General features: G+C 40.4%; 7 protein-coding genes across 8 annotated transcripts; 2 read left to right on the plus strand and 5 right to left on the minus strand.

Moving 5' to 3' along the window:
- Positions 1 to 1,691: 1,691 nt before the first annotated feature.
- On the plus strand, positions 1,692 to 34,640 carry tsc22d2 (TSC22 domain family 2). Its single transcript, XM_070908874.1, has 4 exons — positions 1,692 to 3,638; positions 20,422 to 20,493; positions 32,255 to 32,306; positions 32,804 to 34,640. Exons 1-4 carry the CDS (start codon positions 2,026 to 2,028, stop codon positions 33,083 to 33,085), a joined length of 2,019 nt encoding a protein of 672 aa, XP_070764975.1. The 5' UTR covers positions 1,692 to 2,025; the 3' UTR covers positions 33,086 to 34,640.
- Positions 34,641 to 41,700: 7,060 nt separating this feature from the next.
- Positions 41,701 to 62,321, plus strand: rubcn (rubicon autophagy regulator). Of its 2 annotated transcripts, XM_070909017.1 has the most exons (21): positions 41,737 to 41,877; positions 44,315 to 44,468; positions 44,902 to 44,985; positions 46,566 to 46,725; positions 46,890 to 46,996; positions 47,154 to 47,379; positions 48,366 to 48,779; positions 50,251 to 50,343; positions 50,870 to 50,985; positions 51,165 to 51,363; positions 51,878 to 51,985; positions 52,893 to 52,967; positions 55,728 to 55,788; positions 56,123 to 56,255; positions 56,422 to 56,567; positions 57,149 to 57,213; positions 57,480 to 57,718; positions 58,381 to 58,442; positions 58,551 to 58,704; positions 58,897 to 58,990; positions 61,664 to 62,321. In XM_070909017.1, exons 1-21 carry the CDS (start codon positions 41,840 to 41,842, stop codon positions 61,798 to 61,800), a joined length of 2,865 nt encoding a protein of 954 aa, XP_070765118.1. In that variant the 5' UTR covers positions 41,737 to 41,839; the 3' UTR covers positions 61,801 to 62,321. The 2 variants fall into 2 exon arrangements, with proteins under 2 accessions (XP_070765116.1, XP_070765118.1); XM_070909015.1 differs by lacking the exon at positions 52,893 to 52,967 and having other exon boundaries at positions 41,701 to 41,877.
- A 3,614-nt stretch (positions 62,322 to 65,935) lies between these two features.
- On the minus strand, positions 65,936 to 70,529 carry LOC139287384 (5-hydroxytryptamine receptor 3A-like). The gene is made up of 9 exons (XM_070908375.1): positions 70,475 to 70,529; positions 70,128 to 70,288; positions 69,955 to 69,999; positions 69,487 to 69,593; positions 68,980 to 69,149; positions 68,570 to 68,730; positions 67,978 to 68,188; positions 66,964 to 67,173; positions 65,936 to 66,401 (listed from the first exon to the last, which is right to left on the minus strand). Exons 1-9 carry the CDS (start codon positions 70,527 to 70,529, stop codon positions 66,076 to 66,078), a joined length of 1,446 nt encoding a protein of 481 aa, XP_070764476.1. The 3' UTR covers positions 65,936 to 66,075.
- Positions 70,530 to 72,587: 2,058 nt separating this feature from the next.
- Positions 72,588 to 78,202, minus strand: LOC139287385 (5-hydroxytryptamine receptor 3A-like). Its single transcript, XM_070908376.1, has 9 exons — positions 78,148 to 78,202; positions 77,321 to 77,484; positions 77,019 to 77,063; positions 76,736 to 76,845; positions 76,201 to 76,370; positions 75,722 to 75,882; positions 74,873 to 75,083; positions 73,321 to 73,611; positions 72,588 to 72,805 (listed from the first exon to the last, which is right to left on the minus strand). Exons 1-9 carry the CDS (start codon positions 78,200 to 78,202, stop codon positions 72,588 to 72,590), a joined length of 1,425 nt encoding a protein of 474 aa, XP_070764477.1.
- A 2,926-nt stretch (positions 78,203 to 81,128) lies between these two features.
- On the minus strand, positions 81,129 to 85,809 carry LOC139287751 (5-hydroxytryptamine receptor 3A-like). The gene is made up of 9 exons (XM_070908920.1): positions 85,755 to 85,809; positions 85,079 to 85,239; positions 84,902 to 84,946; positions 83,721 to 83,827; positions 83,324 to 83,493; positions 82,835 to 82,995; positions 82,081 to 82,291; positions 81,600 to 81,809; positions 81,129 to 81,424 (listed from the first exon to the last, which is right to left on the minus strand). The coding sequence occupies exons 1-9, from the start codon at positions 85,807 to 85,809 to the stop codon at positions 81,129 to 81,131; spliced, it is 1,416 nt and encodes a 471-aa protein (XP_070765021.1).
- Positions 85,810 to 90,524: 4,715 nt separating this feature from the next.
- Positions 90,525 to 96,867, minus strand: LOC139287752 (5-hydroxytryptamine receptor 3A-like). Its single transcript, XM_070908921.1, has 9 exons — positions 96,813 to 96,867; positions 96,551 to 96,711; positions 96,380 to 96,424; positions 95,252 to 95,358; positions 94,721 to 94,890; positions 94,113 to 94,273; positions 91,518 to 91,728; positions 90,987 to 91,198; positions 90,525 to 90,821 (listed from the first exon to the last, which is right to left on the minus strand). The coding sequence occupies exons 1-9, from the start codon at positions 96,865 to 96,867 to the stop codon at positions 90,525 to 90,527; spliced, it is 1,419 nt and encodes a 472-aa protein (XP_070765022.1).
- A 1,405-nt stretch (positions 96,868 to 98,272) lies between these two features.
- On the minus strand, positions 98,273 to 104,440 carry LOC139287755 (5-hydroxytryptamine receptor 3A-like). Its single transcript, XM_070908923.1, has 12 exons — positions 104,388 to 104,440; positions 104,120 to 104,283; positions 103,202 to 103,245; positions 102,288 to 102,364; positions 101,892 to 102,061; positions 101,403 to 101,563; positions 100,499 to 100,709; positions 99,968 to 100,179; positions 99,512 to 99,795; positions 99,116 to 99,135; positions 98,529 to 98,653; positions 98,273 to 98,437 (listed from the first exon to the last, which is right to left on the minus strand). The coding sequence occupies exons 1-12, from the start codon at positions 104,438 to 104,440 to the stop codon at positions 98,273 to 98,275; spliced, it is 1,686 nt and encodes a 561-aa protein (XP_070765024.1).
- Between the last annotated feature and the right edge of the window lie 2,464 nt (positions 104,441 to 106,904).

Genomic DNA, 106,904 nt, shown 5'->3' on the forward strand with positions numbered 1-106,904 from the left:
ACATACAAGAATGAAAGTTAAAACCTGAGGGAAATGCATTATGAAATACTGCAAATACCAAAACACAGTCAAGAATGTATTTCTCTGTTTTGTTTTGTGCTTTACCCTTAGGGGTCACCATAGTCATGGGCCATACGTATGCAGCATTTCCTGCTTCCTGGCTATGATTGGACATGAACACTGGCCACCAGCCAAATACTGATATGTTGTACTGGAAATTCTGTCTATATTACTAGCTGATTTGGTACCCTGTGCTGAACCAGTGTTTTCTGTTATATTAGTGGTTGGCAGGTGAAATCCTGAATTTACTTGGCTCAGTGATCAAAAGTTTTTATGTTATTGTGTTTCAGCCCATCTTTTCGCTGAAGGTGCTAGGTGTGCTGGTGACTAACAGGCAGCTGAAGGGTGAAGTTGACTGTCACACAAGGGAAGTGAGTTAAGCCTGTTCTAACATGGCAAATAATAACTCCTTCCTATTGGTTATGCATTACAAGTTTATAAGTCAGATTTCCTCTAGGCCATTTAATACGATTTGGCTCATGATTTTAGTTTTATTCATTTTCTAGTTAAAGATTTAAGTTTATTATAATCTATGTCTCTGATATTTTAATTATTATTATTATCTATTGTCATGAGTGCACCTTATTAATGACTTCCACAGTGACCAGATAACATACACACTATTATCAATTTTACTGTCACACAGAAACATGTACATTCATAGACAAGACTGCATTCATGACTATCGTCTTCGTTAGGCAACATTATGCCAAGTAAGCTGTTTCTGAATAGGATACGGGCACTAGGATTTCCTGGAAATAAGTGATTCATTCAAAAACATGATCCAAATCACTGGCGGCTATTGACTGCGCTTTTATCGAATGAACGTTTCAGACTTTAATCCCGGATAGAAACTGGATTTTGCAACAGATTTCATTTTTTAAAATGTTTTTTTTTAAAGGGCCATCGTTTCATATGGCTGTAGTATAAAGATATGTAAATGGTAAAAGTGTAGCGATACTTGTAAAAAGGTATTTGTTATCAAATTATAAACCCTACATCACCCACACACTAACATCTGTCGACGGCTGCCTAAGTCTTTGCTGCTTTTACCGGGTGGGACGTTAACCGGAAGTGACGACGTAACATAAATAGTTCTTAGCCTCATAAATTAATTTTGCTATTTTAAAATTGTTGACAGCCTTAACGACTTCACAAACTGTACATAAGATGAAAGTTTGTGGTGCCGTTGAATTTGAAATATTTTTTTTGAGATGACAGAAAACTACTTTGACCTCCATACCCAGGATGCACTTCGCTCTTGCCATCTTGTCGAGTGGTTGGGTTAGAAGAGCGGCAGGCAAGAGTTAGCTGCCTGTTAGCTTACCGCCGCTGTGGTAAAGTGGTTATCTGTCAGCTAGCTGCTAGTAGCAGCTGCCAAAAGTGAGCTGTCCACACGCCGAGAGTCAAAACTTCCCCGACTTTGAGACGTTTTATCTGTCTATCGCTGAATTATATATTCTTTTTGAAAAGCCAATGGATTTGTTTACATTATGATGTCGCACATGCTGATACCGAGGTAGGGAAAACTAGCTAACACCAGCTAACTCAGCTAGTCGGCGAGAAATACATATATAGCTGAGAGAGAAGAGTGGGCTGCGGGACCGGGCCCGCCTCAGACTAAAGTACCGGTGGCAGCTGCTGAACAAGAACTTTGACAAGGGCCTATTTGCAACTCCGGTGCCGGGACACAAGAAAGGCCGACGGGGTGTCAGAGAGTCCGGGGTAGGAGAACAGCAGTCGCCCGTGTGCTGTGACCGGACCGGAACGTTTCGGGAGTTTCGCAGGGTCTGGCCCCGGTTGTGACACTTTTCTCGGACAAGAGAGAGGAAGAGGAACGGTATGGAAATGTCCTGTGACGGTATGTGTCTGTGTCATATCCCTCAGCTGTGAATTACTTCGCAAGACATTAGTCCAGCACTTCGTTTCATCTGGGAGCAGACAGACTTGGCGCAGATAGTCAACATGTCGAAAATGCCAGCGAAGAAGAAAAGTTGTTTCCAGATCACGAGTGTAACGCAGGCTCAGGTGGCGGCCAGCAGCATCACTGACGACACCGAGAGCCTGGACGATCCGGACGAGTCCCGGACAGAGGACGTGTCGTCGGAAATATTTGACGTTTCTCGGGCAGACCAGGGTGTGTGTGACAGGAGTTCGTCCGAGGAAACCTTAAACAACGTAGCAGAGCCTCAGGAGGGCCAGCCGCCCACCACAGGTCCTGTCAACGGGGGGCTCTCTTATAAAAGTATAGGCACTGGTCGTGTCACCCCACATAATTTAGGAGGAAGTGTGCCTGTGCCTGCTACAGCTCAACCCTTTGTTCCAAGCTCAGCCATCAATACGGTCCCTGCTGCCACTGTCTCTACCAATGTGGCTCACACTGCTCCTGTGAGCACCAGCTGTAGTTCCCGATTTAGGGTCATTAAACTTGACCATGGTACTGGAGAGCCCTTCAGACGGGGTAGGTGGACTTGCACTGAGTTCTATGAGAGAGATTCAGATTCAAATGTTAATCGAACTGTGGATAGTATAAAGCCAACTGTAACCCTCGATCACAGTACAGACAGGGACAGTGGGCTAGGGGCCACCAATAACTCTGTGGTCACTAGCAGTGCTTTTTCTGCACAGACTTCGGAGAACACCGCGGACAGTGGCTACTCCGTCGGGCACCCCGCCCACCCCCACCCTTCAGAGCCTCTGCAGCAAGGCTACAGCTTGGCTCCTCAGATAGGGAGCGGAGCAAGTGCCTTCCAGCCCACAGGGTATACAACTACAGCATCACAGCAAATACAACAGGCTCAGGCCAATATGCAGCCTGTTGCTCTCCAAACCTTTCTCTCAAACAGCCTCAATGGTGTGCACCAAGGTGCCATGCAGCAGAAGTCTCCCATTATGCCACCAGCCACGCAGGCCCAGCACTTTGCTTATTCTACTCATCCAACTGGCCTCTCAGCTGGCCAGCCAGACTATCGTCAGCAGCACTTTGGCTCAAGCACTCAGAACCTTCCCATGTCGGCCCTCCCTGTGGGGCCTCCAACCAGCCAGGTACCCTCCCCTCTTATCACCCCTGCTGGTCCAGGAGCGCAGGGGCTGGGTGGAGAGGCAACCTCAGCCCAGGGTCTGCTGCAACAAGTGGGCAATGCACAAGTCATGGCCCCAATCCTTCCTGGAAGTGGCCAACAGCAGTATGTCAGCCAGACTCAGCCTTCAGGAGGGATAGGCATTGCCCCTGCACCTTCCATCACCACCACCTCCCACAGCGGTGTCCAGAACGCGCCTGCCACAGTGCCCAATACCACCAATACCCCTCCGGGTGTACCAAGTCAAGTGCCTGGCACAGGAGGACTTGTCCAGCCCCAGGGAGCCCACGGAGGAGCAACAACAGGCCTTCTCTCTGGCTTCAGTAACCAGGCAGACGATAGTAGGCAGAAGTCTGACACCCTACCTCAGTCCAGTGCCGGTGTGGTGCCAGGGAAAGATGGTGTAAAGCCTTTCATCGGCGAGGGCCTCAACCTGCCCACTCCTGCTGTCAACAGCCTGTTTGACATCCATATTACCATGAATGTGGATGAGGACAGGTAAGATGGTATAATGCAAAAAAGGCCTATGTGAAATGAGTCCCCTTCCATAAATTGAATTATTGTTTACTGCTTTTTTGCTCAGCTTTGGGCAATCAGTAATGCAATATTATAGTATGGATATCAGTTTGCCTTGGTCTATGAGGAAAAAAGCAAAGGTCTCTGCAATGATAGATTGTTGGAGGTAGTAAGTGTGCATCTGGAAGTTTGCCATCATATTAAACATTCTTGTTGCATGCTACAGCAGTGTGGTCACACTCCACATTGTGGAGAACGCCTCTCCCTTCACCAGTGCCAAAATGAGGCACGCTATAACTAGAAGTCTTTGGTTGTACTTAAAGAACAATAAAACAAAACACACATTTTTTTGTTCTGTTTGTAAGTTTAAAGTTGTAGATTGGGAAGAAGGAGGGTTTAGAGGGGTAGTGAGCCAATGAAAACTGGCAGTGAGAGGAGAAATATTCTGTTTTTGTCATTAATAGGCAACCCACAAAACAGTGGATAGTAACTTGCCTTTTTAGACAACCACAGACCCCTCCTTCAAGCCTCCATTCAGCCATACAGGCTGTTTGGGTTTAGGGGGTGTTAACAAGCACTTGGATTAGTTACAACACTTGCAGTAGTTGTGTTTTGTGGCTGAAAAGGGAATAACTCCCTGAACGTAGGCAGTCCGTTTTTATTCTCCTGTCTGCTTAGGAGAGAAGGCGAGCATACCCCCCCCGCGCAGTGATCCCATCCTCCCAACTTTAAACCTTGTAAATACAGACTCTTCACTTTCCTAAAGTAATGTTCTAATGTACACGCTGCAGCTCAGCTATTTTTAGGGTCTGTCGGATGGCCCTCACACAGCTTGATCTGAAGTGTTGCCACTCTTTGCCATTCCTAGCAAGCAGAGGAGAGTTGGTGAGGTGTTGTTTGAGACAAGAATGACCTAAATGAGAGCTGGAGGTCCACACACACACACACACACACACACACACACACACACACACACACACACACACACACACACGTACGTGCATAGTCTGTCCTGTATTTATGTAGGCCTCAGTGTTTATCAGTGTGCTCTGTTGTGTTCTTCAGTGCTTATTATGAATGGTGTAGCCAGAGGAGTGTGTGTGTGTGTGTGTGTGTGCTTTAGGAGGTTGAGGCCTGATTTTTATTGCTCATAGTCCAGATATTCCTAAAGCTAATCAATGTTTACCAAGAGACTTTATCCCAGCAGCATCACATATGGCTTGATTATGTGCGAAGGGCAGAAACATTGTGTGTTGTCCCTGATTTCAGAGAGGAACAGCCAGTGCCCATTTCCTTGTCATTCCTGTGTGTGTGTGTGTGAAAGAGGAGTGACATCAGTGGCTGTCTGTGTAGCTATGGTGATGCCAGCAGCAGGACAGGACAGGACGTGTCAGGGAGGTGGAGAGGAAAGACAGGCTGCCACACAGACACACACACACCTGTGGCAATGATAGCAGGCACGTAAGCCACTTTGTCCGTGGCAGGGATGACATGGCCAGACTGAATCAGCAGGACGACGTCTGCCGTCTGCTCTGGCTCTCAGACTTGAGTCCTTGTCAGGCCTGTCCATGTTGACACATCAGCTTAATGAAGTGTTGACATGTTGCTAACCTGTTTAAGCCTCTTCTTCTTGTTCTCTGCGCACTTCCTCATTTTTCGATGGGCTGTAAATTGTGGAGACTTGAAACTGCACACATGTCAAAAGTTAAAACAAAAAGCTTTGTGAAATAGTGTCTCACTTAGCTGCATAGAACTGTTATAATTGAAGTGTAAAATGTTATGCCTTTGAAATAAAATCTAATTCCCTCTTTAGTTTAGTTGGTTAGTCTGCATAAATGTTACGGAGCTAATTTCAGTCATTTTAAATCTTTATTTTAACATTGACATAATTGCGACATAGCCAGTGGTGCTTCAATCACAACGCCTGTGGATTAACACAAAACTGACCTTATGTCCTGCGAACCACAACTCATTGGGTTGTATAGGACAGATTGCTAAATTACTGCAGTTTACTTAACACAGCCAGTAGGGGACACCACAGAGGTCAAAAAACTGATTTCCAATCCTGTGGTTAGGGTTAGGGTTGGTGCACTTTCAATTTTTGTCCTGATTGGTGTGGGCCATGATGTAATAACCATGTAACGGCTTGTACATTGACAAGCTACTTTTGGTAGATGTGTATCAAGTCCTTTCTAGAAAGGCATTTCCTGTGTGCAAGATTTCATGGAATTTGAATTTGGCATTTCAAAAATTTCAAAGGCCCAATGTGACACAGTGCAAGTCGAGTTAACTCCAAACTTGTTTGTTTTTCAGCTGTCCAAGCATTAAAAAACTGAGTTTCTGCTGTTTTGAATATTGCTAAAAACGTTCCTGAGGGTTTTGCTTGTTGATCACTTGGCACCAAACATTTATACAACACAACATGCTTGGTAACTACAACCCAACCATATTGAACAATAGTGAACAGTGTACCAGAGAAATCACAAACTTGGGTTGTAGACCTTTTTTGTAGTTTTAACAAAACTTTGAACAGTCATTTAATCTATAATGAAAATGAAAACTTTTATATTAAGACTGGATAAGCCCACATCTCCTATACACTTTGCCTAAATAATGTGAGTAGTCGTTTTATCGCTTTTCGCAAATGTTTGTATATGAAATCTTCCTGCTGCATACATGCACATGTATGCACTCACACATTGAATCTCGGTTAACCTTAAAACGTGCATTTTTGAGTGAGGTTGTGGGGCCCAAAGGCAAGTTGGCAGTCATGGGCGTAATTTTAACTATCATCAGTTGTAATTAAAATGCCTTGTTAACTCATAACGTTCTTGTAAATCTCAGCAAGGACCAAAAAAAAAAAAACATATTTCAAGGAACACACCCCAATATAACGGGACATATTTTCAAACTTTCGTCTCCTGTCAGAGGTGCATTGTTCTGTGCACGAGCTCAGCCTCGTTGAGGAATCTGCTCCAAGTTTCATTGTTTGGTTCTGTTTTGAATTAGAGTGCATCCCAAAAGTGGAACAAAGCATTGTGGGGGTGGAGTCGTGAGATTACAATGATTTCCCCTCAGCTTGGAATAGTTATCATCTCTGCTCAGCATGCTGCCTCCCTGCCAAATAAAGTCATGAAGCTGCCCCTGGGACAAATTGCTTTCCTTCAATGGGAGCACTTGGCCTTTAACTCAATTACTTCTTCCAGGGCAGACCCCCCCCCCCCCTTGTGCTGTCTCAATTAGGAATCTTAATTATTAATCCATAATTGATTATATGTTCTCAAGCAAAAGAACAGTAGTGGCTTAATTGTACAGTGGAGAGAAACGCAGTCTGAAGTTAATTCGGGTACACAATTTACTGTATGTCATTACATTTTATCCAAAGGAGGAGCACAATAACTGACCTGAAGTCAAAGTGATTAAGCTGATTGATAATGTGAATGAATAATATATCATTGATTAATTGTGTACATCGCAAACACTTTTAATTTCTCTTGTTGTGGAAAGATTAATGATATATTATGAGTCACAGGAGGCATATGTAATGTATCCTTTATATTTTTTTGAAATCAGCGCAAATCATTTTGAGCAATTTGAAGTTCATGAGCTCTGGCAAGGAAGTAAAAGTCACCTTTTACTACTCTGTCTTGCTTTCATTTGACTCTTCCTCTGCTATCTGAAGTGTGTGTTAGAGGCCTGCACACCCTTCACCCTCCCTCACTCTGCACAACAGCCTGACACTGTTGGTTGCTGTTTGTCTTGAGGCAGCCACAGCGAAAAAATTGTAGTAATGGTGCAGCAAATCACTATCTTGCTTGGGTGATGAGATGGTAGTTTGAATGACCATAAGTAGGTCTGCACCTGCAGGCTTTTTCAAAATTACCAATTCTCACCTTTGTGCATATATACATGTTCAATCTTGAGAGCTACACAGTTCGGCCACAGTCTGCCATTGGCTACAGAAGAGTATGAAATACAAGAACCTGGGTGAAAGTTATTGTTCCAAGTCAGTATGGGAATTTGGACATACCACCATCTATTCACAAGTAAGGTCTCATAAACATAAGTTTGTTTCTGTCAGATTAAAAGAGTGCCGCTCTTATTAGCAAACAAGCGGATGAACTTGGGCCAACAAAAGGAAAGTAAACCAGCTGCCAAATTTACAAACCTCCTCTACTTGTCTAATAGCCGACATGTGATGTCACCATGCAATTGTGGAAACTCAAATACACACAAGATTAATTCCTCTTCACACACACTGAATGTCACATAAAGCTGTGTTCTGATTGGAAGCTTTATATAAGGTCAGCTGCAAAGTGAGCGCAAGTTCAACTTGGTGGAAATTGTGCGTTGTCCATCTCCAACTGGGTTGAGTGTCGTCGCTCCTGCAGTTGGGAAAACAACAGCTCCACTGCTGGAGAGTAGCTAATTTTGTCGGTGTTCATAGGGAAAAAATGGCAACCGTGCTGTCTGCAGTCTTTAAAGCAGCCGCTTGCTGATATACATTAACGCTGGATTGACTTGAAGCTTAGTAGGAGCTTAGCAGGTATCTAGACGGTTAGCCCTTAATGGCTCTCAGCTGACTGTGTTGTGTCAGAACAATATTGTTGTACTTGTCAGTCGAGTAGTAGTGGATGGCTCTAAGGTATAAAGAAGAATCTTTCTGTGTATTTTGCTCCAGGTAATCCTCCTTTCCTACAACATGTATGTGTATTCCGAGTAGAGCAGGGAGGGATGGATTGACATATAATTGACACTCTTTTCTGAGACTTAATTGATAATATTGTGACATGTGTTTTTGGCATTTTCTAGCAGTGAACCTGAGGCAAATACAGACACGAGTATTTGCCTCAGGCATTAGTGTTGAACGCTGGGGGAGATGAGCAGAGTTTTAACCCCCACTGTTTCCTCATGACTTTAAAAGCTGTGAAGGCACATGTTTACATGCCGAGAGTGACAACAAATTGTCAAAAGTATGTAATTTGTCATACATACGTCATCTTTTAGACAGAAATTTCTTAGGGTTTTAATATGGACATAGGAGAAAAGTCAGTTGGGACAACATTTAACTTATTTTTATTGTATACAAGCCTACGTCTGTTGTTTGTTAGTCTGAATATGCGCGTGTTCAGTACTTGTACTGTAATGCCTCCCTCCATTTTACCTCTTGGCAGTTTGACAGTTTAACACAAAGAGGGAGGGAGGGAGTGAGGACAGGGTGGTATGGAGAGTCAGGTTTGGGATGGGGCGTGCATGTTGGGGGTTGTAGTTTGGTTGCCGCAGTGCCTGGAAACAAGGGAGCAGCTTATTTTCCACAGATAGCTGACCTGCCTGAACTTCCAGGGGACACATTCCAGGAGCCCTGAATGGCTGTGATTGTGGGACGTCCCGGGCTGCAGCCTGAGCAGACGGGTCTGCACCAGCTCTGTTTTGGGGCCGGCCCCCTGGCTCTGTCTCCTGTCAGTCTCCCTCTAATGTGGCTGTTCTGTCTCTCTGGCTCTTGCTGTTTTTGTCTCTCCCTAGCTGACCTGTTAACACACTCTCCCTCTCAGCTTCTAAACTGCTGATGCAATGTTTCGCTTCCCATTCACGTCGTTGTCTTTTCTAGTTTAATTATTCAAGGGGGAAGCCTTAGTTCAAACCTCTCCTCTCTTTGCTTTTAAATTGGGGTAAAATTTGGTGTTGAGCAATCACCAGCATTTTCTCGCAAGAATAATAACTGACTGGAGTTGCCTTTTAATGATGTCTCCTGGAACTGCCCTCATAGTGCTCATTAATGGGTTTTCAACTAATTTGGTCCTCTTCCCAAAGAAAACGCTCCTTTTCTGCAAAGAAGCAGAGCAAAAATAATGTCCTTGTGTTGCGAAGTGAATTGTGTTTGATTTTAAAACTTGTCAAGTTTGTTATATTTTCCCTTTTTTATAAATGTTCAAAGATCTGAAGAGGCCAACAGTGTGAGGCAAAGTGGTTGAATAAGTTAGCATAGCAGGACCCACCCTGTTATCTCAGCAAGATGTGGTCAGGGGATCACTTCCAATTAGAGTGGACCTGCCAAAGCAAGTAAACAACCACGCTCCTGGCGGCCTACCATAACTAACTCAGTTTGTGCTGGAAGCAAGGCCACTGAATCAGCCGCAGAGTATGTTGCAGGCTGTTCCAGGAATGAGGACAGTGTGTGCAAACTGTTGTTGTTTGTTGTCTTTTCCAAAATTGTCTCAATACAGAACAGGTTACATCTTTTGAGTGGTTACAGCATGTTAAGTATGCACCAACTCATTTCAAAGGAAGCCCTCTGTCCAAAGAGAAGACTTGTTGACAGGTCCTCGTTACCTGTACCCGTCTGTACTTTCTACATGGAGAAGGGGGGCTACGTTGAGCTGAGGGATTGCGTAATGTTCCAGTGTATGTGTCATAACTTCAGCAAGGGATGTTAACAGTTACAGAATTTGATAAATCAAGAATATATTAACCAAAAATATGCAAATTGAGCGTTTATTTATTTCACATCGGTTCCATGTGTGTTTTCAGAAGCTCTGATAATTTACCTGGGCCGGTCGCTCAAAGAGATTTTAGACTTAGTGTTTATTTTTCTCTTAGATTAGTCTAATACAAGTTAGACAGTTTCACAAACCGACTTATTTTATGCCTAAAAGTTAGCCAGGCTAGCCCCGGAACTAAGAGCCATGTTTCCATGGTAACATTCAGTGACACCTACAGCTGACCAGCAGCAAGGTAAAGGCAAAAATGCCAAACATTCACTTTTTCCAGCTTATTAAGATGTAAGGTTTTGCTGCTTCTGTATCATATGTGATAGTAAACTGAATATCCTTGGCTTTTGGACTGTTTTATAAAGAAAAGCAAGCAATCTGAAGAAATCTCTGTGATGTTTAGGAAATTGTGATTAGCATTTTTCATAATTGTATGATAAATTATTTCAAACAATCTAGAAAGAGATGAATCGATGATAGAAATAATTGTTAGTTGTAGCCCTTGTGCTTACCATGAAAGACAGTGATGCAAGCTGCACCTGTATAGCTCTTCCTCTAACAAGCTCACTCTGGTTTTCCTGAGACTTTGACATATGGGTACTCTTGTTGCTGCTGACCTAAATCTGTTTAAGGACTTAAATCTGTTTGAACTTTCTGGCAATAAGATATTTCAGTGAGTTTTCTGTAGTGTTTCAGAAGTCATCTCACGCATTTCCGATTTTGTTGGACCCTGTTGTTTTACTGTAAAGTCAGATATTCTGATACAAAATTGAGGAAGTGAAAGAGAAAAAAGTTCAAATTCTATTTATGGGACTGTTTCTTTGCAAGCGTCAGATTTCTGGACAACCACTGGGCAGAATGGCCACATCTTTTCTCTTTCTTGTCGTCTCTCTGATTTGTCGTGATGATGGTACTAATAATAAGCAATAATAAATCAATCGTTAAAGCTGACCACAGCTCAGAGCTTGGTCTTAAGGCATGGATGAGATTATTTGCTGGAAGTCTGTGGGATATAAATGTCTCCAGCTCTAAATAAGCTAACCAGTTGCTGTTGAAAATGTGGAGCTGTGTGTCTCAGCCACTCAGTCTCCCATAGTGGGAAGCAAGGGCTGAACAACAGGGTTTCAGTGCCTGGGGCCCCCCGGAGCCCAAGATGTCTGAATAGTGAGTAATGAGGATGTGTGGAAAGCATGGCAGGCAGCTGCATTTGAGTCATCCATCCTCTCTCTGTGCTCTCGCTTGCTTTCAATGGGTGTCGCCGACTGATCTGGCTCACTGGTGCCTGTGACTGTTCATCTGTTCTCTAGTCCTCTCTGTGTGTGTGTGTGTGTGTGTGTGTGTGTGTGTGTGTGTGTGTGTGTGTGTGTGTGTGTGTGTGTGTGTGTGTGTTGTGGTATGACAGTGTGGGATTGGCTGAGAGAGTTGAAGAGAGGCTCCAAGTTGAAGAAAGAGTGAATTAGAGATTTTAGGGGGTGCTCATGTTTGGCTTCTTCTCTGCGTCTCCAGGATCAGGGAGCTTTTTCTTTCAGTGTCCTTTTCATTTACCAATCACTGCCTGTGTTGTGTTCTTTCCCAGTCTGTCCCAAACTTCCTAAGTCCACACACAGTGAGACAAATCACTTCTATCGTGCATATCTGAAGCAGATTTGGCTGGCCTGTTTTGGCATGTCATTAACATAAAGCAAACATTTCTTAGTTAAGTCTTAATTCTTAAATGTGATTATTTGACCAAGATGTATACTATGCAGGGCAATTTACTGTTAAAAAATAAACTTCTCTGGTGGACAAACTATAATATAATGGAGACACTGTTCTAAATGACCTTAAACATATCTGTCATTTCATACATTTCAGTACTGATATTTCTTATTTATTGGTCAATATGTATGCCAATGTGATATAACTTTTATAAGCTAATATCGGCTGATATTTTGCTCTTAGTGTTTAGCTCCAAGTGATGCTGAGCTTAATGTGTATCTTTTGCTTCACAGGGTCAAATACAAGTCTATAAATTCATTTGAAAGAGAACTTGACTTTAAGATGCTGCGTTTACATGATCTGTACCCTTGACCACGGAGGCACCAGGTTATTGCCCTGATAAAGCCTTTAAAAAAAGTTTTGCTCATAAAAGTAATCGTAATAATAGTATACTGGCATCTTGGCAAAATATTCAAACCTTTCATGTGACTTCGAATGCCTGATGGAGCAGAAAATAGTCAATGTATTGGACCAAGATGTAAAATAGACAAATAGCAAATTTGTTCCAGAAATAAAAGTTGTAATTAGGGATGCAGTGAATGATAATTTTTATTGTTGATTAATCGGGCAATTATTATGTTGATTGATTGATTATTTGTTTGTTCTATAAAATGTTAAAAAATTCTCAAAGATTTCCATCGTAACTCCCTAAAACCCAAGGGGACGTCTTCAGATTACCAAAAGTCCAAAACTAATTTCTTTGTCTTACTATCATATCACAAAGAAATCACAATTTGGCATCAACATCTACATTCTTAAAGATTTATATACCTACTAAATCAGTCAATCTTGTCTGGTTGTGTCGGTTCAGCAGTGGATTCACTCGCGTGTTTTTTTCACAAGTTCATGAGTTAGTGAGCACAAGCATAATCTGCTCAGAAGGCCAACTAAGGTCATATCTGTTCTGCAAGTTGACTCTAACATCCATGTAGGCAATGCAAATTCTTCAGGGTGCTTTTTTTTGTCTTCATCTGAGAAAGGCGCAGGTTTTGTAGAACTGAGGTTTCCTGCTTTGCTTTGATGTCCGCTTTCGTATTCTGTCAAACGCTTCCTCTGTTGTCTTCTTCCTCTTCTTTTTCTCAAGTCAGCTTCGTCTCGAGTGTCTCCTCTCGTCAGCAGTGAACCATTCCCCCCCCGCCTCCTCCAGTGTCTTTCAATGAGCAGGCTTCTGCAAGGAAGCGGACGTGAGTCATTGTGGCTGGGTAGACTGATAACGGTTTATTCACTCGTTCGAACCTGCGGTGTCAAACAGATGGTACCTTAGCCTATCGCTTCATCAAGTTGGATTTGTCATAAGTGCCTGAACTCGTCCTCTTTTTCACCCAGTGAGGCCATCCAGATGATATAATTCATCTCCTGGCTTCCAACAAGTAACTTCCTGTAATTATGTGATTATTTTTAAGTGTGTGTGTGTGTAACTACTATCACTTACCAAATGATAATCCTTTTCATAACTCTTTGTTGAACTTATTGCATCATGCTGTTGTGAATCAGACTCACTTGATTTCTTCAGTAAAAACGCAAGTCGTCATGGTGATAATCGAAGGCCTTTCATCCTCTTTGGCTCTTTTAACATTGTCTGTCTTTTTTTAGCCTTATAGAAGAAGCAGCTAACCATTGTCAGCCATGTTGACCTCCTGGTTAGCACTATGGTGAGGTGTGATGACTGGTTCATTCTGAACTTTCACACCATCCTGTCTCTGTATTCTTCATCTGAGTCAGCCGCTAAGTTTAACATGTTAAAACATTTCACCCACACTCTTGATCTATCTTACAACTGTGAAACACGAGTTAACTGGAGCACTGCACTTAAAACCCAGTGGAGTTATCTTTTAATATTTAATATATTTATGGTTTCTCACCAAAAGACCTTGCATGTGTCTTTAAGATCTATCAACCATGTTTTTGATTTCTACATTTAGTAGTCTTATCTTTCTTCTCTCTGTGCGCTGCTCAGTGGTGGAAGAAGGTCTCTGATCTTTTACTGAAATAAAAGTAGAAAAACTACAGTGTAAAAATACTCTGTTACAAGTAAAAGTCCTGCATTAAAAATCTTACTTAAGTGAAAGTACATAAGTATTGACATCAAAATATACTTAAACTAGAAAGTACTTATTATGCAGAGTGACCCATTTCAGAATAATATATATTATATTTTGGGTTTGTAGTTAGTGATACGTTAATGTCTGAGCATCACCAATGTTGCAGCTGGTAAAGGTGGGGCTAATTAATGACTAACTAATGTTGTCAAATAAATGTAGTGGAGTAAAAAGTACAATATTGGCGTCCAAATGTAGTGGAGTAAAGTACAAGTACCTCAAAATTGTACTGAAGTAAATGTATTTAGTTATATTCCACCACGCTGCTCTGCTACTTTGTCCCTTTGCCACCCTCGGCTCTGGCCCTGGACGAGGTCAACCAAAAAAAAAAACTCAATGGAAAATATTCTGCTACGACTTCCTATGCTGCCAGTGAACGCATCTCAGCAGACACAGCAGCTGAAACCAGGAAGGGCAGTGCATCGGCATTTTATCACTGAGCTAGGATGGCAACAAACATGTTTGACAGTGTGACAGTGGGCTGAACTGTTCATTTCATGGCTTTGAGAGGCCAACAAAGACACTAAAACCTTGTGGAAAGGTCTTGTAGAAAATGTGATATTTGATCGGATGGCCCTCTACAGTCAGTTTACCCCACTGCTGCGTGCGAGCTGACACAACCAAACTTCCCATTGTGGGATACAGAATAGTAACAGGTGAAGTTGTCATATTTTTATTCAACTCACAAAGCATATGATAAACTAATAAAACATAATGCATTGATATAATTCAGATTTCCTAACTGTAGTGGGACCTAGCGCCACTCGCACCACCAAAACATTACTTACACATAAAGGCATCAATAGTTTAAAAACTCACAATGGGACCATCCGTCATAAAGACTAATGAATACTTTTACTTTTGATACATTTTGCATTAATAATTTACATTTACTACATTTTAGTATTGCTAATAAAGTAAAAGATTGAACTATATTGTAATGATAAGCATGATAACATTGTACTACATTCTCCCATACGAAGAGCTGTAAGAGGAACCTTGGCACTGTACGCTTCCTGTACTAGAGAAAGCTTTAGATCAAGGAAAGTTTACCTTAGGGCAGTCAATGTAAAGCCCACAAGACACACCCAGTGTACGGTATGTAAAAGGAGTTGGTTGTGATTTGTCACAGGAATCTGTTGGTGTCTTGTCTGCACAGAGATATGAATGCCCAGGCAACCAGCAATACAACAGCTGGGAAGACCTTGGATCAAAGCCAGAGTATGGTATTGAACAGTTGCAATAACACCACCATGTTTAGAAGTATGGCTCCTTCTGAGACCATGTATTATAAACTGAAGGCAAGTCACTAGAGAGAGAGACATGTCTGCGTTGTTACACTGCAGCGGACTAGCTGAGGCAGAAACAGACCTGAGGGCCAGTATGGCAGAGTTCACTTGGCCAGCGTCACGCTTCAGGAACCAATTCTACACTTTATTTAACCGGCTGAGTCAATGAACTCTAGCCCTGCTAAGTGAAATTGAGCAGATAGGGTTGGCTTTGTAGCTCCAGGCTGATGCTATCAGCTGCCACCCAGCTGAACGAGCCACCCCAGATCCTGAATTATACTGACTCGTCGGTACTCATGGTAACAATTATGTGTAACCCGAGCAGAAATTAACACCCTCTGCTTACGAGAATGCTCATATCAGTGTGACATATTTTCACTCATCTTTCACTGACTGTAAATGTTTGCTAGTCCTTGCTGAGGTGTTCAAGCCTGCCTTTAACATCGCTAAAGCTTGAGCTGTCATCTTTTTTACTAAGGTTTTTTAAGTTGAGTCATAAATACCCCAACAATCCCCTCTTCTCTGTCCTACGTGCTGAAGCCTCCCATAGGAGAGTGGGCCGGGTTGTGTTGTCAGTGGTGGTTAGCTGCACAGCTGGGACTTTGCCTGACTCGGGCATGGCTGCAGGCTTGGCCCCATGCAGAGGGTCACGTCCCTGTTTGCCATTGAGCCTTTTCCCCTCTCTCCCACGCCATCTCCTAATCACTACATTATGAGAGGAGCTGCTCCAACTGCTGGGTCACATCTCATCCCTCTGTCCAGTTTATTCAGCCTCCCCCTGTATCAGGCTTCAGCCAAAAATCTCTGCAAGTCAAACTTGTGTGATATGAACAGGGAGAGAGTTTAGTATACGTCACATGAAGATGAAGATGTATAGTCACATGTGTGTAGGGCTAAAGTCTGCTCAGCCCTGCGTGCATTCAGCAACATCAAAGAGTCTGCTGCAGGAAAAACAACTTCAGGAAAACAACCCGCAGCTCAGAACCCAGTGTTTACAACGTGTTAGGTCTGTCGTGTCGTGCTGCCTGTCTTTAAGTCTTTTGATTCTATGGACTGAAGTTGTTTTTAAGTCATTTTAAAGGGAGGAAATTTAATTTTTCTGCCTTCCATTAAAAGCAGCAGCTTTTCCTCAAGTGACCCGAGGGAGTATGTGTTCATTCAGGCCTATGCAGCAGCCTTTTCTGAGGCAGCTTAAGGATTGAATGGGGTTTACAGGCAAAATCCCACTTGAGACTCTATTCTTCATCTTGTGTATGTGGTGCTATGATTGTTAACCTGTCAGAGCGAAGGGATTTTTATGGGCACACTTGTTTTTATAAGTTCCTGTTCTGCAGCAGGGAGTTGGAACCTCATCAAACCATTATGGTTGTGTCGTTGTACTTATATCACATGCTCTGAAAACATTGTCATCATTAATCAAATTATGTAATATCCTAAACTTTGGATACTGCTGCAAATAGTTGGGTTGAGTTGACAGGCTGTTTATGTGTGATGAAGGGTTGTGACACTAACACAGCTAGTCTATTGACAGACGTTCTGGCTGCTAAATCCCTTGTCAATCACATATCATGAGAGCCGGGAACGGTCTCTCCGATCTGACAGTGTGCTGTGACTTTGCCCAAACAAGAGAACCATTTTGTCAGGGTAGCTATTCAATTTGTAACACACCATTGTTAGATGGTGCTTTTAATCTATAAAATATCTCACTGTACAATGGCTACAATTATGGTCTGCGTAGGGGGCTAAAGTCAGCACCTTTCCTACGCATGCACTGTTTGTGCTGCAGGAACTCAAAATGTCTTTAACTGCAAAGACGTCTGTCTAGAAATAAAAGTACACTCCATAAAAGTGCACAGAACGAAGTAAATCCTATGTATTGCAATAATCTAAATACTATATTTATTAATTTAAACTGATTCTCAGTCATTAAATGAGGTTGCAGGTTCTGCATATCAAGTAAATAGACCGATTCAACCTATTATACTTTGGTGGGTGGGATCTAAAATGACCTCAGACACTCACCTAACATCTTGTGGATTTTGATGCTCTTTCAGGAGTCGAGCGAACAGTGGACAAGCAGTGGCCTGAGCTGGAGGCACTGCAAGGCTTCTTCTAAATTCTAACTCTGATTCACAGAAACTCGCTTTAAGGTCAAGTGCAGTCATTTGCCCATCAGTCATATTGCAAGATAAGTGCCTCCTAAGTTAATACCTAACGGGTGCACGTGAGTTCCCCTCATGTTTTCTGGCATATATCACTTGGGGCTGTAGGTCAAGCAGCTAAGAAGCTATATTTATGAATTTACATACCTGCCTAACAACATTCTGCCTTTTACCTTTTCACACACTAAGGAGCTCATTTGACTGTAGTCGCTTAGATATTTGCTTCCAGCAATAATGCTAGTTCCAACAGCTCAACTAGGCCAAATTTGTTAAAGTTGCAACATGCCAGAACGTAAGCTGTGCTGTGTAAAGACGACTCTAGTGTGATCGTAATCAAGGATCTGATTGATGATATCTGAGAAAATGTAGTGACAAATGCCTATTATATTACCAGAGCCCAAGGGGACATCTTCAAATGTCTTGTCCGACCAACAGTACAAAACCCAAAGATATTCAGTTTACTATCATATATGACAAAAAAAAAGTGTAAAATCCTCATTTTAAAAGCTTGAACCAGTGAAAGTTTGCCATTTTGCTTTAACCCCCCCCCCCCAAACAAAATCAATCATCAAAATAGTTGCTGATTCATTTAATCGTTTCAGCTCTATATCTGATTAGATTTAATAACTGCATTGTTCATCAGCTGCATGAAGTATAATAGGTTTGTGTGCCATTAATGTTTTCATTAGATCAGTATTTGTTTTCTTAAACTTTTTCACCCAGTCTACTCCAGACATGTTTAAGCTGCGTTCATCTGAGAGAACTGATGTATTTCAATTTTTACAACGGCTACAACGTGGCTCACTTTCTTTACGCGCATGACTGCGACCCAAAGCATCTTTTTACACTTTTTGCCCCATATTTGCTTTTAAGTACATGATTGTGTTTTCCTGCTGCAGAGGGAGAGGTTGCTGAAGGGGGTTCAGGTGAGGTGACACGCCCCTCCTCCCTATTTTCCCTGACTTTTCTCTCTCTCTACTACCTTGATTTCGAAAGGCTGCTTTTCACTCATCTCTCTCTTCAGATATCTCTGCTTGTCTCCTGTCCGCCTGATGAACTCGTCATGCATACAAAATCTACCCTGTCCTAATAAAATCAGGTATTTTGGCTCGTTCAGAGAGCCGAGCTCAGAGCTGCTCTGTTGAAGTATGTTGTTTGTGAGCTCTTCAGGCTTGCAGTGTCTAAATACCTCACCAGGTCATGAGGAAAGGTCCTGGGCTACTGTTTGTGGGGTGTGGCGGAGATAAATCTGTCATGGGCTCAGATATGGAAACTCGGCTGTAAATCACTCTTGTAGGTCACCAATGGATAGTGGATGGTTAACCCTGCTTTTCTAGTTTCGTAAATTCGTAAACCAACTCCTTTCTCCTGCCCTTTTTTGTTTTTCGGTCCTCCAGGATCTCGTATATAGTGGAACTGTCCGCTTTACGATTTTGTAGACCACCCTCGTTCTTATTGTAGGACAAGCCTCCCATAGACAGTTTTACATTTAGGGTGCAGACAGAAGGGTGGCTGGCATGAACTTGAACCCAGCAGGAGCATGCACTTGTCAAACTCGTAAACTGTTACATGTCATCTCACCTTGTTTCCTTGTCATTGTTTTGGTTTTGAACACCACATTTTTTAAATTGCTCCTTATTAAATTGCTTTGCAGTTTAACGAAAGTGAGTTATATTGAGTTGAATATAATTAGCATTTTAAAGCATTGAATGTAGATTGTTCAACAAATTCAAGTAAGTAAAGTTTATTTACAGCATAAAGTGCCTTTCAAGATCAGACTTCACAAATTGCTTCACAATAAAAGAACGAAGACATGAGACCAAGACATAAAATAGACACATTATATGAGTAATAATTAAGAGATGAAAGAAAATAAAAACAATAAAGTCGAACTGAATTATCTGAATTCACGTGTGCTCGCTGCTGAAATGTTTTTGTTTAAACATTTGAAGCTGTACTAGGCTAGTTGTTGTAGAAGAAGCAGTCGAATAACAATAAAAATAAGTTGAAACTGCAGTTGAAATAGAAGAGCTGAAAGAAGTTGAAATATCAGCCAAAGGTTGTAGATCTTATAGTCAGGCAATAACCAAAAGAAGAGAAAATGTCATCGGCCTAAAACTACACGAACATTTTCACTTGAAAATACATTTTTGTAGTCAAGCTTATTGTGTTTTGAATTCAAACATCAGGGACTGAGATTTGTCGCCGGGTTAAATTATGAACTTGGTGTATCATTAACATCCTGTGCTAGCAATTACCTGAATGCTGATAAATATTTTATTTGGTTTGTAATTTTATCTACCCTCAGCCTCTGTGTCAGAAAAACTGCCCTGTTTGAAGTTCACTTTCTACTCTACAAATCGGTCAAGAGTGTTAATAGGTGATGGGAGACGACAAAGTCTTCCTGTCCAGATCATCCCTGATTGGTGGTGACCTTTGACATTGTTTACAGGAGATGAACAACTTCACACAAAACCATATTATTAAAAATGTGTTAGTATGTATTGAAAAAAAGTTTCACATCTATCTAAAAAAACAAAACAAAAGCATCAGGTTGGTCTTTTCTGCATCGTGTTGACTTACATTAGACTACAGGAGGGTACAAAGATGGACACTTTGTCCAATTATAAGTCTTTTTCAGCATTTTGGGCTTCTAGTTGAGGAATATATAGCCACAAGACACCTGACTGTGAAGTTAAAAATGATGCAGGATCTATGTGAACCAGTCAGAGACAGTATATGATGGGGTTTTCGGCTTGGATACAATGTGCTTGGTGCAGTCTGGGTTGTATCATCATTTCCTCTCGACCTCTCAGTGTGGTTCAGGATCCTTCCTCTACTCTCAGTCGCATTTTCTCTCCCTCTCAAAGCATGTCCCTCTCCCTCGTGTCTCCCTCTCCCAGCGGACATGTTTCCCTTCCTTTACTCATGTTTCTCCTGTCTCTGTTTCCTCCCCCATTAAAATGCAGGAACCCGTCTACTGCTTTCTACCAGGCTTTCCGGCCTTGCAGATTACGAGGGTTAAAGCCTGTCAACGATAGGTATGAGCTCGGGTGTGTTTACTTGTGTGTGTGTGTGGCCTGGACTGGCTGACTAAACCAGACCCTGCACCCCTTAAACCTCCGCTCACCTTGCAAGAAAATGTCCATTTTGACTCGACGTCTAGCTATTTATGGAGTCTTGAAGTGTAATTTTTCAATAACGGTTGTCAACAAGGTGAGACACTTTCAAGAGGAGTCTAATTTGCTGTTGATTTCTTTTTAAACAAATACTTCATAATTCGAGGTTCCCACCTGACCGCAGCTGTATTAAGTCTTTGGGCCCACAATATGCATTTTTTACACTCACTTTGCATGTTTTATTTGATTGTAAAAAAGAGCAATTATAGTTTTTCTACATTAGTTCTTCTATTCCTTACCTTTGTGGTGGATAGGCCTGGTTTAAAGAACCACTGAATTTAAAATACTTCCTTTAGACTTGGTTTAAGTGGAGAGATATAGTACTTTAAAATGATTATAAATAGCAAAATTTAATACAGAGACAAAACAAAGAATCAGTGTTCAATGAATAATTTCTACTGTTACCAGGATAAAATGCTAGAGGAAAAAAAACTAAAAGTACTGAAAAATGATCTCATGATGATTGTAGGTATTAACAAACAATTTCTGCCATCATCAACTTCATTGTTGCATTCAAAAACTTGCATGAATGAATCGTTGTTTCACTCTTTCTCCTGTTTGGAAAAAATGTTATTTTGACACCAACTACTGAATTAAATGACTTGTCAAGCTGGACATTTCAGCAGCAGCGAGTGTGTAACGCATGGAGAAAGCATGGCACTGTGGGAAGCGTCAGGGTTTCGTTTTGTGACACTTTGTGTGTCCACATTCTGCCAGTCACGAGGATCCGGTGCTCAGGTTTCTCTTGCCCCTGCGACGTGTGCAGCTCAATGCCAGGGGGTTTTAGCGCTGCAAATAGCCGATCACACTGAAATAACATGACAGAGGCTGTGTTATATAACATAATATTATATAAAGTATGTTTCTTTTAAGAACTCTAAAGGCAAAGAAATGAACAACAGAGCTCGAGCTGCACAAGTAACAGACCTGTCCTGACTGTTGGTACAAAGTGCTATCAGCTAAATCAAGTTAACCTAACTTGGCAATTCAGTGTTTTAGTCATCATGCAGTCCTCACCACAGTGAGAAACCGCTCTCACAACACAAGACGAAAATATTAGTGCAGAAACTATTAGTCGATTAATGAGAGGATTTGCTGCTTTTCTTTGTTTTTTTATCACTGTAAATTGAGTTACATTGTTTTTGGACTGTTGGTTGGAAAAAACAATCAATTTAAAATGGCTCTAGGGAATTATGTGGGGCATTTTCACTATTTTATAGACTTAACACATAATTGAGAAACAAATAAGCAGATTAATCAACAATACAAATAATCATTGGTTGCAGCCTGAGGAAATCTAAATCAAAATTCACCTATAATCTATAATATAAAGGTCTTATCCAGACAGGGACTGACATTCACTGCTGTGCAAAGAAAATGCAGCTGCAAAATGATTAATGATTTAGCTAATAATCAACATTAACCAGGATCTCCAAGGTGTGTTTTCATGTTGCTGCACCGATTTCAAGCAACATGAACTATGGAATCACTTTATCTCCTCCGGCCTGTAAAAAGTTTGAAATTGGACAAAAATGGGACCAAAAAGGATTTGTACATGTAGTGAATTCACACTCATACTTTTGTTACACATACAAATACTTTTTATGCAGTTGTACTCTCCACTGGCAGTTTTGAATAACTAAAATTATTCATTTATTTAAATCCTGTTATTCTTTGTGGGCTTAGATAGAGTGCACTATTATTTTGACATTTTCATTTGCACACCTACATATTTGATTTCTGGAATTTGCCTATGATGACATGCTGTGTAGTTGTGGATTGAGCTAAGTGCTTCATTAAATGTTTCTTCATCTCACAGGTTAGGCTGCATGATCAATGGATTGTTAATTATTTTCAAACATGTGAGTACCTGTCGAGTAATGTAAGTACTATAGGAACATGAATGCCAATTGGTTTTGACTTGGAAGTGAATGTGCCCATGGTTTATTGGTGGTTTGCGTTAGTCACAGCCACTTTCTGTTCCCATGTGCTGTCCAAATGAAGGCTGTTTGAGATCTTGACTCTTTGCCATAGATATTTAATTGACGACGGCAAACAAACTTTGGAGTTCAGATGGCAGCGCGTTTTTCCTTCAAGTCCTTTTATGACAAACGTGGTTGACTTGTCAAGTCATGAAATTGTATGATAATGTCTGATCAAAGAACGCCAAGGCAGCAATTCCCAGTTTGGGTGTAAGGACATAGAGACTCTCTGGGGAGCCCCAGGGCATTCACAGGACAATTTGAGTAATTTAAATTTTTGTCTTTTACTTAATAAGCCAAAATTGAGCACAGTGGGGACAGCGTGTGATGTTTGTTCTAGCTAGAAGATCCACTCAGCTCGATTTTTTCCTACCTATACCTTTTCAGCCCGTGGTACTGGAACAAAACTGGTGTCTCATCTAAATGAATCCTATGATCAAATTTTATATTTGGCAGCACTTGAAATAAGTATTTTTCAAAAACCTTGCTGTAAAGGGACTGATGCTCATGTATGTTAAATTTCTAACAGTGTGACTGTGGTTTATTATTTGACAGTTGTGATCAAAGAGATTAGTCACATGTATTATTTTATTTAATTAACATAGATCACTGCTTGGTAAATGGCAGGTGAGCATGAGATGTACCAATGTCCATATGACAGTATTCTTCTTCCAATTGGTTCAGATGAGACGTGGATGTTGCAATAAAACAACAGTAGTGGTTGAGCAGGTAGTGTAGCATTGTGGCTGGCAAAAGATTCAGCTCTTCTGTTTGTTCCCCATCCAGCTCATGTTTGCCTGTGGGCTCTGACTAACACTTTTATTCAAAACTTTTCAACTAACCGCAGGTAAAGCTGAGGGAGCCGGCTCTCCTGCAGGGTCGGACTTGTTGGAAGTGAAGGGGGGGATTGCAAAAAAACAGTCTGAGGGCATAAAGGAGCATTCCTGAAAGTGATTGCTTTGTGAAATATTTAAAACCTCTGCTGGGCAGTGTGCCCCCACATCACTGGTGTTTTTGGTGCAAGTTTCTACTACGTTGTGGGCATCAAGACATGCGTGCCTGTTTTTCTTTACAATGCCACATCTGCTGCAGCTCTGTTGGCTCAAATAAGCATCAAAAAGATTGAGCTTGTGAAATATGCTCTGACCAGGGATTGTATATCACTCCTGTAAAACTGTGACGGTTTGCATGAGTTTGTGAATGTGTAGAGGATATTTGTAGTTGTAGAAACATGTTGAATGTCTAAATAAAATAGCAAAATATTTATTGCAACAGTGAGACATCTGGGAACAGATTCAAAGCAGAAAGTGCAAGTTAAGTTTAAAAAAAGTACATCTAAAATGTAAAAAGCGCAAGTTCACAGTTTTCCGCTTTGAGTTTGTACACAAATGTTTATGGTTTTTCTTTGTCTAACCTCACCAATGATATTAGAGCTGCAACAATTTGTTGATTCATTTATTATAAATTAGACAGCCATTCTGATAATTTGTCGTTTTGAGTGAAATAAAATGTGAGTATTTTATTTCTTTTATTTCTTTTATGATAGTAAACTGAATATCTTTGTCTTTTGGACTGTTGGTCAGGAAGTTGTGATGGGCATTTTCAACACTTTCTGACATTTTATAGACCAAACCATTAATCCATTATTTAAGATTAGCATTGCAGCCCCAGTTGATATGCTTTATGCATTTTTTCTACACATCCATTGCCATGCAGACTTTTTTTCACAGGTTTACAAAGGGTGATATGCAAGCACAGGTTTTGAAATTATTTCATTTCACAAGCTCAAAATGTCCTTGTCCCATATTTGATCCCATACGGCTCTGCTTTAGCAACAGCTCGTCTTTCAACTGCAACAAGTGAGAGATTAATTTATTTTAGCCTCTGCATTTGTAAACATTCCAGGAAAGCGATTTGTTGGTCTGCTGAATGGAGCCATTGTGAGGCTGTGATTGGTCCCAAGTAAAGCAGCAGCAGCTCTTTTACTGCCCTCAGTCCACAATGATCAACTTTATGATTATGCACAATAAAGAAAAGACAGATTTATGTTCCGGCCGAGCACACCTGATCAGCGGCCCCCACACTCAGCCACTGAGAGTTATGTGGTCCAGACCAGGTATGCGGCTACTGTTTATGACACAGAAACAAACATTTCATTATTGGGACGAGGAGGAGAGTTGAACGTGGGAAAGCTGCAGTTTCACTCTTCATGTGCTGATAGGAACGAACTGCACCAGTTATTTTATAAAATTATGGTAAAATATCTCTGGTTTATTCAACATCTGTTAATGGATTTTCTCCAAATACGCCTTTTTTTTTTGGCACAGACTCAGTTCGAATCACCGTCCCTCCATACAAATGAAAAACACACACACAAAAACACACTTTGTAATTGCTAACAGACTGTGGAGCATATCCTCAGAGGACTTAGCCCAATTCAATGTCAAGGTCTTTCTTAGAGGCACATACAACCGTAAGTACATCATTTTGAACGGATTACTTGGCGGTTGAACAGGAGCCCCCCTCCCCTACAGCGAAATCACTAACTGCAGAGCCTTGATGGACATGACGGGACTTGACATCGTGCAGAGCTCTGATCTCAAAAAAGCCTTTTTAGATGCAGGGATGAATTGATGGATGGAGATCATAACCATCAGAGATTTTTACCGCTTACGTAACAGACCTCCATGTCTCAAAGAGGGCACTATACGAGGGTAACATTTTCATCGTGTCAATTTATCTTTGGAAAGTGTGCTGACATTTGACCTTTATTTATCCAGGAAAGCTTTGCGGAGCACACATGCCTCCTTTTATGCATCGTCTTGCTTCATACTCAGTCAGTTAAAGGCATTCACACCTGAGAGATACCTAATATAAGCATAGGCGTCTACTGTTCACTGTTCAAACGTCCCCTCCTTAGAGGGTCAAATGCTGCGCTAATAGGCACCCGAATAGTTGATCAAGAAGGGGGAGTGAGTTACACATTTCACCTCTAACTCAATTTCAATTTCAAACAGTCTGGCCACAATCCCTTTTCTAATCTTTAAGATAACTTTTAAGTCATATCTCTGCTGTGTATTGTCAAGTCATGATTGAAGCTCAAGCTGTGCAGACAGAAGCCAGAGTGAAAGACAATGGCTGAGACACGTATCAGGCCCAGTGTTTATGCAGCATAGTGCCTAATGACATTAGTCTGACCCAAACCCTGCACTTCAGAGAGGAAGCACAAATGAGGCAAAGTCCTTGATCCTGTGATAACCGCTGTGCTGCTTACAGGAGCTCGTTAACGGTGAGGTGCCAGGATTTTCCCATTAAAGCCTCGGGAGTGACACTATTACTTTTAACACATTCCAGTGGGGTCTTAGTCCACATTGAGCCAAACAAGTGGCACAGGCCCAAATCACTCAAAGAAAAAACTAGTGAAATATGATATCGAGGCACATGGTGCATGCTGAAGATCTGGTTTTAGTTGAACACTGTTTTGGCAGTGATTATTTAAGGCTGGGGGTCCCATGTCCTGGATCCCCCACTGGAGTTTGATGGTCACATTACACTGTGGCTCTTTATCATTTCTTTGGGAGCTGAAGGGGTGGCTCAGCAGCCATTAACAAACATCCCTGCTGGCAGTTATTTTAGCCTCTAGCCAGGCTAAAATAACGAGGCCTTCCACAACCCGTTGAAATTAACGCTGATGATCCGCTGTCTCAAGAATTCAGATCTTATCATTGCCTCTATTAAGCTCCCGAGGGCCTTGATTCCTTCTCATGCTCCCTGATGTCCGGTTCATCAACCAAGTCGTCTGCTGGATGTGTCCACGTCTTTAAGGAGTACTGGCTGGTGGGCTCTGAGTACGTCACACAGGGACATATGCAGGTCAAGATGTTTGTGCACAAGTCTGGGGGTTATGTAACAGGCGAGGGTGCGAGCGAGACAGTCTATTTACGAGGAAGCTCGGTGACAGCAGACACACCTACTCATGACTCTGATTTAGTGCTGGAAAAATAAAACCTTCTCCAGACAATTATTCTGTTTAGTCTCCATTGTGTCATTTGGACCACCCTTCATGTAGACGACACGTCCCAACAATACAGCATCCGAAAAATCCACCATGTTCAGAGGCACATATTAACATACTTCCAGCATCCTGCAATTGTCACCATTGTTTGAAGCTTTATGCTGCAATGAGGACAGAAGCAGCTAGTCAGGATTCTTTGTTTTGTGACTATGTCGTTTCAAGTGTGCATCACCAGATACCGGGTGTATTGTGTAACTAATTGTGTTTCTCCGTTTTAATATTCAGGTTTCAGGTTATTTGTTTAGATCATGATGAGCATGTTGATGGCATGTAGGTTTCTAGTCTCGCTATGCAAATTGACATTTTACTCACACCTACTGCAAAGGATGTATATATAGATATAGATATATAATGAAACCAGATATGCTACTTCTGACAAAATAGTGGCACTTGACAGAAGAGACATACTTCTAACATAAGTTCATCTCTGCTAAAAATGTTTAAATGTTTGTTTTATAAGTGTTTTTTGTCTTTTTTTTTTTCTTTTCTGTGGACAACTGGTTGTGAGTGCTGCCATGATCTCATTTATCTAACTAGATAGGGGTAGATAGGGCTCACAGTTCCCCGTAGAGAACGCCCTCTTGCAAAAATACTGGTCTCTTTGTTTTCAGAGAGGGTGATCATTAGTTGAGTGTTGAGGGGCCGGCTCGGTTGCTTTGCATGGTCATGCAGTTGTCTTGACCTCCTCGGTAAGTCAAAATTGAGAAGCCACTTTCAGTTTTCTGAACCTCTCACAAAACATGCCACATTTCCATGTTCATTTATTCAACTTCTGGCCAACACTACAGAGCGAGTTCGTGACGGTATCAAGAGCCTCACTTGCTAGATCACAACTACAAATGTTGATGAACACAAGGGTCAGAGCTGTGATCACAGTACTCCTGTGACCGTTGAATGATTTTGACTCAAACAGAAATAATGAGAGATAATATTTCTGAAATGATATTGTTGTTTGAGCTAGCTTGTAAAATGACCTGGGTATATGGAAGCTTCTAGTTGATTTCTGCCATGACAATGAATTAATTGTGATAATTTAGGAAAGATGTGACTGAACTGCTCTTGCCGGAGGCTGCTCTGTGCATTTTCACTGAGGTTTTGTGTCACAACTAATTGGAGCCTCTGCTGACATCATCTGGCGAAGCAGCTGAACTGCATCTTTCAAAGCAAACGGGTCGTCAGTGAGCGCACTCCTCTGTTGTTACAGCCCCCACCCTCCAGCTATTGTTTTGAAATACACTTGCCGAGGGGGGAGGGTGACGGGGGGGTTATCACCGAAAGGCTGAGGTCTAATTTATTCAGCTGCCTCCCCCCACTGTGAGTGTTTGTATGCTTTGCAACAGGGACGTGTGCCGGTGCATCTGTGCCCTAATGGAGAACACATTGAATTTCTGATGGTATCATGTGATAAACCCAGAGAAATGGAGGAGACCACACTTTGCTGCTGCACGTGGTCAGACTCAAGTCATATTTACCTTTAGGGCATTCAGTTCACATCTTTCTCCGGAGCAGTTTACAAGTGTGTGAGCAGGTAGGAGAAATGCTGATGATGGAAAAGCTCACTTTAGTCGCTATCAAACCCCAAAACACTTGTGGTTACAGGACTATTTTGATAATTGGTCCTTGAAGACCTTGACTGTGTGTTGTCACAGCAGGACGGCGGCTCTGACACAGATGTCTCGGTTTAGAGGCGCTGGCCTCGGGTCCGGAGGTGTCCGGAGTTGGAATGTGCTGCCTTGTGGTCCCGGAGACTTTGTTTGGTGGGGACGAGTGCATGTGTGCGATGCTGCAGTCTGCAGGGAAGGAAGGCCCATGTTGAGGTTAACACAGCAAGTGGTCCTTATATAAACCGCCACATGTCTTCCTCCTTGAATAAAATGTACAGTTTGCTTTGTTTTGCTTGGACACCGAATGGCAACAAATGAGTTTAGGCTTGTTTCGTGTAACTCCTTCAGGCCAGATCTCCCAGTCACTTGAGGATCGGATCCGACCTGCGTGTCTCTTGTTTTTTATTAATACTAAAAACACATTCCAGCTCAAGCTTGTGGACATTCTTCTCTCTCATTGTCTAAGATGTGTAAATGCTCGGTTCAAAGGGAGGAATTTCTTCTCCTTGTGTTGTTTATCAGCCTTTAGATCGCACAACGGAGTGAGTCGCTCATTGTGGAATGCAGCTCATTGACCCTACTGTTATCACGTCAGTGTGGATCTGTCGTGCTGTACATCACATCCAACCCGCAGTCGAGTCATTTCACAATAATTCAGTAGAAAAATGAGCTGTTGTCTTACTTTGCCTCACATGTTTTGATCTTTGCATTGCCCCAGGAAAGACATAGAGAGGATGAAGACGTGTGCAACGCTCCATTATAAATTTGATTACTTGCAAAGCACATGAATTCACCCAGTGGATTCAACGTGACTTTCTATGGTGGTTAATTTCACTGATATTAGCTTAATTGCAATGTGAGCGATAACAACGTGTATGACATTCTCATTTGCCTTTGACTTTCCATCACTAATGTATAGTTCCTGGAAAGAAAACTAACCATCTCAATCAGCTTTTCACGCTTCTTTTTGATGTCATCTACACAGATTTAACAGTTTAACAGCTTGAAGTTGCTTTTCCTCAACACACTTGATATAGAATAATTACATTAAAAGGGCATTGGACCGTCAACACGTGGGGAAACGTGATTGAAAAATGGTTTGAAACAGCTGAATAACTCATTTGGTTGTAAAAAGCTCACTGCCAACTCAAGTGTTTAACATTTTCTACTGTAACACAAAGGAACAGGGAATACCAGACCTCTTTGCCAGCACATGCAAAACACTGCCTCCTTTTTAATGAACGTTTAGCCTTTGAATAAATCACACAGTGCCACTGGAGTTGCAGTGTATCATTTATTTGGCAGTGAATAATGTAACTGGCACACACGAGTCTTCCTTGGAGTAAATTAAGTGGAAAGAGGAGGGAGAGGCTGAACCCCGCCCCCTTGTTTTCTCACCATGTGACTGAGCGTGGCTTTTAAAGACACACTCTGCTCATACTCAAACAAGAGGCATCCGTGTTTCAACACTCAGCGGAGTTGAACTTCAGACAAACTTTGGAGAAACGGAAACATGCGCTGCAAAATGAGCTACAGTCTGCCCTGCTCGCCGGGAACCTCTCCGACATATTCAGGACGTTTGATGTCCTACAGGTCAAGATGCGTCAGGTAATGGGCTTTAGTGTACAGTTTATTGTCTGGTTAGTTAACTTTCAGATGTCCCGTGTGCGTCTAACAATCGTTGGGTGTATTGTCCTTCTCTTGGTCTGCGTACTTTGTTTTATTTCTGCCTTTAGGATCCATATTTTAGGTGCTACTGCCTCCAACACACTCTATTTAACTAGATCACTTGGTGGCATACTCCCGCTGTGCCAGACTCTTGTTCTTCTTTATATGTATTTAACTCTCACACATGTGCAGCTGAGTGTTTCATGCCATCTTGGACATGGTTGAAATGTAATCTGCTCATTGGCATGTCCTCTCGCTCTGTGCCCCGCATGCAGCAAGTATTTTGCCATCAGCTGTTTGGTATGCAGGCCACTCTCTGGTCTCTGGTTGTGGCATACCGACATGTTTTCCCTGAAGTGTGGCATCTGTTTGGTGTTTGTAGTACGCGTCCTCCTCCCGGGGCGCTGTACGTGCGCTCCAGCACGCAGGACAATACATGTCTGGATGGAGCAATGAAGCTCCATATGATATTGTTGGTCACAGTGTGGTGATGTGTAATGCTGACTTTTTTAATATAGTAATTTAAATTAAACTACATTGAGTTTTAACTGTGGATTTTCCCCAGTTGTCTCTACAGTCAACATCACATTAAGACGCACGAAACCTCTTTTATTCATCAAAAGACTCCAACACGTGAATATATTTCACATAATTATATTATATTAATTTTGCTGTTGTCTTCCATGACTGTAACGTTCGTGTGTTAAAGATGGGTCGGCCCAGGAAAGACCCGTTTCGCCGCTTTTTGAGCAGCCTATTACAGCGCGGTGTATATCTCAGTAACGTGTTTTCTCACTTGACATGTATCACAAATGAGTTTTAACTCCTTCAAACGTTATTCGATGCTTTCTGCACATCATGCTCCCTCTGAACCTCCCAGCGCACCGTCTAGCGGCACGAAAACGCGTCGGTCCTTCTTTTTGTTGTTGCGTCCACATCCGAGCAGGGCGGTGATTGTGCAGGACGGCGTTATCGGTTGAGACGGATAAAGATCCTTTTGTGTGTTTCTTTGTCTTTCTTTCCTTGAGCTAAACCCTCAAACTTGGCATCGTTTTGTTGTACGACGATCTTGTGTGTGTGTGAAGTTGATCGTCTTTTATGTGGGGGGGGGGCGGGGGGGGGGGGGGTTGCGGGTGATATGAACGTGTTAAAGTGGGATGCACACATAGTGTAGAAGCGGCGTGGATGCTTCACATTTCGCCGGAACATGATGAAAACGTGTTTTTACAGAGAGTGGAGAAGAATGGGATTTTACAGCTCATGTAAACTGATCGCTGATGGCGACATCAGCCGCACCTGGAACACAACTCCTGCAGGAGAGGAGCCTGACCCCCATCTGTAATGTTGTCATTACTGTGGAGTCATGCATAGATAAAAGCTGATATTGTTATTTGTATTTAAACAGTCTGCAGGAGCATTAAGATTTAATATTCTAATGAAATGTGTTGGACAAACAACACTTCTTCAGCACGTTTTCACTTCATTTTAAAACGTTTTAAAATCCTTTTATCATAAGATCTTATTTTTCATTGTCTGGTATGTGTATGTGATCCATCTCTGATTCATGCATGACGGTCTTGAGTTGGACACCTGGTTTTACTGATGAAAGACCTCATGTGAGGTACTTTCTTAATGGAAATTTACATGTGGCCAAGTTTATTTGTTTTCACAAGTAAGAAAAATGGAAGCCAAAGGTACTTCCAGTATATTGACATTATATTTCCTGAACTTGGAGGATTGTGTGGCTTAATGCAGAAATGTCTGTACAGAAAATGTAGGTGTAAGGTCAGAGTTGTGAAGTAGTATTGAAATGTAACTATTTCCCACTTGCTGGAGATCATTGGAGCCTTTGTTCTGTTCAGGAGCTGATGACTGGTTGCATGGTGGAGAGACATCTTAACCCCCCCACCCTCATGCTTTTTCATGTAAATCTCTGGTATGGTGATAAGCATAGTCTGACCCGAATGTTTTTAAAACAGCACCATCTTTGTAACATCCCTCTTGGCTTTAATAACACTGAACAGAGGCTCTCTGTAGGTTTTGACAGTGTTCATATGTCAGTTTCTGTAAAGTGCACTAAAAATAGTACATGTTTTGTGTTTTTGAAAAATGATTACATCTCATATCTGTTCATCTCATTCTTTGGAAACTGAGTTGACTGTTACACCGGAAGTACCAGTGAAATCCCCTGAGGTCATGTCACTGTTGTACCTGATTTGTCAGTGAGTGTGAAAGAGCCGATAGCAATCTAAAGCACATATCTTGTGGTAACTCTTTCTCTCTTCTCTCTACAGTGCGTCTGGTGCCAGCGTCGTCGCCATTGATAACAAGATTGAGCAGGCAATGGTGAGTTTTCCACATATGTAATGTAGTGTTAAATGTGGTCAGATGACGCACATACTCTGCAAGCATGTACAGTGACTTGTTTCATGAGTCTTAACTGCAGACACTAAGTGACACAACTCTCGGAGACGATGAACAGAAAAACTCACTTGGAGAGACATTTAATGTAATAATCCATGGTAAATTCCCCATTATATTCAGCTCATGAAATCTTATGCATTTCCTGTTCTGAACAAAGAGCTTTCTTAGGAAAAAAAAACAGAAAATCAAACAAAATATTTAGCATCTCAGTTTGATTGACAGATGACCTCTTGAAAATGCTGTTGCGAAAACCCCCACAGCAAAGACACCTCAGCGCTCCGAGATGACACATGTCCTTTTCCTTTGTTTGAGGATGGAATCTGCTGTGTTTAAAAACTATTTATGGTCTTTTTTTCTTTAGTGTTATTTTGTGTGCTAATTTGAATTTCCCTTTTTCTTGTCCTCTTGCTCTTTCTCAGGACTTGGTGAAGAGCCACCTGATGTATGCTGTTCGCGAAGAGGTGGAGGTGTTGAAGGAGCACATCAAGGAGCTGTACGAGAGGAACTCGGTGTTGGAGCGCGAGAACGCCGTGCTGAAGTCGCTGGCCAACACGGAGCAGCTCGGTCAGCTCAGCCAGGCCAGCAGCACATCGCCGCCGCTGCAGCAGCAACACCAACTCGTCACAAACAACAACACCCCCTCGGCTCACCACGAGGGGAGTCCGAGTGTCCCTCAGCAGCCCAACATCACCTCGGCGTGATCCCCCTACCCCCAATACACACGCTCAAACACACACCTCCCACGGACAGGAGTGGAATATCCTGTTAGTAAAGACAACAACTGCTACCGTCCCCTTAGCTCCATAAAGCAAAAGGCTCGGCTCTGCGTTCAGTGTGCTCCATTTGAGGAAAAATCAACAACAGCGACATCTTTGTTTGCCACCAAGAGCCATGCTTCTGTGTGTGCACGCTGCTGTCACTGGGCCCTTCACATTATTAAGACATTTACCACCCCTTAAAGTCTTATTCTGTCCCCGTGGTTGGCTGCAAGAAAGCTGAAAAAGGAGGGGCAGGGTAGCCGGTGCACACCATCAAACTGCATGCTGTTCTTGTGCAGGAGACGGGAGGGGGAGGGGGGGGGGTCAAAGGGCACAGAGAGCTCGATTTGTTGGGGCAACAAGTGGCGGAAGAGGGCGGTGCAACCCCTGTGAGGGGCCAGTGTGGTGACAAGGGTCCTGTAACATCTAGCAGGGACTGTCCTCCCAGCATCCCCACCCCACATCACTCCAGGGCTGGAAGAGGCCAGAGAGCCGAGGGAGAAGTGGGGGGAGAGGATTCGTCCTCCCTGAGGGGAGGAGGACGCCGGCGGGCGCCTTGGCTTCAGCGGAGCGAGTCGAGAGCCTCGGCTTGTTATATGCTGCAACAAAAGCTTGTGTTGTTTTCTCAGAGCCACCATACTTTGACATGAATCATAATACTTTTTCATTAGTTCAGTTTTAGTATTTGCATTTATTTATTTCAGGGCTGCTATTTTCATAATGTAAATGAACAATGTCATGGAGATACTTATTAAAAACAAAAAAGAAACCTTTTCTCTTTGGTCTTGGTATTTTAGAATCTGTCAGGTATTAAATTTGGTAGATCTCCGTAAGTAGGCAATAAGTTCCATAACAGAAATTCTTCTTCTCATGAAATAGTGCTAACACTAAAGCCGAGCTTACGTTAGGTGAAATCCAGGTTGAATGTATATTTTGTAAAGTATTAAGAGCAAGGAGGGTTTGTACAGGAGAGCGCCTGTTGTTAAGATGTGATGGGATGTTTAGATAAAGAAAACGATTAATTTACTTTTTCTAGACTTTCTCTGTCAAAACAAAAAAAAACAAATTAATTAGGGGGTTTGGTTGGGGGGGATGAAAAGCTGTGAAAATTGTTCAACCTACTTTATAACCAAAGACGCAAAGCTGTGTAAGTCTTTTCTCCCCTTTTTTTAAATGCACATTCATACTTTTTTTTTTCTACTCTCTCCTTCGCTGTGTTTTTTTGCTTTGTTTTTTGTCACTGTTTCGCATGTTCTGCATGATCTATAATCAAACCACTTTCTTACCTCATGTTTTTATCCAGCACTTATTTTTCTGTTGAGTTGTCAGTCTGTGAATGATTGTTAAAGGATTTATTAAAGAGAAAGGGAACAATGGGGCAGAGAGGGTGGAGTAAGTGGTTGAGGGTAAGGATTTAATAAAAAAATTAATTAAAAGAGGATGGAATGGTGGATGTATCTGTCGGATGGAGGAAAGGGCCTTGTGCACAAAACAGTAGTCAGAAAAAGAGCCATCTTTTTTTTTTTTTTTCTCTCATGTAAATGCTGTTGACTTTCATATGCAGAGAAAATGTTTTGTTACATTGCAGATTTTAATGTATTTAATGAATGCAGCATTTAGATTTCGATTGTAGTGTACCAACACTTTGCTTACAAAGGAAAAAAAAAGTAACAACTAGACAACAATATCCGCAAACACAATGGAAACTATTAAACATTTCACACTTTAAAGCTGGAGCCCAGTCGATTGTGTGTGTGTGTGAGCATATTATGGGATGTCCCGTCTGTGTCTTTTGTGCCTCCTGTGCCGTCGTCTGCTGTCGTCAGGCGATCCGGTTTCTTTCTCTGTGGCTTAGAACCAAAATGCTTGGTAATTGTACAATCAGTCATCTTTCTACATCTACAGGATGGACTCTTTGATTTCCTTTTTTTTTTTTTGTTTTTCTTTTGCAAATGGGCTTATTTCTTCCCTCCTTTAGAGTTTTTGTTTCTGTTTTTCTTTCGTTTGAAGGAGATGCCGTGTACATGCCAAGTGTACTGTATGAAAGTGATCACTGAGCCTTGGAGAAAATATCTTAACAATGCCCTTGTAATGTGCTGTTCAGACAATTTTAGTTTTCAGTCAAAAATAAATTACTGTTTTATTAAGAGAATGTCTTCATGGTGTTTCTTATTCCCTAGCCCACTCATATGAATATGGGTTCACAACATACTGAACATTTTTCTTTAGTCACGGATGATTTCTTTTCTTTTAAAACATGCACATATATTTAAATTAATTGGAATATTTTAAGCATTTCTGGCAAACAGGGTTGATATCTTCACAACAAGTAAACAGGTGTAGTCATACAAGAGTGACAATGAGGACATGTTTTACAGAATAATAAATACTTGAGTGGTCCTTACAAGGCCTTTTTCACAGCAGACATTTTATACTAAGTACAGGTGTTACTAATAACATTAACAACGATTTTGTTCAGTTCAAGTGTCCCAGTGAACCAGCATGAACAATACCAGGACCCTGAAACTGAAGCAGTTAAATGGAATTCAGCCATTGTTATTTTTATTATTTACGCCCAAGCTTTTTCTACTGTGAAAAGTCAAAATGTCTTCTGTGAAAAAACGCCAATAATTCAGTCCTGTGCAAGTCAACAAAGTTTCCTTTTGGAGTGATTTCTTTGCCCCCTCAAGTAGGGAAAGAAAAGAGTCCCACATGTTTTAGAACTGAAGTGGCTTGTCCTTCAAAATAAAGGTGTCCATGTGCATGAAGTCCAGAGTAGATTTGATCCATTGTGTTAGAAAGGGGGGATGTTCAGACATCCTTTGTGAAAGTATGCACTGTCTATCAGATAACAGAAGAACGTTAAGCAACTGACCTTTGACGGATTGAGAGAAAGCGGTGGGAAAATCCCCAGGACAAGAGTTATTCCAAGTAATTTATTAATTTCCTGGAGAACATCTGACCAAAATAAAGATATACAGTACAACGCTAATCATGTCCACATTCAGTCTTAAATTTAGAACAGGATTTAGACATTTTGGGATTCATTTTATAACATTTCACTTGGGTGATATGAAGTCTGCTGAATGTTTTATTTTGCATTGTATTTCAAGAACTTTCAAGATCAAAATAAATATTTCAGAAGTGACAAATGGTGTAAATCAAATGTAGCACAATCGATATGAAAGGATAAATAAAGCAGACAGGATAAGAACAATAAATGAGGAAAACTAAAATAAAAATTGATACATAAAATTAATAAATGCAATAAAATAAAGTCAGTCTGGATTCTAACGTTTTCAAAAATGCAATTATAACATTTAATTGTGTGTATACTCCTTTTGTTTTTCTGTAATTTTAGAGAGTCGATCAAATATGTGAAAGCTTCAAGGACAAAGTGTAAACATTCTTCTAGAAAAACGACATTTGTGAAGTAAAATAAAAACACTGAATTCACAACATTTTCATTAAGATTAATTTTGTGGTCTTTACATTAAAATGTTTGTATCACACATTAAACTCAAAGCTTTGTTGTGTGTATGATGTTCAAAATGGCAATAAAAATCGGACCCAAAAATACTATGCAGTATGTCTATGATGTCAACATAGAAACATCAGCAACTTTCCAAGTAGTTGAGTCACAATCCTACCACCTTCTTGCAAGCAGAGCAAGACTGACTAACCCCACTGACCCTTTAAAATACACTCTTTCTCTCTAAAGGCCTCTGTCTTCATAACCTGCATCAGTTTTATACTCCTCATGGATACCATGAACATTTTTCCCTGTAATCTTAAAGTTACAAATTTGCTGTCAAATTCAAAATGGGAATAAAATGAGAAGAAAAAGTTTTCCTTAAAACTTCCTCTGAATGTTTCAGAGTTTGGTCAGCAGGGTGTTGCACTTATTTGCCCTTTGCAGAAGTAAACACCAGCTTTCCTGGTTTCTATGTTTACAGAATCAGAATCAGAATCAGAATCAGAATCAGAAACTGTTTATTGCCAAGTAACATACATTACAAGGAATTTGCTGTGGTCTGAAGGTGCTATTGTTTTGATAACAAATAAGTAGAATATAAAAGCTAAAATAAGAATAATAATAAAAATAAAAATAAAAAAAAAATAAAAAATTAGATAAGATAAATAACAACAGTGCAGTGACCAGAATAAAGTAAAGTGTCCAGATAAAGTGTCCAGTAGGGGGTGGGTGCGTTAATGTAACGCAGTGGGGACAGGGGTGATGTACGTTAATATAACGTATAGCTTGTGTTTGTGTTCTGGGGGGGGGTCAGTGAGAGTTTGTCAGGTTGACTGCAGAGGGGAAGAAACTGTTTTTGTGGCGGGAGGTTTTGGTCCTGATGGACCGCAGCCTCCTGCCAGAGGGGAGGGGGTCGAACAGATGGTGTCCGGGGTGGGAGGGGTCGGCAGCGATCTTCCCTGCTCTCCTCAGGGTCCTGGAGGAGTACAGGTCCTGAAGAGATGGAAGGTTGCAGCCGATCACCCTCTCTGCAGAGCGGATGATACGCTGCAGTCTGCGTCTGTCCTTGGTGGAGGCAGCAGCGTACCAGACGGTGATGGAGGAGGTGAGGATGGACTCTATGATGGCAGTGTAGAAGTGAACCAGCATTTTTTGTGGCAGGTTAAACTTCCTCAGCTGCCTCAGGAAGTACATCCTCTGTTGGGCTTTCTTGATGACGGAGCTGATGTTCAGCTCCCACCGGAGGTCCTGGCTGATGATGGAGCCCAGGAAACGGAAGGACTCCACAGTGTCCACTGCAGAGTCACACAGGGTGATGGGGGCGGGTGGGGCTGCGCTCTTCCTGAAGTCAACAACCATCTCCACTGGTGCCACCATGTGGATCCAATTTCCCTTTGGGAGTTTTACAAAGTTCACCAGTAATCTGATCAACTATCATTTGGCCCTAAGAAAGATGGAACGGTCCTTCTGGCTCCGTTTTACCACAGTAACCCTGATATCTTTGGTTGACTTTTAGATTTTTGTTTGATCTCAATTTTGTTTTATCATGTCAAGAATCTTGTTAAAAAGCTTTTTCTCTCTGTCGAATATTACACTCCCTGCCTGGGAACAATGAAACCTTGTGTTGTATAACATGAACAAAAGGGACTTCAGAAACTGTGTCACTCATTAATGGATTTTGTATGACTTGAATTCATCCTTCAGGCTAAATAAAGGATTTTCTGAGTGTATTCTGCACCACACTTCTTTCCCTGTGTTGTATATGCTACTTGCCACATATTTGCTAAACCTTCTGAAAGCAGTTTTGACTTTCTTGCTGCATGGGACCAAATTACATCATCAATTTTCCTCCATGAAGGAATAACATAAAAAAGCAAACTACAAGGCTACAACTGGCACATTGTTGCAAACTAAAAAACTGGATCAACCAGCCTCTGCGTCACCGTGACAGCTTCTCCTTTTCACCTACTTTCCACTCATCATGTGTGTTCATGCCGCAGCAGGTCACAGCTCTGAGTCACAGCGGCTCATCCACAGTTGTGGTAAGGACGGGGTGTGTTTCCTACGTCACTGTGAGCAAATACAGTTAAGTAAATGCAAGACCATGAATGAGTGAAAACTGGAATTAACGTTTCCTGTAACTATATTGTCAACTTGTCCTGACATATCCTGACTCCTGATTCGTATTAAATACGTGTCAGGAGTCACGTAAGCACATTCACCAGAATATATTGTGTGTATTATGCAGTGGTGGAAAGTGGATTTATTCAAGCTCTGTACTTAAATACAATTTTGAGGTACTTGTACAAAGCAAGATGCCATTTACATGCTAATGCATCAATAACAATGATGAATTGATTACACTCTGAAAGGGGCCGTTCTGCAATACATCTGTACTTTTACTTGCAAGTATTTTTACATTGTGATATTACTATGTTTACTTAAGTAAAGGATCTGAATACGTATTATGAGATAGGAATTAGCAAAACCATCTAGATAAAGACATTAAAACGTTGCTTTAAGGGTTTATTCATGTATTAGTTTTGCCCTTTCGAAACTCATCACTTTTTTGTCTTAGAAATGGCCTGAAAAATTGTTTGCAAGCCTAATTTGAACATTTCTTCCCAGAGAGATATACAGCTACGCTCTAGGTGCCTCTGTATTTTCACATATTTTCAGAGAGTAAGGAAATAAGATCACACCCCCCCCCCCCCCTGCAAAATGTTCACTAGTAATAATTGTGCAATTCTCTTGTCTCAGCAGCACCTAACAGTTTCAAAGAAGCTCAAGTGTCATTTAATGTCACACAGCACAGGGAAAGGAAGTCTTATGTAATCCCAGTGGTGATTGGTGCTTCCCCAGAACTCCTCACATTATGTGTGTGTGTGTGTGTGTGTGTGTGTGTGTGTGTGTGTGTGTGTGTGTGAGAGTGTGTGTTTGTGTTTGTGTGTGTGTGTGTGTGTGTGCTATGCCAGGACAATTACTCACCATTCAGTCATTCGCAACCACGCCTGGCAATTATTGGGGATGAGATTTACTGTTACAGAGCGCAACACTCTGCACTCTCCTGTCTCACCAGTGCCATCCAGTGTTAAAACAAATTCATGTAAATTTGAGTACATGGACTTCACAGAAAAGACTTTGGTGCCATCATGTGGGTATGATATGAAAGTGTTTGCTAAAGTGGAGGGAGCAGCCAGGGGCTTTTTATGGCATCCCCAGGTTTAATACATTGTGGATAAATTATTGAATTCACTAGAAATGAACAGTGAGAGAACAGAAATCTCTTTTGATCAAATGGTTTACATTTCTCACTGTGGATAAGTTTTGAGATTAGATGTATTAATATTCTCAGAAGGGTGTCACTGGAATATATTTATATCAAAAACAGAGGATAACGTTTAGGTATTACTGAGCATGATGGCTCACTGGTGCATCAAAGTTAATTTTGGAAAGGAAGGGATCAGAGGACAAAGTAAGGAAAGCGCAAGTTAATAAAGAAACAGTAGCTGCAGTGGTCTTTGATGTAGAAATAGGATCTTATGATATGCTATAGAAGGAGGGGCTTCTCATTAAGCTACATTTAATAGGAATTGGAATAAAAGTTTTTAATTAGATAATTGACTAACTGAATAAGAGAACTATCCAGGTAAAAGTAGGATCTGAAATTTCCAAAAAGTTCAAGGCAGAAAATGGGACACCTCAGGGGAGTGTGAGACATTTTTGAAAATGCATCATTAGATATGGGAAGATGGTTATTCGCAGATGAAGGGACTTTGTGGAACAGAGGGAGATTTGGGTTGTGTTGGAAAAACAATTGCAAAAAGGAATGAAGTAAGAAAAGGGTATTAAGATTTTCAGTTGAGAAGTTCTCCACAAGAAAGAAGATTAGAGAAAACACTAATTTAAAACTATATGGCAATAATTTAGACATTCCTTGAAATATCTATCTATCTATCTATCTATCTATCTATCTATCTATCTATCTATCTATCTATCTATCTATCTATCTGTAGCGCTAATTAGATGAAGGTTAGATTATGGGAGTGTAGTTTATGAAAAACTGTACTTGGAGGATTAGATGTCGCCCAGGCCCGGGATCTCAGTGTGTAGGAACAGTCAGAACTTCACCTGTGTGTGCCCCACAAGTCGAGACAGGAGAAATGCTCCTGTCTCAGTCAACTATTGGATGAATTTGAGAGGTTGAAAGTTCACCCCACCAAAAAAAGTGCTACAAGCCTGCTGGGAAAGAGAGAAAACACAAAAATCAAGTTTTGGTGAGAAACAGGGAAGGAAATAGCACAGAGCACGTAAGAATGACTAGATTAAGAAAAGGAGACAGTAATCTGCACACTTCACATTAAGTGGAAGGATCCAAGCGGTAGTTGTGAACAATGTCCAGCCACAGCCGTTTGGCAAGCGATACAGAAGTATCTGCTGTCATACCACCAGACTGCAGAGCAGCTTCTTTCCTCAGGCTGTGAGACTCCTCAACCCCACCTCATCCTCCACCGTGAATAAATTCTGTTATACTGGTTTTCTCCTCTCTATGCTACTTTTCTATTCTTGAATGGGAGCACCTGTAACTTGTCTAATTTCCCCCCGGGGATCAATAAAGTATTTCTGAGTCTGATTCTGATTTACACATTACTATACCACTAATGTTGTATGATATATGTATATAATGTTTTTATTTCTATTCTATTCTAATTTTAAATATTATATGTTCATTTCATGGTGCAGCCCTGTTGAATGACTAAATAAATGTAGCTTGTACCAGAAACAGTAGTGTACAGTATGTGAAATATATATATCAGAGAGAAAGGACATGATGGAGGAAATGAAAAGGTTAGGACTGACAGAAGCAGGAAAAAAGAGGCAGGAATGAGGAGGACACTGAGGTATGGTGGAAGTGTAGGAGGTAAGTAACTCCAGAAGATGGCAGTAATGCAACACTAAGGAAGCCAGCGGGGGTTACACATCAAAACAAGAAGAAGAAGGAGGAGGGACAACCCCACCGCCCACTTACTGATCATTGCAGGTCATGCGGCCTCCACTGTTTTGATTCACGGGACAGGCAGGGCAGAGATGGCGGAAGACTGTAAGTCCGGGTAACAAGTTTAAGCTACCCTACTACTGAGGTGAAACTCTGCTTAATAAGACAGAGGGAGTTATCGGGGAAGCTGGCAGCTTTGTACGGTACTCGATTCCGCCCGGATGACATGGAGATCTCGGCGGAGGGAGAGGCGGAGGAGCGCAGGTGAGTGACGGGCTGAGCTGGGCTGGGTTGGTTACCCTTACCCGGCTAGCTGTGCTAATAGTGACTGTGGTTATATAACTTAACGCTAAACCACAAAACTACAAGCGATATCACTGACAACCCACTCACTAGTTAAACAAAGACGACCAGTAATGTTTTTTTGAGCAGTAACTCACTTAAACTGAGTCACTATAATAATGTTAGGTAGCTAACAGCTAGCTTGAACATTAGTGGATTACTGACGCTGGAGTGCTAGTGGCAAAGCTAGCCTATGCTAACCTGACATGTCAAGGTTTGACAACTTTGAGCAACATTACCTGCAAGGCTTGTCAACCTGTCTAATATCAGAAGTCAACTGATTGACTAATTACTGAGAGTTTGGTTGCCTTAAAGCAACACGTACATACTACGTACTAGCATAGGTAGCGTTAATTGTGCTCACTGTTAGCTATCTCCTAGCTAGATTGTGCTAACAGCTAACGCTAGCTGTCAAATTAAAGTTGCTGCGAGGTCGTTGCTTGTGTTGTGCAGGATATTCACACACTATTAATGGAAATTAAAAATCTACAATTGTGTTTAAAATTTTGGGGAAATTAACAAGCTAATGTGCTTGTTTTTTATTTTTATTTTTATTTTTATTTTTTATAAACGTTACACGATTTCCCAGTAAGTTAGACATCCAAAACAACATATTATTAGCGTTCGTTGACAACACAATTACTGGAAGGGTATTAAGAGGAAATACTGTACAAGTTCATACATTTTCCAACATAAGACGCTAAAATGACCTTTCAGTCTAAACAGTGCACATACAGTAATGATATAATATCAGTGGGGATATTGTGTGTATATTGTGTCAGAAGTGTAGCATTATAGGTACAGGGATGATGAGGAAATTTGGACCCAGCCATTTACAGTAATTGATAGATGAGCAGGGTACTACACCATGATGATTTTGAGATCCTCTTTGTTTAAGATATGGAGATCCGATTATGTAAACAAATCTGTCTTGAGGCTTCACTCTCAGAACACACACAAACGAAAACAAAAGGGAGAGATAATAATCCTTAACCTCAACAACCTCTCTGAGCCTTGTAGAATTTCACACACCCACACACACACACACACACACACTTAACACAGGTCACACACACACATCTCTGTCATTGCCTAAATGCATCATGCTCTATGTGCAGCCTCCCTCTTTCCATGTTTCATGATGTGATTTGATTAGTTAGCTTGGTAGCTGAACTCGTGATGCTGCTGCACAGCGCATCTGATTTACATGGAAAAAGACTTGTTGTGTTCATAAATGTGCTATTCATAGGTTTCATAGCCTTTACTGTTTAACATTCTCTGCATCCACTTCTCTGTTTTCTCTGTCTGAGATGACGGGTTAGGGTTAGTTTTTTTAGAGAAAGTAGATAAAATAATTAGCAATTGTGGTTATTCAGTTAGGCTACATGACTGCATTGTATAATTACATTTTTTTGTGTCCTGGATTTATTTTTGGATCTATTTTGATACAATAAATTACGTTTGGGGGCTGATCCTTGTTTTATTTTGTAATTCAAGTTTTACATTAGATAAACAACATAATGCAACAACGACAATGAAGAAGAGGTAAGAAAGCAAATTCAACAAAACAAATCTGGGCACATATAGTAGTTAACCTAAGTAAAATAAGCTACACCAATAAAATAAGGACAAAAATTGGAGTCTGATATTTTTATAATGCATTTCAACACACACCACATGCTATAGTATAGGTAGCAGATGACCAGCTAAATTATCCTGTAGTCAAAGAATACACCCTCAAGGGTTGGTACGGTCTTTTGTCCCATTGCTGCCGTCATGTGACTCGTTCTCAATAGCATTCAGTCTGACTGCTGACTTAAGAGGAAATAGAGGAAGTCATGGACATGAGCCAGTGCTTTGTGGCTCTTAGGGAATGTGACCTGATATCATTTTGTTTTTTATCAGACACTTTTGGAGTAGCAGCTTTCCATGGCTGTATCCCAGATAAGGTTTGACCTTCTGACCTCCACATAAACCATTATTTGTGGTTTGTAATATAGGATATTAACATTGAGACTTTATGAAGGTCCTTGCTTACAGAAAATAACTACTTTAAAGCTTCTAATGCACACACATCAGAGCTCACTGCTCTTCTTTAGTAAGGATAATATGGGATAATGGTGATACTGCAAACACATTTATTGATGGTCAGCACTCCTCGGTAATGACTGAGTTCAGAGTTAAGCAAGGTTATTGTAAAATGCTGAAGACTGCATTTTTAATTTTGGGAAGTATTTTTGTTTGTGTGAGTAATGATTTAAGCACTGCTAAAACCAGCACTTTTTTACCTCATTCCTCATTCCTAAACGTCCTCCCTCACCCTGCCTCACTCCTTCCTGCTGCCTTGTTTTCCCTACAGGAGGGAGCACTGGAAGATACTGTCCAGCCTGAAGACCACAGTGGAGGGCCTTGTGTCCACCAACAACCCCAACGTGTGGTCACGTTATGGCGGCCTGCAGCGGCTCCACAAGGACATGAACAACATCCTGAGCCACGGACTGAAGAATGAGCAGGTCAGAACTCAGGACATGTGTTTATATTTATTTATTTATTTTGTCCAATCTGCAGATTACCAACAGATTACTGCTCACTTTCTGTGAGACCTCCAGCCAGCTCTTGCAGTTTAACTGTTAAAAGTAACCCTTCTCATAATCAATATATACCTGTGAAGTTTCTCATTTACCCACAGGTTGTTAGGAATGGGCGTAACAGGTTATATGACATGGTTTATCAATGTAGAAAGTAATTTTTCTTACATTTTGGCAAGTATGTACATGATCAGACAGGTATTACCAGTCCTTATCAGTTGACCTCCTAAAATACAGTGGAAAACGTTTCGCTATGGGACACACTCCCTCTCCATAATGGTTTAATGTGTTTATTGAAACTGTATGAAGATGTATTATCTGTAACTGGGTCATGCTAACAGCTGGTGTTGTGTTGCAGGTGTACTACAAGCAGAGAGACTACTGGCCGTTTGTGTGGTGTGTTCGCTACATCAGCCCCCACCTCGCCTCGCACGTTGAACAGGTATGGTCACCTGCAGGGTGTAAATATTTTCATGTTCAGTCAGCACACAAATTTCTCAAATTTGTAGTGGGAGGCAATTTTTTGTGAACACATGCCTAAACATACCTACCTTTCTCTAGGCTACGTTTTTTTCTCATATGGATTTGAATTGTTAGCTGATTGTGTGAACTGTAGCTTTCAGATTGTGAGCTTACTTAGCCGTACAGTTTTCGTTATGGAGCAAGAAAAATTTGGTAAGATGTTAATGTGAAAATCATCACTACAACATAAAAGAAAAATAAATCACTGACAGGACTTGCAAAGCTGGCTGTGATGAGCCGTAACTTCCTTTTTAAATATATCACTACAGGCTTTTACTCTGGCTTTGATCTGTTTTTTTGTTTTTTTTTGCACAGCTGTTTTATTTATCTCCTAATGATGAGTCATCTTGTTGCTTGGTTTGTTTCAAAGCATAAAACAGAGTTGGGATTTTTGAGAACTTTTCAGGTTCCACATTTACTGCAAGTGGGGGCTGGTATGTTTCAGTTCTGTAATTCATATTCACACACAACAAATGACGTGCCTCTACATTTTACTCACCCCGATTTCCACAACATATATCTGTTATCACTTTTAGGAGAGAATACATTTACTTGCTGATTTACTTGTGAAAGAATAGTAGCCAAAGTTAGTAATGTGGATTATTCATACACTGATCAATTTTCGATTTTGACAGTGGCAGGTTTGTTTGTTCCTCCAGCCACTGTGGCAGGAAACTAACCCTCATTTAGCTGATAAATTGTGTCCCACTTCGCTTGTTGGAGAGTGAAAATAGGTGGTGAATTTGAGAGCCTGTCTGCCTGACAGACAAAAACAATAGTATGTAAAGTTGTAATGTGCAGTGTTAGTTGCATGTAAAGTCAATAAATACCTGACACAGTTCACACAGTCAGATGCCCTCAGCAGAGTCACTACCCTTCACTCGTCAACCACGGTCGCCTTTTTAAAGTGTTCATAGGATAAAGGGATTTGGAGTAGTTGGAGTTCTAATTGTAGTTCGAATTATCTTCATTTCATCCATTTCTTCTGTTACTGACCAGCAGGGCTTACTGTGCAGTCTGCCATGATGTAATCATCATGTGACGTTGTTGTTACTCTCACTCTGTTTAGACTGTCAAGCCTATCATCTGCATCACAACATGTCAGACCTGTTTCTATCATACAAACTTGTTGACTTAATTGGGCTGCACACAAACAGCAGTATATTTGGAGTAAATAGAATAACTTTTGGTTCGTTAGCATGAGCAGTGATGACCACCGAGGCTGAACAGACAAAGCAAAGAGTGCCACCCACAGAAATGTCAAACACAGAAATTCCAAGGAACAAGATCCCACGATCCTGGTTGTTGTGCTGTTTAATTAACAGACCGTGTGGACGAAAAAAAAAAAAAAAGTTTCAGTGTTGTATAAAACTAAAATGTGTCGTTCTTTATATTCAGATAAAAAGCGTTTGTCACTCTGCTGTTTGCACACCTCTCCTCTCACAATATGCTTCTGCTTTCCATTTCTTTCTCTTGGTCCCTCTCTCTGTCTGTCCTCAGTTCAGTCACCTGGAGCCGGTATTGAGCAGCGGGATGAAGAGCGCTGGTGAAAGCTACAAGGCTGAGCGCTGGCTGCTTCACAGTTTACAGGTCCACATGCTGTCGGCTCAGCTCCGACCTCTTCTCCGGCATCTGGGACATACACGTAAATACTATAATGGTGAGTTTCACATTGATGGTCCAGTTTATCTAGAAGACATTGTGTGAAGTGTGAACTAAAGTCCTAAACTTTCCCTCTGTATGACTTTCTCTCCTCTCTTTCATTTTTCTCCTTATCTTATCTGCTCACATCTCTGTATCTCCCTCTTTGTCTCTGCCTTTCAGATGATTCCTTTCTGCTGAGTGAGCCCCATGTGACCGCCATGTTTCAGTGTCTGGAAGCTGTGGAGCAGAATAACCCCAAACTGCTGGCCCAAGTAGACACCGTTGGGGTAGGTCTCGTGAAATAACTTCAAAGAAGTCTGTCTACTTTGCAGCATTCATATATCATTCATTATTATTTTGTTGTCTTTTGTTCATCATCTGTTCCTAAATTTATTTTTTTGGTTTATGATGTGATGTCACTGATCTCTGTTTTTCACCCCACAGCTCTCTCCTCTGAAGGGCCCACCATGTCTGGGCCTGTTGAAGAGCCAGAGCCTGTGTGTGTTGCCAGGGGCTGGAGGGGTTTGGAGGAGCGCTGACTTGGCTTCCAGAGGAGAATCTCTAAATCGCAGACTCACCACCTCCAACTGCTCCCTCCGAGAGGCAGTCGCCACCAGCCACAACTCTGGGAACACTACGGGAGTCGGATCCCTAAACAGCAACAGCACAAGTGAGGAAAAGGGTTACAAGTGTAGTTTTCAAATGGGTTTGTGGATTTGTCCATATTATGCTTTTAATTCGTAGTTTCTTCTGATTCAGCTGAATGGTTAAAGATGCATACCTTTCATATTGACAGTTCTCACAAGGCTCAACTAAATGCGCTGTAATAATAACTCAAGGTATACAGACAGCCAGCAGCTGATCTTTTCTACTTCGACAAAAATGCTCACATTAACTAATGAATTTCAATATTGTGGATTTTTGGAAAGTCTATTGGAAATGAGGGTTGGACTTAGGAAGCAGTAGCACTTGCTATGCTGATCTCTGAAGTGGATAATTAGATTTTTTGCTCAGTAATGACAACAGGTTCACATGGAGCACACTTTGGGTTCAAATCTGGAACTTTGTTGTTACAATATGTTGTCACATCTGGGTTTGTGGTCGATTTTAGGAACAGAAATTCATTCCACAAAATTATTTCTAGATCTCAGCAGTTTAGTGTTGGACCAGACCAGGTGTATTTCTCTCTATTTAAGTGAAGGATTTTGAGGTTGTACATTGAGTGACTCAAATGAAGAGAAAATGGTCACTATTCTGTAATCAGCACACACTGGGATATAGGGGTTGGGGTTGGGGGATGGCACTATGAATGCACTACAGTTTGTATGTGAATAGACTGACTGATTTAACCATACAGAGGCCTGATTGTTAGTAGGCAAGGTCAGTTATTGAAGAATGCGTTGATACAGCCTCCAAAACTCATGTCCTGAATTGTGCTCGGAGTGGTTTTCCTAAACATATTTAAACATTATTGTTACTTTTTTGGATTAAAAACAATGTTTTTAAAAGCAAATCTTTGTCCATTCCACATCAACAAAGAGCGAGTGAAAGGGAAGTATCAGAGAAGCTGGCCAGTGAGCTTAATTATTTCATTCTTTTGTAAAATGTTTTTTGAAAAGTTTGTCTCAATCACCTCGTCTACCTATTCTTTTGCAGACACTACCTCTCCAGCCAGCAGCCTGGGAGCTCCCTGGGTGTGTGTGTCCAGGCCGGGGGAGAGCGAGCAGGGTGTAACGCCGCCTCCTGGCTCAGTCTCGGTCCCTTGCATCTCCCTCACGGAGTCCCCCTCGCCCACCTCCCTTCAGCCTGAGGCCGGGGACTCCGGTGACGGCGACTATGACGATGGTCCGGAGTACCTGGCTATTGGTAATCTGGGGCAACGCAGTCGGCGTGACTCCCAAAGCTCCACCCACAGCAGTGAGCAGGGTGAATCCCTGCAACGGGGTTCCCTGGCTCTGCCCCCACCCAGACGTTCATCCTTCTCAGAGGGCCAGAGGGGGCCGGGCCGGGGGTCCCGAGGACACACACGCTCATTGTCTGACACAGGGGTCAATGAGAAACTCAGGAATGGTAAGAAAACTTGGAGGTTACTCATATGACAGTAGCTGGGATACCCTCCATCTATTTCTATATTTGTTATGTTGAATTGAAAATTCAAAAAGAAGTGTGGCTGACAAGAACCGTATTTATTTATTTTTAAAAATAAATTAATTGAAAACTTAGCATTTCTTATAAATGTTTTTTGTAGCAACATCAGAAAGTCCTTATGTCCTCAGAAAGCCTGCCAACATTTTAGAATAAATATCCTTAAGTACTTAATAAGTATCAGTGCATTAAAGCTGCATAGCATAGCTTTTTGCATATTCAAACTGCAGTGAGCAGTGACAAATTTCTTAGTGCTGCATGTTCACAGATAAAAACATACCATGGTTAGTTGTTGTAATCAGCTGAGACCGTTTTGGTAGCTTTTTATTTGCTTTAGAGAGATGCTTCAGCTTCCTGCAAGTGTTGGAAACATACCTGATTAACAGTTCCTGGCTAGGCCATCTTCTTTCTCGGAAAGGTGCCCACTTCCTGTCTGACTTTTTTTTTTAACATTTCCAAATTAACATCTCTATTCTCTTTGCTCACTGTTTCCCCTTCTTGGCTTGAGGTAACTTTCTCTCCTTCTGCTCTATCTCTCTCTTTTTACTCTTGGTTCGAAGGAGGGGGCCACCGAAAAATCACCATAATAATAGAAGACCCGGTAGCAGGTTGGCAGTGCAGTTCCACTGTGCTCCATCACTTGACCCCTCCCACCCTTCGGTTTTTCCTTTGCATGCTGATGAGCTCTCTCCATCCCTCTCATTTCAAGTCTTGCCTTCAGCTCATAATATGTGCTTTTGGTGTTTGACGTTAAACTGTTTTGGTTTGTGTTACTTGGCTCAAATTGACTAGATGAGGCCATGAATGACCCCTTTCATCGTTGTTTTTATTCATGCACACATTTTTCATGACCTATCAGTGTTTTATTGAAAGTATCATGCAAGTTTACATAAATTATGTGTAAATATGTTCATTTCATTAGTTATGCTAGTGTTGTCCTGATAGGAGTACTTCATTGTCATTTAGAGTTTTTACCTAATACTAAAGTGTAAATGTCAAAGCTGAAGCAAAGCGGGTGTTTTCCTGTATTTGTTACATGTACAGGATGTGGGCATACGGTAAATAAACTACCACTGTACAGTACATTGCAATATAAAATAAGGTTAAGAATTGAATCTCTCTTCTCTACCAACTTTTACATGGAAGTGTCACTTCTGTATCACTAAAAGGTCAGCAGTCATGTTTTTGTTCCAGCATGCAATAAAATGAACCATCTCCATAGATTTTATGGATTGTTTGACTCAAAGACAATGATAAAATCAAAACAGCCTTTAACCTGCATTGTGTATGAATAATGACGCATGTTCCCATCAATTTTAAAGAGTTCAGTGTTTATTTTATTGAGTCTGGTGTAAAGGTGATAAGAGGCCCTTAACATGGACTATTTTTCTGTTAGAATCGTCAGGGGACAGCTGTATGAAGGACTACAGCCCTTTTTCACCTCAGCGCAGCGATGCCAGCACCCCCAATTCCCTCTACATGGAGTCTCGTGAGTTTTCTGATTTTCTCTTTACAATACTTGCGCTTTTACAGTTATGTTGTAGCTACTGTTGCACTTCAAAATGAGTGCAATAGTAGGAAGAACTTCTCTCTTATTCTGTGATTGTTAGATGAAGTCCACAGCATGCTTAAATATGGGAGGAAGTTGGACAGGAAAACTGTCATGAAATGTTTCTTGAAGGAAAATTAGTTTTCTATTCTTAAATTTGAATGTATTTGAGTGTGTCAGCTGATCCATAAATGTGTCACTCTGGACCTGAGCACGAAGGTCACAGAAAGGTCGATGTTCACTATTTATAGTGAAGCCATAAGATAAGATATTCTGATAGCCCAGAGCATTTTATTCTCTTCCTGGTGATTTTGAGACAAAAAAAAAATTTTGAAAGCTAAAATGGAAAATCTAACAGAAACACACTTAAGGTAAGAAATTTATTTATTTATTTATTTATTTATTTTTACTGTTTCTGTGTTGTTGTCATCATGTATTTTCTGTGTATATGTTTTGGTCTCTTCAGATGGGTCCCAGTACAACAGTGTTCCAGATGGGATGTTCAGGAAGCCGTCAGAGGGTCAGAGCCTCATCAGCTACCTGTCAGAGCAGGACTTTGGCAGCTGCGCTGACCTGGAGAAGGTCAGGACTTGGTCAAAGTGCTTTAAAAATGCAAATTATTTTTAAAAGTACTAAAATTCTGTAAAACCTGTGATACATTAAGGTTTAGAAAAAGTACAATGTTCAACTTATGTTAAATGACTGAAAATATATAATTAGTCTCCTTCTTTGATGGAGTCATACTTTTCTGCGTTCTGTAGGAGAACGCTCATTTTAGCATTTCAGAGTCCCTTATTGCTGCCATCGAGCTGATGAAGTACAACCTGAGGCGACAGGAGGAGGAGGGCGAAGAGGAAGGAGACAGCGACTGTGAGATTCAGCAGCTCAAACAGAAGATCCGCCTGCGGAGGCAGCAGATCCGACGCAGCCGCCTGCCACCCTGCGCAACCTCTCAGCACAGTAAGGCAACATTAGCAGTGGGGGGCTGTTCAGTGGAAAAGTAGTCACCTGTATGGATACATGATGACTTTTCCTCATATGATTCTTAATTGACTAAGAAATTATTAGTTGATTTACAATTTTATGATATTTCAATCGTGAATGTGCCTTCAGTTACTAGACATTAGATGTTGCATCTCAGTATTGCATCTCACCGCCCGACCAGCTACGACCATAATTTACAACCACTTTACCCCAACTTGAACTTAATGGTGCCAGATTTGCTTTGATTTCAGTTTGGCATACCTTCCGTATTTCTCCTCATCTGGGACACCCTGGGATCTACGATGTTTTTGCAAAAGCGCGTCAATTTAGATGACAACTTGAGATGATGGGAACATTTTGACATACAGTATATTTTACCGATTTGAGTCTTAAGTTTTTCTTCTTGTTCAGTAGCTTTCAGCATCACAGTGTCATTTGCTACTGTTGATTACTGTATGAGAAATCTTTTTTTTGTCTTCCTATCTTGCAGTTTTCCACTCCACGGACAGCGGAGGCTCTAGGAGGAGCTCTCAGGACTCCTGCCAGGGCCTTTCTGACTCCGGCTCAGCTGAGGAGGTGGAGGAGTGTGAACTACGAGGTAGAGAGAGGGAATGAGGGGATCACTGGGGGAGAAAAGATACGTTTTTTGGATTTGTTTTTGAGTGTCACGATTGCTAATCAATGAGACCAAACTTCCTCAATCCCGGCATATATGACTGTACATTTTGTGTATTTGTTAGTTCACCTAGGATATGTTTACTTGATGATGAACAGGCTACAGCTACAGTTAACATTCTCACCTTCAAGCAGCTTTTTAACATTCACATCTACAATGGGTATTGAATTTTTAAATTTGAAATGTGTATGAAGCCTCTGAAGAATTCATTGTTTGTCCGTGTGAATGAGTTTGTTTCCGTCATAATTCATAACCTCATCACCACACTGGCTTCATTTTGCTCACCAAGCATGTCACGTTTTACCATGGACCATAAACATAGAAATCTTGAGTACAAAAGTCAGACTGTTTTTATTAGTGTTACTATTTATACAGACCTTACAGCCATGTGAGTCAACATAACTAGGATTTGTATGGTCATGATCATTTGATAGGGTGTGTTTGGTCTGGTCATTTTAGAACATTGGATTCATTGAATAGATGTCAGTTGCTGTTTAGTGTGACAAATAGAGACTAATCACTAACATGTAGAAATATCTGAACATGTATTGCTTGATACTATTAACATGGGTTGTGGGATTTTATGTGCATGTACTTTAGTGTTAATGCTGTTAATGTTTGACTGTGTTTGTGTGTAACTGCACTTCTCAGTACTGCTTTTTGTAAAATGTGTTGTATCTCGGGGCTGTATAACTACATGACTTCCACATGTACTTCATCAGTGCAGTACACTGTTTGCCTGTAACACTGACACACAGCTCTGTGGAGTGTTTGAAAATGTTTGTGCTTGTGGTGACGGTTGTGCTGAGTGTTAGTTTCTGTCTCTCAGATGGCTGTGAGGGTCAGTCCCTGCTGGCGGTGTCTCAGAACGGCCTCTCCCTGTCACTCGCCTCCCTCTTCTCAGGTATCTGCAGCCTGTATGGGTGGGCGAGGCTCCACAGCTACACACAGACTAGTTTACTGTGGTGGTGCTCCTGTGAGAGGAAGCTGATGGCTCCACTCCAAACTGAGAATCTCTGCCTGTAATCCCTCCTGTTAAACTGGGTGGCACTTTAACCATAATTCTTGCCATTTACAGTTTATATCCTATCTTTTCTTTGTTTAATATACTGATTAGTTTTGTACAAATCCTCCAGCGTATACAACTCTTGGTAGGTTAAAGACACTTTAGGAATCAACCTCAAAAATATCCAAACTATGTATTTTTCAGCACTTTGTAATAAGATGTATATATATTATTATTTTTTTAGTAAATCACTGGACTGACAGCTTTCACTTTTGATTCTGCATGACTGTATGTTCTTGCACCTCAGGTCATGCAGCACCAGGAAATGAGAAGTACCACACAAAGTGTTTTCTCAAAAGTCTAAAAGTGTCTTGAAGACTTACAAGTAGCTGTTTAATGAAAATATGCACGTTTTTGGGCAGAAGTTATCAGTATGATGGACAAAAGACTAGAAGCAGAAGTACTAGTGCTGTGCTAATGTACAAGCTGCAAATACTTCACCAGATAATCACAATGAACAATAGCAGTGTTCAGTTCCTGAATTCATTTGATAGCCAAACTTCTGAAAATTGGAAATAAACACCATCCTGTGGCCAACTATTTGATTTTAACTATTTTACTCAGTACCAGACGGGTAATCAGCTGTCATTGTGTTATTTCCCTTTGAACTAATAATATTCAGCTGTTTAAAAGAGTCTAAACAGCTGTTGTACTTCGGTGGCCGTGTTTTTCAGATGAAAAAGATTATTTCTATGGCTCTCCAGTATCCAACAAAACATATCTTTATATGCAGGGCTGGGAGCAATGTAACTTTTCAGTTTGGAGTCGATCCAGCTGCCTCCTCACCTCCGCTGAATTGTGCGCTTGGCTGTTTGTGTTGGTGCTTGTTGCTCAGTGCTCCAGGGTTTTGGTGGTGCTGTTGGACTAATGTGCCTGTACCTGTTAGAGTTTAGGGAGGCTCATGGGAGGAGATGAGTGAGTTACAGTAACAAGTGGCATTCTGTGGCGAGTGGGACTACAGGGATTATTTACTTATTCATTCATCTATTCATCCACCCCATTATTTATTATCTGTAATGCGATTTCAGTGAGAATGACGTGTGATTGCTTCCACCTTGTTGTTCTTTTTAAAGTTTGAAGTCAATATTAGTTGTCTGTCTTTGGAAAAACCGAGGTTCTTTTTTTGTGATGGCTTTTGGCTGAATTTAGAACCGGCAAAGTGATGATTTTATCAAAGGCATACAGGCTATTTTATCTCAACACGACTGCATCTAATTACAGTTAGATATATCAAATATGATATCACATTACATCACATTATAAGAACAGATATTGCTTGGGATTTTGGCCATGGTAATATTGTGATATTGAAAATAATTGTATGTTTTCTTGCATTAAATGTTACATTTTTCTGTTTATATTAGACTGTTTCAGCTCAGTGAAATTAACATTGAGTGCACCTGTCAGGCCTAATAATCCCAAATGATTTATACTTAATTGCATCTCTTAACCAAAACAATTAACCCTAAACTCAACCAAAATCTTTAAACCTAATCATAATCCTAAACTAAAACTGAAATCTCTTAAGATGCCATAGCAGGATGTTTTATGTTCTGCCTAATGGCAGAGATTAAATAAATCATCTCTGTTACTCTTCACTGATTGTCCTGCAATTGCACTCCTCTGTACACAAAGCCACCAGAAGTCAGTCACTGTGTCCTCTCTGCTCTCTGCTTTTTGCCGTGTGCCACTGATGAAAATTGTCCTGTGCCTGTTGCTTCACTTTGCAGTAGTCAAACTGCTCAAACTGTAAATATAAATTAAGCCAGAGATTTATTAAACAGAAAATGTCATATGATCTTCACGCACTTATTCAGGCGACTATAACTTAATTTCTTTTTTACAGTCATTCCAATTGAAACTATTTCTGCACAATAACAACAAAGGGCATTTGTTGAGCCCTGCAGCTGCTGACTAACTTGCTTATCCGGCTCTTTAATGCTTTTTTAAAAACTGTGACTTACTGTAACCCAGAGGGCCTCTGAATCAAGTTATATTTGGATGAACAAGAATGTTGATCGTCTGATAGAAGGAAGCTGTTGTAGGCATACAAGAATTCATGTAAGCGGTCTCCTGTTCTACCAAACCCGTGCTGCTTAATATCTTTTCTTGTTACAAGAAAATATGACCGCAATGCTCTACCTTTGAATGTCTCTGGCTTTCCTGCATGCTACCTGCAGAATTACATTTAAAATGTACTTGAGTGGGATGTGGTTTTTAGGGACTTTCACTTCAGTATCTTTAAGGAGAGATTGTCTTCTTGTATTTCTCTTATTTTTGTGTCCCTGGCCACATCTCTCTCTAATAATTTCTTCTCAAAACATTGAACGCTGCTTAGCTGTAGCAAATAATGCAATCTGACCTTTGGTGAGAAATGAATCCACCAGCCAACTGCTGGTTCATCCAAATCCATCTGACAATTATTTCCAATTCTACAAATCGTAACATTTTGGATTTTGTAATAAAAGTATTGAGAATCTTTTAGTGTGTATGGCTGGTGGATAAAAAGGTCGTCTTCACCTTGTATGAATGGTTCACAGCTCCTAAGTGGTTAAATCTCTCTCTTTTTTATAGTAGTAATATTGCTTTGTCTTCCAGATGCAGACATTAAGCGCAGTGTAAGCTCCAGCGGCAGGTCTTTTCTCAGCTCAGAGTCCATGTAAGTAACACAGCCATTTTCTGTTTCCCCCTCCTCAAATAATAAATGATAATGACATTTTTCAGAATCGTAATTATTGAAGGCTAAATGTCTCTTTTGAGTGAAAGATGGACAGCAATTCATGTTCACTTACTTGAATTACTCACAGAGAAAATCATATTGGTTTAAAAAACTCCCAGGACTTCAGCAGGGACTTTCATCTAAAAACCTAACAAATTTCAAATTTTAGCAGTAAAATGAACGACATTGGGGATTTCATGTCAGCTCTGTGGATTATTGGTAAACAGAAAAGGTTTATGTATTGTGTGTTGTGTTCTTCTTTGTGTATTTTCAGCTCTCCATCCTTCCTCCAGTCTAACTCAGCGGAGTCAGTAGCCATGGGTTTACTCAAGCAATTTGAAGGCATGCAGCTTCCTGCAGCCTCGGAGCTCGACTGGCTGGTCCCAGAACACGACGCTCCACAGAAGGTACAACATCTTGCTTACGTGTAGCACTTAGCAGAATAGCAGTTCTCCACACATGGCAGTCAACATGCAATCATTTATAAAATGAATTGTTTTCAGTTTCACTCCCTGCGATTCACACAACATAACTGGACTTTGAAGTCACGCAACCTCTTTAATTCTCTCCTAGCTGCTGCCCATCCCTGACTCTCTGCCGATCTCGCCTGATGACGGCGAACACGCAGACATCTACAAGCTGAGGATTCGGGTCCGAGGCAATCTGGAGTGGGCGCCGCCTAGACCGCAGATCATCTTCAACATTCATCCCGCCCCCAAGTGAGTCCACACCAGGTTTTACCTGCCGTCACTGACTTTCTTCCTTTTTGTTCTTTTTCATTTTGTTGTTCGTTTGTTTCTGTTTTTAATCTGCCGTTTTCATGACACACACAACAGAGCGTGGCTTAAATATTTATATTTGCTAATGAAATGCAAATTACAGCAGAATTGGCTGGGTGAGCCTACTGGATTTTAAGGCGGTACTTTTCTGGTCCAGAAGTGATAACAAGACTGCAGGCTTAATGTCATGTAACACCTCTCACAATAACAATGCGGAGATAGCTAAAATCCATGTCCATCCATGTCAAATATAGCTTAGAGAAAATGGCTTCCAAAAAGGCCCAGTTTAATTTTAACAATGCGTTTCTACTTGCTTCTGATATGCACAGATCAACGAGAGCACACACAGAGCGAAAGACCAACATAAGTGGCTGTAATGTGACTTGTTTTGAGCTCTGAAAAATGGTTCTTTTTCCAAGTAAGGCTTCCAACTGTCTTTGTGTTGTTTGTGGTTAAGGTCAGACTGCTCGCCCTTTGTCCTACAAATTGTATGTTACTCACACGTTTTCTTTCCCTGTCAGGAGGAAGATAGTTGTGGCTAAACAGAACTACCGCTGCGCTGGCTGTGGCACCCGCATCGACCCAGGTATGACCAGCAAATCTCATATATCATATGGAAACGTTTTTGTTGTTCTTTTAAGTTCTAAGATGCATTTGAACATGTTTCCATCTTGTTTTGAATTTGGTTTCACTAGTGCAACTACAATACTTTTTTCCAACTTGATCAGCAGGCCCAAATCTTGGTGTTTTCCTGTGGCATTTCCCTTTATGTATATGTATGTTCTCCGACAGTATTGTTCCAAGTTCTTACCTCTACCCCGCTTATGTTTCTGCTGACTGTGCACACTTCAGATTATATCAAGCGACTACGTTACTGTGAATACCTCGGCCGTTACTTCTGCCAGTGCTGCCACGAGAACGCCCAGGCGGTGGTTCCCGGCCGAGTGCTGAGAAAGTGGGACTTCAGCAAGTACTATGTCAGCAACTTTGCCCGGGACCTGCTGAGCAAGATCGCCGGAGACCCGCTGTTCAACCCCAATGACATCAATAGTGGCCTGTACAAGAAGGTCAAAGCTCTGGAGGCTGTCAGGGTGAGCACACAGGCAGCAGTATTTTTTACCAGTAACTAGTGGGAATTTAAACAGCTGCTGGGGACCAAAGTGTTACTGTTGTTCGCTGAGCATGAAGTATCCTTGATATAAAATAGTGACCCTGAATTGTGACAAATTTTGCTGCTTTATATACTCAAATTATCATGGTGGGAAACCACAGTGAATAGAGTCATTTATGCCCTTGACAACAAACAGTAAGTTGATCCTTAAAAAAACACATAGCCTCTAATTCTGGCAGTCCGGGAGCTGTTGCTCAGTGGCCAGCAGTAGAACATGACTGTCTCACGCATACAGCACCTTTTTAATATTACAATTTAATTATACACCGCTGCTGGTTGATAGTGTATAAGCGCTATGAGGTCTATTTTTATAAAAGAGTTGAACTAATTCCTTTTGGGTTTTTTTAATTTTTAATTCAGAGCATGTCAAGTCCTTATGCTCCTTAACAGTGTGATTAATTTATGTCTAAATAAGCAAGAATATGCATTAAAACCTTTTCATGGATAGATGAAATGGAACAGAATTATTTTTAAAGCTTGTACCTACTGGCAAATAAACGGATGGATGGATGGTTGGATGATGCTTGTATTAAAGTATATGTCAAAATAACAAGACGTTTTCTCCATTTTGTTATTGTTCAGGTTTTGAGGGTGCAGCTGCTTCACATGAAAAATCTCTTCAGGACCTGTCGCTTTGCTAAAGAGTAAGATGCGTGTTTTTTTGTTTTTGTTTCACACTAATTTAAAATCTTTGTGCACAAAATTGTGCTCCCCCGAAAGACGGACCTCATCAGTGTGTCCGTGTCCCTCAGGGTGCTGGACCAGTTCGACAGCCTGCCAGGTCACCTGACCGAGGACCTTCACCTCTTCTCCCTCAATGACCTCACTGCCGTGCGCAACGGTGATCTGGCTTCCCGAATGAAAGAGCTGCTTAAACTTGGTACCACGCACGTAGCTGGCTGTGTGGTAAGATAACCCCTGTGCATTGTCTTGTAATACGGAGAGTTTATCCCGTTCATTTATTGCAGTGATAAAACACGCAAGTGAAGTATGAAGTGGGCTATCCTTCAGTGTCAGGAAGTGTTGTAATGTCAGCAAATAACATGAGATTCACAGCTTAATCAAATGTCCACGTTTGCTTCGCCCCCCCACCCCCAGCTGTGCCAGGCGAAGGGCTTTGTGTGCGAGTTCTGCGGCAACGACAAAGACATCATCTTCCCCTTCCAGCTGAACAAGTGCCAGCGCTGCGAAGGTGAGCCCTCTCTGCTGGTTGCAGACCTGGGCGGCTCGAGAGCCCCCTCCGTGCCACTTACCTGGAGAGACTGGAAGATCTCCAAACCTCGTAGGCTGGCGAGGGTCCTCTTCCAAGATAGGAAAGAGGGGGAGGGAGGGGAGGAGGATTTAGAGCTAGATGTTGATCAGGGGGTGATGAGCGGAGAGGAGAGGGGTGACACAGCAGAAGAAAGACAGGGAAGAGGGGGTATATTTCAAGCTTTCACTCCCAGAAAGCTGGTAAAAGCTTTCTCCAGGAGTAAAGGGAATGAAGAGGAGCAGGCGATGATAGGAGGGACGGAGTCAGAGAGGGAGGAAGAGACAAAGTGTGATAAAGGAGGAGAAGGTCAACATGGGGAGGTATATAGCAAAGAGTTGAAAAAGAGTAAGGAAAGGGGAGATGGGCATGTAAGAAGGGAAAAAGTCAACTTATTAAAGGTTCTTCACATTGACAGACTAAAGAAGAGCATCTCCACAGGAGGCAGAAGGGACAGTGACAGTGAAACATGCAGCAGCGTGGAAAGTCTAGATGAAGTAGGACATGAGAGGAAAGGACGCTGGATGGTATCTGGGTTAGCGAGTCTCTCCAAGAGTTTCACAAAAAGAGAGGTAGAGGATGAAGGGAAAACAGAAGTGAAAGAGGAAGAAAGATTTTTGGAGAAAGTAACGGGAACTGAGGAGGAAGGAAAAGCCATGAGGGAGGCAGAGGAGAATGATGACACTTCAGACAAAGGCCAAACAGAAGCAGCTGAAACTGAAAAATCTGGGGTAGAAAACATGGAGAAATTTAGACTTATGAAATTGTTAAAACCTCAACAGCTGTCGGCCATTTTCTCCAGAGGGAGGAGCACAGGAGAGGAGGAGAGGAGTGGGGAGAGTGATGGAAAAAGAGAGATGGATACTGAGGAGGAGGAAGAGTCAGCCAACGTAAACCAGACCAACTGGAGAGGTCGTAAAACTCGCAAAGCCAGGAGAGGAATCAGAGGCAGGAAGATTAGAGGAGGGACAGAAAAAGAAAGCAAGACAGAGGGTGGAGAGAGTGCAGAGAAAGATGACGTAGATGATTGTACTGAGAGAGGTGGAGCAATATAAAGATATACAGTATCGGTACACAAAATAGCTGAAAGGTTAATATTTGATGGATCTCCTGGATAAAACAGTAGCTTGTATTTATCCAGATACTAATGACTGATTGATAACGGTTATTTAAGTAATTTTTTTTAAGGTTTACAGTGGTTTTATTTCATCCACTCTTGCATTTATTGTCTGTAGATTTCAAATACTTTCTTATGGGGCTGCACAATTGCAACTACATTGACAATGCTGAATATATTGCCATATTAGACTGTCTTCTTTCTTTCTTTTCTTCGTCTTCTTCTGGCAACCTGGCAATCATTTTTATAACTAGTAAACAAGTGTAAAATTTAAAGGAAAAATTTTAACATTTTGGGAAATATGCTTAGTCATATATATGTGTGTATATATATATATATATATATATATATATATATATATATATATATATACACACACACACACACACACACACACACACACACACACACACACACACACACACATATATATACAGCGACTTATAGTACAGTGGTGTTGGTATTTCTTGGCTTTGGCTCTGATGTTTGCACAGTTGCACAACTGGTGGAGGGCAGATATTTGGTGGTGGATGCCTTTGGCTTTGACTCCGGAGGTGTTGGTGTGTAAAGCTTGATGTCTGATACTGAAGCTGTCATCAGTGGTTTGGTTTCCTGTCTTTGGCTCTGTACTGCCTTTCACTTGGGCCACAGGGATGGCAAATGATACCAAAGTGGTGTATCACTCAGAAACGTTTACATGTCAGTTTGTTGGTTGGTCATGAATTTCAGTTTGGACATTTGTAAGAGTAATCTGTTACACATGGTCCCCCCGAGCCCGTGGAGGAGTGTTTCATTTAAATGTCGACTCTTCCTCCAGCTTAGAGGAAACATTGGCTGTTGTTGCGCTGCCTCATCTGTGATCTGTTTTTAAGCCATTTTTGTTTTTATTTAGATACTTGTTGAAGGAAGAATGTCTTATTATGCGAGGTGACTACATGTGTCAGAATGAATGTGTAATTTATGCTTTAGTTGCTTTTCCATCTGCCTGCTATAATTTAAGCTTCATCTTCATGTGAACATGAAATAAACACCATTTTTGAATTTGAATTGCCTGTGATTTCATTACATTTCAAAATCATTTCAGACTGGAACTGCAGTCATAACTATGTGTGAGAACAGAGTAGTTAAGATGTTGACGAGTTTTAAAGCACTCTGGTGGCTCGGGATGAGTCTGAACAGGTTTAGGGCGTGGTGTGTGTTTCCCGGGATATCAGTTTTCCTCCACCCCTGCTTCCTCCTGCCTTCTGCCTTCTGCTTTTAACTTCTGCATCTTTTATACTCCCCTCTTCACCCTGCCTCCCTCAGGTCTGATTGTGATTGGCTGTTCTGCTGAAACATCACATCTCATTGTCAGCAAACTGGTTTAACTGGTTTGTGAGCACTGCAGCATTTGTTTGGTTTAGCAGGAAGGGAGCTGAGCTGCTCCCTGTGCTGTAAATGCTTCGAAGTGTCACATCACTGACCCTTGTTTTTGTGATGTTTTTCCCCCCTTTTTTCAGAGTGCCACGCGTGTTATCATCGCAACTGCTTCCGGACAGGTAAAGACTGTCCTCGATGTCAGCGGCTGGCAGAGCGGAGAGAGCGGATGGCACGCAAAAACATGGAGGAACAAGAGGACGAGGGAGGCGGGACCTAGTGCCGGTGACAGAGGATCCTCAGAGACAAAAGAAGATGAGCACAAAGCGACCATGATTGTAGTGGCTGACCACCTCTCTTTCCGTTCCAGTCCTCTCAGACCTGGGTGGCAATACTCCCTGCAAACAGATGTTTAGAATCTCAATAGATCGCCAGATGTGCAGATTTTACTACATCAGGGCATCAGTTGTGTTAGTGTCAACAGGAACATGGCTACTGTTGATGTTCAGATGCATTTAGTGTAAGCTAAGCCCTAATCAGGATTTCTTCAAGGAAACATAGCTTTAAAAACATTCCAACATTTTTTCTTTAACTTGACATTGGTTACTCCTCGATATTTAATTCCTAAAGTGATTATTTAATTAAAGGTCCTTGCACATAACGTAAGTACATAAGTAATAATGTAGGATTTGGTCATTTCTGACTTTGAGGACACCTGGTGGCAGTATAAAAGAAACCCAGAAATCCCTGTTGCTCCAACAATATGCTGTAAAATTAATGATTTTGGCAGCCTGTAAGAGAAATGAGAACACTTTTCTTCCTTTGTGTCATTATTTTCCTTTTTTCCCACCTTTTTGAGCAGTGTGGCACAGTCCATAGAAGTTGTGTGAAAGAAATCAACACTGAATTGTTCTGTATGAGGTATTGTGAAAAATGAAACCTTCTGCCTTACAGGGATATTTGATGCCAGCCATGTTGCCCTTACATGTGTGAAAAGGGCCTGAGATTCACTGAACTTCTTGGCACTTTGTCCCTCTGTGGTAAAATTAATATATTTGAGATTTAAGTAGATCAGAAAAATAAGTACTTGCTCAGACTATTGTACCCAAGTTTGATACTTTTCCTTTTTACAATTGCAGCTTCTGGCAACTGCTTCAACTCTGGTGATTTTAATTGGCTACTGGCTTAGCTGAAGTTTGTTTTTGTGACCTAAAATGGCAGGATCGATTTTTTAAAAGAATCAAATGACAAGTAAAAAAGTCTAGTTCTCTTATGATTTGACTGGTTTTCAGTGCAGATACTGTATTTGAGCAATCCTGCCGTTTATGTTGAGGCTTTTATTTTAATTTGAAAATACTGAAGATATTTGATTAACCCTTTCTTCCCCCGCTCCTTACTGTCCTGTTTTAAGTTGTTTTAGTCACGCTTATGTGCCTCTGGGACCAATGAACTTAGACTGGTACAGCTAGTGGAGTTACATTGGAAAGTTGCATTTATAGAAGGGCTGGACTTCAGAGAGGGGTTTCAGAGTCAGTGTTGCAAATATTTTAAACGAAATCGCTCCATTTTTGTGTGTGTGTGTGTGAATAAGAATGCTTGTGTCTGTGCACACGTCTACCTGCTGTACATGTAGTCATGCACAAAGGGTTGGCACCAGCCTAATCAGCACTTGCCTGTTTTGTAACGTCGTAGGTTTTGGATTAATAGAGAGAGTCCAGTTAATTGCACTGATCCTGTCTGTTGTTGTTTGTGTTGTTGTTGGGGGGGGGGGCGAGTTGGGACGTCACTCTGGGGATTTTTCAAATGTTCGTTTCTGAGAACATGAACCTTCACCGTGAAATGTTACTGTTTCTTTCATGAAGCTCCTGTCACCTGGGTTGCACTACATGGTGAATTGTTTCAGTCCAAAATAAGAGGGTCACAATTTAATATATGATAGTCATACTCTTAATGTGTAGCAAAATAATTTCAAAAATGCATTAATCACCTCCTTGGACTGAAATTCTTCACATTTAAGTGGGTTTTCTCCTCCATCAGATCTTATCCGTCTAGTATAGTGGTTCCCAACCTTATTGGCTTGTGACCCCTTAAGAGAAGTTCAACATTTTGGAAAATATGTAGCTGGGGCCAGCAGCCGCTTAGCTTAGTCCGCCTGCCAGCATTGCTAGAGCTCACTAATGAACACGTTGCATCTCGCTTGTTATTGGATATTGGTTACTGACTATTTCTTGACCAGTAACTTCCTGGAATCTCTGACGGTTGCCTGGCAACTGGCTAAGCTAACAGGCTGCTGGCTCGATCTACGTACAAGAGAGCAGTATCGATCTATTGATCTTCTCATCTAATTTTCAGAAAGAAAGCACATGTTGAACTATTCCTTTTAAATTGAAGCCATGTCTACTTGTTATAGGCAATAGTCTCACTGTGCTCATGAGTTTTGAGCAGTTGAACCAAACAGTATTTTTTCTCTCTGATTGCTTATTTGAAGGATTTGAAAGGCCCCAAAAGGTAAAGATATCCAGTATTTCACAGGAATAAAACAAAAATTATGGAAAAGTCAGAAAACAACAAAAAAAAATGTCTTGCTCTTTTAATTATCTGACGACCCTTCAGATGTATCTCGAGACCCCTTAGGTTTGGAACCACTGGTCTAGTATACATTTTAGAAACACTTTTCACCAGTTACGGATCATCTGGACATTCGTAAAATTTCTTGAGGCTGATGTTGCTTCCATGGCTTAATCTCAATTGTCTAATTAGTGGGTCCGTAGTGAGTTAGATTAACATTTCAGAAATTAGATTTGTTGCTCTGGGTTTTAGTACCAACCCATGAATGGATAAGGCTCCAGAGTACATACCATCCTCAACAGGCTTTGCTTCATTTATACAATCCCTCATGAGATGAACACACTCTCATGAGACACTACTTAAAACAATAAATGTGATATTCATGTCCCTAAGCCCTCGTAGACAAGTATTAAAGAGATAAACTGCACCCATGTCTTTAGTTTTAACCAGGCTGCTTTTAAGCGAAACACTGAACGAAGCGACCGCTCGACTCCTCGACACTGAAACGTCTCCTCAGCTCAGCAGATTGTTTGTCCATGGACTGCCTTTAACATGGAGGTTTAAAGTGCACTACAGATTATTAAAAATGTTAATTATTATTGTCATGATTATTTTTATTTGTGTTAATGTACCTTTGTTCTGTAATTATGTTGACAATAAAAGACTGGCCAGACTGTTGACGAGGGTCATTGTTTTTGTGTGCTGATAGAAAAATGGATTCGACAAGCTAATTAAAGCTAAACTGAAATAGGGCTAACAATTCATTTTATTATCTATTAATCTGCCATTTTAATCATCATAAAACATAAGAATACAGCGAATCACAATTTCTTAGAGCCTAATTTGACTTTCTGCCCAGCAGTTCAATACCCAGAGATTGAGTTTATTTTAAAGTAAAACAATAATAATTTATATACTGCTGGATAGCTTGTGAATTCCCCCTCAGGGATCAAAGAAGTCTCATCTTAACCTATATTTTGTATTATTAAAATGATCCTGCAAAGTAGAAAGTAGGAAAAAATGGACACCCTCAAGTACCTCAAAATTGTACTTAAGTGCAGTATATCGTCGAGTATATACACATCATATAAAACCTATGCTGAAAATATCAAATCTAATCTGGGATGCTTGTATTACAAGTTTATGCGGACAGTTCTTCTCTGAAATATAGTTAAAATATAACTATATAACAGCCAATACGCCTAAATCAATCTGTTTACGCTGTACAATAAACTCAATCAACCAATGGCACCATCTAGTGGATGTAATGTGACAATATTTAGCACACAGTAAACCTAAACTGTGAGTCTGGAGACGTTTTCTGGTGACCTTGTCTTCAGATCAATCAACAAAGAACACGTTACTGAATGTTTTGACAATGAAATGGACACCTTGTAGACAATGATCTGGAAGATTTGGGGTTTGTAGTGTACATGTTATAATGAGAGGCAACCCACAGTGTAATGCAGTAATAAAAAACATAGGAAATGTGGGTTTTAATGTTGTAGCCTTGAAACCATTAAACATAGGCAGAAAGTTCAAACAGGTGACAAATGTGTATTTAGTTCCTCCATTAAAACCATTAAGTTTGTTGGTGTATTTGAATTCAAACCGCAAACCAATAAAGGAAGTTCTCACACTCACATCTAATAATTGCAATATTACAAACATGTTCACACCTACAGTTTTACTACTATTATTGTGAAAACCTTCATGAAATATTACCTGTCTTGTAACTTGTGCTTATTTTTGGTTTTAATCTCAGACTTAATGCAGAAAACACAGTTCGGCTCTACAGGAAAACCTGAGTTTATTACAGATTACAGGTTATGGCTGAAGTGTTTCTTTTCCCCTGAGGATGTTTAAATGTTGACAGCCATCGCAGCTGTGCAGTAAAGATGAGCATATTCTCTAGTGCATGTTTTTAAGATTGACTGTTCGTTTAAATACAAACAAAATATTTACTGCTTGCAGCCCTCTAGTTAAATCATGCTGCATGCGATTTGTTCCAGATCCAGATACAAATGATGGTGATGAAGCTGACAATGATGAAGACAATGTACAAGCCAAACAGGAGGCGGTCGATGACTATCCCGATCATTTCCCATTCCTGCGAGGTGTTGGTCCCCTGGAAGTGTTTGTCCATCTGGCGGCGGATAGCTATGAGATGTCTGCTCAGTTTCCTCAGTTCATCTAGTGCTGGCTCCGCAGGGTCTGGAGGGTCCAGAGGGCGTTTCACTGGAGTTGTATCACCAGAGACGCTCTGAAGATGACTCACTGAGATGTTAGTGATGCCGGTATTCATTGCTGGTTCTGTCAAAAACAAACAGCTTGTTTGAATTCTAATGTAAAATAGCTAGTTTCTAATCATATAAAACGTGCTGAAAATGTCAGTTATTGTCAGTGAAAAATCTAAATTGCACCTAAAAAAAAGTAATTTCTTATTGGCTGGCAGGTGCCCATTAAAATTAGGACACCTCAACCATAGTCGGTAGGCAACAAAACTTTTAATGCATGCCCAACCAGGGGGTAGCTGGAAAGATTGTGATTTTAATGTAAAATATTTATATATCCACGTTTATGTTGCAGAGCAAAATAAGCACACAAAGGATTCCAAATTTGTGTGATGTCCCAATGTGCACAAATGATGAAGTTTAAATTCTTTAACAAAGGAGGTGACAGTAAAGCAATATTAGTTTTCTGAAACTTAACATGCAGCCTTATTCATTATTATTTAGTCCATTAAATGTCACTTGGTGCTTCAAAGGATTTCACTACCAACTCCCTGCAGACTGGGGGTCAAACTAAATCAGTTGTCTGGTCAAAGATCTCACATCTTTTGTAGTTAATGTCAATAATGATAATAATGTTATACCTCTAGTAGATTGGTTGATGAAGACAGTGATTCGGTTACTCTTTTTCTTTGAAGGGAGACAAACGACAACAGCTAGATATCGTAACACGAGAACACTGAGCCAGTGAGGCACCGCACTGTAATGGCTGGAGCTGAACTGGATATTAGTGATAAACACTGTCTCCAACAGGCTGGCCACCATCAGAGCGAGACTGAGGGAGAAGAAAACATCTGCAGAAAACAACAGCAACAGCAAAAGTTCAGTACATCTTTCATTAAGTACTGTGTATTTTACATGCACCCTATCTTGGTTATGATCTTATTCTGGGAAATTATGTTTACATTAAAACTTGTGAAACCGGTTATTTATCTCATTGTAACAACTAGACCACAACCAGGATGATGTCCTGGTTATGGTCAACGAAACATTTTCATACAGGGTGGAACCCAGTGATATATAGCCATATGTCTGTACATACAACACAGGGCAAATATTTGAATGTCAGTGTCAGAAATATAAGATACGTGTTAATGCGACATTCAAAGCCTCAGTAATATATATATAGGTGCTCGTCAAAGTTTGAAACCCTCTGTTTTAGTGGAATGTAGCCCTGCAGACTGTTTTGGTTTCATTTATTCAGGTTTTGAGACATTGAGATCTGTCTTTTATCTGAATTTTGCTTTTAATCCAATACAATGACAGCTAATAGAATTTCGGCATTTAAAAAGTTTGACAGCAGCATCTCTTTTCAGAAACTGTCAGTGAGTAGTTGAATGTTACCCTAAATAATCCACCGAACTCACTTTAAACAGCTGTATGGAATTACTTTCAACCAAAGAAACAGTCCCTATCCAGAAATGAGATAAACACTTTCATCCTTTGTTGACATCACCACAGAGTTGTTCAGTTGCCTGCAGCATACGTGTGTGTGGTTAAACTAACCAGCTCTTAGCTTTAAAAGCACATGTGCAGCAGTGAAGTTCATAAAGAGGTATGCATGTTTCTTCAAACTTCTCTGGAATAAAATCACTCACTGATGAGAGGCGTTGTCTCCCCAGTGACAGGCAGCAGGTCGTTCATGATGAGCAGGAATACTGTGTAGCCCAGGATGAGGGTCATCTTGAAGGAGGACCGGTCCACACTCTGGGGAGGCAGCAGGAAGCTGAAGAGGTCCAATGTGATGAGGAAGCAGCTGGGGATCAGGAGGTTCACCACATAGAGGATCGGCCGACGTCTTAGAATGATCTTGGAAAGAGACACAGGTACAGTGACTCAAGATTGTAGGCAGACTTTGGACATTTATCTTAATTTCTTTCTAAAATTCAGATGCAAAAGGATTCACATTAAGTTTCTTGTCACAATGGAAGTATGTTATCCTGAAAATGCTGACATTTTTATAGCACCGTGAATGGCATTTTCACATTTTTACTTTTTACTATAAACTTTGAAATATTGCTATAACTACTATGGAAATTGCCAAGAGGTCCTCCTGCATTTGGCAAACAACACAATCATGTATTACAACCATCAAGGCGTGGGACAGACAGCCACCATCACTAATAGTGTGTGTAGCCAGAATTCAAAATAAGTGATCATAGAATAATTTGAATAATTAAAAGTGCTTACAAAGTATGTGATCTCAGAGTAGCTTCCCACACCTAACGCTAGTGTAGAAGGAGCAACGCCGATATCTATGAGCTCCCATTCCCCATTGGTCTCAAACACATCTCTGGACTCCGCCAGGATCTGTGCAGGGGTGGTGCCCTGAACCATCCTTATGTCCGTAGCTTGAATAACATTTAAAAGCACAGTTAAGTTTTGATCTATTAGATGCCCAAAGTGAAGTTTTATGTTAATATCCATCCACACATATATTTTAACACTCAACATATATTTCTTCAGCACTTAAAGCACACTCAGGTTAGAAAGTAACAACTCTAATCACTGCTTTCACCAGATGTTTCAGTATACAAAGCTGCATTTTATCCTGTAGTGATTTTTAAAGATCAGACTTTATACTTTTCAAGCAGTCTTACCAAAGTGTAGATATGATCCAAACGTCAGCGAGCAGTTTTGGATGTCAAAGGGGAAAGTGTAGATTACTAATTGGCAGGTGCTGACCACTCTGATCGGCTTATCATCAAAAACATGACCTGTGTTGTATAAGTAGACGTAGGGAGTTTTGGGAGATTTGTCCTCGTCCGTGCTGGAAAAGAACAGAATAGAAAAAACATTATAATTATTAATGAATCCAAGACATTTTAAAATGAGAGAGGAAAACAAAAACAGTCAGAATATGTATTATATTTTTATCTAAAATGAGTTGGTCTATTTTATAATAAAAAGCATAAAATGGATTAAAAGGGGCAAAAAGTTGATTAATTTAAACTCCATAGTACCAAACAACCATAAGACTGTATACCTGCATGGAGGTTTACCTCTACCCTCTCAGGTTTAAGTGCTGACATTTCAGGTTTATATTATATTTCTCTGATTTGGACAATAAAAAGCTCACAGACTAACTGAACATCCTTTTAACGTACAACTCTGCGATGTGGACGTCTGGGACCCAAAGCTTTTCTCGAGGGACAGAGACTCTATCAGCTCCACATTCCTTCTCATCCCAGCTCAGTCCTTCTATATCCCACTCCTACATTAAACAGAACAATACCAATGTGATGTACAGCTTAGAAAATGCCATCCCTGTGTCACTACATAAACTAACAAGAAGAAAAGAAGGAAGAAAGAAAAATATCATGTTTCATCTAAAACACAAAAATCCCTGACGATGAAATTGAGGACGATGATGATAAGCATACAAGACATTTTCACGTTTTACCTTTCTTACTTTGCCCTTGGGTTGGCTTATTTTGTTACAAACAAAAACTAATGCAATCAGAATAAATTGAATAATGCTATATTCACATTAAAAATCAATCTACACATGGTGGATCTAATTTAAACAAAGATTTCGGAATGTATTTGTTTTTGTCAGTGCTCTGAAAACTTACCAGAACTTGCCATAAGACTGTTGTCAGGGTTTGGGCTTTTTCATCCTACGGATGAGACATATTTTTTAGTCAATTAGTCAATTAGAGCCAGTAATACTGTTAATTATGAATTTGAATCAATGACATGTTACATGCTCATGTGCGGACATGAATACATGTTTGTGTAGACTCACCACTTCTAAAATTCCCACCACAGTCATATCGATGGTTATGTTCAATGGATTTGAAAACCTTTTTACGGGACGCACCAGTTTTTTAGGGAATAATTCTTTCTCAAGCGCATCAAATAAGGAGTCAGGAGTTGGGCTGGTGCAGTTCAATGCTGCTACAAAATCTAGAGAAAGTAGAAAATGAAATTTGCGAGATAGCTCATATACATCAAGATGGAAGTATTCAGTCCCTATTCTTTTATTGGGACAGTATGTGCACAGAGACATTGCAGATATTTCCTTGTCTGCAGTACACGATGTGGGTATGGTCACTAGCTTATTCTGTGGATAGTCAAAATGTCCTGACTTACCGTGAAGCAGCATGAAACAGATGAAGATGAGCTCAGCAGGCTTTACCTCTGTCATTTTCAGTCTCAGTTAAGCCTTCATCACAGCAAGTGCCTCAGATTACAAAACAGTCCACAGTCTGCTCCATCAGATTGAGGCGTTCTGGCAGCAACATGAATTTATCAAGAACTAAGTGAAATGTGTAACTTCCTCCAGAGGCTAATATTGACTCTGGAATATGGCGCGCCTTGGCACGACTTCAGCCTTTGGGGTATTTCCAGGTGCTTGCAGAGATCCACTCATCTGTGAGTGACTGTGTTTGCATAATGTGAGCTTGTATTGTACAACGGGTTTTTGAATCATCCTCAGGTGGATTTGGATTATATGTGTCAACAACATCACTTGTATTCGTGACAGCTGAGGCCAAGGCAAACACAAAATTATGCACTTGCTTGGTTGTTGCATCAGTTTGCCTAGTGGACAGTACAAAATAGATGCTTTGTCTCTTTTAGTTTTTTTTAGCATGTTAGCATGCACACGTTTGCTAATAAACACTAATCTCATAGTACAGCTGAAGCTAATGGGAATGTCATTAGTTTTGCAGATATTTAGTCATAATCTAAAGTATGGTATATATATTCTAAACATTTTTGACCTGATGATGATGCTGGATGGAAAAAGTTAAGGAATCACTAAAGTTACCACAATTCATCTTGAGGGGTAACATACAATTTTGTGGATGGAAAATTTGTAGATGTTGAGATATTTCACAGAATAAGTGAAAACTTTAACCTGCTGGTGGTGCTAGAGGGAAGCTCAGAGGATCAGCAGAGTCAGTAGGCTTCATCCTCTGGGATCATGAATGTCTGTACAGCCTGTGAAATAACAGCCAGTATGAAAGCCATTGGTCGCTGTTCTTCATCAGCCTACAAGCGTTATGTTTGCCCAGGAGTAAATGAATTAATCGAGCACTAAGAAGTGTCGAGGACAGAAAACAGTGTTAGTTTGTGAGATAACAGTTACCCTGTGAACCCTGTCTGTTTATTGGATGGAGTACATGTGAGCATCTACAGTGATATTAGAAGTGGTGAGATCACGCAAAAGATCAAAAGAGTTTGAGCTGGTTGTGTATTCACCACACCTGAGAAACCCATAAAATGCAGTGAAGAAAATGACTTCCAGTAATAAATCTGCATATGATCCAAAACACCCAAGCCTTAGGTGAGGCAACAGTTCGTGCACTAGAGGTAATGAGAAAAGGAAGCGCTTATCATTGCTTCCTGGACTTTCTTTTTTTAGGCTGTTGAAGAGGAGGCGAATGGAGGGGTTCCCAAGTAGGCTACATACTGAAGGATGTAGCTCAACTCAAATGAACTTCACACTTCAATGAACTCAAAGTCACTCAATAAAGGAATAATTCATTCTAATTATTACCGGATGAAAGGAGTAATAGAGAAGGTACGTCATAATATCATATATTAAAATAATATTACAGTCTTGCATTATTTGGCATGGAGCTTACAGGTTGAATAATAGGGGTCCAAGAATCGAACCCTGGGGGACGCTCAGATTTATCTTCACCAATGGCAACAACATAGCCCCTGCCTTCGAGATATGACCTGAACCTACCAAAGTATCAAAGGCTGCTCTAAGATTCAGCGGTACCAGAACTAATGTTTTATCTGAACCAGTATTCAACATCATCAGTACTGTCTGGATGCTGTGTCTCATCCATTGCTAAGCATTTTTTTAAAAGGTGGTGGGCAGAGTTTAAAAACAGCAGTTAGATTGCTTAAGGCGCTTAACTATATCCTCAGCATTGAAAGTGGAAATTGCAGCTAAATTATTTCTCTGTGATGGCAGAAGTGGTCTTGTTCCATTGTTTGACATGGGGCAATTTGGGGTCACTCTGATATTTTCGTTTTTTCCCCCTAAAGCCGTACTACATGTACATGGTATTTCCTTGCAAAATCAAACACAGAAAACAACATTTAAACAAACATTACAGAAACGATAACTGATAAATGTTGGCAGAGGCTTTGTTTTGCCTTCTGTTTATACAATTGCTTTTTAATTTGCTATTTAAACATCCTATGAATTGATCCCAGCCCCGGCTCACATCCGACCCATGTCCAGTTAGGACTGGCTGATCCAGACACACCACATGGAGATGATGACCAGGGCGTAGCAGGAGATGAGCAGCAGATAGATGCGGAAGAGCAGGAAGTCGAGGACATATCCTACGTGGCACCACTGGTCTCGCAGCTCGCTCTCCTTCTGCACCGAGGTGAGGTGGTCCCGAAGGTCGCCCAGGAACTGACAGATCTGTTGCAGTTCAGGCAGAGCACCTGTATCTGGCAGGAGAATAGTGATGGGAGGGAACACAGTCCATACCCAGTGACTGCCAGCTGTAACTGTTGTGCAGCTGCCTGAACCAACTGACAAAGCTAATGTTAGCTTGCTAATATGTGACCTGTTTAGAGTGAAGCGTGAAAGAGGTAATATGGTCGACACGTGACCTGACACTTGATTAAAATATATATATATAAGGAAAAAGCTGCTTATCAGTTGTTTATGGAGATGAAGAACAATGAGCCAAAGCAATAACGAGAAAAATGGGCTAGCTAGCTTTAGCTGGACAGAGCTAGCATCAGCGTTAACCTTAACTGTGATTCACTGTTATAGATTTTGAAATTGTGTCATCATAATACGGCTAGATTTTTTATTTAGATGAGACACATTTCCTTTCCTGACACTAACATATTCATATTTCGTTTTTTTTTGTTTTAATAGATGCCCTTTAGTATTCTTCAGTAGGAAAAAGTAATGTCAAAGTAGTATTTGTCATTTACTGAGTGTGTTTGATTACCTCTGTTGCTGGTCGGGTGCTGGGCAGCTGTCTGGCTTGCTGGTTGGATGATCCACGGCCCTGAAACGCCATTTGAGCTTTCAGGTTTATCCTTCTGTGGTATAGAAGGGGGCTGGATGTCCTCCGGCCATCGGTAGCATATGAGGTTGGCTATGTATTTGAGGACAACCACCCTCACCCAGTTTGGAACCTCTTGATATTTCATGGAGCTGTGGTGGAGGACATTGGTGATGATGACCGTCTCCAGTAGACTGATGACCATGAGGGCCAAACACACAGAGAAATAGATACCTAGATTGGAGAATTGATTGAGAGATCAAAAGATACACATTGATATTAAAAACGTTTTCCTCAGTAGCAGAAGACAGATAAAATATATTTGCAGGGAGATGACAGATTTCCAGCTTTCAAAGCTCACCTTCAAGGCTCTGTTTTGGAACAAAAACATAATATTTCGTACACAGTAAAAGTGTATATGGTCTCTGTCTAGTTAGTTTACTCATCAGTATTGTAAAAATGGTAGTTTTATTATTTGTGCTAATTGAAAGTCACCTTCGATCAAGTGTGCGGGTCTCTTTAACAATGCAGTCATGAAACAAATCCCTATTTTTAATCAAAAATGTTGTGGGATGCGTGAGAAAATCTAGTTTCCCTCTCTATGGTGGAGCATGTGCACATGAAGGGATGTGTTGATGTAAAGAAACATAAAATTAACTACTGCAGGCTCGTTTTGTAGTATATTATTGTAGCACGTCAGACCTTGGTCTGCAAAAACTCACTGCTTGTTTTCAGCAGTCCATAAAAACAAATTACATTTCTGTAAAAATAAAATGAGTAAATTTGGGTGTTGCCTTTACTCATTGGGACGACCTCAAGGAGCAGTTTGGCATTAGGACTGACAGGTAAAACATCTACTGAAGAAAAAATAAAAAGTGAAAGACCCATGTGGGGTTACTTGATTGCATGATTTCTAAAATTGATATTTGACGTACTGATACAACTAAATTATACAGGTTTTAAATATATTACACTGTATGTTATATACAATTAATTTGTAGCATCTTGAGAACAGAATACAGAAATATGCCAAGAATCCACAATTTATCATCTCATTAAAAACGTAGTTGCTTGGGTCATTTGGGGATATGAAAATTGAGATATTGACCAGAAAATGAAAACCCTGAGAGATGTTTGCCAAATTTTTATTCTGACCATATGGATTACTTTCAGTTATTATTAACTGTGTTGATTGACTGCTGCAGTTGGACAGTTGTGTAGTTTGTCAAAATCACTAAAGCAAAGGGGAAAAACTTAAAAATTGCATTCATTGATTGTTTTGGCCACTTGGGGGCAGCTGAAAACGCAACACATTATCACCTGATAAGAATTGTAAGATGTAACAAGAGTTGTGTACATGTGGAGCATGTCGGCAAACAGATGACTTTTTACACATTTACAGACATGAGTGACCCCTTTCAAATTACACACAAAACATTAAACATTTGATTGTTTAAATGAAAACACGTTTGTGGTGGGGGTCACCACCTCTGACCTATGATGGGCGTGCCATTGGCTGTGCTAGGCAGCAGGTCGTTCATGATGAGCAGGAAGACGGTGTAGCCCAGGATGAGGGTCATCTTGAAGGAGGCGCGGTCGACACTATGGGGGGGCAGGTAGAAGGACAGGATGTCGATGAGCATGAGGAAGGAGCTGGGAATCAGCAGGTTGACCACGTAGAGAACTGGCCGCCGCTTTATGACCACCTAGTGAACAAGAGTCAGTTTGAAAAGTCTCACTACATGTATTGTAACGACCATCGATAGCCTTTATGTAAAAAATATCAGGCTACTTATTATAATATATATCAAACTAGCTTTACTGTCTAAGGAGGGAAATATACATTACAAAGATAATAAGTAACAATGGCAATATGGGCATGTTAAAGAGTAATTATTCTTGAGGAAACTTTTGTATTTAAGCATTGTTCGTTCTGTTAAACCTGCAATAACTATTTTATTCATTTGGAATCGTATTTCTGTCCACCTGATGACTGTAATTGCAATATTCACTCAAAGATAACATGCTAACTAGTGAGCTTTAGAGGTGCTGGGAGGCAGGAGGCAGATTTCGTTTCATTTGGACAGAACCAAGCTAGCTGTTTACCCCTGTCTCCAGTCTTTATGCTAAGCTAAGCTAACAAGCTGCATATTTATTGTGCTGACATGAAAGTGATAAATCTAACTCTCGACATGAGAGTGAATAAGCATATTTCCCCAAATGTAAAACAATCCCTTTAACATAAGTGATCATTGTTGCTGTACTCTGTCTGATAGCCAGAAGTTTTGTTTACGGCTGTTATATTCGCAGATGTAAGAGTAGTAAACTCAGGGGTTTCCCTCACCCAGAAGGTGATGATGTCCCACTCGTCGATCCCAAACTGGAGGATGGAGGTCTCCCCCAGTATGTCCACCAGCTCCCACTCTCCACTGGCTTCCAGGTAACGCTTTGAGTTTTCAGACATCTCCTTAAAGGTCAAGGCTGGACTGACCCTCACATCCCTTACTATGGAAGAAAGAGAAAAACACAACAGACAGTTCTGGAGACTGACAGAGATTCTGTGTACAATCTAAGCTAACTGAAATACACATGTTAGCTAAATGTAATAATGCAGTAATTTATGACATTATAATTTAGATTTTTGTTCTTTTTTATGTTTTATCCCAAAGGTGCAGCAGATTTCAGTTGCATTTTCTGGCCCACTATTGAGCCAGCCTAAAACTGGTCTGGTCTAAGTGTAGACAATATTTATCTTAGTGTAGCCAATGACTGGATGACTTTATTATTGTGTGACTGTGTAAATATTAAGAAGCATTTTCTTACTGGTGTGCATGTAGGAGCCAAATGTAAATGTGCAATTCTGCACGTCAAAAGGAAAACTGAAGATCTCCAGGTTGCAGGCTGAGACAAGCCGAAGCATCCTGTCCCAACGGATGTGACCTGTGTGGTTCACGTACACGTATGGACACGCTTGGGAAACATCATCATCCACACTGGGAGGGTTGGATGTGGAGGAGTCAGGAAGAAGTAAAAGAAATTAACAGAAACATAATGAGACCCATGGGGAAGCAAACATAGAGGTAAAATCACTTTCACAATTCATACAGTCTTTGGCTCCACTCAGTCTAGAAAGCGGCATTCAGAATGCATAAGCCAGTGCTTATGAGGTTAACGGTTCACTTTTGATGAGTTGGTAAGTGTGATCCACTGGCACTTTACAGGATGTCAAAGTGTGGTAAGTGCAACTACTATTTAATGAATTTAATTTGTGTGTAAAAGACTTTCATGGATCCATCAAAAAGAAACAACAACAACAACATCAACAACAACAACAACCTTTTAAAGCTGGAGAACTTACAACTCATACACGATGATGTCTGGAGACCAGAGCTGCCTCACTGGGAGAGAAATCCTGCTGACGCCGTCACACTCATCAGGGTCCCAAACCAGAAACTCATGGTGCCAGTACTGCAGTGAATGAATCAATAATCATTGTTAAACTGCCAACATCAAATTAAAATGTCTGCTCGCCTGTCATGTTATAATCCCCGTATTTTTCTCCACTGTGGTTGCAGGCACAAATTTGGATCAGATTGCATTATATTTATTGACAGTGTATTATGTCCTTCCATGCCACTCACCAGTCTCAGCCACAAGAAAGTAGTGAGTATCTGGGTTTTCTCATTCTGAAATACAGTAAACAAGAGACCTCATGTGAAGCTGGTTGCTGCCTCTTAAACCAGGTTCGAGTTAAGTCAAAAATGCAATATTTAATAACAATACATATGATATTCAGTAATATGAATTAGTAGATTATTAGTTAATTATTAGAAATATAGTGTCAGCTATAGAGGAGGTTCTCTTAATTTCTTTAATCTGGATTAAGGTGCTGTTTTTTTTAAAACATTTTCTTTATTCTTAGATTCCTAATTGACAAACTCACCACCCCCAGGACAGCATACAGGGTGAAGGAGATGTTGGCTATGGTGGGATTGCTGAGGTTCACTGCTGGCCTGAAGGGTTGTAGGTCAAACACAGCCTGCATGGACTCATAGGTTGGACCGCTGTGGCCTTCTTTACAGGACAGTTTACTATAACATAGAGACACTGACCATACATAAAGTTTACTGTTGCTGTAATTACATCTTAATTGCTTATTTAAACTTTCCCATCATATCAATGTTTTAGAGAAAATGAGAGCTGTTTTTCTAAATATGCTGAGCTATACAAAACCATGTAAAACAAAAAACTGTACTTTTCATTTACAGGTTTGCTTAAGTAGTTCAAATGCAACAAAACTAAGATAAAATGTTTAAGTGCAAAGTTACTAAAGAGACTATTATTGCAGACTCAAATATCAGAAAGAATCTGGAAATTATAATTATTTGGACTTGGAACAGAAAACAGCTTTACATAATCATTGTATCATTAAACTAGAAGCCAAACAGCTCGATACGTCAAGTAGTGTTATGATATTGATATTATATAGCATAGAGCAAGTACTGTTTGATAGTAACCAGGTCATGATGACATCTTTTAATTACTTGAACATGTTTTTCAAACATAATGCACAACTCAAATTAGCTGAAAGATTCATTTGATTTGAATTCAACACCACACATGATTGATCACAAATGTGAAATATAGTGGTTTTCAGGGTCCATTTATATTAATTAAATTTTCCTCTTTTTAGTTGCAGAGCTAAACATGCTTCTGTCGCATACATAACTACAAACAATAAAGTAGTGAATAGAAGTAGGTTCTCATTACCTGACATTAAGAGTAAACATGAGATGATGCTGATACTCTGCTGAGACGGACTCATGCTGGATGCTTCTGATGAACCAAATATCCTCCACAACCACCGATCTAATCGTGTGTAAAGTAAAGATGCAGCAGCTCCTACTGGCAGTGTAAATGCATGCACTCACACACTTGTTTTTGCCACTTGGTAGGACACTGAAAGTAATTCATTAATTCTCTAGGGAGACTTACCCTAACCTCAACCACAGCCACTACATGGCTAACCCCAACCCATAACATAACCCTAACCTTAAACAAAAACTAAAAACTTAGGAAAATCACTCAAATTTGGTGGTTGACCTTGTAGGAACCAGTTTCCTGTACCCAAATGTTATGTCCCCATAATGTGACTATGTAAACAGTTTTGTCCCCACAACACAAGTTATACAAGTATTTGCACACAATCACATGCAAACTATACCTCTACAAACGACACACCACAACACTGGACTAATTACAAATAGGTATATGTACATTTAATTTTCCCATTATTGGAGGACATTCAATCCTCATGAATAGATATAAATGAATAGAAATGCAAAACACACATATTGTGGTATATGCAGATGGAACATAAACACACAGGACAAAATAGGACTTGTTGTTCCACACCTCCAGTAACCACTCACCCATTTTATTTTTCAACACCTCCACCTATGGGAGTTAGAATCTGTGCCATTCACCAGTGCTGTGTGCTGCATGTGCTTCTTTTTGGTTTTATGCTGTTTTAGAAACCTGTGACCCAGTGATCAACAGTCAACATACAGTATTAATTGCTTAGTGTGAAACTGGGCAATGCGTAGCCAAACTTTGTATGAGATTGAAAGTGAATATGTGACATTTTAAAATGGGTTTTTCAGAATCACTCACATGAATCTTACTGAAACGTCAATTAGGACTCAAATACTTTGACCTCAGCGTTGAAGATAATAAATATTGCTTAAAGGACAGATGTTGAAGATTTGATCACAAGTGAGAGTAAAGTGGAGCATGAGATCAACAGACAAATTGGTGTGGTGTCAGCAGTAATGCAGATGTTGTATTGGACTGTTGTGGTGAAGAAGGAGCTGAACCTGAAGGCTCAATTTCCCAGTTGATCTACATTCCAACCTTCACCTATGGTTAGGAGCTTTGGGTAGTGACAGAAAGAACAAAAATGTGGATGCAGCGACCTGAATGAGTTTCCACCGTAGAGATCGGGTAAGGAGCTCAGACATCTGGAGGAAGCTCAGAGCAGCGTAGAAAGTAACCAGTTCGGGCATCTGATAAGGATGTCACCTGTGTTTCGTCCTTTGGAAGTTTTTCGGGCACGTCTAGCTTGTAGAAGACCATGCCAACCCCCAACACGCTAGGGGGGTTTTATGTCTCATGGCGTTGCTGGGGAGAGGGATGTCTGGACTGCTTAGCCTGCTGCGGCTGTGACCCGGCCTCGAATAAGTTTAATAGATGGATGAATAAAGTATTGGTTCTCAGTTTTTTGAGTCAAGTGGAAGACATTTGTGATCAAAATGTCTGCATTTAATTTTGTTTCTCCTGCATCAAATAAGTAGGATTTTTAATCTTCCACCAGAACAACGGAGAAAACCGAGAAATGCTACATGTCATCTTTATCTTTCATTTAAGTATTCTAACTGCAGGTTAACTGCTAATAATATAATTGTAAATATAATTGTGTGATTGTGTTTAATTCAAGAAATCTAAGCACATCATATAAAATAATAGCAAAAATAAAACTTTGGCTGACAAACAAAGTACTCCGATCTTGAGAGTGAAACTTCAACTTTGATTGTGGACTGTGGAACCCACAGGTCGACTTAATTGCTTTTTCCAGAGATTTCTGGAAATGTAGGTAAGTATGTATGTCACGTGGTGGCAAGTGGTCATATATCCTGCACCAAAATTCCATATTTAGGTCACGTGATAGCAACTGAGCTATCACCATGACAACTCAGCAAAATCCATCTGCAAAGATTATTTTGTCTCACTACTATTTCCAAGATCAAGAATGAAGAGTGAACCTTCATGCTCAATTTACTTGTACAGTTTCTTTCATTAGAACTTTGTTCAAAGGAGTTGCATATAAAATGCTTACAATGAGATGTAGATGTAGATGTAGTAGTGGCAGAAATAACAATAAAATAATGATAATGTTATATCGCTCGTCGGTGGATAAAGGAGACTGTGATGCGGTTGCTCTTCTTTATTGGAGGGAGACAAACGACAACGGCTAGATATCGTAACACGAGGACACTAATCGTGTGCAAAGAAAATTTAGCTCCTACTGGCAGTGTAAATGCACACACAAAGGCATTTGTTTTTGCCACTTAGCAGGACAATTAAATTACTGACATGAATTCTCTGGAGACTTGCCGCAACCTTAACCTCAACCACTACATGGCCAACCCCAACCCGTAACATAACACTAACCAAACCCTAACCTTGAACAAAAAACAAAAACCAGGGTAAATCACTCAGATTTTGTGGTTTACCTTGTTGGAACCACCTTCTTGTACCTAGATGTTAGTCCCCATAATGAAACCGTGTGAACAGTTTGAAGACTATACCTCAAGCAAACACAAACCGGGACTAATTACAAAGTGGATATGCATATGCGAACTGCACATTTAGATATGAAAACTGACCTAATATTATTATGATTCCCGACTCGGAAACATGTAAATATGACTCCCAGGAAATCTGTAGGATTCCTGCGACCCACAGGATTTCCTTAAAAATGTCAGCCTCTAGGCCATACTGACTAAACAGCACGAGACAGCTCCAGATTGAACTGAATTGGATGGAAGGCATTTGTGATGCAAAAGAACTACGGAGAAAACCAAGAAATACTACAACATGTTACTTCATTTTAGCGTTCTAACTGTAAGCTGCAAGCCAGTCAAACTTTGCTGATAATCAATATAATTGTGTGATTTAACTCTGCTGCCAAATCAACCTTCGTACGTTTGGTTCACCATCCAGATACATACGATGGTGATGAAGCTGAAAGAGATGAAGAGAATGTACAAGCCGAACAGCAGACGGTCAATGACTTTCCCGATCGTTTCCCATTCCTGTGAGGTTTTGCTCCCCTGGAAGTGTTTGTCCATCTGGAGGCGGATGGCCATGAGATCTCTGCTCAGCTTCCTCAGTTCATCCAGGGCCGGCTCCGGAGGGGGTTTCACTGGAGCTGTATCACCAGAGACGCTCTGAAGATCTCTTGAAGAGATGATGCTGGTATTCGTCACTGGGTATGTCAAAAATCAAGAGTACAGTGATACTGTGATACATGGTGTGACACATTATTTTAAAAAGCCAGGTACTAATACTAATTATGATGATTGAGTTGCAAAATTATTACAATTTGATGTAGATGTAGTAGTGACAGAAATAATAAAAGAAAATAATGATAATTATTATACCTATAGTAGGTGGGTGTAGGGAGACTGTGATGCGGTTGCTCTTCTTCTTTGGAGGGAGACAAACGACAACAGCTAGATATCGTAACACGAGAACACTGAGCCAGTGAGGCACCGCACTGTACTGGCTGGAGCTGAACTGGATATTAGTGATAAACACTGTCTCCAACAGGCTGGCCACCATCAGAGCAAGACTCAGGGAGAATAAAACATCTGCAGAAAACAAAAAGGTTTATTTAAGAAATAAAGAGACATTTTTCCATTAAACCTTTATTTATCAATGGTGGGTAATAGATTGAGATTTAAATTATAGAGCTGCAATGAGTGTAGAAGTAATCTCATTGGTTGAGTTAAAATTGATTGGGCAGAGCAGGAGAACCAGCTTTTCAGAGGACAAGGTATTAACTAGCCAACAATGGCATTTGGTCAAGAAGAAACACTAATATAGATATTAAAAAAGCATAATAGGTTAGATGTCACTCACTCATGAGAGGTGTTGTATTTCCAGTGACAGGCAGCAGGTCATTCATGATGAGCAGGAAAACTGTGTAGCCCAGGATGAGGGTCATCTTGAAGGAGGACCGGTCCACACTCTCAGGAGGCAGCAGGAAGCTGAAGAGGTCCAATGTGATGAGGAAGCAGCTGGGGATCAGGAGGTTCACCACATAGAGGATTGGCCGACGTCTTAGAATGATCTTGGAAAGAGACAAGTACAATGTCCCAAGGTTTTAGTCAGACTTTATGATATTGGTCTAATTATCATTAAGTAATGAGACCTTTGCCAGGAATATTGACCTCCTCCACCAGCCCCCATAAAATGTTTGGTGGCCCCTCAGACCTTTGGTGATCCCCAAGGATCCATTCTTGGTCCCCCTGTGTTCTCTGTTTTCATGCTTCCATTATGACAAATTATCCACAAAAACAACAAAATCTACATCCACTAAAGTCACTTCTTGATATGTATTTTTAAATACAAAAATAAAAAAAACCTTTCATCTTCTCAGCTATTGTTATACCACTTCACTTCACCACTTAGTGTGTCCTATCACTTATATCTTTTTACAAACAAATATTTCATCATAATAATTTTGAAGATTAATCATCATAAAATTGACATTGGAATTCTACACATGGTTTCTTCAAGGTATCACAACTGACTTAACAGTGTTTAAATGTTAAACAAATAAATACCAGTATTCAGCATGTGAATGAAGAATAAAATAGCTAAAAGTGCTTACATAGTATTTGAGCTCAGAGTAGTTTCCATAACTTATCTCCAGGGTAGATGGAGCTATTTTGATATTTATAAGCTCCCACTCCCCTTTGGTCTGTATCACGTTTCTGGACTCCTCCAGGATCTGTGCAGCTGTGGTGCTCTGAAACATCCTTATGTCTGCAGCTGGAATGAAATTTAAGAAAGGTTTTTCCATATTAGCTGCCTGTCTGTGTTTTACTTGCGGTCCTCTACAAATGAGTAAAGACTAACTTGTCAACATGAAAGTTGAGTTCATAGAAATTTAGGACCAAAGATATTTAAATTAATTAATGTAATCTTACTTTTTTGAAAATGCTTAATTACTGTAAAAATTGTAATTAAACCCAAGTGACAATTTTCACTGTATTCCAAGAACAAACCTGTCATAATTATAATGAATAACAGAATGTGAGGTGGACCTGCAGATCTGAGATCAGATTTTAATTTGTTGTTGTTTTTTGGGCAGGCTTACCAAAGTGTAGATATGATCCAAACGTCAGTGTGCAGTTTTGGATATCGAAGGGGAAAGTGTAGATTACTAATCGGCAGGAGCTGACCACCCTGATTGGCTTATCATCAAAAACACGACCTGTGTTGTATAAGTAGACATAGGGAGTTTTGGGAGATTTGTCCTCGTCCATGCTGGAAAAGAATAGAAGAAAGAAAACATTTTAATTGCAAATACATACTTTAAAAGGATAGGTTCCACATGTTCCACTCAGCTGACTCTTTTCCTTAGTTTCTGTAAATAATAATAAACCACCAAATATCTAAAACTGGGCACATTTCTTGTTTAAAGGTCTGATTCCTTTTGTTTTCTCATGAAGGTTGAACACGTGTACAGACTAACTGAACATCCTTTAACTTACAACTCTGCGATGTGGACGTCTGGGACCCAAAGCTTTTCTCGAGGGACAGAGACTCTATCAGCTCCACATTCCTTCTCATCCCAGCTCAGTCCTGCTATATCCCACTCCTACATTAAACAGAACAATACTAATGTGTACAGATCAAAAATGCCATGTATTTTAACTGTATGACTTCATACTTTCTTTTAAAGGATAAGCGTGGTGATATTCTACATTTTTCTCTATGTCAATAATTCTGATGAAAAGACCACAACCAACAATATACGGATCCTATTAACAAATATCTTATTTGTAGCCAAAGCCTGAATAGCTTGTTCCTCTCTGCCACGGAAAGCCAAAGTGAAATCAAAACTTCCGGGTTCCTGACCAAGCTGAAGCAGACCACGAGGGTCGGCCATGAAACGAGGGACGGTGAAGCGCACAGAGAGGAGGGGAGAACCCACAGTGCCAGCACCAGACGAGTCGGGCTGACGGCTTAAACGCCTGAATGAGTAAGGAAAGTTAGCTGGCTGTAGACCTGCTTGTGTGCGCATTGCACTGCAGCACAGGAACCTTTGCCTAGTGTGGTTTCTGTGCTCTCTCTGCTGTGGCCTGGATCGGCCTTTCCCGAGGGACAGTGAAGGATCTGATAGGCCCAAGTGACTGAGCGACTGCAGCAGAGCCCCTAAAGTGACTCTTCTCTTCCCACGCGTACATTAAAGACTTTTCCGCCCTCATGTGGATTGTTCAGGGAGAGTTTCAATGGATCCTGAGCCTTTAAAAAAAGTGAAAGTATATATTTGTGACCTGTCTTTAAATTGTAAGTCTTCAGTAGTGACCAATGGGCTTGGGTCTGAGTGACACAGACACTAGGGAAGTTGGAAAGTATTGCGAGATGGACTAATGCATTGTTGGATGACAGTTTCATTCCAAATACCATATGTCCATTTTTTGAAAAATAAAATGTTACCATACAATTCACATTCACAATAAGATGTTCAACATGGTTATGATCATGGTATTTGACCATCAATTTTCTTTTCAGAGTATTTACATTTCTGGCATCTGGGAAAAGGAGAATTTCTGTTAGTTTGCCTCTCATTGTATCTCAGCATGTTTCATTGTCAGAATGAAAGTCTTCACATATGTTTTAAAATTATTTCTGCATCATTTCACATTTTGTCTGTGCTCTGAAAACTTACCAGGACTTGCCATATGAATGTTGTGAGGGATTGTTCTTTTTCATTCTAGGGATGAGACATATTTATGATAATCAATGATGAATACAATTCTCTTACAGTTTACTTTTAAAAAGTTAAAAAAGTTATGCATGTGTATATGCAGGCATGAATATATGTATGTGCAGCTCATGGACTCACCACTCCTATAATTCCCACCACAGTCACATCTATAGATATGTTCATTGTATCTGAAAAGCTTTTTACAGGTCGCAATAGTTTCCTAGGAAATAATTCTTTTTCAAGTGAATCAAACAAGGATTCAGGAGTTGGGCTGGTGCAGTTCAATGTTGCAACAAAACCTGAGTTCAAAAAGAAAAAACAAGAAATCTCAATTCATTAAATAACCCAAATAAAGGATTTTATTCTTTTGTTTGCATGTGGGGCAACACACAACTGTTCAACTAAATGCTTCATATCAGCTACATGGTACATATATTGATCCATTTTAAACATGTGCATCCACATGGACGTATGTCCACTTTAATGTGGTCTTAGCTGTTTAAAGCTCAACCATTTTAGTAATGAGAGATATATTCATCATATATTTGTTTGTATTCTATAAAGTAGCATTTCTCTTGTTTATTGGTGTATGAATATAAGTGAGAATAAACACAAAAGTTTCACTGTATTCAAGTTCATTTGGTTTTCAGTTTATGTTGTATTTTCTTACAAATAATCTTGAAAGTTTAAGTTTAGAGCATGACCATGGGAATAGGTTTGAACCAGCAGGCTACAGTCCAGCCTTTAACAAGTCATCGTCCTTTTTTATTTTTCTAATCTAATAGATTGTCAAAATTCTTTCTTTCTTACTTACCGTGAAGCTGTGAAAAACAGATAAAGAAGAGCCCAGTTGTCTTTACCCCTGCCATCTTGTCTGTGTCAGCTCAACAACTTTCATCACTTGTCCCATCGACTTCAGAGCAAAATGTCTACAGTCTGAACAAATGATGCATCTTGTTCCTGAATGACTCAATTCAGTGTCAACTCACACCGTTTCTTTTTGCATGCATGTTTTGTTTGTAACAACAGTCCGGAAGATTTTAAGTTAAACTAGTCAAACAAGGATGTTTGCTGTTTATATTGTTGTTTTGTTGAACTTTATCTCAGTTCAGTTGGTTTCACTTGTTAATTCTGTTTATTCTGCAAATATTTTAAACACACACCTCAGCATGCAATGAGCCTGAATCAGTACTCACATTTGTACCAAACACAATACAAATGGGTTAAGACAAAGGCATAGAAATTGTACCAGAATACATTTATGCATGATGGTCGAAACATAGTGGTGATTTAGTGTAGTCAGCAGTTTTTTAACTTTTCAGTGTAAAATGTTAATCTGCACTTATATTCACTCATTAATCTGAATGTAATCAGAAATAAATATGAAAAGACACACAAGATGATTTTTTAAAAACTGCATTACATATTGATATTAATATTAAATCCAAAGTAGGAACAGTTTATGTCTCCTCTGTTGTCTTATTGCTTGATATTTCAGAGAAGTACAGTCCTGGACCTAATTTGCTTATAGACTTAAGAAGAAAAACAAATATAAGAACTTAAAAGACACATAAAAAGTGTTGTTCTGGTCTACCTCCAGGGTGGAGTGATTACTGTTGGCTTAATGGTTTGTTGAAACATCAAATATTTGTTACTCTTTGGCAATGCAAGAGAATAATTAGCAGGACTTTGAGGATCTCAAAAAAATAGTTACGTTTCAGAGCCATAAAACATAACTGTAAACAGGATCAGTTTTAATATTGTGCCACACTGTTCACTTATGATGAACTCAGCTAGGCAGCTTTCTCTTCTTTTGAACAGACGCTTTATTATCAGCAACAAGAAGAGAATCACTCAACATCAGACCCCCCGACACTCACACGAGAAGGTATGTCACTGACAGTTCACTTCAGCACACATTTCTGCTAGTAATAAATAGACATGAAACTACCGGAACACACTGTACAACACACTAACTTCATGAAAATTGCATGAACCTGCATCAGTATTAGGTTCATGAGTTCATCACCCAGTCAACCAGGGGGATGTGCTTGGGCCAGTTGGCTCAACAGCTCATTGAAGTTGAGTAGCCAGGTGAGGGAGGCATGGTTGGGAGAAAGATCTCTCGCTCTCGCAGTTGGTAACAGGCAGGGTTAAGTGCAACGATCACGCTTGGGAAAGTAGTTTGTAGCCCATTTTTTTGCAGTATTTGCAGCATCTCCTCAGATGAAAGGTTTTACACTCCATGCATGAAATTCTTGAACTGAGTAACTTCATCTCCAAAGGCTTTGTCCAGGTCATCTGGATGGAGAAGAGCACAGCAGCGCATTTATGCAACCCATCATCAGTCTGTGTCAGAATTGAGCAAAACACCAAATAGTCCATTCAAGTCCCTGTATGCATCAATGCGTTTAGCAAGACAGGACAGCAACCTGTCAATGATCACATTGTAGGTTTCCACCTTGAATCGTTTAGCATTGTGTCATTCTTCGTGGACTCATCTGCAAAGGTTATTCTTTTTCTCACCTGCTGTGTCACGTGGTGATAGAACTGTGTCACCCCCTTCACATCCTGAGATGCCTTTTCAAACTGAGAAAAAAGATCTCTGAGTGATGCCACAAACAAATGTAGCGATTCCAGCAGTTGCTGAGCAGTGTCTAAGTTTATGTCACTCTTTTGCAACGTGTCATTCGTGGCGATAAACCTACTCAGCACAGTATCCCATAGATGCGCCATTATTGCAGTCTTCAATTTATCAAGTTTCCGACAGAGCGCAGCAGCCTGGTGCTTGCCGTCATCCTTCTCCTCCGCATCTGTTGCAAACCTTCCCAAGGCCTCTCTTATTGCACTGTGGTTATCTCTCAAAGCTTTGGTCGAGTCAGCTCTACAACTCCATCTAGTACTGGACAGTGGTTTTAGAGTCCTGTTGATGTTCACATCCCTGTTAAATATCCGATTCCAACGGCGAGGGGATGCGGCACAAAACATACAGTGACTGAAGTAGGTCAAAGAAATTGCTCACATCTTTACAGCTATTATCAATGCTGTTTACACCGACAAGATTAAGTGAATGTCCAGCAAAGGGCATGTAATGAATCAGGAGGTTTGCTCTTTTCAGATCTGCCTGAAGGCGGTTTTATTTACCAGCAATGTTACTGGCGTTGTTATAGCTTTGTCCCTGGCAATTTGACAAGTCTAACCCCAGATCATGAACCATTCTTATTACATATTCAGTAAGACTTGCTTCAGTGTGGCTGTGAATAAGCTCTAAACCAATGAATCTCCCCACCACTTTCCCTTCCTCGCTGACAAATCTAAATTTGAATGTCAACTGGTCAATGTGCGACATATCGGGGGTTGAATCTATGATGACTGAGAAGTACTTGGCACACCATTGTTCGGCTGCAATCGTTTTCTTTACTTTCTCACCCATTAAGCAAATGAACTCCTCACACACAGTAGATGACAGGTATGATGTTGTCCCTCATGCCTTTTGACCATACTTCTCTATGTGTTCTATTAAAAATGGATCAAACTGTGCAATAAGTTCCAGAAGTCCGAGGTAATTGCCATCACTTGATGAGCCCAAAAGTTCATCATCACCCCTGAATGCTAGGCCTCTCTCATTCAAGAATTTGATTATAGCCACAATGCCCCTCAAGACCTCTTTCCAATATTTCCCCTCAGCATCCCTCATCCACTGTGCCCATATTCCTCAATCTGAGCAGTAAAGCGAGCATGCTGTGCACTCTTTGCACTCTTCTCGTGTTTCGAAATTCGCTCAGAATGTCTCCAGTCAGAAAATCCAGATGTAAAAGCATTATGTTGTGAGGATGACAAATATTTAAAAATTCTACTTGTTGTGTTAATCATTTGCCCCCGGTCACTCGCCCGATGCCATATATGGATAATCTGGCTTGTGGATAACCCAAACCCATAACATAACCCTAACCTTGAATAAAAAATAAAAACCTAGGTAAATCACTCAAATTTGGTGGTTTACCTTGTTGGAACCAGCTTCTTGTACTAAAAGTCCCCATAATGTGACTTAACAGTTTTGTCCCCACTACATGAGCAACACAAAAACTTACACACACACACACACACACACACACACACACACACAAACTCATATGCAGACAATACCTCTACAAACAAAACAGGACGAATAACAAATAGATATACGTACATTTATTTTCCCCATTAACTATTAAAATTGTGTATATTATTTCTTTTAATATAAACCTCAAGTGAGGTTTTCAAGCTTTTATACTGCAAACAAGTGTACAGACAGAATATTTCTATCCTTTGGAGGACATTCAATCCTCATGAATAGATGTAAATGAATAAAATGCAAATGCATATATTGTGGTATATGCAGATGGAACATAAACACACAGGACAAAATAGGACTTGTTGTTCCACACCTCCAGTAACCACTCACCCATTTTATTTTTCAACACCTCCACCTATGGGAGTTAGAATCTGTGCCATTCACCAGTACTGTGTGCTGTACTGTCGAACCATGTGCTTATTTTTGGTTTAATGCTGTTTTAGAAACCTGTGACCCAGTGATCAACAGTCAACATATAGTATATATTATATAGCCAAACAGATCCTTGTATGCAAGGGCATCACTTTGTCTTGAAAAGTGGCGGGGCCATAAGAGCTCAGATGACATTTTTTTTAAAATGGTCTTCAATGATTCCAGACAATGTAATGGGGGATCGATACGAGGTCAGAGTGGGTAATTACGGAAGATCGGGAAAAAAAATGCATAATGACGCATTAAAAGGACATAGCCTAGAATACTATGGAATCTACAATATTAAAATACTCAGCATAAAACACACAACTTTGACCGCACAGGTAACAGTCATCCATACGGATCACATCCCCAGCTGCAACACCATGTCAGTCGAACAATGCCAATATCACATCAACTGTAGAAGGCATGAGTGCACGTCAGTCAGCCCAGCGATAACAATATCCAATATCACTGTCCTAAAATACGACGAAAATTAAAGAATGACGCTAACATTAGCTCAAGACAATAAATCAACCTTACCTTTAGATGTTAAGTTAAATTGCCTTGTTGATTCGATGCTGCATACTTTTTTAATGTTAGACAAACAGAAAGTTCACAAGAGTTTATGAGTCACGTTCAACCAATCATGACTCATTCCAAGCATAAGGTTTAAATGTGAGAATATGAATTAAACTGGAGCAAGGATTACATTATTTCTATTTTTTTATCTATTCAAATTTTATTTATTCTTTCAAAATTCCAAGTAATTAATACGTTTCACATGATTAAACTCAGATATCACCTCTGTAAATTTCCTCCTTAGGGGGAACAAATGTCAGCCTCAAGGCCATACTGACTAAACAGCACAAGACAGCTCTAGATTGAACTGAACTGGGTGGAAGGCATTTGTGATGCAAAAGAACTACGGAGAAAACCCAGAAATACTACAGCATGTTACTTTTCTTTTTAGTGTTCAAACTGTAAGCTGCAAACCAGTCAAACTTTGCTGATAATCAATATAATTGTGTGATTGTGTGATTTAACTCTCCTGCCAAATCAACCTTCATACGGTTGATTCCAGATCCAGATACATACGATGGTGATGAAGCTGGAAGAGATGAAGAGAATGTACAAGCCGAACAGCAGACGGTCAACAATTATCCCAATCATTTCCCATTCCTGCGAGGTTTTGCTCCCCTGGAAGTGTTTGTCCATCTGGAGGCGGATGGCCATGAGATCTCTGCTCAGCTTCCTCAGTTCATCCAGGGCCAGCTCCGGAGGGGGTTTCACTGGTGTATCACCAGAGACGCTCTGAAGATCTCTTGAAGAGATGATGCTGGTATTCGTCACTGGGTATGTCAAAGTACAGTGATACTGTGATACATGGTGTGACACATTATTTTAAAAAGCCAGGTACTAATACTATATTATGATGATCGAGTTGCAAAATGATTACAATTAGATGTAGATGTAGTAGTGACAGAAATAATAATAAAAAAATAATGATAATGTTATTATACCTTTAGTAGGTGGGTGTAGGGAGACTGTGATGCGGTTGCTCTTCTTCTTTGGAGGGAGACAAACGACAACAGCTAGATATCGTAACACGAGAACACTGAGCCAGTGAGGCACCGCACTGTACTGGCTGGAGCTGAACTGGATATTAGTGATAAACACTGTCTCCAACAGGCTGGCCACCATCAGAGCGAGACTGAGGGAGAAGAAAACATCTGCAGAAAACGGAAAGAAGGAAGGTTTAAGAAAAAAAAGAGACTGTTTTCATTCAGACTTTAGTCAACACAGGTGGGTAACAGATTGAGATTTAAATTATAGAGCTGTAATTAAGTAATCTCATTGGTTGAGTTAAAATTGATTGGGCAGAGCAGGAGAACCAGCTTTTCAGAGGACAAGGTATTAACTAGCCAACAATGGCATTTGGTCAAGAAGAAACTATAGTCTAAATATAAAAAATGCATAACCTCCATCTCAATGGAGCTACAGTTTGTCTAATTTGAAATCTACTTATATCATAGGTTAGATGTCACTCACTGATGAGAGGTGTTGTATTTCCAGTGACAGGCAGCAGGTCGTTCATGATGAGCAGGAAAACTGTGTAGCCCAGGATGAGGGTCATCTTGAAGGAGGACCGGTCCACACTCTGGGGAGGCAGCAGGAAGCTGAAGAGGTCCAATGTGATGAGGAAGCAGCTGGGGATCAGGAGGTTCACCACATAGAGGATTGGCCGACGTCTTAGAATGATCTTGGAAAGAGACAAGTACAATGTCCCAAGGTTTTAGTCAGACTTTATGATATTGGTCTAATTATCATTAAGTAATGAGACCTTTGCCAGGAATATTGACCTCCTCCACCAGCCCCCATAAAATGTTTGGTGGCCCCTCAGACCTTTGGTGATCCCCAAGGATCCATTCTTGGTCCCCCTGTGTTCTCTGTTTTTATGCTTCCATTATGACAAATTATCCACAAAAACAATTAAATCTACATCCACTAAAGTCACTTCTTAAAATGTATTTTCAAATACAAAAATGTAAAAAAACTTTCATCTTCTCAGCTATTGTTATACCACTTCACGTGTGTCCTATCACTTTTATCTTATTTTGTTTTTAATTACTTCATTTATGTTTTTGCTTTCAATTGTTTGGTTTTGGTTTGTCTTATTTTCTTCCTACTTGCTCCATGACAATTCTTATCAATGATGACATTTGTCACTGTTATCTTTTACCTTTTTTTAGCATTGAAGTATGTCACAGGGGATAGGACCCAAATGCAGACGCCAGAGTTTGAGCCAATAAAGCTCAGCGAATTCAGTAATAATAAAGTGGCAAAAGACTCATGGGATGGTGAAGCAGAACAAAGGTCAAAACCAGAGATGGCAGTCAAAACAGGCAAACAAATCCGACAAGGAGCAGGCAAGAATCAAAATCCCAATACACAGGCAAAGCCCAAAACAGACAGGTAAGAGGTCTCAGGAACAATAGAAAGACAGGATACAGAAACTGAAGAGCGAGACATGAAGCACACACATTTGACTTAACAATCTGACCAGGAACAAAGGAAGTAAACTCGTATATGTAGTGAAGGGTGATTAGGGAATGAGGTGCCGGTAGGGAAGCTCAGGTAACTGCAGGACTGAGGAGAAATGGGAACAGGTGTGTGGATGGGTGAGGCAGTCACATGATGAGAAAATGAGGGAAAGTCCAAGGACAGCTGGTGGACAGCTACAGGAAGGCAGGTGTGAACATGGCCTGGGAGAAGTGTAGAGCAGGGCTGGAGAGAGTGACTGAGGGAAACTGAGGAGCAAACTGTGACAGAAATATTTCGATCCAGATTAGGCACCTTGCACATGTGACAGGTAGTATGTGTTGCAGTAGATGTCTATTAGTACTGGTCACTGTTAAGGGTATGCAGCCAGTAATGCAAGAGAAATGCAGATCCTTCAATTCATACATTCTCAGACAAGGCAAATATAAAATTGGGACTTGGGAATGAACCAGACTGAAACTTAAGGTTCTCCTGAATCAAATGATGTATGGCACTTGATTCTGACTGCTAGATAGGTTAGAAAAACAAAGTAAACACAGGAGGGTCAGACAACCCTAAAACATTCGGGTCTTTGAGGGTTAAGGGTACGCAGCCAGTAATGCAAGAGGAATGCACATCCTTGCCTGTGTGGGTTAATTGTGTGTCAATCTGTTGGTAATGCCTCTCGGCTCCAGTAGAGGGATCACGCTCCTCTTCCTCACTCAATACAGATGAGTTAAAGCGAGACCTGTGTATGTAGTTTCTTCACCCTTCTTCTGCTACTGTTCTCCCTATTTAAGGTAATTACCGTCCACAAAGCACTATAGACATATGGACATGTTAGTAATAGTTGTCGTATGTTACTGTTGTTTTATATAAAGGACAGTTTCATGTTTTGTTAATGTATTGAGAGTATTGTATTAAGAGTTTCAGTTGATGTATAAGCTAGCTGCCGGAGACATCATGGCCCCGCCATAGAGTCCAACTGTCATTGAACTGTCATTGTCTGTTACATTTACATATTTGTGTTGTAAAGTTCAAGTGCTTATATTTGTACAGCAAGGTTCAAGTGCTTATTTCATTACTGTAAGAATGTAGTTCATATGAAGGCTGCAAATTAAAATCAAATTGAAGGCTGAAAAGTTACAAATACATATCATAATTTAGATGTTCTGTGATAATTTAGTAAAAACAGAATTTAAATAATTCAGAGAAAGTTAAAAATATACACTAGTTTGGTAACTGTGGAGACTGAGTGTGATTTTGTCTGCATTCTTTAAAATGTAACTCAATACAGATACATGTCGGCGAGAGCTGTGTGTGTGGTTTCTTCACTCTTCTCCTGCCACTATTCGCCCTATTTAAGGGCACAACACAATATTATTTTAACTGGGATTGTCTCACTTTTCTACAAACAAATATTTAATCACAATAATTTTGAAGATGAATCACATAAATAAAATTGACATTGGAATTCTACACATGGTTTCTTTAAAATATCACAACTGATTTAACAGTGTTTAAATGTTAAACAAATAAATGGTAAACAAATAAATAACAGATTTCATCATGTCAATGAAGAATAAAATAGCTAAAAGCGCTTACATAGTATTTGATGTCAGAGTAGCTTCCATCAGTTATCACCAGGGTAGATGGAGCTATTTTGATATCTACAAGCTCCCACTCCCCTTTGGTCTGTATCACGTTTCTGGACTCCTCCAGGGTCTCTGCAGCTGTGATGCCTTGAATCATGCTTATGTCTACAGCTGGAAAAAAATTCAAGAAAGGTTTTTCCATATTAGATGCCTGTCTGAGTTACATTATTAGAAGTCTGTGTTTTACTTGTGGTCTTCTGCAGAGAACACTGCAGTTATTCCATATTAGATGCCAAGTCTGTGTGAAGTTTTGCTTGTGGTCTAGCAAAGTTGTCAATTTGAAAGTTGAGTTCATGGAAGTTCAGGGCAGAAGATTTAAATGAATTAAATTAATTCTACTTAAATTTAATTTGACTTTTTTGTAAAATATTCAGTTCAAATTCAGTTCATTTCTGAAAATGCTTAATTACTGTAAAAATTGTAATTAAACCCAAGTGACAATTTTCATTGTATTCCAAGGACAAACCTGTCATAATTATAATGAATATCTGAATGTGAGGTGGACCTGCAGATCTGAGATCAGATTTTAATTTGTTGTTGTTTTTTGGGCAGGCTTACCAAAGTGTAGATATGGTTCAAACGTCAGTGTGCAGTTTTGGATATCGAAGGGGAAAGTGTAGATTACTAATTGGCAGGAGCTGACCACCCTGATTGGCTTATCATCAAAAACACGACCTGTGTTGTATAAGTAGACATAGGGAGTTTTGGGAGATTTGTCCTCTTCCATGCTGGAAAAGAATAGAAGAAAGAAAACACCTTTTTAATTGCAAATGTATATTTTAAAAAGATATAGTTCATGTTCCACTCAGCTGACTCTTTTCCTTAGTTTCTGTAAGTAATAATTAATTAAAGCACCAAATATCTAAAACTGAGCACATTTCTTGTTTACAATATTTCTAAAATGGTGGCAATTTGATCAAAAGAAGCATAAAAGACCAATATGTGGCCAAAACATCTGTATAAAGCTGTACAGAAGTGCTGCCAGATATTTGTTTTGAAGGCAATAAGTCTCATTAAAGGTCTGATTCCTTTTGTTTTCTAATGAAGGTTGAACACGTGTACAGACTAACTGAACATCCTTTAACTTACAACTCTGTGATGTGGACGTCTGGGATCCAAAGCTTTTCTCGAGGGACAGAGACTCTATCAGCTCCACATTCCTTCTCATCCCAGCTCAGTCCTGCTATATCCCACTCCTAGGAATGTAGGTACATTAAACAGAACAATACCAATGTGATGTACAGCTTAGAAAACATTTTAACTGTACGTACTTTAATTTAAAGGTTAAGTCTGATGATATTCTTCATTTTTGACTCTTCTCTTCCCACGCCTACTTTAGAGACATTTTCGCCCTTATGTGGACTGTTCAGGGTTTTTGTTTTAATGAATCCTGAGCCTTTAAAAAAGTGAAAGTATATATTCATGACTTGTTTTTAAATTGACTTTAAATTTAAGTGACCAATGGGCTAGGGTCTGAGTGACACAGACACTTGGGAAGTTGGAGAGATGGACTAATTGTTGCATTGTTGGATGACAAAATATTGAATATCAACAAATGAAACACGCATGACGATATGCTGCTATGGTGATGTCATATTGTTTACAAGGAATCGAATAAAATATATTAAATAAAATGATTTTGTTGCTGCTTTCCCTCCAAAACGTAAAGTCATTCATTAATTTCCAACATGGATGGTGAAAGGAGAACTGCACTTCCACCTGTGTATCCCTTGTTTATGTTGGTCTAGGTAGGATTTGATTAGCTTCTCGTTGTCCAGATTGCCCATGTTTTCTCCTTGTGTGAGGGAGCTACATCATATCCGGTTGTAAACTGCAAAAAGTTAAAATGTTATAACTTTGGACAGCAATGCTGTCCACCGTCCTGCTCTCGTCCACTAAAATTTTATCCAGTTTAGCCACTGTATGCCTGAAACCATGTGAATGCATGAATGAAATTTTCCAAATAAAAGTCACCTATAACATACAATACACATTCACAATATGACGTTTAACATGGTCATGATCATGGTATCAATTTTTAGTTTAGGCTATTAAGATTTCTGGCACGTGGGACAAGGAGAATTTCTCTCAGTTTGATTTAGCCTCTTGTTATATCTCAACATTCAATTTCAGAATTAAAATCTCCACCTTTGTTTTTAGAGATTTTAGATACATTTCTGAATCAATTCATGTTTTGTCTGTGCTCTGAAAACTTACCAGGACTTGCCATATGAATGTTGTCAGGGATTGTTCTTTTTCATTCTAGGGATGAGACATATTTATGATAATTAATGATTAATAAAATTCCCTTACAGTATACTTAGTTTAAAAAGTTATGCATGTGTATATGCAGGCATGAATACATGTATGTGCAGCTCATGGACTCACCACTCCTATAATTCCCACCACAGTCATATCAATGGTTACGTTCATCGTATCTGAAAAGCTTTTTACAGGTCGCAATAGTTTCCTAGGAAATAATTCTTTCTCAAGAGCATCAAACAAGGATTCAGGAGTTGGGCTGGTGCAGTTCAATGTTGCAACAAAATCTGAAAGTTTAGAGCATTACCATCGGAATAGTTTCAAGCTTTTAACAGATCCTTTTGTTTTTTGCTAATTTAGTAGATTTTCAAAATTCTTTCTTACTTACCGTGAAGCAATGAAAAACAGATGAAGATGAGCCTGGCTGTCTTTACCTCTGTCATCTTGTCTGTGTCAGCTCAACCACTTTCATGACTTGTCCCATCGGTTTCAAAGCAAAATGTCAACAGTCTGAACTCACACTTTTTCTTTCTGAATTATTTGCATGCATGTCTAGTTTGTTAAAACAACAGTGCTGCAAAATGTAAGTAAAACTAGTTGAGGAAGGATGTCTGCTGTTCAAGAACTTGTTGGTTTCATATGTCAAGTCTGTTTATTTTGGCGGTTCGCAAATATAGACAAAGTCATAGAAATTGTATCGGAAAACGTTTATGTACGAAATTCTTTGCATCTTTGTGTATAATCAGTGTAATCACCAGTTTTTAAACTTTTCAGTGTAAAATGTTACTCTGCTCTGCATATTGGTGAATGTATGTTTTTTTTTAACAGCATTACATATTGATATAGATATTTAATACAAAGTAGGAACTTGGACGCTTGAACAATTTATGTCTTCTCTTGTGTCTTAGTGCTTTATATTTCAGAGAGGTACAGTCCTGGACTTAATTTACTAATAGAATTCGCAAAGTTATTATGAGAAGTTCTTTAAGAACACGTGAACAGTGTTGTGTTACCAGACACCTCCAGGGTACAGTGATTACCGTAGGCGAAATCTTTTGTTTACCCATGCAAATATGTGTTGCTTCATTGACCATGCAAGAGAAAAATTGTGAGGCTTTCAAGATCTCAAAAAAAATAAAATGCAAGCAGCCAATAGGTTTCAGGGCCTCAGTGCCTTAAAATATGACTGTAAACAAGATATACATTGTGACGAGCTGTGGTTCACTCATGACACACTCACAAGAGAAGGAATGTCACTGATAGTTCACCTAACCACTCTTATGGTCTGAGATTTCTGCTAGTAATAAATGCAAGTGAAACTACCGGAACACAGCTAACTTCATTAACATTGCATGAACCTGCATCAACATGATAATTAGGAGGATATTCCAACTTATCCACCCCCGGGACACTGCATAGCCCCAACCTAGACGATTAGACAAAGTTGCAGAGGTGTCTGGGAAGCCGATGATGCCGCCAAGCTGGTTCCATGACAATTCTTCTGTGGTGGCTGAAGATGGAGCCTGGAGCTAATTCTTAGCCCCCAACTCCTCCACAGAAGGGGCCAGGGGCTGATATGGTGCCCACAGGTTTTGGTAGAGCACCACCATCCGGTTTCAGCTGACCAGCTGCATTGGTTACACAACGTCTGACAGTTTTTCCAGCATAGTACATGGCCCAATCTAGTGGTTTGTCAACTTTAGGGAGAGGCCCTTCTTCTTCACAGGGCTGCAGACCCTCACCAGAGCTCTAGGTGCAAAGTCCCCTCCCCTGCAGCGGGAGTCATAGGCCCATTTCTGCTGAGACCCAGCAGACCTGTCTGGCCTGTCTGGTCAGTTTGTGCACATCCTACAGCTGCTCTTGGAGATTGTAGAAATTGTTCAGTCCAGGTTCAACCCCCAGCTCCCGCTCTGGTGGAGAACCGAACACCAGGTCCACAGGGAGAAGTTCATGTACAAACATGAGGCCGTGAGGATACACTTTGTTGACTCCTGCACTGCCGTCAGGTATGCCCTCAAAAGATGGTGAGGATGTTAGTCCAAATCCTTCTGCCAATGGCTGGTCAGGATTCTGAGTTTTGTGGACAGTGCACAGTTTTCCCAGCTGTGTTGGAGTCTTTTCCGGGCCACTGGGAGTAGAGGGCCTTGTTCTCCAGATCCAGTTGACTCTGGTTCTGATGAAGCTGTTGGGGGTTGATGATCTTGAAGCTGCTGTCGTCTGCTGCTGGCACTGGGGGGACAGCACAGCACCAAGGCGTACCTATTTGGAGTCTGTGTCTACAATAAATGGTTGTCCGGGGTCTGGATAGACTAGCACAGGAGGTATGATCTCCTCCTGTCCAGATCTATGTCAACACCTGCGGCTGATTGGATTATCATTCAACAATGGTGGCCCTATTCAGAGTGCATAAGCGCCATCCAGTGTAGTTGTACTCATGCTGGATGTTTCTGATGGACTAAATATCCTCCACAACCACCAATCTAATCGTGTGCAAAGCTAATTTTGCTCCTACTGGCAGTGTAAATGCACACACAAAGGCATTTGTTTTTGCCACAATTCTCTGGAGACTTGCCCTAACCTTAACCACAACCACTACATGGCCAACCCCAACCCATAACATAACACTAACCAAACCCTAACCTTGAACAAAAACTAAAAACCAGAGTATATCACTCAAATTTTGTGGTTTACCTGGAACCACCTTCTTGTACCTAGATGTTAGTCCCCATAATGCAACAGTGTGAACAGTTTGAAGACTATCCCTCAAATGAACACAAAACGGGACTAATTACAAACTGGATATGCATATGCCAACTGCACATTTAGATATAAAACTGACCTATTGTTATTATGAATCCTGACTCGGTCACATGATGAATAGTAAATTTGACTCCCAGGATTTCTGTAGGATTCCTGTGACCCACAGGATTCCCAAAAAAATGTCAGCCTCTAGGCCATACTGACTAAACAGCACAAGATTGATTGAACTGAATTGGGTGGAAGGCATTTGTGATGCAAAAGAACTATGGAGAAAACCATGTTATGTGATTGTGTGATTTAACTCTCCTGCCAAGTCAGCCTTCATACGGTTGATTCCAGATCCAGATACATACGATGGTGATGAAGCTGGAAGAGATGAAGAGAATGTACAAGCCGAACAGCAGACGGTCACTGACTTTCCCGATCGTTTCCCATTCCTGCGAGGTTTTGCTCCCCTGGAAGTGTTTGTCCATCTGGAGGCGGATGGCCATGAGATCTCTGCTCAGCTTCCTCAGTTCATCCAGGGCCAGCTCCGGAGGGGGTTTCACTGGTGTATCACCAGAGACGCTCTGAAGATCTCTTGAAGAGATGATGCTGGTATTCGTCACTGGGTATGTCAAAAATCAAGAGTACAGTGATACTGTGATACATGGTGTGACACATTATTTTAAAAAGCCAGGTACTAATACTAATTATGATGATTGAGTTGCAAAATTATTACAATTTGATGTAGATGTAGTAGTGACAGAAATAATAATAAAAAAATAATGATAATGTTATTATACCTTTAGTAGGTGGGTGTAGGGAGACTGTGATGCGGTTGCTCTTCTTCTTTGGAGGGAGACAAACGACAACAGCTAGATATCGTAACACGAGAACACTGAGCCAGTGAGGCACCGCACTGTACTGGCTGGAGCTGAACTGGATATTAATGATAAACACTGTCTCCAACAGGCTGGCCACCATCAGAGCGAGACTGAGGGAGAAGAAAACATCTGCAGAAAACGGAAAGAACGAAGGTTTAAGAAAAAAAAGAGACTGTTTTCATTCAGACTTTATTCAACACAGGTGGGTAACAGATTGAGATTTAAATTATAGAGCTGTAATTAAGTAATCTCATTGGTTGAGTTAAAATTGATTGGGCAGAGCAGGAGAACCAGCTTTTCAGAGGACAAGGTATTAACTAGCCAACAATGGCATTTGGTCAAGAAGAAACTATAGTCTAAATATAAAAAATGCATAACCTCCATCTCAATGGAGATACAGTTTGTCTAATTTGAAATCTACTTATATCATAGGTTAGATGTCACTCACTGATGAGAGGTGTTGTATTTCCAGTGACAGGCAGCAGGTCGTTCATGATGAGCAGGAAAACTGTGTAGCCCAGGATGAGGGTCATCTTGAAGGAGGACCGGTCCACACTCTGGGGAGGCAGCAGGGAGCTGAAGAGGTCCAATGTGATGAGGAAGCAGCTGGGGATCAGGAGGTTCACCACATAGAGGATTGGCCGACGTCTTAGAATGATCTTGGAAAGAGACAAATACAATTTCTCAAGGTTTTAGTCAGACTTTATGATATTGGTCTAATTATCATTAAGTAATGAGACCCTCCCAGGAATATTGACCTCCTCCACCAGCCCCCATAAAACGTTTGGTGGCCCCTCAGACCTTTGGTGATCCCCAAGAATCCATTCTTGGTCCCCCTGTGTTCTCTGTTTTCATGCTTCTACTATGACAAATTATCCACAAAATCTACATCCACTAAAGTCACTTCTTAAATGTATTTTTAAATACAAAAATAAAAAAAACCTCCTCAGCTATTGTTATACTGCTGTATTTTTCCTGTCACAAGAACATAGTTCATATGACAGTGAAAACTGAATGCTAAAAAGTTACAAATACATGTTGTAATTTAGAATTTTAGTTCTGTGATAATTTAATCAAAACAGAATTTAAATAATTCAGAGAAAGTTAAAAGAGACTGAGTGTGATTTCGTTTGCATTCTTTAACATTTCTCTCAATACAGATACATGACGGCGAGATCTGTGTGTGTGGTTTCTTCACTCTTCTCCTTTTTACTGGGATTGTCTCACTTTTCTACAAACAAATATTTAATCATAATGATTAAAATAAAGATTAATCACACAAATAAAATTGACATTGGAATACTACACATGATTTCTTTAAGATATCACAACTGGTTTAACATACTACTTACATAGTATTTAATGTCAGAGTAGCTCCCATAACTTATCTCCAGGGTAGATGGAGCTATTTTGATATTTATAAGCTCCCACTCCCCTTTGGTCTGTATCACGTTTCTGGACTCCTCCAGGATCTGTGCAGCTGTGGTGCTCTGAAACATCCTTATGTCTGCAGCTGGAATGAAATTTAAGAAAGGTTTTTCCATATTAGCTGCCTGTCTGTGTTTTACTTGTGGTCCTCTGCAAATGAGTAAAGACTAACTTGTCAACATGAAAGTTGAGTTCATAGAAATTTAGGACCAAAGATATTTAAATTAATTAATGTAATCCTACTTTTTTGAAAATGATTAATTACTGTAAAAATTGTTATTAAACCCAAGTGACAATTTTCACTGTATTCCAAGAACAAACCTGTCATAATTATAATGAATAACAGAATGTGAGGTGGACCTGCAGATCTGAGATCAGATTTTAATTTGTTGTTGTTCTTTGGGCAGGCTTACCAAAGTGTAGATATGATCCAAACGTCAGTGTGCAGTTTTGGATATCGAAGGGGAAAGTGTAGATTACTAATCGGCAGGAGCTGACCACCCTGATTGGATTATCATCAAAAACACGACCTGTGTTGTATAAGTAGACATAGGGAGTTTTGGGAGATTTGTCCTCGTCCATGCTGGAAAAGAATAGAAGAAAGAAAACATTTTAATTGCAAATACATACTTTAAAAGGATAGGTTCCACATGTTCCACTCAGCTGACTCTTTTCCTTAGTTTCTGTAAATAATAATAAACCACCAAATATCTAAAACTGGGCACATTTCTTGTTTAAAGGTCTGATTCCTTTTGTTTTCTCATGAGGTTGAGCACGTGTACAGACTAACTGAACATCCTTTAACTTACAACTCTGCGATGTGGACGTCTGGGACCCAAAGCTTTTCTCGAGGGACAGAGCAGCTCAGTCCTGCTATATCCCACTCCTACATTAAACAGAACAATACTAATGTGTACAGATCAAAAATGCCATGTATTTTAACTGTATGACTTCATACTTTCTTTTAAAGGATAAGCGTGGTGATATTCTACATTTTTCTCTATGTCAATAATTCTGATGAAAAGACCACAACCAACAATATACGGATCCTATTAACAAATATCTTATTTGTAGCCAAAGCCTGAATAGCTTGTTCCTCTCTGCCACGGAAAGCCAAAGTGAAATCAAAACTTCCGGGTTCCTGACCAAGCTGAAGCAGACCATGAAGGTCGGCCATGAAACGAGGGACGGTGAAGTGCACAGAGAGGAGGGGAGAACCCACAGTGCCAGCACCAGACGAGTCGGGCTGACGGCTTAAACGCCTGAATGAGTAAGGAAAGTTAGCTGGCTGTAGACCTGCTTGTGTGCGCATTGCACTGCAGCACAGGAACCTTTGCCTAGTGTGGTTTCTGTGCTCTCTCTGCTGCGGCCTGGATCGGCCTTTCCCGAGGGACAGTGAAGGATCTGATAGGCCCAAGTGACTGAGCGACTGCAGCAGAGCCCCTAAAGTGACTCTTCTCTTCCCACGCGTACATTAGAGACTTTTCCGCCCTTATGTGGATTGTTCAGGGAGAGTTTCAATGGATCCTGAGCCTTTAAAAAAAGTGAAAGTATATATTTGTGACCTGTCTTTAAATTGTAAGTCTTCAGTAGTGACCAATGGGCTTGGGTCTGAGTGACACAGACACTAGGGAAGGTGGAAAGTATCGAGAGATGGACTAATGCATTGTTGGATGACGTATCTCAGCATGTTTTATTTTCAGAATGAAAGTTTTCCTTTTACCAGGACTTGCCATATGAATGTTGTGAGGGATTGTTCCTTTTCATTCCAGGGATGAGACATATTTATAATGATCAATGAGCCTTTGCAGCTATAACAGCTTCAACTCTTCTGGGAAGGCTTTCCACAAGGTTTAGGAGTGTGTTTATGGGAATTTTTGATCATTCTTCCAGAAGCGCATTTGTGAGGTCACACACTGATGTTGGACGAGAAGGCCTGGCTCTCAGTCTCCGCTCTAATTCATCCCAAAGGTGTTTTATCGGGTTGAGGTCAGGACTCTGTGCAGGCCAGTCAAGTTCATCCACACCAAACTCTCTCATCCATGTCTTTATGGACCTTGCTTTGTGCACTGGTGCACAGTCATGTTGGAACAGGAAGGGGCCATCCCCAAACTGTTCCCACAAAGTTGGGAGCATGGAATTGTCCAAAATATCTTGGTATGCTGAAGCATTCAGAGTTCCTTTCACTGGAACTAAGGGGCCAAGCCCAGCTCCTGAAAAACAACCCCACACCATAATCCCCCCTCCACCAAACTTTACACTTGGCACAATGCAGTCAGACAAGTACCGTTCTCCTGGCAACCGCCAAACCCAGACTCGTTCATCAGATCGGCAGACGGTGAAGCGTGATTCGTCACTCCAGAGAACGCGTCTCCACTGCTCTAGAGTCCAGTGGCAGCGTGCTTTACACCACTGCATCCGACGCTTTGCATTGCACTTGGTGATGTATGGCTTGGTTGCAGCTGCTCGGCCATGGAAACCCATTCCATGAAGCTCTCTACGCACTGTTCTTGAACTAATCTGAAGGCCACATGAAGTTTGGAGGTCTGTAGCGATTGACTCTGCAGAAAGTTGGCGACCTCTGCGCACTATGTGAATACTTTTGGCAATATAGTGTATGTATGTGCAGCTCATGGACTCACCACTCCTATAATTCCCACCACAGTCATATCCATAGATACGTTCATTGTATCTGAAAAGCTTTTTACAGGTCGCAATAGTTTCCTAGGAAATAATTCTTTCTCAAGTGAATCAAACAAGGATTCAGGAGTTGGGCTGGTGCAGTTCAATGTTGCAACAAAACCGGAAAGTTTAGAGCATTACCATTGGAATAGTTTCAAGCTTTTAACAGATCATCTTCCTTTTTCATTTTAACCTAATAGATTGTCAAAACTATTTTTTCCTTACCGCGAAGCAGGGAAAAACAGATGAAGAAGAGCCCGGCTGTCTTTACCCCTGTCATCTTGTCTGTGTCAGTTAAACCAGCTTCATCACTTGTCTCACTGACGTCAAAGCAAAATGTCTGCAGTCTCAACTCACACCTTTTCTCTCTGAAATATTTGCATGCATGTTTTGTTGATAAGGACAGTCTTGCAAATTTTAAGTAAAACTACTCAAACAAGGATGTTTGCTTTTTATATTGTTGTTTTGAACTTGGCATTGGTTACACTTGTTGAGTCTGTTTATTGTGCAAATATTTTTGATACACACCTCAGCATGCAATGAGCCTGAATCAGTACTCACAATTGGATTGGCGCCATCTATTGTTTCTCCAACCTAATTCTTGCCTCACTAATAGTCTGATAAACAGTAAATTAATTTAATTCAGGTTAAAAACAACAGTATAAGTATTTGGTCTTTGCAAACTGATATGATGTACATGTTTATTTGCATATAGAGCGGGGAAGTGAGATCCGATCACAAGTCGTCACTAGAGACGCATGTTGATGCCAGGTGTGCACAGGGGCAAACACAATACAAATGGGTCAAGACAAAGCCATAGAAATTATATCAGAAAACATTTATGCATGATGGTTGAAACATAGTTGTGAGTTAGTGTAGTCAGCAGTCTGCGTTACATATTAATATTAATATTAAATCCAAAGTAGGAACTTGAACAGTTTATGTCTCCTCTTTTGTCTTATTGTTTGATATTTCAGAGAAGTACAGTCCTGGACCTATTTTGCTTATAGACTTAGGAAGAAAAGCAAATAGCAGAACTTTGAGCACAAAAAATGTAGAGGTGAATTGGTTTCAGAACCTCAGTTAAATATATATCGTGGCGAGCTGTGGTTCACTGATGATAAACTCAGCGAGGCAGCTTTCTCTTGGTGAATTTCAGGGATTTTTCATCAGCACACATCCAAATGAGCAGGGAAAGGGGGATACAACTCTGTATAGGTGTGATGTAATATATTACTTGCAATTAAAACATTTTAGCCAACCCTCAAGTGTCCTCTAGGCTTAGTAATAACTGATTAAACAAGTACCAAGTAAGTATCAAAGTAAAAATATGAAAAAAACACCCCTCAAAAACAGAATCATGAGACAAGGTGCGGGGTAGGGAAACAAAAAATATGTAAAATCACTTCCACAGTTCATAAAATTGTCTTGCTCTCTCAGCTGAGCATGCTGGATTTTCAAACATGTTTTCACAGGGAAAAAATCGGACTCTGAACAAAACTTACTAAAATTGACTAATCCCTCTACTTCCCCGTTACGCCCTGGCCCTGTCACGAATGAGGAGCCAGGTGCACAAACAGACAGGAGACAAGGCTGCATGTTTTCAAAACTTTTAGGAGAGAATAGTCTGTTAGCTCTCAGCCAGTTTGGCAGAAGGGACCTCTGGTGGATCTGGAAGGACAGCTATTACTATCAGCCAGCATGAGAAAACTACCAGTGTGACTGGCCGAGGGGAAATCCTGAAACAACATGAGAATTAGACTCCACTCTTCCACCAGCAACAATGATTCCAATGATTTGTCACAAAGTCTTAAACGGACAAATTGGTTTCAGGGTGACAGCAAAATAATAAACAAAATGGAACTAAAGAAATTGAACAAAAGATAAAGCTCTTACTTAAAACTCAAAACAGGTGAAGGGTAATCAAACAAAAGTGTCATCAGTAGAGATGTTGAGCCGGCTGGATCACAGTTCTACATCCAACAAATACAAACTGAGGAGCAATTTCTTGAAGTAGAGAAGGAACTGGAGAAATGCCTCTTCTGGAGGTCAATGGTCATTTACAAAAGTTAAAGTGCTGCAAATACTTGAATTTCCAAATATGTAAATCTTACTTGATATTTTGTAATGTCATTCAGATAATTTCAATAAGAATTTTAGATCACTTGCTCCTATCAGTTTTGAAAGGGGAAATCAGTAACACTGAAGATGGCCGCAACATCGAAAACATCTTAGACGTAATTTATTTCTTTATGTTTTCATTGCAGAAGCTGTTATGACTTTGTTGATGGGCTACAGAGGAATGGCGGATCACTCTGAGCAGGCTCCAGGTCGAACTGGTGGTAGGACGACAGAATTGAATACACAGGGAAAGTTTACATGGGGTGCATCTGTGTGTCCTTGTAGTCCTGCATTTATGCAAATGGCCTCACGACATTACACTTCACTTAAACAGATCTGATAAACAGCAGTTGGTAATGTTTGGGTTAAAGTTGGTTCAAAAGTGAAAGTTTAGTAGACGTCTATAGCTTAGCCCTTGATTTAATGTTATTTGAATGTATAGCAGTTGAAATGACTTTGAAACAATGGATAGGTGTGACATATGCGTCTACTATACTTAAATTTTAGTGGCAGTGCAGTGACAGGGGCATCTTCTGCACAGCCATCCTAAAGTGGAAGAAAAAAACATTCTTTCAGGTCCAATTCTGTTACTGGTTCAGAGGAGTTTTCTTTACTGCACAGTG

This window comes from Enoplosus armatus, chromosome 7, assembly GCF_043641665.1.
Source record: "Enoplosus armatus isolate fEnoArm2 chromosome 7, fEnoArm2.hap1, whole genome shotgun sequence".
Lineage (NCBI taxonomy): Eukaryota > Metazoa > Chordata > Actinopteri > Centrarchiformes > Enoplosidae > Enoplosus > Enoplosus armatus.

Bases quoted from the DNA above. Each gene is read 5' to 3' on its own strand.
- tsc22d2 (XM_070908874.1), top strand. From the start codon at position 2,026: ATGTCGAAAATGCCAGCGAAGAAGAAAAGTTGTTTCCAGATCACGAGT. The intron at 3,639-20,421 runs GTAAGATGGTAT...ATTAAAATGCAG, and splicing joins ATGAATGTGGATGAGGACAG to GAACCCGTCTACTGCTTTCT. The intron at 20,494-32,254 runs GTATGAGCTCGG...TTCTCTCTACAG, and splicing joins TTAAAGCCTGTCAACGATAG to TGCGTCTGGTGCCAGCGTCG.
- rubcn (XM_070909017.1), top strand. From the start codon at position 41,840: ATGGAGATCTCGGCGGAGGGAGAGGCGGAGGAGCGCAG. The intron at 44,986-46,565 runs GTATGGTCACCT...GTCTGTCCTCAG, and splicing joins TCGCCTCGCACGTTGAACAG to TTCAGTCACCTGGAGCCGGT. The intron at 46,726-46,889 runs GTGAGTTTCACA...TCTGCCTTTCAG, and splicing joins TACACGTAAATACTATAATG to ATGATTCCTTTCTGCTGAGT.
- LOC139287755 (XM_070908923.1), bottom strand. From the start codon at position 104,440: ATGACAGGGGTAAAGACAGCCGGGCTCTTCTTCATCTGTTTTTCCCTG. The intron at 100,710-101,402 runs GTAAGTAGTATG...TCTCTTTCCAAG, and splicing joins ACTCTGACATTAAATACTAT to ATCATTCTAAGACGTCGGCC. The intron at 98,438-98,528 runs GCTGGGAAAACT...CCATCTTTTGAG, and splicing joins CCGGAAAAGACTCCAACACA to GGCATACCTGACGGCAGTGC.
- LOC139287752 (XM_070908921.1), bottom strand. From the start codon at position 96,867: ATGACAGAGGTAAAGACAGCCAGGCTCATCTTCATCTGTTTTTCATTG. The intron at 96,425-96,550 runs GTGAGTCCATGA...TCTCATCCCTAG, and splicing joins TGGTGGGAATTATAGGAGTG to AATGAAAAAGAACAATCCCT. The intron at 94,891-95,251 runs GTAAGTTAAAGG...ATTCTTTTCCAG, and splicing joins GACGTCCACATCACAGAGTT to CATGGAAGAGGACAAATCTC.
- LOC139287751 (XM_070908920.1), bottom strand. From the start codon at position 85,809: ATGGCAGGGGTAAAGACAACTGGGCTCTTCTTTATCTGTTTTTCACAG. The intron at 85,240-85,754 runs GTAAGTAAGAAA...TTTTGAACTCAG, and splicing joins CTGTTTTTCACAGCTTCACG to GTTTTGTTGCAACATTGAAC. The intron at 83,494-83,720 runs GTAAGTTAAAGG...ATTCTTTTCCAG, and splicing joins GACGTCCACATCGCAGAGTT to CATGGACGAGGACAAATCTC.
- LOC139287384 (XM_070908375.1), bottom strand. From the start codon at position 70,529: ATGACAGAGGTAAAGCCTGCTGAGCTCATCTTCATCTGTTTCATGCTG. The intron at 69,150-69,486 runs GTACGTTAAAAG...GTTCTTTTCCAG, and splicing joins GACGTCCACATCGCAGAGTT to CACGGACGAGGACAAATCTC. The intron at 68,189-68,569 runs GTAAGCACTTTT...TCTCTTTCCAAG, and splicing joins ACTCTGAGATCACATACTTT to ATCATTCTAAGACGTCGGCC.
- LOC139287385 (XM_070908376.1), bottom strand. From the start codon at position 78,202: ATGAGTCCGTCTCAGCAGAGTATCAGCATCATCTCATGTTTACTCTTA. The intron at 76,371-76,735 runs GTAAGTTCTCCA...CAACCCTCCCAG, and splicing joins GACATCATCGTGTATGAGTT to TGTGGATGATGATGTTTCCC. The intron at 72,806-73,320 runs GTAATCAAACAC...TTCTCCTGCCAG, and splicing joins GCACCCGACCAGCAACAGAG to ATACAGGTGCTCTGCCTGAA.